Genomic DNA, 133805 nt, shown 5'->3' on the forward strand with positions numbered 1-133805 from the left:
ACAGTTACTGATCACTTTTAATGTGGTAAGTCGGCCAGAAAACAAGTGGCAGCCAAAACAGTGGAGGAGGGGGGATTGGCCAAAAACGCTGACCCCGGGGTCAAGGAAATGGCCGTTTTGGGAGCGGACGAAAAACTGCCTCTTTTTTGCCTCATCTACCTCCAGACCTGTTGGGAAACAGTTACTGATCACTTTTAATGTGGTAAGTCGGCCAGAAAACAAGTGGCAGCCAAAACAGTGGAGGAGGGGGGATTGGCCAAAAACGCTGACCCCGGGGTCAAGGAAATGGCCGTTTTGGGAGCGGATGAAAAACTGCCTCTTTTTTGCCTCATCCACCTCCAGACCTGTTGGGAAACAGTTACTGATCACTTTTAATGTGGTAAGTCGGCCAGAAAACAAGTGGCAGCCAAAACAGTGGAGGAGGGGGGATTGGCCAAAAACGCTGACCCCGGGGTCAAGGAAATGGCCGTTTTGGGAGCGGACGCAAAACTGCCTCTTTTTTGCCTCATCCACCCCAGACCTGCTGGGAAACAGTTACTGATCACTTTTAATGTGGTAAGTCGGCCTGAAAACAAGTGGCAGCCAAAACAGTGGAGGAGGGGGGATTGGCCAAAAACGCTGACCCCGGGGTCAAGGAAATGGCCGTTTTGGGAGCGGACGAAAAACTGAATTTTTTTTGCCTCATCCACCTCCAGACCTGTTGGGAAACAGTTACTGATCACTTTTAATGTGGTAAGTCGGCCAGAAAACAAGTGGCAGCCAAAACAGTGGAGGAGGGGGGATTGGCCAAAAACGCTGACCCCGGGGTCAAGGAAATGGCCGTTTTGGGAGCGGACGAAAAACTGCCTCTTTTTTGCCTCATCTACCTCCAGACCTGTTGGGAAACAGTTACTGATCACTTTTAATGTGGTAAGTCGGCCAGAAAACAAGTGGCAGCCAAAACAGTGGAGGAGGGGGGATTGGCCAAAAACGCTGACCCCGGGGTCAAGGAAATGGCCGTTTTGGGAGCGGATGAAAAACTGCCTCTTTTTTGCCTCATCCACCTCCAGACCTGTTGGGAAACAGTTACTGATCACTTTTAATGTGGTAAGTCGGCCAGAAAACAAGTGGCAGCCAAAACAGTGGAGGAGGGGGGATTGGCCAAAAACGCTGACCCCGGGGTCAAGGAAATGGCCGTTTTGGGAGCGGACGCAAAACTGCCTCTTTTTTGCCTCATCCACCCCAGACCTGCTGGGAAACAGTTACTGATCACTTTTAATGTGGTAAGTCGGCCTGAAAACAAGTGGCAGCCAAAACAGTGGAGGAGGGGGGATTGGCCAAAAACGCTGACCCTTGGTCAAGGAAATGGCCGTTTTGGGAGCGGACGCAAAATTGCCTCTTTTTTGCCTCATCCACCTCCAGACCTGTTGGGAAACAGTTACTGATCACTTTTAATGTGGTAAGTCGGCCAGAAAACAAGTGGCAGCCAAAACAGTGGAGGAGGGGGTATTGGCCAAAAACGCTGACCCCGGGGTCAAGGAAATGGCCGTTTTGGGAGCGGACGAAAAACTGCCTCTTTTTTGCCTCATCTACCTCCAGACCTGTTGGGAAACAGTTACTGATCACTTTAAATGTGGTAAGTCGGCCAGAAAACAAGTGGCAGCCAAAACAGTGGAGGAGGGGGGATTGGCCAAAAACGCTGACCCCGGGGTCAAGGAAATGGCCGTTTTGGGAGCGGATGAAAAACTGCCTCTTTTTTGCCTCATCCACCTCCAGACCTGTTGGGAAACAGTTACTGATCACTTTTAATGTGGTAAGTCGGCCAGAAAACAAGTGGCAGCCAAAACAGTGGAGGAGGGGGGATTGGCCAAAAACGCTGACCCCGGGGTCAAGGAAATGGCCGTTTTGGGAGCGGACGCAAAACTGCCTCTTTTTTGCCTCATCCACCCCAGACCTGCTGGGAAACAGTTACTGATCACTTTTAATGTGGTAAGTCGGCCAGAAAACAAGTGGCAGCCAAAACAGTGGAGGAGGGGGGATTGGCCAAAAACGCTGACCCCGGGGTCAAGGAAATGGCCGTTTTGGGAGCGGACGAAAAACTGAATTTTTTTTGCCTCATCCACCTCCAGACCTGTTGGGAAACAGTTACTGATCACTTTTAATGTGGTAAGTCGGCCAGAAAACAAGTGGCAGCCAAAACAGTGGAGGAGGGGGGATTGGCCAAAAACGCTGACCCCGGGGTCAAGGAAATGGCCGTTTTGGGAGCGGACGAAAAACTGAATTTTTTTTGCCTCATCCACCTCCAGACCTGTTGGGAAACAGTTACTGATCACTTTTAATGTGGTAAGTCGGCCAGAAAACAAGTGGCAGCCAAAACAGTGGAGGAGGGGGGATTGACCAAAAACGCTGACCCCGGGGTCAAGGAAATGGCCGTTTTGGGAGCGGACGCAAAATTGCCTCTTTTTTGCCTCATCCACCTCCAGACCTGTTGGGAAACAGTTACTGATCACTTTTAATGTGGTAAGTCGGCCAGAAAACAAGTGGCAGCCAAAACAGTGGAGGAGGGGGGATTGGCCAAAAACGCTGACCCCGGGGTCAAGGAAATGGCCGTTTTGGGAGCGGACGAAAAACTGCCTCTTTTTTGCCTCATCTACCTCCAGACCTGTTGGGAAACAGTTACTGATCACTTTTAATGTGGTAAGTCGGCCAGAAAACAAGTGGCAGCCAAAACAGTGGAGGAGGGGGGATTGGCCAAAAACGCTGACCCCGGGGTCAAGGAAATGGCCGTTTTGGGAGCGGATGAAAAACTGCCTCTTTTTTGCCTCATCCACCTCCAGAGCTGTTGGGAAACAGTTACTGATCACTTTTAATGTGGTAAGTCGGCCAGAAAACAAGTGGCAGCCAAAACAGTGGAGGAGGGGGGATTGGCCAAAAACGCTGACCCCGGGGTCAAGGAAATGGCCGTTTTGGGAGCGGACGCAAAACTGCCTCTTTTTTGCCTCATCCACCCCAGACCTGCTGGGAAACAGTTACTGATCACTTTTAATGTGGTAAGTCGGCCAGAAAACAAGTGGCAGCCAAAACAGTGGAGGAGGGGGGATTGGCCAAAAACGCTGACCCCGGGGTCAAGGAAATGGCCGTTTTGGGAGCGGACGAAAAACTGAATTTTTTTTGCCTCATCCACCTCCAGACCTGTTGGGAAACAGTTACTGATCACTTTTAATGTGGTAAGTCGGCCAGAAAACAAGTGGCAGCCAAAACAGTGGAGGAGGGGGGATTGGCCAAAAACGCTGACCCCGGGGTCAAGGAAATGGCCGTTTTGGGAGCGGACGCAAAACTGCCTCTTTTTTGCCTCATCCACCCCAGACCTGCTGGGAAACAGTTACTGATCACTTTTAATGTGGTAAGTCGGCCAGAAAACAAGTGGCAGCCAAAACAGTGGAGGAGGGGGGATTGGCCAAAAACGCTGACCCCGGGGTCAAGGAAATGGCCGTTTTGGGAGCGGACGCAAAACTGCATTTTTTTTGCCTCATCCACCTCCAGACCTGTTGGGAAACAGTTACTGATCACTTTTAATGTGGTAAGTCGTCCTGAAAACAAGTGGCAGCCAAAACAGTGGAGGAGGGGGGATTGGCCAAAAACGCTGACCCCGGGGTCAAGGAAATGGCCGTTTTGGGAGCGGACGCAAAACTGCCTCTTTTTTGCCTCATCCACCCCAGACCTGCTGGGAAACAGTTACTGATCACTTTTAATGTGGTAAGTCGGCCAGAAAACAAGTGGCAGCCAAAACAGTGGAGGAGGGGGGATTGGCCAAAAACGCTGACCCCGGGGTCAAGGAAATGGCCGTTTTGGGAGCGGATGAAAAACTGCCTCTTTTTTGCCTCATCCACCTCCAGACCTGTTGGGAAACAGTTACTGATCACTTTTAATGTGGTAAGTCGGCCAGAAAACAAGTGGCAGCCAAAACAGTGGAGGAGGGGGGATTGGCCAAAAACGCTGACCCCGGGGTCAAGGAAATGGCCGTTTTGGGAGCGGACGCAAAACTGCCTCTTTTTTGCCTCATCCACCTCCAGACCTGCTGGGAAACAGTTACTGATCACTTTTAATGTGGTAAGTCGGCCTGAAAACAAGTGGCAGCCAAAACAGTGGAGGAGGGGGGATTGACCAAAAACGCTGACCCCGGGGTCAAGGAAATGGCCGTTTTGGGAGCGGACGCAAAATTGCCTCTTTTTTGCCTCATCCACCTCCAGACCTGTTGGGAAACAGTTACTGATCACTTTTAATGTGGTAAGTCGGCCTGAAAACAAGTGGCAGCCAAAACAGTGGAGGAGGGGGGATTGGCCAAAAACGCTGACCCCGGGGTCAAGGAAATGGCCGTTTTGGGAGCGGACGCAAAATTGCCTCTTTTTTGCCTCATCCATCTCCAGACCTGTTGGGAAACAGTTACTGATCACTTTTAATGTGGTAAGTCGGCCAGAAAACAAGTGGCAGCCAAAACAGTGGAGGAGGGGGGATTGGCCAAAAACGCTGACCCCGGGGTCAAGGAAATGGCCGTTTTGGGAGCGGACGCAAAATTGCCTCTTTTTTGCCTCATCCACCTCCAGACCTGTTGGGAAACAGTTACTGATCACTTTTAATGTGGTAAGTCGGCCTGAAAACAAGTGGCAGCCAAAACAGTGGAGGAGGGGGGATTGGCCAAAAACGCTGACCCCGGGGTCAAGGAAATGGCCGTTTTGGGAGCGGACGAAAAACTGAATTTTTTTTGCCTCATCCACCTCCAGACCTGTTGGGAAACAGTTACTGATCACTTTTAATGTGGTAAGTCGGCCAGAAAACAAGTGGCAGCCAAAACAGTGGAGGAGGGGGGATTGGCCAAAAACGCTGACCCCGGGGTCAAGGAAATGGCCGTTTTGGGAGCGGACGAAAAACTGCCTCTTTTTTGCCTCATCTACCTCCAGACCTGTTGGGAAACAGTTACTGATCACTTTTAATGTGGTAAGTCGGCCTGAAAACAAGTGGCAGCCAAAACAGTGGAGGAGGGGGGATAGGCCAAAAACGCTGACCCCGGGGTCAAGGAAATGGCCGTTTTGGGAGCGGACGCAAAATTGCCTCTTTTTTGCCTCATCCATCTCCAGACCTGTTGGGAAACGGTTACTGATCACTTTTAATGTGGTAAGTCGGCCTGAAAACAAGTGGCAGCCAAAACAGTGGAGGAGGGGGGATTGGCCAAAAACGCTGACCCCGGGGTCAAGGAAATGGCCGTTTTGGGAGCGGACGCAAAATTGCCTCTTTTTTGCCTCATCCATCTCCAGACCTGTTGGGAAACGGTTACTGATCACTTTTAATGTGGTAAGTCGGCCTGAAAACAAGTGGCAGCCAAAACAGTGGAGGAGGGGGGATTGGCCAAAAACGCTGACCCCGGGGTCAAGGAAATGGCCGTTTTGGGAGCGGATGAAAAACTGCCTCTTTTTTGCCTCATCCACCTCCAGACCTGTTGGGAAACAGTTACTGATCACTTTTAATGTGGTAAGTCGGCCAGAAAACAAGTGGCAGCCAAAACAGTGGAGGAGGGGGGATTGGCCAAAAACGCTGACCCCGGGGTCAAGGAAATGGCCGTTTTGGGAGCGGACGCAAAACTGCCTCTTTTTTGCCTCATCCACCCCAGACCTGCTGGGAAACAGTTACTGATCACTTTTAATGTGGTAAGTCGGCCTGAAAACAAGTGGCAGCCAAAACAGTGGAGGAGGGGGGATTGGCCAAAAACGCTGACCCCGGGGTCAAGGAAATGGCCGTTTTGGGAGCGGACGAAAAACTGAATTTTTTTTGCCTCATCCACCCCAGACCTGTTGGGAAACAGTTACTGATCACTTTTAATGTGGTAAGTCGGCCAGAAAACAAGTGGCAGCCAAAACAGTGGAGGAGGGGGGATTGGCCAAAAACGCTGACCCCGGGGTCAAGGAAATGGCCGTTTTGGGAGCGGACGCAAAACTGCCTCTTTTTTGCCTCATCCACCCCAGACCTGCTGGGAAACAGTTACTGATCACTTTTAATGTGGTAAGTCGGCCAGAAAACAAGTGGCAGCCAAAACAGTGGAGGAGGGGGGATTGGCCAAAAACGCTGACCCCGGGGTCAAGGAAATGGCCGTTTTGGGAGCGGACGAAAAACTGAATTTTTTTTGCCTCATCCACCTCCAGACCTGTTGGGAAACAGTTACTGATCACTTTTAATGTGGTAAGTCGGCCAGAAAACAAGTGGCAGCCAAAACAGTGGAGGAGGGGGGATTGGCCAAAAACGCTGACCCCGGGGTCAAGGAAATGGCCGTTTTGGGAGCGGACGCAAAACTGCCTCTTTTTTGCCTCATCCACCCCAGACCTGCTGGGAAACAGTTACTGATCACTTTTAATGTGGTAAGTCGGCCAGAAAACAAGTGGCAGCCAAAACAGTGGAGGAGGGGGGATTGGCCAAAAACGCTGACCCCGGGGTCAAGGAAATGGCCGTTTTGGGAGCGGACGCAAAACTGCATTTTTTTTGCCTCATCCACCTCCAGACCTGTTGGGAAACAGTTACTGATCACTTTTAATGTGGTAAGTCGTCCTGAAAACAAGTGGCAGCCAAAACAGTGGAGGAGGGGGGATTGGCCAAAAACGCTGACCCCGGGGTCAAGGAAATGGCCGTTTTGGGAGCGGACGAAAAACTGAATTTTTTTTGCCTCATCCACCTCCAGACCTGTTGGGAAACAGTTACTGATCACTTTTAATGTGGTAAGTCGGCCAGAAAACAAGTGGCAGCCAAAACAGTGGAGGAGGGGGGATTGGCCAAAAACGCTGACCCCGGGGTCAAGGAAATGGCCGTTTTGGGAGCGGACGAAAAACTGCCTCTTTTTTGCCTCATCTACCTCCAGACCTGTTGGGAAACAGTTACTGATCACTTTTAATGTGGTAAGTCGGCCAGAAAACAAGTGGCAGCCAAAACAGTGGAGGAGGGGGGATTGGCCAAAAACGCTGACCCCGGGGTCAAGGAAATGGCCGTTTTGGGAGCGGATGAAAAACTGCCTCTTTTTTGCCTCATCCACCTCCAGACCTGTTGGGAAACAGTTACTGATCACTTTTAATGTGGTAAGTCGGCCAGAAAACAAGTGGCAGCCAAAACAGTGGAGGAGGGGGGATTGGCCAAAAACGCTGACCCCGGGGTCAAGGAAATGGCCGTTTTGGGAGCGGACGCAAAACTGCCTCTTTTTTGCCTCATCCACCCCAGACCTGCTGGGAAACAGTTACTGATCACTTTTAATGTGGTAAGTCGGCCAGAAAACAAGTGGCAGCCAAAACAGTGGAGGAGGGGGGATTGGCCAAAAACGCTGACCCCGGGGTCAAGGAAATGGCCGTTTTGGGAGCGGACGAAAAACTGAATTTTTTTTGCCTCATCCACCTCCAGACCTGTTGGGAAACAGTTACTGATCACTTTTAATGTGGTAAGTCGGCCAGAAAACAAGTGGCAGCCAAAACAGTGGAGGAGGGGGGATTGGCCAAAAACGCTGACCCCGGGGTCAAGGAAATGGCCGTTTTGGGAGCGGACGCAAAACTGCCTCTTTTTTGCCTCATCCACCCCAGACCTGCTGGGAAACAGTTACTGATCACTTTTAATGTGGTAAGTCGGCCAGAAAACAAGTGGCAGCCAAAACAGTGGAGGAGGGGGGATTGGCCAAAAACGCTGACCCCGGGGTCAAGGAAATGGCCGTTTTGGGAGCGGACGCAAAACTGCATTTTTTTTGCCTCATCCACCTCCAGACCTGTTGGGAAACAGTTACTGATCACTTTTAATGTGGTAAGTCGGCCAGAAAACAAGTGGCAGCCAAAACAGTGGAGGAGGGGGGATTGGCCAAAAACGCTGACCCCGGGGTCAAGGAAATGGCCGTTTTGGGAGCGGACGCAAAACTGCCTCTTTTTTGCCTCATCCACCCCAGACCTGCTGGGAAACAGTTACTGATCACTTTTAATGTGGTAAGTCGGCCTGAAAACAAGTGGCAGCCAAAACAGTGGAGGAGGGGGGATTGGCCAAAAACGCTGACCCCGGGGTCAAGGAAATGGCCGTTTTGGGAGCGGACGAAAAACTGAATTTTTTTTGCCTCATCCACCTCCAGACCTGTTGGGAAACAGTTACTGATCACTTTTAATGTGGTAAGTCGGCCAGAAAACAAGTGGCAGCCAAAACAGTGGAGGAGGGGGGATTGGCCAAAAACGCTGACCCCGGGGTCAAGGAAATGGCCGTTTTGGGAGCGGACGAAAAACTGCCTCTTTTTTGCCTCATCTACCTCCAGACCTGTTGGGAAACAGTTACTGATCACTTTTAATGTGGTAAGTCGGCCTGAAAACAAGTGGCAGCCAAAACAGTGGAGGAGGGGGGATTGGCCAAAAACGCTGACCCCGGGGTCAAGGAAATGGCCGTTTTGGGAGCGGACGCAAAACTGCATTTTTTTTGCCTCATCCACCTCCAGACCTGTTGGGAAACAGTTACTGATCACTTTTAATGTGGTAAGTCGGCCAGAAAACAAGTGGCAGCCAAAACAGTGGAGGAGGGGGGATTGGCCAAAAACGCTGACCCCGGGGTCAAGGAAATGGCCGTTTTGGGAGCGGACGCAAAACTGCCTCTTTTTTGCCTCATCCACCTCCAGACCTGCTGGGAAACAGTTACTGATCACTTTTAATGTGGTAAGTCGGCCTGAAAACAAGTGGCAGCCAAAACAGTGGAGGAGGGGGGATTGACCAAAAACGCTGACCCCGGGGTCAAGGAAATGGCCGTTTTGGGAGCGGACGCAAAATTGCCTCTTTTTTGCCTCATCCACCTCCAGACCTGTTGGGAAACAGTTACTGATCACTTTTAATGTGGTAAGTCGGCCTGAAAACAAGTGGCAGCCAAAACAGTGGAGGAGGGGGGATTGGCCAAAAACGCTGACCCCTGGGTCAAGGAAATGGCCGTTTTGGGAGCGGACGCAAAATTGCCTCTTTTTTGCCTCATCCATCTCCAGACCTGTTGGGAAACAGTTACTGATCACTTTTAATGTGGTAAGTCGGCCAGAAAACAAGTGGCAGCCAAAACAGTGGAGGAGGGGGGATTGGCCAAAAACGCTGACCCCGGGGTCAAGGAAATGGCCGTTTTGGGAGCGGACGCAAAACTGCATTTTTTTTGCCTCATCCACCTCCAGACCTGTTGGGAAACAGTTACTGATCACTTTTAATGTGGTAAGTCGGCCAGAAAACAAGTGGCAGCCAAAACAGTGGAGGAGGGGGGATTGGCCAAAAACGCTGACCCCGGGGTCAAGGAAATGGCCGTTTTGGGAGCGGACGCAAAACTGCCTCTTTTTTGCCTCATCCACCTCCAGACCTGCTGGGAAACAGTTACTGATCACTTTTAATGTGGTAAGTCGGCCTGAAAACAAGTGGTAGCCAAAACAGTGGAGGAGGGGGGATTGACCAAAAACGCTGACCCCGGGGTCAAGGAAATGGCCGTTTTGGGAGCGGACGCAAAATTGCCTCTTTTTTGCCTCATCCACCTCCAGACCTGTTGGGAAACAGTTACTGATCACTTTTAATGTGGTAAGTCGGCCTGAAAACAAGTGGCAGCCAAAACAGTGGAGGAGGGGGGATAGGCCAAAAACGCTGACCCCGGGGTCAAGGAAATGGCCGTTTTGGGAGCGGACGCAAAATTGCCTCTTTTTTGCCTCATCCATCTCCAGACCTGTTGGGAAACGGTTACTGATCACTTTTAATGTGGTAAGTCGGCCTGAAAACAAGTGGCAGCCAAAACAGTGGAGGAGGGGGGATTGGCCAAAAACGCTGACCCCGGGGTCAAGGAAATGGCCGTTTTGGGAGCGGACGCAAAATTGCCTCTTTTTTGCCTCATCCACCTCCAGACCTGTTGGGAAACAGTTACTGATCACTTTTAATGTGGTAAGTCGGCCAGAAAACAAGTGGCAGCCAAAACAGTGGAGGAGGGGGGATTGGCCAAAAACGCTGACCCCGGGGTCAAGGAAATGGCCGTTTTGGGAGCGGACGAAAAACTGCATTTGTTTTGCCTCATCCACCTCCAGACCTGTTGGGAAACAGTTACTGATCACTTTTAATGTGGTAAGTCGGCCAGAAAACAAGTGGCAGCCAAAACAGTGGAGGAGGGGGGATTGGCCAAAAACGCTGACCCCGGGGTCAAGGAAATGGCCGTTTTGGGAGCGGACGCAAAATTGCCTCTTTTTTGCCTCATCCACCTCCAGACCTGTTGGGAAACAGTTACTGATCACTTTTAATGTGGTAAGTCGGCCTGAAAACAAGTGGCAGCCAAAACAGTGGAGGAGGGGGGATTGGCCAAAAACGCTGACCCCGGGGTCAAGGAAATGGCCGTTTTGGGAGCGGACGCAAAATTGCCTCTTTTTTGCCTCATCCACCTCCAGACCTGTTGGGAAACAGTTACTGATCACTTTTAATGTGGTAAGTCGGCCAGAAAACAAGTGGCAGCCAAAACAGTGGAGGAGGGGGGATTGGCCAAAAACGCTGACCCCGGGGTCAAGGAAATGGCCGTTTTGGGAGCGGACGAAAAACTGCATTTGTTTTGCCTCATCCACCTCCAGACCTGTTGGGAAACAGTTACTGATCACTTTTAATGTGGTAAGTCGGCCAGAAAACAAGTGGCAGCCAAAACAGTGGAGGAGGGGGGATTGGCCAAAAACGCTGACCCCGGGGTCAAGGAAATGGCCGTTTTGGGAGCGGACGCAAAATTGCCTCTTTTTTGCCTCATCCACCTCCAGACCTGTTGGGAAACAGTTACTGATCACTTTTAATGTGGTAAGTCGGCCAGAAAACAAGTGGCAGCCAAAACAGTGGAGGAGGGGGGATTGGCCAAAAACGCTGACCCCGGGGTCAAGGAAATGGCCGTTTTGGGAGCGGACGCAAAACTGCCTCTTTTTTGCCTCATCCACCTCCAGACCTGTTGGGAAACAGTTACTGATCACTTTTAATGTGGTAAGTCGGCCAGAAAACAAGTGGCAGCCAAAACAGTGGAGGAGGGGGGATTGGCCAAAAACGCTGACCCCGGGGTCAAGGAAATGGCCGTTTTGGGAGCGGACGCAAAACTGCCTCTTTTTTGCCTCATCCACCCCAGACCTGCTGGGAAACAGTTACTGATCACTTTTAATGTGGTAAGTCGGCCTGAAAACAAGTGGCAGCCAAAACAGTGGAGGAGGGGGGATTGGCCAAAAACGCTGACCCCGGGGTCAAGGAAATGGCCGTTTTGGGAGCGGACGAAAAACTGAATTTTTTTTGCCTCATCCACCTCCAGACCTGTTGGGAAACAGTTACTGATCACTTTTAATGTGGTAAGTCGGCCAGAAAACAAGTGGCAGCCAAAACAGTGGAGGAGGGGGGATTGGCCAAAAACGCTGACCCCGGGGTCAAGGAAATGGCCGTTTTGGGAGCGGATGAAAAACTGCCTCTTTTTTGCCTCATCCACCTCCAGACCTGTTGGGAAACAGTTACTGATCACTTTTAATGTGGTAAGTCGGCCAGAAAACAAGTGGCAGCCAAAACAGTGGAGGAGGGGGGATTGGCCAAAAACGCTGACCCCGGGGTCAAGGAAATGGCCGTTTTGGGAGCGGACGCAAAACTGCCTCTTTTTTGCCTCATCCACCCCAGACCTGCTGGGAAACAGTTACTGATCACTTTTAATGTGGTAAGTCGGCCTGAAAACAAGTGGCAGCCAAAACAGTGGAGGAGGGGGGATTGGCCAAAAACGCTGACCCCGGGGTCAAGGAAATGGCCGTTTTGGGAGCGGACGAAAAACTGAATTTTTTTTGCCTCATCCACCTCCAGACCTGTTGGGAAACAGTTACTGATCACTTTTAATGTGGTAAGTCGGCCAGAAAACAAGTGGCAGCCAAAACAGTGGAGGAGGGGGGATTGGCCAAAAACGCTGACCCCGGGGTCAAGGAAATGGCCGTTTTGGGAGCGGACGCAAAACTGCCTCTTTTTTGCCTCATCCACCCCAGACCTGCTGGGAAACAGTTACTGATCACTTTTAATGTGGTAAGTCGGCCAGAAAACAAGTGGCAGCCAAAACAGTGGAGGAGGGGGGATTGGCCAAAAACGCTGACCCCGGGGTCAAGGAAATGGCCGTTTTGGGAGCGGACGAAAAACTGAATTTTTTTTGCCTCATCCACCTCCAGACCTGTTGGGAAACAGTTACTGATCACTTTTAATGTGGTAAGTCGGCCAGAAAACAAGTGGCAGCCAAAACAGTGGAGGAGGGGGGATTGGCCAAAAACGCTGACCCCGGGGTCAAGGAAATGGCCGTTTTGGGAGCGGACGCAAAACTGCCTCTGTTTTGCCTCATCCACCCCAGACCTGCTGGGAAACAGTTACTGATCACTTTTAATGTGGTAAGTCGGCCAGAAAACAAGTGGCAGCCAAAACAGTGGAGGAGGGGGGATTGGCCAAAAACGCTGACCCCGGGGTCAAGGAAATGGCCGTTTTGGGAGCGGACGCAAAACTGCATTTTTTTTGCCTCATCCACCTCCAGACCTGTTGGGAAACAGTTACTGATCACTTTTAATGTGGTAAGTCGTCCTGAAAACAAGTGGCAGCCAAAACAGTGGAGGAGGGGGGATTGGCCAAAAACGCTGACCCCGGGGTCAAGGAAATGGCCGTTTTGGGAGCGGACGAAAAACTGAATTTTTTTTGCCTCATCCACCTCCAGACCTGTTGGGAAACAGTTACTGATCACTTTTAATGTGGTAAGTCGGCCAGAAAACAAGTGGCAGCCAAAACAGTGGAGGAGGGGGGATTGGCCAAAAACGCTGACCCCGGGGTCAAGGAAATGGCCGTTTTGGGAGCGGACGAAAAACTGCCTCTTTTTTGCCTCATCTACCTCCAGACCTGTTGGGAAACAGTTACTGATCACTTTTAATGTGGTAAGTCGGCCAGAAAACAAGTGGCAGCCAAAACAGTGGAGGAGGGGGGATTGGCCAAAAACGCTGACCCCGGGGTCAAGGAAATGGCCGTTTTGGGAGCGGATGAAAAACTGCCTCTTTTTTGCCTCATCCACCTCCAGACCTGTTGGGAAACAGTTACTGATCACTTTTAATGTGGTAAGTCGGCCAGAAAACAAGTGGCAGCCAAAACAGTGGAGGAGGGGGGATTGGCCAAAAACGCTGACCCCGGGGTCAAGGAAATGGCCGTTTTGGGAGCGGACGCAAAACTGCCTCTTTTTTGCCTCATCCACCCCAGACCTGCTGGGAAACAGTTACTGATCACTTTTAATGTGGTAAGTCGGCCAGAAAACAAGTGGCAGCCAAAACAGTGGAGGAGGGGGGATTGGCCAAAAACGCTGACCCCGGGGTCAAGGAAATGGCCGTTTTGGGAGCGGACGAAAAACTGAATTTTTTTTGCCTCATCCACCTCCAGACCTGTTGGGAAACAGTTACTGATCACTTTTAATGTGGTAAGTCGGCCAGAAAACAAGTGGCAGCCAAAACAGTGGAGGAGGGGGGATTGGCCAAAAACGCTGACCCCGGGGTCAAGGAAATGGCCGTTTTGGGAGCGGACGCAAAACTGCCTCTTTTTTGCCTCATCCACCCCAGACCTGCTGGGAAACAGTTACTGATCACTTTTAATGTGGTAAGTCGGCCAGAAAACAAGTGGCAGCCAAAACAGTGGAGGAGGGGGGATTGGCCAAAAACGCTGACCCCGGGGTCAAGGAAATGGCCGTTTTGGGAGCGGACGCAAAACTGCATTTTTTTTGCCTCATCCACCTCCAGACCTGTTGGGAAACAGTTACTGATCACTTTTAATGTGGTAAGTCGTCCTGAAAACAAGTGGCAGCCAAAACAGTGGAGGAGGGGGGATTGGCCAAAAACGCTGACCCCGGGGTCAAGGAAATGGCCGTTTTGGGAGCGGACGCAAAACTGCCTCTTTTTTGCCTCATCCACCCCAGACCTGCTGGGAAACAGTTACTGATCACTTTTAATGTGGTAAGTCGGCCAGAAAACAAGTGGCAGCCAAAACAGTGGAGGAGGGGGGATTGGCCAAAAACGCTGACCCCGGGGTCAAGGAAATGGCCGTTTTGGGAGCGGACGCAAAACTGCCTCTTTTTTGCCTCATCCACCTCCAGACCTGCTGGGAAACAGTTACTGATCACTTTTAATGTGGTAAGTCGGCCTGAAAACAAGTGGCAGCCAAAACAGTGGAGGAGGGGGGATTGACCAAAAACGCTGACCCCGGGGTCAAGGAAATGGCCGTTTTGGGAGCGGACGCAAAATTGCCTCTTTTTTGCCTCATCCACCTCCAGACCTGTTGGGAAACAGTTACTGATCACTTTTAATGTGGTAAGTCGGCCTGAAAACAAGTGGCAGCCAAAACAGTGGAGGAGGGGGGATTGGCCAAAAACGCTGACCCCGGGGTCAAGGAAATGGCCGTTTTGGGAGCGGACGCAAAATTGCCTCTTTTTTGCCTCATCCATCTCCAGACCTGTTGGGAAACAGTTACTGATCACTTTTAATGTGGTAAGTCGGCCAGAAAACAAGTGGCAGCCAAAACAGTGGAGGAGGGGGGATTGGCCAAAAACGCTGACCCCGGGGTCAAGGAAATGGCCGTTTTGGGAGCGGACGCAAAACTGCATTTTTTTTGCCTCATCCACCTCCACACCTGTTGGGAAACAGTTACTGATCACTTTTAATGTGGTAAGTCGGCCAGAAAACAAGTGGCAGCCAAAACAGTGGAGGAGGGGGGATTGGCCAAAAACGCTGACCCCGGGGTCAAGGAAATGGCCGTTTTGGGAGCGGACGCAAAATTGCATTTTTTTTGCCTCATCCACCTCCAGACCTGTTGGGAAACAGTTACTGATCACTTTTAATGTGGTAAGTCGGCCAGAAAACAAGTGGCAGCCAAAACAGTGGAGGAGGGGGGATTGGCCAAAAACGCTGACCCCGGGGTCAAGGAAATGGCCGTTTTGGGAGCGGACGCAAAATTGCCTCTTTTTTGCCTCATCCACCTCCAGACCTGTTGGGAAACAGTTACTGATCACTTTTAATGTGGTAAGTCGGCCAGAAAACAAGTGGCAGCCAAAACAGTGGAGGAGGGGGGATTGGCCAAAAACGCTGACCCCGGGGTCAAGGAAATGGCCGTTTTGGGAGCGGACGCAAAACTGCATTTTTTTTGCCTCATCCACCTCCAGACCTGTTGGGAAACAGTTACTGATCACTTTTAATGTGGTAAGTCGGCCAGAAAACAAGTGGCAGCCAAAACAGTGGAGGAGGGGGGATTGGCCAAAAACGCTGACCCCGGGGTCAAGGAAATGGCCGTTTTGGGAGCGGACGCAAAACTGCCTCTTTTTTGCCTCATCCACCTCCAGACCTACTGGGAAACAGTTACTGATCACTTTTAATGTGGTAAGTCGGCCAGAAAACAAGTGGCAGCCAAAACAGTGGAGGAGGGGGGATTGACCAAAAACGCTGACCCCGGGGTCAAGGAAATGGCCGTTTTGGGAGCGGACGCAAAATTGCCTCTTTTTTGCCTCATCCACCTCCAGACCTGTTGGGAAACAGTTACTGATCACTTTTAATGTGGTAAGTCGGCCTGAAAACAAGTGGCAGCCAAAACAGTGGAGGAGGGGGGATTGGCCAAAAACGCTGACCCCGGGGTCAAGGAAATGGCCGTTTTGGGAGCGGACGCAAAATTGCCTCTTTTTTGCCTCATCCATCTCCAGACCTGTTGGGAAACAGTTACTGATCACTTTTAATGTGGTAAGTCGGCCAGAAAACAAGTGGCAGCCAAAACAGTGGAGGAGGGGGGATTGGCCAAAAACGCTGACCCCGGGGTCAAGGAAATGGCCGTTTTGGGAGCGGACGAAAAACTGAATTTTTTTTGCCTCATCCACCTCCAGACCTGTTGGGAAACAGTTACTGATCACTTTTAATGTGGTAAGTCGGCCAGAAAACAAGTGGCAGCCAAAACAGTGGAGGAGGGGGGATTGGCCAAAAACGCTGACCCCGGGGTCAAGGAAATGGCCGTTTTGGGAGCGGACGCAAAACTGCCTCTTTTTTGCCTCATCCACCTCCAGACCTGCTGGGAAACAGTTACTGATCACTTTTAATGTGGTAAGTCGGCCAGAAAACAAGTGGCAACCAAAACAGTGGAGGAGGGGGGATTGACCAAAAACGCTGACCCCGGGGTCAAGGAAATGGCCGTTTTGGGAGCGGACGCAAAATTGCCTCTTTTTTGCCTCATCCACCTCCAGACCTGTTGGGAAACAGTTACTGATCACTTTTAATGTGGTAAGTCGGCCAGAAAACAAGTGGCAGCCAAAACAGTGGAGGAGGGGGGATTGGCCAAAAACGCTGACCCCGGGGTCAAGGAAATGGCCGTTTTGGGAGCGGACGCAAAACTGTCTCTTTTTTGCCTCATCCACCTCCAGACCTGCTGTGAAACAGTTACTGATCACTTTTAATGTGGTAAGTCGGCCAGAAAACAAGTGGCAGCCAAAACAGTGGAGGAGGGGGGATTGGCCAAAAACGCTGACCCCGGGGTCAAGGAAATGGCCGTTTTGGGAGCGGACGAAAAACTGAATTTTTTTTGCCTCATCCACCTCCAGACCTGTTGGGAAACAGTTACTGATCACTTTTAATGTGGTAAGTCGGCCAGAAAACAAGTGGCAGCCAAAACAGTGGAGGAGGGGGGATTGGCCAAAAACGCTGACCCCGGGGTCAAGGAAATGGCCGTTTTGGGAGCGGACGAAAAACTGAATTTTTTTTGCCTCATCCACCTCCAGACCTGTTGGGAAACAGTTACTGATCACTTTTAATGTGGTAAGTCGGCCAGAAAACAAGTGGCAGCCAAAACAGTGGAGGAGGGGGGATTGGCCAAAAACGCTGACCCCGGGGTCAAGGAAATGGCCGTTTTGGGAGCGGACGAAAAATTGAATTTTTTTTGCCTCATCCACCTCCAGACCTGTTGGGAAACAGTTACTGATCACTTTTAATGTGGTAAGTCGGCCAGAAAACAAGTGGCAGCCAAAACAGTGGAGGAGGGGGGATTGGCCAAAAACGCTGACCCCGGGGTCAAGGAAATGGCCGTTTTGGGAGCGGATGCAAAATTGCCTCTTTTTTGCCTCATTCACCTCCAGACCTGTTGGGAAACAGTTACTGATCACTTTTAATGTAGTAAGTCGGCCAGAAAACAAGTGGCAGCCAAAACAGTGGAGGAGGGGGGATTGGCCAAAAACGCTGACCCCGGGGTCAAGGAAATGGCCGTTTTGGGAGCGGACGCAAAACTGCATTTTTTTTGCCTCATCCACCTCCAGACCTGTTGGGAAACAGTTACTGATCACTTTTAATGTGGTAAGTCGGCCAGAAAACAAGTGGCAGCCAAAACAGTGGAGGAGGGGGGATTGGCCAAAAACGCTGACCCCGGGGTCAAGGAAATGGCCGTTTTGGGAGCGGACGCAAAACTGCCTCTTTTTTGCCTCATCCACCTCCAGACCTGCTGGGAAACAGTTACTGATCACTTTTAATGTGGTAAGTCGGCCTGAAAACAAGTGGCAGCCAAAACAGTGGAGGAGGGGGGATTGACCAAAAACGCTGACCCCGGGGTCAAGGAAATGGCCGTTTTGGGAGCGGACGCAAAACTGCCTCTTTTTTGCCTCATCCACCCCAGACCTGCTGGGAAACAGTTACTGATCACTTTTAATGTGGTAAGTCGGCCTGAAAACAAGTGGCAGCCAAAACAGTGGAGGAGGGGGGATTGGCCAAAAACGCTGACCCCGGGGTCAAGGAAATGGCCGTTTTGGGAGCGGACGAAAAACTGAATTTTTTTTGCCTCATCCACCTCCAGACCTGTTGGGAAACAGTTACTGATCACTTTTAATGTGGTAAGTCGGCCAGAAAACAAGTGGCAGCCAAAACAGTGGAGGAGGGGGGATTGGCCAAAAACGCTGACCCCGGGGTCAAGGAAATGGCCGTTTTGGGAGCGGATGCAAAATTGCCTCTTTTTTGCCTCATTCACCTCCAGACCTGTTGGGAAACAGTTACTGATCACTTTTAATGTAGTAAGTCGGCCAGAAAACAAGTGGCAGCCAAAACAGTGGAGGAGGGGGGATTGGCCAAAAACGCTGACCCCGGGGTCAAGGAAATGGCCGTTTTGGGAGCGGACGCAAAACTGCATTTTTTTTGCCTCATCCACCTCCAGACCTGTTGGGAAACAGTTACTGATCACTTTTAATGTGGTAAGTCGGCCAGAAAACAAGTGGCAGCCAAAACAGTGGAGGAGGGGGGATTGGCCAAAAACGCTGACCCCGGGGTCAAGGAAATGGCCGTTTTGGGAGCGGACGCAAAATTGCCTCTTTTTTGCCTCATCCACCTCCAGACCTGCTGGGAAACAGTTACTGATCACTTTTAATGTGGTAAGTCGGCCTGAAAACAAGTGGCAGCCAAAACAGTGGAGGAGGGGGGATTGGCCAAAAACGCTGACCCCGGGGTCAAGGAAATGGCCGTTTTGGGAGCGGATGCAAAATTGCCTCTTTTTTGCCTCATTCACCTCCAGACCTGTTGGGAAACAGTTACTGATCACTTTTAATGTAGTAAGTCGGCCAGAAAACAAGTGGCAGCCAAAACAGTGGAGGAGGGGGGATTGGCCAAAAACGCTGACCCCGGGGTCAAGGAAATGGCCGTTTTGGGAGCGGACGCAAAACTGCATTTTTTTTGCCTCATCCACCTCCAGACCTGTTGGGAAACAGTTACTGATCACTTTTAATGTGGTAAGTCGGCCAGAAAACAAGTGGCAGCCAAAACAGTGGAGGAGGGGGGATTGGCCAAAAACGCTGACCCCGGGGTCAAGGAAATGGCCGTTTTGGGAGCGGACGCAAAACTGCCTCTTTTTTGCCTCATCCACCTCCAGACCTGCTGGGAAACAGTTACTGATCACTTTTAATGTGGTAAGTCGGCCTGAAAACAAGTGGCAGCCAAAACAGTGGAGGAGGGGGGATTGACCAAAAACGCTGACCCCAGGGTCAAGGAAATGGCCGTTTTGGGAGCGGACGCAAAACTGCCTCTTTTTTGCCTCATCCACCCCAGACCTGTTGGGAAACAGTTACTGATCACTTTTAATGTGGTAAGTCGGCCAGAAAACAAGTGGCAGCCAAAACAGTGGAGGAGGGGGGATTGGCCAAAAACGCTGACCCCGGGGTCAAGGAAATGGCCGTTTTGGGAGCGGACGCAAAACTGCCTCTTTTTTGCCTCATCTACCTCCAGACCTGTTGGGAAACAGTTACTGATCACTTTTAATGTGGTAAGTCGGCCAGAAAACAAGTGGCAGCCAAAACAGTGGAGGAGGGGGGATTGGCCAAAAACGCTGACCCCGGGGTCAAGGAAATGGCCGTTTTGGGAGCGGATGAAAAACTGCCTCTTTTTTGCCTCATCCACCTCCAGACCTGTTGGGAAACAGTTACTGATCACTTTTAATGTGGTAAGTCGGCCAGAAAACAAGTGGCAGCCAAAACAGTGGAGGAGGGGGGATTGACCAAAAACGCTGACCCCGGGGTCAAGGAAATGGCCGTTTTGGGAGCGGGCGTAAAATTGCCTCTTTTTTGCCTCATCCACCTCCAGACCTGTTGGGAAACAGTTACTGATCACTTTTAATGTGGTAAGTCGGCCAGAAAACAAGTGGCAGCCAAAACAGTGGAGGAGGGGGGATTGGCCAAAAACGCTGACCCCGGGGTCAAGGAAATGGCCGTTTTGGGAGCGGTCGAAAAACTGCCTCTTTTTTGCCTCATCTACCTCCAGACCTGTTGGGAAACAGTTACTGATCACTTTTAATGTGGTAAGTCGGCCAGAAAACAAGTGGCAGCCAAAACAGTGGAGGAGGGGGGATTGACCAAAAACGCTGACCCCGGGGTCAAGGAAATGGCCGTTTTGGGAGCGGATGAAAAACTGCCTCTTTTTTGCCTCATCCACCTCCAGACCTGTTGGGAAACAGTTACTGATCACTTTTAATGTGGTAAGTCGGCCAGAAAACAAGTGGCAGCCAAAACAGTGGAGGAGGGGGGATTGGCCAAAAACGCTGACCCCGGGGTCAAGGAAATGGCCGTTTTGGGAGCGGACGAAAAACTGAATTTTTTTTGCCTCATCCACCTCCAGACCTGCTGGGAAACAGTTACTGATCACTTTTAATGTGGTAAGTCGGCCAGGAAACAAGTGGCAGCCAAAACAGTGGAGGAGGGGGGATTGGCCAAAAACGCTGACCCCGGGGTCAAGGAAATGGCCGTTTTGGGAGCGGACGCAAAACTGCCTCTTTTTTGCCTCATCCACCTCCAGACCTGCTGGGAAACAGTTACTGATCACTTTTAATGTGGTAAGTCGGCCAGAAAACAAGTGGCAGCCAAAACAGTGGAGGAGGGGGGATTGACCAAAAACGCTGACCCCGGGGTCAAGGAAATGGCCGTTTTGGGAGCGGACGCAAAATTGCCTCTTTTTTGCCTCATCCACCTCCAGACCTGTTGGGAAACAGTTACTGATCACTTTTAATGTGGTAAGTCGGCCAGAAAACAAGTGGCAGCCAAAACAGTGGAGGAGGGGGGATTGGCCAAAAACGCTGACCCCGGGGTCAAGGAAATGGCCGTTTTGGGAGCGGACGCAAAACTGTCTCTTTTTTGCCTCATCCACCTCCAGACCTGCTGTGAAACAGTTACTGATCACTTTTAATGTGGTAAGTCGGCCAGAAAACAAGTGGCAGCCAAAACAGTGGAGGAGGGGGGATTGGCCAAAAACGCTGACCCCGGGGTCAAGGAAATGGCCGTTTTGGGAGCGGACGAAAAACTGAATTTTTTTTGCCTCATCCACCTCCAGACCTGTTGGGAAACAGTTACTGATCACTTTTAATGTGGTAAGTCGGCCAGAAAACAAGTGGCAGCCAAAACAGTGGAGGAGGGGGGATTGGCCAAAAACGCTGACCCCGGGGTCAAGGAAATGGCCGTTTTGGGAGCGGACGAAAAACTGAATTTTTTTTGCCTCATCCACCTCCAGACCTGTTGGGAAACAGTTACTGATCACTTTTAATGTGGTAAGTCGGCCAGAAAACAAGTGGCAGCCAAAACAGTGGAGGAGGGGGGATTGGCCAAAAACGCTGACCCCGGGGTCAAGGAAATGGCCGTTTTGGGAGCGGACGAAAAATTGAATTTTTTTTGCCTCATCCACCTCCAGACCTGTTGGGAAACAGTTACTGATCACTTTTAATGTGGTAAGTCGGCCAGAAAACAAGTGGCAGCCAAAACAGTGGAGGAGGGGGGATTGGCCAAAAACGCTGACCCCGGGGTCAAGGAAATGGCCGTTTTGGGAGCGGATGCAAAATTGCCTCTTTTTTGCCTCATTCACCTCCAGACCTGTTGGGAAACAGTTACTGATCACTTTTAATGTAGTAAGTCGGCCAGAAAACAAGTGGCAGCCAAAACAGTGGAGGAGGGGGGATTGGCCAAAAACGCTGACCCCGGGGTCAAGGAAATGGCCGTTTTGGGAGCGGACGCAAAACTGCATTTTTTTTGCCTCATCCACCTCCAGACCTGTTGGGAAACAGTTACTGATCACTTTTAATGTGGTAAGTCGGCCAGAAAACAAGTGGCAGCCAAAACAGTGGAGGAGGGGGGATTGGCCAAAAACGCTGACCCCGGGGTCAAGGAAATGGCCGTTTTGGGAGCGGACGCAAAACTGCCTCTTTTTTGCCTCATCCACCTCCAGACCTGCTGGGAAACAGTTACTGATCACTTTTAATGTGGTAAGTCGGCCTGAAAACAAGTGGCAGCCAAAACAGTGGAGGAGGGGGGATTGACCAAAAACGCTGACCCCGGGGTCAAGGAAATGGCCGTTTTGGGAGCGGACGCAAAACTGCCTCTTTTTTGCCTCATCCACCCCAGACCTGCTGGGAAACAGTTACTGATCACTTTTAATGTGGTAAGTCGGCCTGAAAACAAGTGGCAGCCAAAACAGTGGAGGAGGGGGGATTGGCCAAAAACGCTGACCCCGGGGTCAAGGAAATGGCCGTTTTGGGAGCGGGCGTAAAATTGCCTCTTTTTTGCCTCATCCACCTCCAGACCTGTTGGGAAACAGTTACTGATCACTTTTAATGTGGTAAGTCGGCCAGAAAACAAGTGGCAGCCAAAACAGTGGAGGAGGGGGGATTGGCCAAAAACGCTGACCCCGGGGTCAAGGAAATGGCCGTTTTGGGAGCGGTCGAAAAACTGCCTCTTTTTTGCCTCATCTACCTCCAGACCTGTTGGGAAACAGTTACTGATCACTTTTAATGTGGTAAGTCGGCCAGAAAACAAGTGGCAGCCAAAACAGTGGAGGAGGGGGGATTGACCAAAAACGCTGACCCCAGGGTCAAGGAAATGGCCGTTTTGGGAGCGGATGAAAAACTGCCTCTTTTTTGCCTCATCCACCTCCAGACCTGTTGGGAAACAGTTACTGATCACTTTTAATGTGGTAAGTCGGCCAGAAAACAAGTGGCAGCCAAAACAGTGGAGGAGGGGGGATTGGCCAAAAACGCTGACCCCGGGGTCAAGGAAATGGCCGTTTTGGGAGCGGACGCAAAACTGCCTCTTTTTTGCCTCATCCACCTCCAGACCTGCTGGGAAACAGTTACTGATCACTTTTAATGTGGTAAGTCGGCCAGAAAACAAGTGGCAGCCAAAACAGTGGAGGAGGGGGGATTGACCAAAAACGCTGACCCCGGGGTCAAGGAAATGGCCGTTTTGGGAGCGGACGCAAAATTGCCTCTTTTTTGCCTCATCCACCTCCAGACCTGTTGGGAAACAGTTACTGATCACTTTTAATGTGGTAAGTCGGCCAGAAAACAAGTGGCAGCCAAAACAGTGGAGGAGGGGGGATTGGCCAAAAACGCTGACCCCGGGGTCAAGGAAATGGCCGTTTTGGGAGCGGACGCAAAACTGTCTCTTTTTTGCCTCATCCACCTCCAGACCTGCTGTGAAACAGTTACTGATCACTTTTAATGTGGTAAGTCGGCCAGAAAACAAGTGGCAGCCAAAACAGTGGAGGAGGGGGGATTGGCCAAAAACGCTGACCCCGGGGTCAAGGAAATGGCCGTTTTGGGAGCGGACGAAAAACTGAATTTTTTTTGCCTCATCCACCTCCAGACCTGTTGGGAAACAGTTACTGATCACTTTTAATGTGGTAAGTCGGCCAGAAAACAAGTGGCAGCCAAAACAGTGGAGGAGGGGGGATTGGCCAAAAACGCTGACCCCGGGGTCAAGGAAATGGCCGTTTTGGGAGCGGACGAAAAACTGAATTTTTTTTGCCTCATCCACCTCCAGACCTGTTGGGAAACAGTTACTGATCACTTTTAATGTGGTAAGTCGGCCAGAAAACAAGTGGCAGCCAAAACAGTGGAGGAGGGGGGATTGGCCAAAAACGCTGACCCCGGGGTCAAGGAAATGGCCGTTTTGGGAGCGGACGAAAAATTGAATTTTTTTTGCCTCATCCACCTCCAGACCTGTTGGGAAACAGTTACTGATCACTTTTAATGTGGTAAGTCGGCCAGAAAACAAGTGGCAGCCAAAACAGTGGAGGAGGGGGGATTGGCCAAAAACGCTGACCCCGGGGTCAAGGAAATGGCCGTTTTGGGAGCGGATGCAAAATTGCCTCTTTTTTGCCTCATTCACCTCCAGACCTGTTGGGAAACAGTTACTGATCACTTTTAATGTAGTAAGTCGGCCAGAAAACAAGTGGCAGCCAAAACAGTGGAGGAGGGGGGATTGGCCAAAAACGCTGACCCCGGGGTCAAGGAAATGGCCGTTTTGGGAGCGGACGCAAAACTGCATTTTTTTTGCCTCATCCACCTCCAGACCTGTTGGGAAACAGTTACTGATCACTTTTAATGTGGTAAGTCGGCCAGAAAACAAGTGGCAGCCAAAACAGTGGAGGAGGGGGGATTGGCCAAAAACGCTGACCCCGGGGTCAAGGAAATGGCCGTTTTGGGAGCGGACGCAAAACTGCCTCTTTTTTGCCTCATCCACCTCCAGACCTGCTGGGAAACAGTTACTGATCACTTTTAATGTGGTAAGTCGGCCTGAAAACAAGTGGCAGCCAAAACAGTGGAGGAGGGGGGATTGACCAAAAACGCTGACCCCGGGGTCAAGGAAATGGCCGTTTTGGGAGCGGACGCAAAACTGCCTCTTTTTTGCCTCATCCACCCCAGACCTGCTGGGAAACAGTTACTGATCACTTTTAATGTGGTAAGTCGGCCTGAAAACAAGTGGCAGCCAAAACAGTGGAGGAGGGGGGATTGGCCAAAAACGCTGACCCCGGGGTCAAGGAAATGGCCGTTTTGGGAGCGGACGAAAAACTGAATTTTTTTTGCCTCATCCACCTCCAGACCTGTTGGGAAACAGTTACTGATCACTTTTAATGTGGTAAGTCGGCCAGAAAACAAGTGGCAGCCAAAACAGTGGAGGAGGGGGGATTGGCCAAAAACGCTGACCCCGGGGTCAAGGAAATGGCCGTTTTGGGAGCGGACGCAAAATTGCCTCTTTTTTGCCTCATCCACCTCCAGACCTGCTGGGAAACAGTTACTGATCACTTTTAATGTGGTAAGTCGGCCTGAAAACAAGTGGCAGCCAAAACAGTGGAGGAGGGGGGATTGGCCAAAAACGCTGACCCCGGGGTCAAGGAAATGGCCGTTTTGGGAGCGGATGCAAAATTGCCTCTTTTTTGCCTCATTCACCTCCAGACCTGTTGGGAAACAGTTACTGATCACTTTTAATGTAGTAAGTCGGCCAGAAAACAAGTGGCAGCCAAAACAGTGGAGGAGGGGGGATTGGCCAAAAACGCTGACCCCGGGGTCAAGGAAATGGCCGTTTTGGGAGCGGACGCAAAACTGCCTCTTTTTTGCCTCATCCACCTCCAGACCTGCTGGGAAACAGTTACTGATCACTTTTAATGTGGTAAGTCGGCCTGAAAACAAGTGGCAGCCAAAACAGTGGAGGAGGGGGGATTGACCAAAAACGCTGACCCCGGGGTCAAGGAAATGGCCGTTTTGGGAGCGGACGCAAAACTGCCTCTTTTTTGCCTCATCCACCCCAGACCTGTTGGGAAACAGTTACTGATCACTTTTAATGTGGTAAGTCGGCCAGAAAACAAGTGGCAGCCAAAACAGTGGAGGAGGGGGGATTGGCCAAAAACGCTGACCCCGGGGTCAAGGAAATGGCCGTTTTGGGAGCGGACGCAAAACTGCATTTTTTTTGCCTCATCCACCTCCAGACCTGTTGGGAAACAGTTACTGATCACTTTTAATGTGGTAAGTCGGCCAGAAAACAAGTGGCAGCCAAAACAGTGGAGGAGGGGGGATTGGCCAAAAACGCTGACCCCGGGGTCAAGGAAATGGCCGTTTTGGGAGCGGGCGTAAAATTGCCTCTTTTTTGCCTCATCCACCTCCAGACCTGTTGGGAAACAGTTACTGATCACTTTTAATGTGGTAAGTCGGCCAGAAAACAAGTGGCAGCCAAAACAGTGGAGGAGGGGGGATTGGCCAAAAACGCTGACCCCGGGGTCAAGGAAATGGCCGTTTTGGGAGCGGGCGTAAAATTGCCTCTTTTTTGCCTCATCCACCTCCAGACCTGTTGGGAAACAGTTACTGATCACTTTTAATGTGGTAAGTCGGCCAGAAAACAAGTGGCAGCCAAAACAGTGGAGGAGGGGGGATTGGCCAAAAACGCTGACCCCGGGGTCAAGGAAATGGCCGTTTTGGGAGCGGTCGAAAAACTGCCTCTTTTTTGCCTCATCTACCTCCAGACCTGTTGGGAAACAGTTACTGATCACTTTTAATGTGGTAAGTCGGCCAGAAAACAAGTGGCAGCCAAAACAGTGGAGGAGGGGGGATTGACCAAAAACGCTGACCCCGGGGTCAAGGAAATGGCCGTTTTGGGAGCGGATGAAAAACTGCCTCTTTTTTGCCTCATCCACCTCCAGACCTGTTGGGAAACAGTTACTGATCACTTTTAATGTGGTAAGTCGGCCAGAAAACAAGTGGCAGCCAAAACAGTGGAGGAGGGGGGATTGGCCAAAAACGCTGACCCCGGGGTCAAGGAAATGGCCGTTTTGGGAGCGGACGAAAAACTGAATTTTTTTTGCCTCATCCACCTCCAGACCTGCTGGGAAACAGTTACTGATCACTTTTAATGTGGTAAGTCGGCCAGAAAACAAGTGGCAGCCAAAACAGTGGAGGAGGGGGGATTGACCAAAAACGCTGACCCCGGGGTCAAGGAAATGGCCGTTTTGGGAGCGGACGCAAAATTGCCTCTTTTTTGCCTCATCCACCTCCAGACCTGTTGGGAAACAGTTACTGATCACTTTTAATGTGGTAAGTCGGCCAGAAAACAAGTGGCAGCCAAAACAGTGGAGGAGGGGGGATTGGCCAAAAACGCTGACCCCGGGGTCAAGGAAATGGCCGTTTTGGGAGCGGGCGTAAAATTGCCTCTTTTTTGCCTCATCCACCTCCAGACCTGTTGGGAAACAGTTACTGATCACTTTTAATGTGGTAAGTCGGCCAGAAAACAAGTGGCAGCCAAAACAGTGGAGGAGGGGGGATTGGCCAAAAACGCTGACCCCGGGGTCAAGGAAATGGCCGTTTTGGGAGCGGTCGAAAAACTGCCTCTTTTTTGCCTCATCTACCTCCAGACCTGTTGGGAAACAGTTACTGATCACTTTTAATGTGGTAAGTCGGCCAGAAAACAAGTGGCAGCCAAAACAGTGGAGGAGGGGGGATTGGCCAAAAACGCTGACCCCGGGGTCAAGGAAATGGCCGTTTTGGGAGCGGATGAAAAACTGCCTCTTTTTTGCCTCACCCACCTCCAGACCTGTTGGGAAACAGTTACTGATCACTTTTAATGTGGTAAGTCGGCCAGAAAACAAGTGGCAGCCAAAACAGTGGAGGAGGGGGGATTGGCCAAAAACGCTGACCCCGGGGTCAAGGAAATGGCCGTTTTGGGAGCGGACGCAAAATTGCCTCTTTTTTGCCTCATCCACCTCCAGACCTGTTGGGAAACAGTTACTGATCACTTTTAATGTGGTAAGTCGGCCAGAAAACAAGTGGCAGCCAAAACAGAAGAGGAGGGGGGATTGGCCAAAAACGCTGACCCCGGGGTCAAGGAAATGGCCGTTTTGGGAGCGGACGAAAAACCGAATTTTTTTTGCCTCATCCACCTCCAGACATGCTGGGAAACAGTTACTGATCACTTTTAATGTGGTAAGTCGGCCTGAAAACAAGTGGCAGCCAAAACAGTGGAGGAGGGGGGATTGGCCAAAAACGCTGACCCCGGGGTCAAGGAAATGGCCGTTTTGGGAGCGGACGCAAAACTGCATTTTTTTTGCCTCATCCACCTCCAGACCTGTTGGGAAACAGTTACTGATCACTTTTAATGTGGTAAGTCGGTCAGAAAACAAGTGGCAGCCAAAACAGTGGAGGAGGGGGGATTGGCCAAAAACGCTGACCCCGGGGTCAAGGAAATGGCCGTTTTGGGAGCGGACGCAAAACTGCCTCTTTTTTGCCTCATCCACCTCCAGACCTGCTGGGAAACAGTTACTGATCACTTTTAATGTGGTAAGTCGGCCTGAAAACAAGTGGCAGCCAAAACAGTGGAGGAGGGGGGATTGACCAAAAACGCTGACCCCGGGGTCAAGGAAATGGCCGTTTTGGGAGCGGACGCAAAATTGCCTCTTTTTTGCCTCATCCACCCCAGACCTGTTGGGAAACAGTTACTGATCACTTTTAATGTGGTAAGTCGGCCTGAAAACAAGTGGCAGCCAAAACAGTGGAGGAGGGGGGATTGGCCAAAAACGCTGACCCCGGGGTCAAGGAAATGGCCGTTTTGGGAGCGGACGCAAAATTGCCTCTTTTTTGCCTCATCCATCTCCAGACCTGTTGGGAAACAGTTACTGATCACTTTTAATGTGGTAAGTCGGCCAGAAAACAAGTGGCAGCCAAAACAGTGGAGGAGGGGGGATTGGCCAAAAACGCTGACCCCGGGGTCAAGGAAATGGCCGTTTTGGGAGCGGATGAAAAACTGCCTCTTTTTTGCCTCATCCACCTCCAGACCTGTTGGGAAACAGTTACTGATCACTTTTAATGTGGTAAGTCGGCCAGAAAACAAGTGGCAGCCAAAACAGTGGAGGAGGGGGGATTGGCCAAAAACGCTGACCCCGGGGTCAAGGAAATGGCCGTTTTGGGAGCGGACGAAAAACTGAATTTTTTTTGCCTCATCCACCTCCAGACCTGTTGGGAAACAGTTACTGATCACTTTTAATGTGGTAAGTCGGCCAGAAAACAAGTGGCAGCCAAAACAGTGGAGGAGGGGGGATTGACCAAAAACGCTGACCCCGGGGTCAAGGAAATGGCCGTTTTGGGAGCGGACGCAAAATTGCCTCTTTTTTGCCTCATCCACCTCCAGACCTGTTGGGAAACAGTTACTGATCACTTTTAATGTGGTAAGTCGGCCAGAAAACAAGTGGCAGCCAAAACAGTGGAGGAGGGGGGATTGGCCAAAAACCTTGACCCCGGGGTCAAGGAAATGGCCGTTTTGGGAGCGGATGAAAAACTGAATTTTTTTTGCCTCATCCACCTCCAGACCTGTTGGGAAACAGTTACTGATCACTTTTAATGTGGTAAGTCGGCCAGAAAACAAGTGGCAGCCAAAACAGTGGAGGAGGGGGGATTGACCAAAAACGCTGACCCCGGGGTCAAGGAAATGGCCGTTTTGGGAGCGGATGAAAAACTGCCTCTTTTTTGCCTCATCCACCTCCAGACCTGTTGGGAAACAGTTACTGATCACTTTTAATGTGGTAAGTCGGCCAGAAAACAAGTGGCAGCCAAAACAGTGGAGGAGGGGGGATTGGCCAAAAACGCTGACCCCGGGGTCAAGGAAATGGCCGTTTTGGGAGCGGACGAAAAACTGAATTTTTTTTGCCTCATCCACCTCCAGACCTGCTGGGAAACAGTTACTGATCACTTTTAATGTGGTAAGTCGGCCAGAAAACAAGTGGCAGCCAAAACAGTGGAGGAGGGGGGATTGACCAAAAACGCTGACCCCGGGGTCAAGGAAATGGCCGTTTTGGGAGCGGACGCAAAATTGCCTCTTTTTTGCCTCATCCACCTCCAGACCTGTTGGGAAACAGTTACTGATCACTTTTAATGTGGTAAGTCGGCCAGAAAACAAGTGGCAGCCAAAACAGTGGAGGAGGGGGGATTGGCCAAAAACGCTGACCCCGGGGTCAAGGAAATGGCCGTTTTGGGAGCGGTCGAAAAACTGCCTCTTTTTTGCCTCATCTACCTCCAGACCTGTTGGGAAACAGTTACTGATCACTTTTAATGTGGTAAGTCGGCCAGAAAACAAGTGGCAGCCAAAACAGTGGAGGAGGGGGGATTGGCCAAAAACGCTGACCCCGGGGTCAAGGAAATGGCCGTTTTGGGAGCGGATGAAAAACTGCCTCTTTTTTGCCTCACCCACCTCCAGACCTGTTGGGAAACAGTTACTGATCACTTTTAATGTGGTAAGTCGGCCAGAAAACAAGTGGCAGCCAAAACAGTGGAGGAGGGGGGATTGGCCAAAAACGCTGACCCCGGGGTCAAGGAAATGGCCGTTTTGGGAGCGGACGCAAAATTGCCTCTTTTTTGCCTCATCCACCTCCAGACCTGTTGGGAAACAGTTACTGATCACTTTTAATGTGGTAAGTCGGCCAGAAAACAAGTGGCAGCCAAAACAGAAGAGGAGGGGGGATTGGCCAAAAACGCTGACCCCGGGGTCAAGGAAATGGCCGTTTTGGGAGCGGACGAAAAACCGAATTTTTTTTGCCTCATCCACCTCCAGACCTGTTGGGAAACAGTTACTGATCACTTTTAATGTGGTAAGTCGGCCAGAAAACAAGTGGCAGCCAAAACAGTGGAGGAGGGGGGATTGGCCAAAAACGCTGACCAAGGAAAAACGCTGGTCAAGGAAATGGCTGTTTTGGGAGCGGACGCAAAATTGCCTCTTTTTTGCCTCATCCACCTCCAGACCTGTTGGGAAACAGTTACTGATCACTTTTAATGTGGTAAGTCGGCCTGAAAACAAGTGGCAGCCAAAACAGTGGAGGAGGGGGGATTGGCCAAAAACGCTGACCCTGTCAAGGAAATGGCCGTTTTGGGAGCGGACGAAAAACTGCCTCTTTTTTGCCTCATCCACCTCCAGACCTGTTGGGAAACAGTTACTGATCACTTTTAATGTGGTAAGTCGGCCAGAAAACAAGTGGCAGCCAAAACAGTGGAGGAGGGGGGATTGACCAAACACGCTGACCCCGGGGTCAAGGAAATGGCCGTTTTGGGAGCGGACAAAAAACTGCCTCTTTTTTGCCTCATCCACCTCCAGACCTGTTGGGAAACAGTTACTGATTTCCAAAACGGCCATTTCCTTGACCCCGGGGTCAGCGTTTTTGGCCAATCCCCCCTCCTCCACTGTTTTGGCTGCCACTTGTTTTCTGGCCGACTTACCACATTAAAAGTGATCAGTAACTGTTTCCCAACAGGTCTGGAGGTGGATAAAATGTAAGAAGATCAGCAATACTCAGACCCAGTGGCTTGCCCTTTGTCTGGATGGAGTAGAGGTTGGACATTTCAATGGTCATCTCTCTTAGACATTTGCAGAAAAACATCCATTGGGTTGGGACGATTTTATTTTAAAAATTCTGCAGCATTTGGGCTGTATACTGTGTTAGTGGATGTTAGCGGTCTTTGATCGTTTGAACACGCAATCTAGAAGCCCTTGGAGGCCCTTCTTGCTGGCCACTCTGGAGGCTAGAGGCCCTAGGAGGCCCTTCTTGCTGGCCCCTGAGGCAGCTGGAAGTCCTTGGATGCCCTTTTTGCTGTCTCCTCTGGCGGACAGTGGCCCTTGGCCCCTCACTACCAACAGTGGCTTCATTATCAACAATGGAGGGTTGTGTGGGAGGGATGTTGGGGAGGGGAAAATAATCATCACTGATACTGTTGTTCCTATCATTATTTGTTTCCAAAAGTTCAGCATATGCATTCACCATCCTGGCTGGCAAATGGCTTGTGTCCCCCTGATAGTCCATATCTGACCCATCACTGTCGCAATCACTAACGACAGCATCTTTCTCATTTTGAGGGATAACTGCAATGCTGCATGCTTTGTCTGGGCCATCACCTACATCCAACATATCCAGAACATCACTCAAAGTTAATCTAAAAGGGAAAAAAAAAGGAAAAAGTTAGGTAGAATGGGAACTTTTCAGATTTATATGTACATGAAAGTTGAGTGCACCTAGGTACAATTTGTTATCCCATCGGTCACTATTGTGACCGTCAACATGTTTACACATTCTATGACCACACTGAACAATATTGAGTAATTGCAAATGCATATATCATTACTAGACACCTTAGAGATAATGTGTATCAAAAATATTTTTGCTATCTTTATTTTAACATACTTTACTAACCTTTTATTTTGGAGCTTTGATACCGCCATCCTCTTCTCATGGTGCACCCAGGAAATAAACAGCTCTGGTCATGTGACAATTTACTCTAAACATGTGACACTTCACATATTGCATTGAGACCTCTTATTATTTCAGTATTTGATGGAATTGCATTGAAACGTCTCTTAGTAACATTTTAAGAGCCCTATAAATCAAGATATTTTTTCCGGTCACTATTGTGACCGATGGGATTAAATGGGTTAAGCAGATCCATTCTCTTATAGATCACAGAGAATCAGAGACAACAAATCAACAAAAGAACAGTAAAATGTTAATTAGCCAAATGATTGAGATGATGGCTATAAACTTCTGCACTTTGTCAACTTCTAGAAGAGATGAAGTTTAACCCTTTATAGGGCACTCGTTGAAATACTTAGAAATTCAAAATTTGAACCCTAGACCACTACTGGTGGTCATTACAAGACTTTGTATGTTATGGTGAAAATCAAGGTCAATGAAGTTACCATATATGGTTTCTTGTCGGTCTGTCATGTAGCCTGATTGTTGCTGATTGGCTTGGAGAAATCTAGTAGTTCTACTGCAGTTCTACATTTTGAACTCCCACTTAAGTTACCAAATATGGTCCTTTGCCCGATAAAGGGTTAAGACAGCTGTATCTTATGGCTCCCATATAATGATGCTCCCTGGTTCTTAACCTAGCAGGTTTTTCCCTTTAAGCCTCCTCTACTATAAGACCATTTCCCTGTTTTTTTCTTAAGTACACACAAGGAATTCCATGTTAAATCTGATCTCGGTCACAGTGCCATGAAAGCCAGCATAAAATGAGGTGGGTGGGTGACCAGGGAGACTTTTTATGGCGTGAAAGCTTGCACATTATAGTTACTATGGGAACTGGGACTCTGTGGTTGTTCCAGTAATTAGCTGTTAAGAAAGAGGAACTGGAGGGAAAAGAAAGAGTGGTGAGCGCACACAAGCAACGAGCAGTACGGTGCATATGTGTTCATGTGTTGGAGCAATTATGGCGCAAGGTCAGGTTGAAAGGTGAACCTGCCTTTCCCACCGTGGGGCTAATTATGAGTCGTGACAGATTGTTGCAGTTTACACTCCACTGTTCATTTACCGCGTTCTCATGACTCACCTGATCATCTCGGCTCTGTCCTCTTTCTTAAATGTCTGCGAACAGGCTAATCTATCCTCGGGGAGAAGCGAGAATGACAGGAGAGTTTATGTGCATCTGAATTCAAGGCCACATCTGTCTATATTGAGGGAAATTGCATTTTTCCAAACAGAATGCTTTAAAAAAAAATGCTTTCAAATGCAGCAGGGCCTGCAAATTAAATAAAATGCCAAAACAACATTTTCAAGATTGGCCAGACACTAAAACTGAGATCATCATAATTATAATAGCATATTCAAAATAAGCCTGAGGCAGAATTTTAACTCTCTGGGTAATTATTCAACAACATCATCAGTGAACGGCCATCTCCGTCTGGTGCAAATTGAGGGACAATGAAAATACTATAAATGTCTATGGCACATTAACAAGGGTCCCTTGTGGCTGACATCATCAAATTGCTGCCTGGGTGTGTGTGTCTGTCTGTCTGTCTGCCACTATGACGAGTGTCTGAGTGTGCACGATAAGGCGCATCTGAAACCCCGCCATCTGGAACACGGGGGTGTACCTTGGCAGCCATGCTCCACTAATCACCCTTTGTAAACATACAGTAGTGTATACGTAAGGCGTAACGAGTCTGTTGCTGCAGCCCAAGGATGCCGGCGTCAGTTCCCCTTGTCTTTGATACAGATGGCATGGCTAGATAATAAGTTGTCAGAGCTCGCTTGAGGGCCTCGCCTGTTTAGATTAAGGTCTCACATAGCCAAGCACATGGAAGGCCACAGCCATAAAGCTCCTCAGTGGAGAAAGAGAGTGATGTCCGGAGACTTTTAGGGAGGAACTACGTAATAGATGACTTGTCCAGATCAGTAGTTAGAAACTTGATGATAAAAGGCCCAGGTTTGCAGGCTACAACAAATCATCTGCTCTGAACTTCTGTCACAGGACACAGTTAGCAGTCCCTTTCTTTTTCTACACTGTAGAACCCCCACTGAATCAAGACTTTTCACTTTATCATGTTAGAGCACAGACAGACTCCTAATAGCATTATAATGGCAGAGATACATTATACAGTGCCTGGCAATAGGCTGCAACAGGACCTAAAGAGATATTGATTGATTTTAGTATAACTCAATAGGAACATGGGCTGCTCAACTGAAAATCTTATTAAGTTTAAACAGTGCAGAACTGAGGAGTAAATAAAGAAATTCTTTAGCTTTAAGTCATTAGATCAAGATCCAGTGCTGCAGATAACGAAGCTGATTTCAGTCACAGAGAGGCTGAAGAGTCATCACATTTGCATGACAAGCCTTCCCTCGGTGGCATGGATGAACAGGTTACATATTCTCTAGAACAGGACACCTTGTCATTAATCATTCCTGGCATGTTCGCTCTGATGCCAAAGACACCACTGAAGCCTCTCAGATGCCTTCTATAAAGCCCTTTGTCGTCTCTATGAGAGTAAACTGAAGTAAAATAAGGGCTGCTCCATTTTTAAGTTAAATCTCCTTAAAAATCTTATTTACAGTGTGAAAACAACTTGTAATTGAGGCTAATGGGAAACTACAACTCCCAGTGAGGCTCACACAAAATAGGGCTGCTGTTTCTCTCACTAACTAACATGAGCCAGAGGGGCGGAGGTGTTGTATTTAGTCGGTTGGACAATGTGGTTTTGACACGACGACATGTTTTTGCATTACAGTCTCGCTCTCCCTTCATGATGTCTGGCAAAAAGAGCAGAATGAAAACACAAATATTCCATAATGACACACAAAATAAGCAGCAGACACAAGCTTGGTAATTTGTAGTAGTAACAGAGGTAGTGTATCTGTTCACTGTCTTTGGTGGAAACATCCAACAGTGAAGCTTAAATTCTAGTTGGTGGTACAAAACAGCTATTAAGTCCATTTAGGACTCTCTGACTCTCTCTCAAAGGTCAGCAGGGTCAAGACGGCTTGTAATTCCTTAATGCTGCAAATTTGTAGGTTAAGTTCATTCAAGCTGAACTCAACAACAAAAAACATCTCTGTTTCCATTGGGAGTAACTGAATTTGCTGTGATATGTGCTGCTTTAAATACTTCAGGCTTTAAGACTTAAAGACTTTATTTTGGACATATAACAGTTTCTTTGTAACTTGACCAAAGTATGAGCTATTTAATGATCCTGAGCCCGATGAAAACATCAAAAATGACCATGGCATACAGTATGAGTGCTATATCCAATACTGTGTACCATCACTGTCGAGTTGACCACCTCAGCTCTTTAAAAGCACATTTGAATGGTGTCAAAACAACAAAACACAAGCGTATTTTGTCACAACCAACAACAATGTCAGAATTCCTTCACTCCTCAGGAAATCATCAACACGACACATGTTTTTGTAACACTAGGCAGCAGCACAACTTGAAAGTGTATTGCTTCTGCTGAATGTCAGAGCAGCCAGGAAATGGATCTGTAGCGGGATGATTTCACCGTAAGAAAGAGCAATACACCATCAGCTGCTGGAGCTGAGGTTGGCTTTAATAGAGGCCAGCCCAGTCAGCTCCTCTCACCCCTACTTAAAACAGTCCACCTCCACACCATAACAAACTGACAGTATTGTAATGGGCTGGCAGCTGAATCCAGAGGCTGGGCTCTCCTATAAAAAAAAAAAAAAAAAAAGTGGAGTCCCAAGGCACAAATACACAGAACCCCAAATGCAAATATGCCGCAGTGAGAAAGTACTTTGGCAAGCGTGGATGATGTCTCTTTTGAAGTTGAATTACTGTTTCAGGCGACAGTGAAATCCCCGTCACTATGTTTTCCATGCAAATGAAAAAGGACAATCTTTTTGTGCAGTTGCACTACAACCACAGAAACTTGTAGCACAATAAAATGCGTCCCCATTATTTTTGTCTGTTTGAGCTGCTTACATAACTGTATTCACTGACAGCTCCTCATAATGCAGTAATCCTATTTACATGACAGATAACATTTTGATTATCCAAACTCTTTTTGCTTTCGGCGTGGAATTCTGCCCCGTCCTGAAAATGCTTATTGTATCTCTAATAATTGCACTGCTCGAACATCTGGTGAACTGGGAATTAGAAAAATAAGACATTTAAATAAAGTGATTCGTAATTGATTACAGCCCAAGCTGACGGAGAGTCAGTAAGTATGGTTTTTAAGTTGTTACAGCTAAATTGGAACCCCTTTTTTCTGTTTTATCCCTGAGCCTGAGACTTTCTGTCGTTTGTGTTACTGGGCAACATCCTGCCAAACAGCAGGAAAGATTTGAAACCGGGAGATGAAAAGAAATGTACTGACTGAACACCGATATATATATGATTTACCAACTCCATCAGTCCCAGCGGAACGCTCAGTCTTTAACTGAGGCTGGAACATGATCTGATGTCGCTCTATCTCGCTGTCAGTCACCAAGTCAATAGCTCTGATTCTTAGAAGCTAGATGAGCTATCATGCTGGCACTAACCCCTCCTGTACGCTACTATAGCAATTCAGTTGACACGTGAGCATCGAAGTTTAAGTGTTTTCCATTCTCCCTGATGAAAAATGAGGCTGTGCTGAATTCAATTAATAGTTGTCAGTGATATTCATTGATTATGACGCTTTTGTCAACTATGAGCCTCGGCCTCTAAGACGTCGGACAGATTTGATTTGAATAAAAGTTGCTTTGACTTTATCTTTGTTGTTTTACTCCCATTGTTATTTATTAGTCGTGGCTGTTGTGAGCTCATGGCACCTGTCAGTTTCACCTAACACCTGAAGGGACGAGCGAACATGTTTGACACCTTCACAATTCTAGTAAAATGCACGTTAGAACAGTTTTACATGAACTGTATATATATACAGCAGCTAGTCATATCAGATAAATCTTTATTTTCAAACAGTCCTGTTTATTCTAAAAAAAAAAGAAAATACACAATACATCCATTTTTGAAGCTGTTAGAAACTTTGAGATAACGGCAAGCAGGAAAAGAACCGAAAGGGTGAAAGCAAACTTGAAACAGTTAGCAGATGAATTGATCAAACAGTTTGGATATTTCCAGTTTGTTTCTCCTGTAAAAACATTCTCTATTTTCAGAGTTACTGAGTCTGGGGGTTTTCTGTTTTTCTGTGTCTCATCTCAGACTGAATCTGTGTGTTTTTAGGCTGCAGGTCTGATTGAAGTTATGGTTTATAGAGTCAGTCTGAACCAATGATGGACAATGACGGAGTCATTTCAGACATCTTATTGATGTAGACTGAATGATTTCTATTCTACGGAACGCAGCAGCCATTAAAAACATGGCGGCCCAATTTAAACATCCAGCTGTTATGAAGAGCCACAACAACACCATACATATCATCCATATGTTACTGGAAGACAGAGCCAAGATACCAGTTTTTTTATAACATCACAGCCATTTAAAACGTTCTTTCCAGCAGAGATAATGTTACACAGCGCTCTCTCTTCCCCCCCTCCCTATGTCACACACACACACACACACACACACACAGACATTGTGGCCTTGCTGTCTCTCTCCCTCACCCTCACCTTAACTGGGACTTCTCCACATCTCTTTATTTTCTGTGCGGGCTTGGTCTCATTTCCCCTCCGGTCTCCTCTCATTTCCCCTGAAGCTGCCCCTCAGACTCGAGCCACCAGCTTCACAGCAGCTCCATTTAGGTCGTCTATTTAAATCCTCTTTCTTTCGATGTCGAGATTATTGGACACATTTAAAACTAAATGACCCTCAGACACAAAATTAAATGTGCGTGGTTCTCGCTCAGAGGCTACTTATACATTTTGCTGTCACATTAATAACACTATAGCACCGAGATCTTTAATTAAGCCTCACTGTCGCTGTCTTTGCCCACAGCTTAATACTGGCGCATTCATTCAGAACTTCATCATACTATAGGCGCCCAGTGAATAAAAGTCGATCCACACCTCATCTAGAATTGAGTCGGTGGCCATAACCCAGTCTGTTGTGTGTGTATAACAGTGCAGAGATGATGAACGTGTTGTATAGACAAAATGTAAATATAAGGTACCTGGCAAACCTTCCAAAAGCATAAAGAAAGTGGAAAATTGGAGTTCTGAATTTCAAAATAGTCCGCTTATGTTGTGTTTCACGTGCATTTTCACAAGCATAACAATACTCAATTTTCATCGCACTCTGTATTAAAATAACAATGACAATGTTTTAAATGTTATCAGCATGTGTCTTCTATGTAAACTCAGGCAGCCTAGATTGTAAATACTAACACACGGCTTGACACAGACCTCGCTGGCACAGTAACTGCTTGTGATTACCTGCACGATCGCATGCACTAATCATCTCCCAGCCTCCTTTGCTCGCCGTCATCAGTAATGTCAACACTGAGTGATTGGCTGATTACACACATCATTAACAATTACTCATGTTCGCCAAACTCTTGTCAGCACATTTTCTGCTCCTGCTAGGGTAAACTGTGTATTGTATTGTGTTGTAAGACACCATAATCACATATAAGTCAAATCTGTCAGCATTGCAGACACGATACATGTGAGTTTCCAATTAATACTAAGGAGAAAGACCAGTTTACAGGGCTGTGATCAATTGATGGGGAAGTTGTGCACGTGACGTGTAAAATGCAACCATCCTGGAAATGTGGCTCCATTCTGGTATCTGTTAACCTTTCTCCACTGCTAATTAGTGCAGAAAAGCAAAGTGAGCAATAACATTTGTATAAGCAGGACACTGCAGTTAATTTACACAGAACGACTGCATGAGCGCAATTTTTCACCTCAGGACACAGCAGATGTCCACAGGATTCAAACCAATGAGGACCTGAGAGCGGGCCTGGATTCATGCTGGCTGGATTCTGATGCATGCAGAGTGTTTACTTTATAAAAGATGCATCACGTCACAGTATGCCTCCGAAATAGCTGGCGTACGGAGATATAGGAATCTGACGCACTGTTTGCTATCAAGAGCAGTAGACTGTCACAATCAAGCCCATTTTCAAATACAGTTATATAAAAGACAGAAATAAACAAAATACAGATTATTTAAGTAAACGGTATTAGTGTCTATTCCAGGTCTAAAAACATCTTAATTCTTCTTGTTGATCACAATCAATTGATTTAATATACATGAGAAGCATTTTGAATGGCACTTAATGTACTTTTTTTTTTTTTCAGTGGAAGACGAGAGTATGACACGTGAAACAATCTCCTTGTGTGTAAACAGGAGTGATTAGCGCCGTGGATCCACATGAAAGGCATGTGAGTTGCTATTCATCACTGTCTACCTAAGGTCTGTTTATATGTCCTCTCAAGTGACAACACCATCAATCACTGGTATGAGCAAATGGATCTCATTCATCAAAGTGATAAATGTAAGAAAAAATATCAGAAATACATTAAAAAAATAAATAAATAAAAAGGTCCAGGTAATATTAGTATGTCAATATTTACCAGATAGTCATCGGCCCCACACACAGTGGAAAGAGATATTTATGCCAATGAGTCACACGCTATTCAGTCACATACTTCATAGCCTCTGTTCATTTTACACTTGTGTCCTTTGCTCTTGCTGTTGTTCAAGCTGTGTTCCAGTTAATGGTGTTATACACGGAGAAGCTGTGATATTTTCAGAAAGCACAACGAGGACCCTCCAGGTCTCCTGCCAATACAGAGGAGGCAATAGCTAGCTGACACACGGAGCCCCACAGCACATTTTCTCTTGCATTAACATCTGTCTGCGAGAAGAAAGTTTAATGAGCTTTAGGTGTTTTCTGGCTGACTATTAACTTTTCTCTTAATTTGATTCTTTCTGTCTCTTCCCTGCTGCACACAAGAATCACACCAGGCGTGATCTTCCATTCTTTCACTCTCATTACTGTGGAAGATTACAATGCCCTGGTTGACGGACTAAAAAGAGCGCGGCCAAATTCGGGGGTTTCTATCAATGCAGTGACTACACCCATGACAACAAGCACTTGAATACATCTAATTAAACCCTGTTTAATCTCATGAATCACCTTTTGGGAACTGGTTACCATTGTAGTGGAACATTGCAGTTTTAAAAGCAATGAAATACGACACAAAAAAACAACAGCAATCCTCTCATGCTCCACCGGTAAACGTGGAAGTGATCAATGAGCTACATTTTCAGTCTCGCATGACAAGTTCACCGTGATTCTAAGACAGAGTGCATGAACTGATTCAGTGGGGACAACGTGGGAGACGAAAAGTGGCATTTTACTTATTAAAGCCTTTAAACTCCAATTAAGGTGTCTAATTATCTGATCCTGCTGGAGTAGGATTAATGAAGCTGCTCAGCTCCCATCTGCTGCTGACAGTGATGCTGCATGCCTGTGTGTGTGTGTGTGTGTGTGTGTGTGTGTGTGTGTGTGTGTGTGTGTGTGTGTGTGTTTGTGCGATAAAGGTGCTGTTGGAGAGACAACAGCCGAGCAGAGCAGCGGCACAAGTAGCAGGCTTCCCTTCCCCCACAGCTGTGGTCATCCCACATGCTCTCTTACATGTGGAAACCATCAACAGAAAAATACAAACACGCTGACTGAACTGACTGAGAGACTTTTTAACATCAGCAAAAAAAAAACTATAAGCAAAGGTGCAAAACCTTGAATCCTTGAAATGACGCAGCATGAGCATCGATAAATCTACCCCACTTCCTTGCAATCGTCTTATTGCCCCCCCTACTGCTGGGGAATATGACCTGACTGACAGGCAGTTTCATATCCAGAGTCACTTGTTAAAAAGTTTAAATGGAGCATTAAGCTTGGCTGAGCAACAGAGTGGCCTTTAAATGGATCCATGTGAGCTGAAGAGTTTTGATAACAAATAACGGGGACGGCAGCCAGAGCGCACACTATCTACATCAACCTGATTAATCAGTGTGGATGGAGCCATATGGGAATGATTCACCTCCAACAAAAGTCTTTTATTCATGCATCATCAGCCAAGATCAGGCTACGCTGCTCATCTTGGACCCAGTGACGTCACTACAGGTGCAAAACCACACACACATCACAGCTGCTGGGTGTGGCTGGTAGTTTGTCCTTGGGCATTAGTGAGTGAGGACTTATCTACAAGGGCAGTCCCTCCAATATAACTTTACTGACTTGTAGTCGCAGTGATTGATTAAAGATTTAAGGAGTAACCAAGTAAAGATATTATCATGCAACAGTTGCACTGTTTTTTAGTTTGAAAAAGCTTTATCTGCTCTTTTTTGGAGCGCTGACACAGGCTTTCAAAGTGAAATAACCAGTTTTCTTTTAATCTTGACATCTTCTTTCTGTCTTTGACTGATTGGACCCTCCTGGGAGGGAAATGTTCCTGTTCAGCCACAGAGATAAAACTGTTGTCTTGCTTGCTTCATGTGACAATTAAAACCAAGAATGCTGTCAGCTGCTCTGCTGGCGGCAGCGAGACTGTAGTCCATTTTTCTGCACTTTATTAGCGCCGTCTCTGATGTTTGAGTTGATATGAATGATGATGTAACACGGATAAACTACTGCAATCCATCTTCGGAAGCATCGCAAACTTTCATTTCTTTTAGAGGGCAAACAGACATCGGGCAGCGGAATTGTATCCTCAATCGAAGTCGACATAGTACGCCGTGGTTATGAGAGTCTGTGTAAACATGTGGAGCGTAATTTGATAGATTTAACTGGGCAGAGCCTGTGGGTGTTTTGACCTGGCCTTTGAATTGCCTCCAGTATGCTTGAATGGGGTCAATGGGCCAAACCATTGAAACAGCAATCAAAGACAAAAGTAACCCCTATTAACGCTTTTTCTTCTATTGCAGACCACTTGGCTATTTGGCCAAAAGCTGTACTCCAATGAAACAGGAAAACAGACCCTCGTGGTAGTGTTAGAGGTTTTGTTGTGTTCAAAAAAATGAAGCAAGAAATATTTCAATTAAATACATCTAAATCAGGACGTTTTCATTTTGGGTATTATCAGTGACACTGTTGTCATGTTACCTTCACAATATGAAATGGTCGGTGGAACTTACCAACGGCAAACATGCAATAATTAAAGCAATAAGCAATAACAATGATATTTTAACAACATTAAATAAGATGAATTACACTTAATCGTTCAGTAAATGGTGTCTGCTCAGTGGAAAAGTAATTAAAGGCTATGTCTGGATGCAAATTTTCCCTAATAAAAGCTTTTTTATGGTTGTAATTTTTCTTCCCTGTCTGCTGAATAATACATTTAATCATGTAACTACAGTAGTGGCATTGTAAAACCCTGCGAGAAGGAGCATCTGACCACAGAGGGGTTTTACAACTCTGAGTGAGAGAGCATCTGCATGATTGGACTGAGCAGTAAATCCTTTTAGCAGCCAGAATGAGACTAGTTTGTTCCTACAACACTGCAGACTGCCATTACTTTCCTTCTGAGCGCCTTAAACACTGAATGACATTGAAAGTGAGATTGCTTCCATGCAGAAGGCTTTGGTCGAGAGGCGCTCCGGTGATGTGATGGCTGGAGAGAGGCAGGGTGCATATGGGTATCAGTGTCTGTGTTGCTTTTGCTAAGCGGCCTGCGGTGTCCAGCAGTGTGGTGCGATGGACTGTACCTGCCGTGTCATGGCTCTACAGTCAAACCAGGCTGCCCCACAGCTGAGGGCTAAAGTCCAGATGGCTGAAGGTTTTGCTTTGTTGGAGTGTCCTTGACAGAGGGAAGCACAGGGGTAAGCGAGAAGAAAGTCCATTATCGCTGTTTTCCCAGAAATAATTACATATACACAGTGGGTAGATACAATAAGATGAGCTATTGAACCATATTTCGTTTTGTATTGGATGGTTTTATATCCTAGCGTTTCCCCATTTATTGTGTCCATCCCATTATTGTTCATGGTGCACTCATGTCCAAACACTTGACATGACCAAAAGACCACCCACTGAGATGAATAAAAGAAAAGAGAAGAGTGACACCACTTTCATGTCTGTATATTACGGATTAAACAAACTAGACAAAGTGTGTTAACTGGCAAGCTACTGGTAGGCAGATTTTGGTGCTTTTAGACAAAACCAGGCCGGTCGTTTCCTCCTTTTACCAGCATGGACGGATTATGGAAACTCCATTATGTGTTCCATGAATGTTTCCCATTCATTCCTATGAGGTTTGCTCAGTTGGCGATTGTGCCAAAAAAAAAGTCTCTGCAGGCTTTTTCTGCCAAGCTGGTTGAGAACACTTCCTTCCTTTTGGCTCCCGGCACAGGTGACTGGCAAAATAAATCAATTATACGGCTCTTCCAGACTTTTCAATTTTTAATGAACTGAATGGATCAAATTCTGATTATATGAAGAATAATTTTGAGGTGCTGGAGTCTGTGATGCTTTTAACATTTGGGTATGTAAAGATACTATATTTCATGATGATATGTCCAAAAATGTTACAGATGAGGCCTTTAAATTTCTCACCGTGGCCTTATCTTTCACCACGTTGTTCTGAGCCAGAATAGAAAAAGAGCAGGTGAACTCAATTTTACCTCGCTGATGGCTTCTGTGATCAAAGAAATAGCCACTTCACTTTAAATATTTAACACATGGCATATAAAGGGTAGGAATGCTCCTTTATGAGGAAAGCCTATTCTCCCTGCCTGACCCTATAGGTTTCGGCTGTGCATGTGTGTAAGTGTCAGTAAAAGCCGGCTGTGTTGATGACTACCACCCCTGTGTGGGCTGGGACTGCTGGTGGACCGGCACGTTCGACAGCCTGTGCTGACAGAGCTACAGCTCTATCATGACAAAGACTTCTGGACCCAAAGCTGTCTCACTCTGTCCATGTTTGCTTTGTCTCACTCACTCTCATCTTCCCAGCCCTTCACTCCCTGCACTAGTGATCAAACACCCCCTTTCTGCAGTTCCTCCAGCATACAGCCTTCAGCCTTCCTGTCTCTCTCTATTTCTGTTTTTTCTGTTTTTGTTGCTTGCAACATTTATGGTTCCCTTACACAGAATAAACTGCAGAGAGAAATCTGCTCTCTCTCAATCATAATGCTGTGAGACAGTCCCAGTTTTCTAATTTCCTGATGTGAATGCTGATGACTGCTGTGTGCAGAAGCCTGCCAGGCTGCAGGGAAACAACCTTGAAACTGTGCATGTTTCCAGAATTCGCATCACTTCCTATTGTCGTTTGGACATGAAATCAAAAAGTGTTACTGGCAGGCGATGTGACTTTGCCTTTGGGAGAGAGGGCGAGGTTAAATCTCCTCGATTTCAACCGGTCTTAATCATATCACCTGGGTAATAACGCAGGCTATGAGGCAAAATTGCCGCTTGGAGACTCAAGTGTTGTTGAAATCTCAAGCAGAGGCCTTTTGCCCTGATGCAGGCAGATGCCTTTTCACAAAAACAGTCCTGTTAACATCAGCCAAGAGGGTCAAAGCTTAAAGCTGCTCATCTTGTTTTCTCGAACATTTCTATATAGTATTTAATTCAGTGACTGACTACTAGAAAGTAATTTAACATACAGAAAATCCTTTCAGACAATTAATGAAATTAGAAAACAGCTACTGCAGAAAGAATCCAGATGCTGCAGTCAAACATCTGTCTTTTTCCACCACTATTTACTTTGGACCACTGCTTCGCATCAGTTTAATGGAACAGTGCAGGCTACAATGACATCAAGGCAGCTCTGAGAGCAAAAATAGAGAGCTTGAAATGCAAAAGTAATGGTACCTAGTTTCAGTGACATATCACCTGACAAAAGGTCCTTAAGGGCCTAATAAGAACTGAACCAAAGTTCAGGTTCGTTAGTGAATGAAATAGTGCTATAACCTCAAGCAAAGCCTCTTGTCTTAAAAAATAAACCCAGCATGTCAGGAGTCTCCTGAGGAGATGTGTCTCGCTGTAGCTCAGCTGCAGTTTTGTCGTGTAGGCTGATGTGTTTATGTATCTACAGTACTGTGCAAAAGGTTTAGGCAGTCAAGTAAGAATGTTTTCAAAAATATAAAATGTTTATTTTTGTCAAGTTACAAAATGCAAAGTGAGCAAATAGAAGAAACATTTTAAATGAAACAGTTTTTGAAGGAACTTGGCAGGTAGATTGTTCCAAACATCTTGGAGAACTAACCAAAGATCTTCTGTGGATGTGCCAAGATTGGACAGACTTCTGTGGACAGTAGATGGGTGAACCTGGGTCCTACTGGTTTCTGCTAGTTCTGAGCTGATGGAAGAAAGCATAACGTGTTTCGATCACTGCTTCTACGGTCCTCGGTGTTACCCGTTTCTTTATGCTTCTTCAAAAGAGCTTGAACAGCACATGTTATTATCAAATTTTGTGACATGCAGTGTATGGATTAAATGGTGGAAATCAACAAGGGATATTCACTTTTACCTCAGGATTCACCTCATTAGTGTCCATCAAGAAAATGGAAGTGACCCTAATGATGTACGCTGTGTACGGAGCACCTCAGCAGTTGTACACTGTACACAGTCGCCCTCCATTAGGCTTTGTGTACTTGATAGTTCAGATGTACACACTGCACACACAATGGAAAGACGTACGCTCATAAATCTGCAGTCATACTCCATATGCATACACACACATACAGGGTTTGTTTACACATGGGGTCTCCCAGATTTACTCTCTTTTTCTCTGAGGCAGATGAGGCGTAATGTAAATATATTAAAAAGCCATTAACTTCATTAACATCATTGGATCTCCAATATTTGATCTCACTGCAGTTAACAATAGTGTAAACATCAGATTATTCCAATACACTTCCCTCCAAAAGTATTGGAACAGTGAGGCCAGTTCCTTTATTTTTGCTGTAGACTGAAAACATTTGGGTTTGACATCAAAAGATCAATATGAGACAGGAGATCAACATTTCAGCTTTTATTTCAAGGTATTTACATCTGGATAGGATACACAACTTAGTTGCAAATCCTTTGCTTGCAATAACTGCATCAAGCCTGTGACCCATTGACGTCACCAAACTTTTGCATTCTGCTTTTGTGATGCTTTTCCAGGCTTTCACCGCAGCCTCTTTCAGTTGTGGTTTGTTTTGGGGGGTTTCTCCCTTCAGTCTGCTCTTTAGCAGGTAAAATGCATGCTCTATAGGGTTGAAGTCTGGAGATTGACTTGGCCAGTCTAAAACCTCCCACTTCTTGCCCCTGATGAACTCATTTGTTGTTTTGGCAGTGTGTTTTGAATCATTATCTTGCTGCACCATGAAGGATCTCCCAATCAGTTTGGTTGCATCTTTCTTTAAATTGGCAGACAAAATGTTTCTGTAGACTTCTGAGTTCATTTTGCTGCTGCCATCATGTGTTACATCATCAATGAAGATGAATGAGCCCATCCCAGAAGAAGCCATGCAAGCCCAAGCCATGACATGACCTCCACTGTGTTTCCAGATGAGCTTGTATGTTTGGGATCATGAGCAGATCCTCTCTTTCTCCAAACTTTAGCCTTTCCATCACTTTGGTAAAGGTTCATCTTTGTCTCATCAGTCCATAAAACCTTGTCCCAGAATTTTTAGGCTTGTCTCTGGACTTTTTGGCAAATTCCAGCCTGGCCTTCCTATTCTTCTTGCTAATGAGTGGTTTGCATCTTCTGGTGTGGCCTCTGTACTTTTGTTCATGAAGTCTTCTGCGAACAGTAGAGTGTGACACCTTCTCTCCTGCCCTCTGGAGGTTGATGCTGATGTCAACAGTTGTTTTAGGGTCTTTCTTTACAGCTCTCACAATGTTTCTGTCATCAACTGCTGCTGTTTTTCTTGGTCTACCCGTTCAATGTCTGTTACTTAGTACACCAGTGGTTTCTTTCTTCTTCAGGACATTCCAAATGGTTGTACTGGCTATGGCCAATGTTTGTGCAATGACTCTGATTGATTTTCCATCTTCTCTCTTCTCACCCATGGACAGCTCTCTGGTTTTCTTGCTGGTTACACCTCTAACTATAAATGCAGTCTGCACAGGCAAAACCTAAATCTGAAACTGAACGTAGACATTCAGCGCTATTTATTGTTTGAATAATCAATGTAACAGGACACACCAGGGCAACAAAACACACCTGTCAGTCACATGTTCCAATACCTTTGCTCACATGGAAAATGGGTGGGTTCAAACAAAAGGTGCTATCTTCTAAGTTGTGTATCAGATCCACATGTAAATACCTGGAAATAAAAGCTGAAATGTTGATCTCTTGTCTCATATTCATCTTTTGATGTCAAACCCAAATGTTTTCAGTCTACAGCAAAAATAAAGGAATTGGCCTCATTGTTCCAATACTTTTGGAGGGGAGTATATATTGTATTTCCCAGTTACAAGAGGTTTCATGGCCAATATGTGACTGGTCACAAAGTTAAGTGGAGAGAACAAAATCTAAGCGGTGAGGCAGAGACTCAGACGCTCATTCGAGAAAAGTGAGAGCTTCACTTAAAGATATATGTGAAACATGTGGAAGCAGGTTCCTTCACGGTCAGTGCTCTTTCGCTTTATCCTTCTGCTCCATAATAAAGACACTTCATTCCCTTTAGAAAAATTGCTCTCCCTGCAGGCTAAATGTGAAAATCTGTGGAATATATTTAAGGATCATAGCGCTTTGGATAAAGACACAGCTTTGAGCTACAGGGGTATCTACAACAAATCACTGGGCTGATGAATATTTCATTCAAGTCATTTATTGAATTCTTGCTTTTGAGGCGCATTAATTTCTTCAGAGTTTCTTCATAAAATTAATTTCGCATTGTGTACCTGTATATAAAAAAAAATATTTGGCTTGGTTGCTCCCTGGCCTGTATACACTATTCTCTTATCTAGAAATAGCCCAGAAATGGGAGTTTTAAACCCTTTATTGCAATTAATATTCATTGTGATATAAATGAGTATAAATACCACAAATCTAACAATTTAACCTGCAGCAGATTCACTGTAGAAACAGTAAGAAGAACCGGCATCCTGTTTTTGGTGCCCAGAAAGTGCCAAAGGGATGTGAGAGGAGCAGTGGAAACAAGGAGAGGCAGGGGGAGATATCAATGGACCAGAGGAAACAGACAGACGAGGGGAGGGGGCGGGGTTGGGGGGCAGGTGGAGACAGTAATGAACCAGCGAGCAAAGGGAGAGGCAGGGGGAGACAGCGCTAGACCAGGGGAGACGGGGACAGACAGGGAGAGGCTAAGGGAGATGCTTTGCATTGCAGCTTTTTGCCTGCAGTTGCCTTTGCAGTGACCCATTGGAGGCTCTGACTGCTATATTTATCAACCAGCCGTATGATGTCGGAGTGCCGTGAAAACCAAGCAGGGACAAGAGAGACACATCCAGCAAAAAGCATAAACACAACTGAAGTGAGTGATTTTGGATACTTTTCTATTGAACTGGCTGCCCAGCACTCCAGAGAGAAAGATGGATACTTCAGTTTTCACTCCTAAGATTCACTGTACTAAAGCTGAGAGCAATACTCAACCCAGAATCAATCTTTTGAGCAAGAAGCACTCCCTCAATGAAGACTTGATGCTATAAAATGTTTGTAGAATGCCTTTTCAGTGAGAACAGAGGCTGTGGTTTGCTTGTATTCAAAACATTGCAATGTGTTTCTTTAATGACAAGTTTTAATGGCGGAAAAAAGCAGTAAAACCTTTTAGCCACACTGGCAGCGTACATGTAGCTCTTGGGATGGCATCATCAGTCAGTTGGTCTATCACTTTGCACCAGATTGCAGGGCAGGAATTATACCACGGCCAAATGGCCAGTGCCATGGATGACCCAAAGTGTGGCCTTCATGGCCCATATAAAGTTAACTACACACATGGCCAGTATGGCGTGCCCTGTTCTGAACTGAACATTGTGCCCTCATGAGAAAATTGTGGATTTCCCTTTTTTAAACTAAAAACAAACAATCAAACAAATAAATAAACTAGACTGCACTTTTCAGACCTGGGTGCTACGTCCGCTTCGGTTATCCAGTTAATGGTTTGGAGGAGCAAGAACGCTAGTGATGCCTATAACAGAAACACAGCCTGAAATGAGACAGCACACCTATTGCACCTTCATCTGGCCAGACTGCTACATTTTGACATACATACATTACATACATATACACTGACACAGATACAGACAGCTCTCCTCCTGCTCCTATTGTTTACTTAGTCTGTAATTCAATATTGTAGATTTAATTTGAAATTAATTTATATCCAGGTTGTCATGTTTTTAGAGACATTATGGTGGCACATTTGCCATTCTCAGAATCATGCACTTATTCATACAGGCCTTTATAATACAGAAAACATTTCATCTATGGCTGACAAATGGCTATAAATAATGCAGCTATTTCAACACATCATAAAATAATAAAATCAAATCTGGCTGTTCCGCATAGCTCTGGATTACAGCTCTTATCAATGCTGTGCATTCTTCCATAATGGATATCAGGCTGCACATTAATGTAAGGCGCTGTGGATGTATTTAACATATTGTAAATGAAGCACATTCTAAAAATGACAAGGCGACTGACCCTGCTTTCTATTAGATCACAATCTTTTTTTGTGATTCAGGATAATACTTGTCAGCTGCTGCATGGATGGGGATGGAGCATTTCAGTAGCCGACGTGACTCCGCAATCAAGTGAATTCGGGTTTTGAATGCAAGTTTCAAGAGCCATCTGGAAATGCAAAGCAGATGGTCTCATTTTCCACTGTTTGTTGTTTATAAAATTTCCAACACCACTTTTGTTTCCATTGTACCAATTAGACAATGCTTCAGATAACCTCTGAGCGTACCACAGGGAGGCAGCCAGCCAGCGCACAGGAAATGAAAACTGCCAGTAAACGAGCGGCCCGACATCATTTGTACTCCTGCTCATTACAAACGTGTGAAACGCCACGTAGAGTGCAAGCTCAACATGGGACACAATTCATCATATGTATGTTGTCAATTAGGTACGGCTGTAAGTGTGTCTGTAAACACAGGTGCATTTGTATGAATGCATCAGATGGAAATGCTGATCTGCCAAAATGAAAACAGACAATTACTATATAAAAAATGACTATATAAAAAAGTACTCAGTGACAAATAGTGATAGTGTTTGTAATACATGCCTTGTTTGTCCTTCATGTTCTGTTCAGTCACCCTAAGTGACACATAGCACTGTCGTTAGCAAAGCGGATGGGACCAGAGATCCAGACCGCTGGATTAGTATTTCACCCTACGAGCCAGACGGAGAAAAGACAGTCTGAGCAAATGCAGAGAGCACCAAGGAGAGAGAAACAGAGGCGGGAGTGTCAATGAAAGTGGAAACAGAAAGGATAAAGGACAGATTTAATCACAATGTGTTTCCACTTGGCTGCCAGGTGGTGCCAGAGGGAACGGGGATGGGCAGAGGATGGTTACTGTAGTGGCTGTGAGGGAAACTGAGAAAAGAATTATATTTTCCTCTGCAAGACACAAGCCTGTTTGTGATTAAAAAAAAAAAACTTTCCTGGATTGGAGCTCAATGCTGTATAAGGGCTGTTTTTTATTAATAATAATGTGCTGTGTCCATCAAACCAAATCAAGTATTTAATGCTCAGGGCAGGGTTTGGCTCTGATCTCAGAGCACACTGATGCTGAGCCGTTGCTTTACTCCACGTCTACAAAAATAGCTTAATGGGAAAATCCGTTGAAAGGTCATTGTTCAAAGGCCATTCATTGTAAATATACGTATTCATTGGGCTGATTCAGACCGATTCAGACTCCTCAGTTGGCAGCCTGTAAATTGGCCTTACACCCTGCCAACCTGAGAGTCCACTGCTCTTCCAGACCTCCATTCAACCCTGTCCTTCTAGTGCTCTGTTTGTTTGACTGCCAGTCGTTCTCTCAGTCCAATTTAAACCCATTTTGACCATGATGATCTGTGCCGCCCAGGAAAGCTTACTGCTTGTCAGAGTCCAACGGTCCACAGCTTTACCTCCACCAGTGAGGACTACATGATAAGAAAAAAGAAACCCACAGTTCGCAGTCAACTTTTGGCATTTAGTAAAAGCAAAAGAAACGAAAGGACAAGCACAGGGAGCAAAGGATGAAAAGACAGAAAAGGAGACTTTGAACTTTATTTCCAACCTTTAAGCCGAGCAGCAGAACAGCTGGAGAGATGTGCAAACAGCTTTTACTTAGAAAGCTACTGCAGGAGCATCGACTCACTTGAGATCCTGAATTACTTTTAATCCTTTTTTTTTTTTGCTCCAGCACAGCTTCATAAAGTTCCACCAAATAACTTACAGGAGTTTTCCATCTTTTCTGCATTAAACTACTCTTTACACCTCCTTCTTTATATGCCCACGTTTCAGATGTGGGTTGATTATAGGCAAAATAAAGGAGAGTCCATGGTTACAGAAAAGAGGGATAAACAAGATGTCATTGTAATCTGACTAACACACATGCTGTCATAATATCCACAAATGAACCAAGTGAGTGTTTCTTGGCAGGAAAAAGGCGAAACATGAAAAAAGGCGTTAACATTTATCTTCCAAACCGTCTTAAACCAGAGATGTTTGTAATAATGGTTGATTAGTTGAGAGCAGAGACTCTCATATAGGCAGTTTTAAAATATTAAGATTACAACACTTCACTTGATAATGATCTGATTCCACTACTGCGTTGGTGGTTCTGCTTCGATTCCTGGCTTCTTCAGTCCACATGAGTGTGTGTCTGTGAGTCTGTGTGTGTGTGTGTGTGTGTGTGTGAGAAAATGGAGGAACAAGAGGCAAACTTTAAAGTGTTTGTTAAGGTACAAAAGTGCTGTATAAGCACAGTACACAACATACTGTGTTAATGGTGTAATAAATATACTGTTGAAAATAAATTATATATGTGGGGGTTTTCACCAAGCACCAAAGGCGGCAGTAATATTGTAATGTACAATAACTTTGAACAAGTAATAATTAGTATTAGGGTCGACTTTACGAAATTCTAATGTGGGTCCAAAAACATGAAGTTGACAAATCTACTGAACTCTTGTTTACACGCCCAGCAGACAACATTAGCACTGATTTTGAGTTTCCTGATGAATTTACGTCTATTATTCACCAACTCCTGAGGGAAACATCTCACGCTTAAACGACTGGATTGTCTGCCATGTGGTGCTGAGCACATAGCGTAAAGTTGAATTAAGCTAATTAATTAAATTAGCTACCTGATGAAACCAATACAGTAAAGTCGCACACCATATCTTCACAATGCATCATCCAAGCCAAAGCTAGACAGTTTGAAGATGTCCAAAGAGCATGAGGCATAGTTTTGCTTTGATATTTAGTTCAGATTTACAGGTGTTAAACTGCAATGAAATGCAAAAATTGCAAACAGAAATCAAAATAAAGTCAACATTCACTAAACTGACTAAGACTTTCAGACACAGCAATGCTAAATCACGGGGCAAACAATGCTAACTACCAGCTGGCAGCTATGCTAGCTATAAATGAGTTAAACCATACACAAACTGTAAAATAAAACAAAAATGCGAGAGCTGTATATTCTACCGACAGTATGTAACAAAATACTCACAAATCGGTAACAAGGGCAAAAAAAGTAAGACAATTAAATGCAGCACACCACCAGGTCACACAGCTAAAGTGCTCTGTAGCATTAAGACGACCTGTAGAGTCAGACGATAAATCTCAGTAGGCCTGTCGCATCGAGCGGCTCCATGTCATGGTCATGTGACCCATTGTTAATATAAAAACAGATTTCCACAGCTTTAAATGTAGTGTGTGCAATATGAGTTTGCATGGTCCCGTCTCTTAATACACAAACACGTTCAAATTTTCCTTGTGCTGTAAAATGAACACTGATGCATCCTGCAGAGATGACAGAGATGCTTTGAGAAATGTGTTTGTGTTCATTCAGGTTCATTAGAGCATGAGGCCGCTTGTTGTTTGTGTTGATCCAACTCATGACACTTTGACAGGATTGTGTTTGTGGGCAGCAGACCACATCTTTGTGTACTCTGATTGTAACTGAGAACATTTAATGGAAGCTGCTTTTTCCCCCCTCATTGCCCTCTCTTCCCCAAACCCGCAGCTAAACAAGCTGCTGTGGTCAAACAATACGAATGGCAGCAAGTTACTCAAACACACACGTGGTGAAAGTCAAGCTACAGATTTGTGGCCAGCATGGTAAAAGTGGCACTAAATATGTTGGCACAAAGTCCTGTCTCTGACCAAATCAAGTAATTATGAGACGAATTATGGCGATGAAGCGTGGCTGTGGAGGGCAGAAGGCAGATTGGAGCTCTCTCTTTTCACCATGGATAAGAAACTAGACTTTGTCTGAGCTGTATTGTAAACGCCGCAATGATAGATGTTGAGGAAGCATTAAAGTTCACCCGATACCAGCCTAAGTTCCTCCTGACCTCTCCCTATCTCAATAAGAAGCCCTTTTAAAGGATCGTTTCACCCATGTCACCGAGTCCTAGATGAAGGAGACTCCAATTTTAAGACCCACTGGATGAGGAGCATGTCGTTTATTGACTGCTAATGTGTCTGCAGCGCTGGGTTGCCAGGAAATCTAAGCACGTAGGCCACACAGAGCCAAAATGGATGACTGGGGCCTCATCTCTAATTATGGTTCAACAGCACCCACGGTAAAGCACCAGGTAGATTTTGATGGCCGTGAACAACAAGCCTGCATGAGCCAAAGTATACAGGAAATACTTTTTTCCAAACACTGCCTGTGCCGTCGTACCCACATGCACACGTCTGTCCTGTCCTAGCTAAAGCTGAATTGTGTCTGAAAGGTCCCCGGCCATCTGCCATTCAAAGATGTTCTTTTATTTTCCGGCAAAGTGAATCCATTCTTTTTTCGTCACCTTGCAAAGATTTAGTGGGGAAGAGAAAGACACACCAACCTCCTAATCTTCCTGCTGGTTGACAAGATCGGTTTTCTGTTGATGAAAAATGCTTTTGCAGGCAAACTGCACACAATACAGGATTGACAAGTGGCGGGAAAATACACAAAAACACATTACGAGACATTGCTGAGGATGTCTTTTGTAATTACCTGTCATGGAAGATAACAGACCGTACAACGTTTTTTGCCAGATCTATTTACCTCGCTTCAGACGTGCATCATCAGCAGCACAATGCCAGACGAAATTAGAATCCAGCTTTAACAAGAAAGAAAAATAACACTGTGGATGTTCAGGTGGAGTCATTGTGGAGCAGCCGAGAGGCAATTAGCTCAAGCAACGATTGTGAGCAAACACAGTGTATCCTCTCGTCACGCACCAGGTTATCTGCCCCTGCGTTTTTAATGATACGCCTTGCCTTCATCTCTGTTTTCTTTCTTCCCTCATTATTCCTTTTATCTCTAACCTCATTCTTCTCTTCTTTCATGCTGTCCCTAACCTTTCCCGTCCCTTTATCTTTGACTCAATCCCTCTCCCCCACCTGTCTCCCTCCTTAACACCCCTCAGCCCTCTTCTCCCTCTTGTACCCTCTCAAACTAATGGAGCACATTACAGGCTTACTAAAAATAGCCCTGCTGCAAAGTCAATTCATTTTTTTCGTTCCATCTTTCTCCCTTTCTCCCTTCCTAATGCTACCATTTTTTTCGTACCCCCCTCAGGAGGGAAATGAGTAACGGGGAGAAGGCTTGTCAGCTCATTTATCAGCTGGCAGCCAGCAGCTCTCTTTGCTATCAGGGCTGAGCGGCTGAGGCCGTGGGACCGAGAGCCTAAGACCGGGCAACTGGCTGTATGTCTGTCAGGGCTCTGGCTATATGGCCGGCTTGGGTGACAGGGTGAAAACGAATGAGTGGTCAGTGTTTATGGGGAGCTGTAGGCACCAAGGACATCACCTTCTGGCCTGGCCGGGGGTCTTAAATCTCCGGGCAAAGCTGGCGGCAGACATTGTGCTGAGAGAATATATCACGAGGTGAGAATGGATGGGATGCAGTAGAGGAGAAAAGCCTCAAGCAAATGCATGAGTAAGGAAAGATAACATAGTATCCATCCCATCCTGTGGGGAAAAAGTAAAATGAGATCCTGGAAAGCAGGTAAAGTGTGAAATGACAATTTGAATTTAACTATCATCCCTATCATGAATATTAACAATGGATGCACCAGAGTCATATAAGAGCATAATGGGCTAATAAAAACTTTACATAAAACTCCAGGTTAGACAGACCAATATTGAAAGAGAACAAGTCTAAAGAAAAAAAGCCAGCACACTTCACTTCCTGGTTCAACTTTGACCTACTGTGTGCACACACTGAGCAATACCGAACTGCTGCTCATACTTTGAGTGCACTTACTCTCATTTTTATTTCCAAATAAACATCACCATGTAGCCATCTCAGTATTTAGTTATTTTCTTTTCTTCTTCTAACCTTAAACGATGTGTTTCTGTAACTTAAACCTAACCACGTACCTCACAGTGGGGAGAAAGTCTCCAGTGTCAATGTCCTGCAACACTTCCTGACTACTTCTGTATGACTTCTGCGTGGGACAAGAATGTAAAAATCAATATAAAAAAAAACATGTTGCCTGTAAACATGCTCAAAACACCCATTAGCTTTCTTCCAAATAATAGCTCAAACTAAAAACAATATGAGCCAAGCTTGATAAAACTGCACGAATCTTTCATCCTTTTCCTGGTTGATGATTGATGTGTCAAAATATGTAAAATACTGCCAAACACTTTGAACGACAGCATCCATTACTGGGTGTGAGAAATATAATTATCGGAGGAAAAAATGGGCAGGAAAGACTTGTGTGAAAAACCTACTACTGTCCAATGCAAAAATCCATGGCTGAAATACCACAGAAGCCTGGAGAAGCGACAGCAGCAGCAGCAGAGAAGGTTAATGATGCTAATTGCTGAATGATGGCTGACTCATTACAACTGTCATCCCAGTGTCTCTAATGATGCTGCGAGGATCTTACACCCTTCATATTATCACACAGTGTCAACAGAAATGGATGCCCACTCACACACAACCCACCAGAGCGCGCGCACACACATACACACACCACAAATGCCAAAGAAAGGCTTTTGGGTGTAGCAATACTGCAGCTGCAGTCCAGCACATTAACTTCTGTCTTGGGTCAGTGGGATAAAGAGTTTCTGTTTTATTGCATAAACCACTGGTGGCTGTGGCCGCAGTGCCAGCAAATACCTCGTGACAGCAGAGTAGAAACAAATAAATCCAATATGTTACAATGAGAGCGCGTAGCTGCTCATGGCAATAAGATGTGGTTAACGAAATTTGTTCATGTTAGAAGTACAATGACACGCACACACAGTTTCTATTTTTACACTGCAATAAATTCAAATATATTAGACGAATAAAGGATTGAGAACTCCCAGAAATAGCTTTATGCAGAAGGTGGAAATTGGATTCCTTCCTCCTCTCCTCCTCCTCCTCCTCCTCTTGATGGCGAGCATTAAAAAGCACTCCCTCGTAACATAAGAGCTCATCATTATTGTCAGCAATGTGACAAATGACTGAGCATTTGTCATTGTGAAACCGCATTAAACTCCGCTTGTTAAAGCATTTCTGTCAGCTGTTGCAATCTCCTTAAATACTACACTTGATTTGTTCTTTCCTGTTGGAAATTATTTTAAATTTTAAGTGTTTTTTATTTGAGGATCTAGCTGTAAAAGATCTTAATTTGTTCATCTTGTATTCAGACACTGTCGTTTAGGCTGCGTTCTCTCAAATGAACTGACTGCATTATACAAATGTCTCCTGTTGACTTTACTGGAAAAATCAACCTGTGATGGTGCCACTCTGGCAAACAGACAGACTGTCACCACAAATGAGACACTGTCATTCCTTCACTTACTTCTGATGGATTTGCTCAACTTAGCAAGAGTAATTGCAACAGAAGCCATGAAAGCAGTGGGGAATCTGTGAGTGTGTGCGAGTGTGTGTGTGAGAGAGGCAGTCCTCACCATTAGAGGAGATGAGGGAGCATCTGCAGTGCCCTAACTGTTCCTCTCAGCAGACGGCGGCTGCGTCCTGTGAAACGATGCATCAACATGGAGATGACACAACGAACATTACGTTCACCACCAGCGGGCCTTCTGAGCCACCTGCCTCCTTCTTACCCAGCGGCACCTCGCAGATGCTGCAGCGGCCGCAATGCTGCAGAGAAAGTGCTCACAACGAGCAGCTGTAATGAAAAGAAATGAAAGATATTCACCGACTGAACCTTTTGGAGGCTTTTCGAGTCCAGGGTATTTAAAGGAGTAGTTTGACATTTTCAGTGTTTGGCAGGCTGCTTGGAAAGTGTAGTGAGCTAAGCTACCACTTACTCTACATTAATGAAGCTTCACTGCACTGAGGAGAAAGACAGAGAAATGTAGCAAGCGAAGCTGCAGCAGCATGGCAAATGTAGTTCTTTTTTTTTTTACATACTAATAGTAGTTTTGTTTATGGTTGATCCATCCATCTATGTAATTGATTGGCAGCTTAAAAAGTGGTATTTTTAGTAGGCCCACTCTGTACTAGTAGTTATGTCTTTCTGACAAACCACCAAACTTTGTTTTTGTACTGACTTACATTTTTGTTGTAACCTCCGCTGGTCAATGTTGAAAACTTCAACTTTTCCTCTGTTCACTCATTTTTCCCCAACCTTATTTAAGTTCGTTTTTTAGCCAAAGGACCGATCCATAAAGTCACTGTCATACAGAAGTGCTTCGCTACCACCGCCACAACATGACGTCACAGGTACTGTCAGTTTCTCCAATAAATACAAATAAAATCGAACTGGACTCCCTGGTAAAAAAAAAAAAAAAAAGCTCCATGACACTTACATGTACATGCATAGACAAGAATGTGTCCAGGAATGTTTGGGAAAATGTTGCTTGTGTGGATGCTACCACATTAGGCCTACCTGATCCATAAAGGAGCTAAGCTAGTGAAAAGCTATTTGATTTAGGAAGCAGAGTACTACTACTACTACTTATAGCCCCACACTGGACAGTTTGCAAAGTACACAATCTTGCTCAGAGTTAGATGAGGAGATTAATGGCACTCTCATGTCTACATGCTAAATATGAAGCTACAGCCAACAGGCAGTTAGCTTAACTTAGCATAGAGACTGGAAATGTGGAAATATTTGGCTCTGTCCAAATATGACAAGTTGTAGGTCTTAAAAGTACTGAATTTAACTTGGCGAAGCCTGATGAAACCTAGCTCATATCTGGGCTAATAGACAGATATGAGTGTACTGTCAAACTTCTAATCTTGGCAAGAAAGCAAATGCGCCTTTTTTTTTTACTAAATCTTAAACGACCTCTTTAAATATGACAGATGTGCTGTGTTTCATTCCAAAATCACACCTAGCCATTTGTGACATTTAAAGTGTCTCTTACACCATATGAGTTTCCAGTTTTAAAGCATTAATCTCCTCCTGAATCTCTCTAATTCATGAACTGTACGACCTGAAGAGTAGTGATTTCAAGCAATGTTGCCAACTTGTGTTAATATTCAACACCCAATATTTTCTACTCCACACCTGGTGTGAGTTAGGATGTATTTCCTCAAACCGCGGAATGGATTCGGATGCAGCTTCAAAGCTTTTCCCTGAGCTTTAATCACGTTACAAACAAAGTGCATTATCCCCAGCAGGAAGCCGGGGAAGTGGAGGCACTCAGTCTGAGCACTTTGACTGAGAAATCACAAGCTCACCGTGCAGCATCCCTTTCCCCCACCTCGCAGTCAGATAGAGTTAAACCTGATTAGAAGATTGGTATAAGATTGGTTAGGAACCACTGATGGAGAAAGAGCCCTTGGAGCACCGCTTTGTAATTAACTCACAAGTACCTGTGTGTATGTGCGTGTGTAAGACCAACAGGGTGGGTTTTGAGGCTGATTATTCAATCTAGACTTAATTGAACCATCTTTAGTAACAGGGTAAACTCACAAAGTGGGTTTGGTCTGTTTGTGTTTGAATGCATGTTTCAAGTCCAATCCAAGCAAGAACAAAGGTTGTGTGTGTCCACATGCATCTAATTTGGTTTTATCTTGTGCGTCTAAGACAAATTAAACGCATTTGGAAAAGGACTGTAGGTGTGTTATGCATATAGAAAATTACACATCAGCGTGTTCCTTGGTGCGTTGGGAGGGTGATTGTGAGGAACAGGCTGATCAGTCCCTTTCATGGTTTAACTCTCTCATCACCATGTCAAATACACAAGGCTAGACAGTGATCGAACACTGCCGTACAGCTATCAGATAAAAGTTGAATCTATCAGGAATAGGAGCACTTTACCTGGGTGTTTTCATAAAGAAAAGACCGAAGTATAATTGCTCTTCAAACAAGGTAGGTACAGTGACACACAAGAGAAATGAATCATGCAATCATCGGGACAGGCCGTCTCACAGTTTTGCTATGGATGCCCCTTTCACAATATAAATAAGAGTGTGTACTTTGTGTTTCAGGTTGCATTTGGAGGACACGCAATGTCGAGGTTGAAAAAGGGTGTTAGGACATCAAATGCGGATGAGAGACATGCAGAGAGGATGTTACCTTTAACACTTAATGATGGATGAGTGTAATAATAGTAATACAATTGATATGACTGTTCCTGATGCCCTGCCCCCCCTTAATCACTGATCACTCTAGACCCATCAAGGTTTCCATTCTTGCATGTTGTGCATATTCAGTTGTGGCAGATTTACAACTTGAAAATTGTAGTAAATTTCTGAGGCAGACAAGAGCAGCTTTTCATGTCCATTAGGCGAAATACAAAATAATGTAGCAAGCAATGTGTTCTTTGCCCTATTGTTGCTACGTTATATACTAAGCTAGTTAGCCAGACATGCTAATGTTTGCAGTGTACATTAGAACAGATAAACGCACTGTTTAATCCATTACTTACACTTTTGCTTTGCATTTTTGGTTTTGGAAAGGTGATAAGAAAGAAACAGTCCTTTAAATTCCAACTCAACTTGTTGTGAAAACCAAATCTTCACGGCCCTGCCATGCCTCGATACGGTAAATTGGGCAGCTGCTGTTTGTGCGAAGTGTTTTATCAAGACGATCACAGCTCAGCAGAACATCAACAGAGCTGATGGACGCTAGAGCTATAATCTGTGTGCTTCCTTTTCTTGATTTGGTGGCACCCTGAGTAGCAGCAGAGCGGTCTTGGTTGGTTTTCCTGCACTCTGTGCAAAAAAAGCAGGAATATTTCAGCCTCTCAGAATCCAGCTTCAACGTTTAATGAAGTGTTTGGAAGCTCAACACTCTGTCCAGTCAGAAGAAAATACCCTCCTTTGGCTGTGGACTTACAACATACAATAACGGATATAAAGTTACTAATATGTGCATGTGCAAGTATTCACATTCTTCTATTGTTAGTGTATTAGATGACTCTCTCCTGTTTAATAGTACTATGGGTGTGTGTCAGATCTAATGGCACTATTGCGTATCGAATTACACATTATGACAGTTCCTATAATCTTTGTGCACTAGTATAATAGTAGGGGTTTATCTTGTGTCTTGATTTTGAGACATTTACCAAAACAGGAACTGTTCACAATGAACTATGAAACCACAAGCATACTTTAAATGCAGTAAACCCAAAGGTAAGTATTCATTGGTTCACCAAACAATATTACTTTAAGAGTGAAATAATTCCCAATATTGAATAACATAACACAAGTTTTAGTTCCTCCAAAGTCTCTTGAAGTCTTCACCTGTTACCTCTAGTTAGGCTCTGATATCACAAATGTTTAACATATGAACATCAACAACACTGTGTGGGCCCACACTCACACACTCTCACACACTCTCACACACACTTACTCTGCAACATAAAACAAATAATAATCAGAGCCCAGCTGCAGGCCTGAATCGTGGCTGAGCAGCACAGAGGCCTGAAAACTGTGACGGCCGCTTCGCTGGTTCACACAAGCAAATAAAAGAAAAGGCACAGTCAAGGTTATCAGCACTCACCAAAACCCGGGAACAGTCCAGAGGGGTAGATTAGGGAAATCCGAGTAATGGGTGGCCAGCAGCAACACAGTGGTCTCCACAGTGGTCCACAGGAGCTCCCTGGTCCTCTCTCAGCCACTAATGTCCGCCTCCAAAGCTACTAACCGTTAAGCTAATGCTAACCATGCTAATGCTAACGGCTAGTCACAATTAGCTTTTTACACAATAACACTCAGTCACAGAGTATAAAACCATACACCGACTCGTGTTTACCTCTTGTAGTCCAAACTGTAGGAGAACTGGTCGTCAGCCACTAACTTGTGGACATTATTGTTTTTGTATAAGACTCACTCGACAGCGTACACAGTTCCGACTACTCCCGACCCCCTCTACCTGTATAGCTCTACCTGGGAATGAAGCTCTACCTGTAGTGTAGCTCTACCTGGGAATGAAGCTCTACCTGGGAATGAAGCTCTACCTGGGAATGAAGCTCTACCTGTGAATGAAGCTCTACCTGTGAATGAAATCGGGCATGTTGTTAGTTTTAGGACATCCCTCTCAAAGTAAAGAGAAATCAAAGATTGACAAATTAGTCTGCTAAACAAGTTAGGTTGTTAAGCAGACGCACTCCTACACATCAACCAAACTATGCCAAAGTGCATGACCTCCAACCTTTGACCTTTTAAAACGTGAAAATTTTAATTTTAAGTTTAATACTTGTATCCATTCATGTACAAATGTTTTTTTTTTTAACTATTAAACTATTTACATCCTGTTGTCTAAATTAATTTTATCAAGGGCTACATTAGTATTATTTTGTGTTGTAGTATATTTTGGAAGTGATTCAATTTCAGTATAGAATTGAAATGGATAAAACCTGATACGAATTTGTGTCTTTTCTGCAAACTCAGAACAGAGACAGCAAAGTTAGAAACAGCTTGGTTTTTTCTGTCCTCCAAGTCAGGGAGACCGAATATCCTCAACGTCCTTGTCATTTTAACGTCCCAATTACTCGAATGACAGTGTGAGCGACCGACGAGCTGTAAAACTGCCACAAAGGGAGGAAATATCAACATATTCTTAGCCGGCTGAGGTCAGGTATCCTTGGAGCTACCGCCATTGATTCTCAGAAGTGTTGCGAATCAATTCACATTGATTCTCAACACTTATCTGGGAGGATTGGGGCGTTTATCATTGAAACTCTCAATGCCAAGATCACATTTAGGAGCCATGGAGTGGCATCTTAATAAGTCAAGATGAATGATCTCCCTTCACGTAAACCCTTTATATGTCTGTGGGCCTGTGCCAGACAGAATAACAAGAAATGCATTGATGTTATTCTGAACAATGCTATAAAAAATCTACTGTTCCATCAAACGTGCAGAGAAACAAAGAAAGAAATAATTATCACAATAGATAAACTTTTTAAACATTTTTTGGAATGAGCATTTTGTTTGGATTGATGAGCGAGCTTTTGTATGTTTGAAAGCGATTCCTCATTTTCAGTCGCCTTTCTCTGTCTGGGCTTTTATCACTGAAATCTGAATCAATGAAGTCTCAACTGCATGACAGAAGCAAAGCCCCGAGCCTTGTTATACAAATGCAGGGGTTCAGCCGACAGTCAGGACTGCACACGGCCTGCGTCAATGCCCTCCGAGGCCGCGCATCTGTACTTCGGATCCCCCTGATCCGAATGCTAAGTCCATAATAAGGTTTGCTGTCCATCACCCTCTGTCATCTGAAGTCGTCAAAGTCAGGAAGATAGTAGCCAGGTAGCTCTTATCTTGCCGAGCAGCAGCTGGGCCGAGATAGACAGCCACCATCTTCGGTTCCTGCACAGGCAAACAGAGACCCATCAATACACTCATCAGTGATGCTGTCGCTAACTGGGATTTATAATCTCTACTGTCAAAGCATGGATTCCAAGTTTGGAAAGTGTCAGTCCACTCATGAGTTGTGCATTAACTAAATTCTGATAATTCAGTTCATAAAATCCAAAGAAAAAAAAAATTCAGAGTAATATTTGTAATAGCTTATCTTCAGGAAATGAAGCAGAATAGTTAAACGTTCCGATGCGCAGTCTCATGATAAATACATTTCTTTGCTTTTCCTTCAGACAGTTAGACTTATTACACCGACTGGAATATTACAGTTTTGATGTACTTAAAGCTGCACTACTCAATATTTCAATCTTATCAATGAGTAAAATGATTAACCCACTGTGTACCTACCCTAAACTGTGCCCTGCCCTGCTTATGTTGTTGGTGGAGACCAAAACAGAGTGTCACAGTCACAGGTTGTCTTTTTTGACTGGTTGCTAATCTCAAAAGGGGCGGGCCTTACGTACTATGAGCCCATGTTAGGACAGTTTCCAGAGGGGAGTAGAGTAGAGATATAGAGACTGGAGGATGTACATTTGTCAGGTTGTCAGACATGTAAGTTCAAATGAATTCTGATGCCTGTTGGATGTGTAGATGTGCAACTGTTTGGTAACACGCCTGTCAGAACAAGCAATAATATGTGATGTTATTTTTTCAGCCCCTCAGTGTATAAGGATTCAGCATGCAGCTGTATAAGACACTTTAAACTTACATTTTAGAGGGAAATGTTTTACTTTCTGCTCCACCAGTAAAAGTGATAGTTAGCGATTATTTTCCAAACTAATTAAAAAATACACTATGCTATTATAGAGTAGGTTACTGCACAAGTGCAACAATAGTCCAGTGATCTAATATCACCACCTTTGGAAATTTACAGTTGAATGAACTATTTGTACAGCATCCTTTCTTTCTCCTCCATGGATTGCCTTTTCCATTCTCGCACCCATTACTGTTACCCCCCTTTGAGAGTGACCTACTCTGACGTTCAACCTCTTCCGTCTCACCCTGTCTTCACCCAGGCCCTCTCCAGTTGGCACCGCACACCCGAGACAATTAATCAAGTCACATAGGAATGTGGCCATTGCTGAAAGAAAGCTGGCTAATGGAGAGGAGTCTGGGTCTGCATTTTCAGGCGGTCTCAATCAATCTGTCATGTTCCTCAGATGTGAGAAAGTAATGAATATGAATTGGTGCTCCAGAATGAATGAGTTTTCAGCCTTTATATTGGCAGAATGCCCTCAGGAGGATGTCACCTGCAATGAGCCGTTTTATAGCCCTCCACGTTCCTGCATACCAAGCAGGGCCAATTGGCTGTTAGAGCCTGATGGATGTCTGTATACATTGTTGGAGGTTTTACACCATATTGACATGGTGATAATCACAGTCTGAATTAAGGATGATTAATCTAGCTCTTTTACACCAGCTAAAGCATCTAATGTTAAAACTCAACGGCTGACCTACAATGTATGCTGGGCCATTGTGGCATATGTACTGACAGAGATGCATTCAGCGGATGGGGCTACGTGTAAATAAGTGTTTTAAATCTTACCCATACGAAATGACAAGAGTAAATGGGGCCGCTGACAGCAACATGGTTGTAATGGCTTCTGCCTTTCTAAATGTTTAGTTTGTTGCATTTAATCTTCAAGGGAAGATGTTAAGCTTGGGGACACAACACTGCGGTTTCAATCACTGCAGCCTGATGCTAAATGACTTCACCAGAAGTCATACCAAAAGGCGGTGAGTGCCTGCAGCTCCGTCAAGCTCTGATGAACACATGAAATGGGTTTCATAGCCTGGCTTTGGCGTTCAGAGGGATTTCTGAACAGTTGCACATAGATATACATACACTTGCATGCACTAAAAGGTAGCACATCCAACCTAAAGGCTAATAGAATGGTCCGAAACGGTTTGTTAGAGGCACTGGTGGTATTAGTTAAAGAAAAAAGCATGAATGAAGCATGAGCATGAATATATGACACATGCAAACACTGATCAAGTTGCCCCATCATTCATTAAGCTTGCTGCCTAAATACTCATTAAATGCTCATTAGTATACCCTGTACGTGTTGTATGCTTCTGACAAATGTTGCGAAACGGCCAAGAACAGTGTCAGACAATATTTCCACATAATGATTTACTATTTCAAAGCCTGATACAAATTCAAACTAAAAGTGTTTTATCTGGCACAAGGTAAAATATTTAGTTCTGATCAAAGCATCAGACAGTCCGAGGATCAGACAGCTGACAATGTTTTTTAGGATGTAAACTTTGTTGCTCGCCATCATATTAAACATCTATTCAGTGTCTAAATGTTTGCAGGGTGGTAGTTTGATGATTCATTTTCCGCAAAACTTTCTCCACCACACTTTAGGTTTACTAGACGAGCTTGAAAGGCACATTGTACATCAGTCTGGGCTTCAGTCTCTTTATAGCGAGATGGAGATTGGTGATGATAGAGGTAACAAAACAAACAGCTGCGACCACGCCACACACACACACACACACACACACACACACACGCACACACGGACAGCTCTTATTGAAAACAAGTGAGCAATAAAAGCTTCATTATGAAGACTTACTATAAAAAAAAACAAGTCAGTATAAAGAGGCCGTTGTACCTGAATAGATAAAAAGGTAATGAAGAGGCTTTCTGCAGTATTTCAAATATGAAGACTGATGAACAGCCATTTACATCACTCATCTCATGCACTCAACAAGATGAAAATAATAACATTCTTACCTGCATGGGAAAAAGCATATATACTGAGCACTAGTCGAGTGACAATATGTCTCTTTTTCCATTGAATGGATAACTCTCTGCTGGACACATTATCACCTCAGCATTTGAAAGATCCCAGCTGGAGTCCATGCAACACACAGCATGCTACCGTTTGGTCATAAGATTTGTAGCTATATAAGATTCACAATGTCAAAATGAGTTTCCCTCACATGATATCTTGGGATGTCTATGGACAGGGGAGTTTTAATATCCAGGAGGAAAAAAAAAAAAAAAAAAAAAAAATATATATATATATATATAAAAAATTTCCAAAGAGGCAGTGATTACCTTGGATAACCTCATTTTGGCACATCAGGGTTGTCTGATCAGAAGGAGACTGCAGGACAGAGCCACGGCAATGGATCAAATAGTAGCAGCTTGAAAATGCTTCGTCCAATCAGGAGAGCCTGGAGAAAACACCTCACCTGGCCTACAAAAAGTGAATACAGTGCATGAAGGTAAATTGCCAATTTATGTTCTGCAAGAAAGTCCAGAGTAGTCCATGTAAATGCATTATGTAGCAGGAATTTGCAATTATTTTTCAAAATTGGTGATTTATTTCCAGAAAAAAGACGATTTCCCTTTTGCTCTGGGGAAGAAAATCCCACCTTAACCTGAATCCATTGCATACAGTATTTTCAAAACTGCACTTTTATGGGTACTTTGCACTAGGGCCTCATATGGTGGTTGTGTGTTTGCGGAGGGCAGGTAGAGAGTTTGTTTCTCAGGCAAGTGACTGTTTTAGCAGAGAAAAGCATTGACCAGCATTATATTTCTTTGTTTCTCATCATGGAAGCCAGTTGCATCATCCCAGCGTGTAGAGATCAGCAAAATCACTTATGAAAAAAAATTATGACTGATCTTTGTGAAACAAAAAGAAACAGTACAGCAGAGTAGCTCTAGTTTCTGCATTCTGTGAATTTTGCAACTGGAGAGAGAGAGAGAAGTCACTCGTATTTATGTACCCTCCCATACTATAACCATTGGAATCAACCTGAAAATCAACAAATACAATATCAAATAATCTAAATATAATAAGATGTCAAAAGGATGATGTGAAAAACCTCCCATCTTCTCTCATCTGTGCCCCTGACTGTTCAGCATTCTCATTCAATGACCCATTGAAAGGTTTAGCTAGCACCCTGCCATGAATGTCCCATCGGGGAATGGATGCATTTTTCATAAATTCAAGTTTGCTGTCATCCTAAAATATCTGCGCAGCATTAAAATGAGCCAGTGGGCCTGTTGCTGGGTTCTACAGTGGCCCATTTCCATGCAGCTACTGCTGGGTCATTAAATATGGATCCTCTCCCCAGAGAACACCACAACTGCAGGAACTTGTGTGAAAAAGGGAAACAGGAGGGAGGAAGAAAGAGAGCAAGGGCTGAGTGCAAGAAAACTGCAACAAGGCACAAACATTTAACCCTCTGCTCCCCGGCCACACTTTGATGCCAACAACACACTGCAGTCCCCCCCTATCATCTGTATTCACCATGAACTTTGCTTTGTGGACTTTATTTATCTCTCTCACAAGCACAGAATTTTACGAAATGAATAATAAAACTTAGCTTGCCTTTGTGTGCACTTCCTAGACCAATAGACTCACAGTCAGATGTTACACAGCATTTTATTTTTAGGTCTTCAGGCTCTGTTCTCAGTTTCCTTTCCTTTGATTAGATATCTTGATATTGACCTGAATTCATTGAAAAGAATGCCACACGAAGATCCTCTCTCTCCCACAGAATCTTTCATAACTCGAGATCCTGACATTGTTGGATTCTAGGCCATGCGATGCAGGTCATGAACCCATTGCTCTCCTGGATGGCTGTAACATCACTCACCTGATAGCTCAGCATGACCTCAATATCTCACAGAGAGTGGCTGGGAGAAAGACCGAAACTATGACTGTTACAGTTTTGCTCACAGAGACTTGGGCTTGAGCATGCATTTCTGGAAAAATGTGCCTCTTTTCTTTTTGTTGTTTTTCATCTTCTTTTTATGTTGGGAGTGCACAGACTGACTCTTAGATTATTACATTATTACTCTTCCATATTATAATTTCGGATGTACCTAAATCAAAAGTCTCTCCCATGTAGCACAAAAACAATTGCAATTATTGTGACTGTAGCACAAGTCTGCTGAAGGAGACAAATTTTAATTTAATAGTAGATATCATCAGACTGGGAAGGAAAGCATAATACACTACAATACAATATACAATACAATTTGAATGTCCTGTATTTACCTTATAATATCTAATCCCACTAAAGTTTGGGTTGTTCCCTTGCTGGTCTTCCTAGTCCTGGTCTTAGTCTTCGGAGCTTGATGAAGGCTTGATAGAAGTTCAGTCCCTCTGCATTCAGTTGACAGACTGTTAGCTTGGCGCAGGAGATGTGAGGAAGCAGTTAGCTTGTGTCTTTACAATTAATAGTATTCAAAGGGCAATCTGCAACATTTTTCAAGTAACTTGCCCCGTGCATTGCTAGCCACGGCTTTGCACTTGGCAGCAGCAATGAAAATGCTGCAGCAAGAAAACTGATACCAGCTTCATATCTGTGCTTTCAATGCATACATCTGTGATGGGGCCTAGCTAGGCCCAAAGACAGGGAGCAGGTCCGGGCTTAAAGCTTGGTGTGATGCTTAGTAGTCATTGTAGGGTCTCAGTCTCCACAATCATGGCATGAATCCAAACGTCTGTCCGTATTTACTGTATACACTGTATGAATGTGTGTTTGTTTCCATCTGCCCGCTGCAGCTCTCGCCTTCATCTTTAATTACAAAGCACCAATAGAGAAGCAATACTGTTAGTATTAGAGAAAACCAGTACTGTTATGAAATGTTGTTGTTCTAAAATGAACATCTGCTTCATTGTCTATGATTAACCATTATACTTTCACATATTGTCAGTCAGGAGGATTTGACAGCAGCAGGTTTGTGTGTTTAATCTTCCACCTTTCAATTTGCTGTGTATTTTCCCGTCCTATCAAAAAGGCAGCAACAAAGGATATCAAAGAGATAGTGGAATGACAAAAGCCATTCATGTGAGCCCGTCTATTAGTGTGCAAAAACATGGGCCGTGCGTGCCTGACTCTCCTGTAGCTCCCGTGTGAATTTACTCAAACTACCACCTTGCCTCATCAAAGTCAAAACATGCGCGACAGTCAGTTAATTCAGCCGCCACCATTTGATGCATTTCCGATGCAGCGACTTATCCCACAGAGTGCTCCGTGGAGCAGCGGATAATGAGTTGGGAACACAAAGCTTTGTCTCTGAAACAACTATTCTAAAGTGAGCAGAAGTCTGTCAAAGTGTGATACATGTAATTTGCCAAGTTTTCTGTCTCTGAAATATAAAAATACACCAGCGTGCAGCTCGTACTCACTCCACCACTGATGAGTGAATTCTGTATAGAATGATTGATGCTGTTATCACCTTCTTATGGCTCCTCGCATTGATTTGATTCTTGTTTTCCTGGGTTGGTGTGTGTGGTGGAGATCTAATGCTATCTCATTTCCATTATGGTACCCAATATGATAACTATACACTGCTTCATTAATAACTGTTCCTAAAGCTTTCTGACTCTATGGCAACATAGACCATTCTTTCAGGACAAATCATGCAGTGTTCAGGGCGTTGCCGTTTGGAAGGGGCTGATTGCTTGGCTCCTGGAAGTACAGCTCACAGTGAGAACCACTCATCCAGTCGACACTGCGCTCCCTTGGGTCCTCAGCCATACACCTGCCAAGTGTGTTGTCGATCAGATGAACGGTTCTCGAGATGTGCACGCACATCTGACGTAGGGAGGACGCCGCATTGGAGAGGTCAAGAGCCGCTAAATACTTTCTCTTAATGAACTTATTAACATTTCATACAGAGACTCCTTTATAGTAAGATACAATGTTACGGCCCTCAAGGGCAAAGCCTACATCTCTAAACCTTCAAACCTCACCATGACTCATTTAAATGCCAGTGTAAACACAGTTCATCATCAGGAGCCAATCACTGTCACCAATCCGTGACTGCAGGGTTTCTAACAAACCAGCAAAAAAACAACCTCATACAATCAGGCAACATTTAACCACAACACACAGAAAGAGCTTAATGAGGTTCAACCTTTGATCTGTCAATCATCTCTTTCACACACTGTGCTGCAGTAGGCGTGAATGGCAGCTACATCCGTTTTCATCCTCAGCCTCATTTCACAACACTGAGGTCTAATCAACACAGAACAAAAAAAGAGCCAAACAACACAGTCACTAAGATAAAAACAGCAACGGCGTTTAACTATAGTGTGCGCACGCATTTTCTGTCTTGTAGGCTCACCATTGACTCATGTCTTATCAGTGTGTTGAGGGAATGCGAGGGGGGAATAAATAAGGCTTGTCTTGCAAACTGTAAGGCAGAGACTGATGAGTTGTGGAGAGAAAGCTGTCAGAGACACAGAGCCAGCTTTTGGACCTCATGGTGGAAAAACCACACACTGATGACTAACACTAATGAGGTCCCAACTTTTTCTGCCTCACTAAGGCCAATCATCCACCTGGGTATTTGTCATACTGTGAGCCCACTGACCAAGGTCTGACTTTGACAGGTAAACACAGACACGTAGGTGTGACTGGTGAGTGTGTACATTTTAGTTTTGTCACACTTTAAAACCACATCAGTCAGTAATTTGTTTAATCCGTACAAAAACTGAAGTGTAAAAGCGACAAGCGGTGGTTCTGCTGGAGGGTTATGGGCTGGACTATTTCTTGGAAGGGAACAGTAGCTTCCTGATGTCTCTGCTGGTTGCCTGGCAACCTCACAAAATAAGATACACGAGATATAATGTGTTTATTCTTGTGATTAAAAGTCGATGGTGTCCAGGCTAGTTGCTTCCTCCTGTTTTAGCTAAGCTTCAGCTCTTAGCTCCCCGTCTCCTGCCTGCAGCTTCATATCTCCACATCTAGCTCTCGGCAGGAAGGTGAATGAATGTATTTCCAAAAATGTTAAACTATTCCTTTAACAGTGCGAAATGTAAAAATTGGCCAAAATAGGAGGCAGCATTTTCCCTCCTCCTCCCATCCTTCTCCTTCTCTAATAAGCCTCTAATAAACCTCCAAACTGTATTTCTTAAATTTGCGTCTTTGTGAATGTAAACAGCAGCGACAGGATAGCTCGTGTTGATGATACGATCTTCATCTTCACATTGAAATGTGACATCATTCCATCAACTTTGACAGCGTTTGAGCAACAAACATCAGTCCGCCTCCACAGTCTTGCGCTCCATCCCACACTCCATCTGCTCGGAACACAGTCCACCCGACATGTGCAGTAGCTTGATCTGGAGCACTGAGATGAAGCCAGGTCTCCAAGATAGACGTGAGCGCAAACTGTCTCTGATTTCCCATTACTTGGCCGGCCTCAGCCCCACTTCATCCCCTCCACCTTTCCGTGATGAGCAGCCTTGGGGTCCAAGCTGGGTTAGCTTAGCTCTTACACAGGCTCACTTCTCACTGACGGAGATTTCTTAGACACGCCGTTGATACGCTATTGCTTCACCCTCTGTTATTGTGAGTTCATTTCTAAATGTTTTTTTTCTGGCTAGATCTTACATACTGTACCTTTAAGATTCTGACCCCCATCTCACCACCACCCTCCAGCCTCACCCTAAATATTAACCTTTTTTTTTTCCAAAGGTCTTAAAATGGGACAAGAGTGAAGAAGTGTATTTTCCCAAATGTTGAAATATTGCTCTATATAACAAGTCTGCTTCAAAATAGCACTTCCTTAATGTGCTCCACAGATTTATGATCAAGGGAGCAATTTTACAATCTGTACAGCTTCACATTCACCCATGTGGCAGACCAAGTAAACCCCTCAGTTTCAGCGCACTGTTGAAAAATAATATACACAGTTTATTTCATCAGTTTGGATAACAGCTTTTTAAATGCCTTATATGAAAAACAGATACCCTCCCCTGCTGGAAATTATAAGACACACAAATTGGGAAAGAAAGCCGAGAGATGGTAAATTGAACTTGATGACATATGACATATAGTTTGGCAGTTGGTAAAGGTTGGAAAATGTTCAAAATATGGAGAACGTCTTACATATTTGACTAAAGCAGATGACAGGGGGATACAATTAAACCAAATCCCTCGACAACTTTGCAATTTTACTTGTTTTTCAGGGCTGATTAGGTGTGTGTGTAAGTTACAGTAGCTAAACTGTCTTGTTATACTTAAACTAGACCTGGGAAATCTCTGCCAAGGAGTGTATTGGAACAACACCTTATTAAAAGTTGTATCTATTGTAAATGTCCAGACTTGTTTGCGCTTGCAGACTCATGGACACATTGACAGCGGGGGCAGGCCTCAGACCCACCACCACCTCCCTCGTCGACCCTGATTTACATGTAGCCTGGGAAAGCTAAGATGGACTGAAATAAGATTAGTGATCTGGCCAACGGAGAAGGCTAAGTGTAAATGAAAGTGTCCTAATGATCGGCCTTAGAGGCTTGAAGAGGTTGCATGCATGCTGCAGAAGGATGACGATCACATAGTCACAGTGACTCTTAAGACCAACGCTGCATTGCATTTTTCCACAGAGGATATTTGTGGACAAATGCTGTTTATCCAGCGCACTCTTGCAGAATCGATGCCAGGCGGTGCCGAGGCTGTTCTGGAGGGTTTGGTTTATTTTACAGACGTTCAGTGATATGGAACGCTCTGCCATGTCATATTTTAAACTTAGCACCTGCACAATTTAAGAAAGCTGTTACAGGTTTGCTTTTCTCTCCACAATCTTATCCCTATCCTTATTATCTTTGTAAACTGCCCACACCTGTGGGAAAGGTTCCAGCCATTTTATTTTCAGATTGGCCTCAAATGTAGAGACATTAAATCAGTGCTTGGCCATAGGCACAATCTTTACATAAGTGAGAGCCATCTGAAGAGAACGCCTCACGTCAGGGGACACTCTGCTCACAAAATGTACTCTGCCCTGGTTGAATTCACTAGCAACCAAGTGTAGTACTCTCTACAGCTTCGCGGGTACCAGAGTGATGTGCGCTAAATGCAGAGAACGTGGGCTACGTGTGAGGGAAGAGGATGTGCACTTGGTGTGAAAGGAGCTGGATCCCAGAGGAGTGTTATTAAGACGTATCAGACCATGGCACTACCTCTCAAAAGGGCTGAAACTCATTTGGCACCTCTGCCACAGGTGTGTGCACTCCATTGTTGTGGCTGCTGCCAAACTGATTTGGAAGCACATTGGAGAGCGCAAAAATAGTTATCTTTTCTTCACCCATATGTTTTTTTTTTCATTCCAGGGACTCCACACCTTCCCATCCTTTATCAAATTTTTTTCTCCTGTTTTATTTGTTTAAGGTATGCACTGCAGAGTGCCCTGATTAAGCTGCTCTGGAGTTTTTTGCTCCTTGCAATCACATTGCCTGTTTTTATGCAAATATTTGTATATCATGCATATGTGCAAACAAATAAAATCTAATCAAAAATCAAGCATCTCTACTAATTTTTCATCATGGAATCAACTAGTTTCTTAAAACCTCAGATTCGTCATAAAGTCATATTTTCAGGAAATGGTTACAGTATAATTCAAAGCAGCAGTGAATTAGTCATGTTCCCCTGAAATAAACCATAAAAGAGGCAGTGGATTCAACAGTCTGATGACCGTGATTGTCCTCATCACAGTGAACGAGAAGGCCGAACCATGTTAAATGAATAGGGGGCAAAGTATATCAGGCTCTCTATGCAGCAGAGTGAAAATGACTGTGCTGAACAATACCGTACAGTAGGATGGGTGATAGAGGTGGAAAAGAGTCTCATGTTTACAGCTTGGGAGTGATCAAATGATCCGGCAACTCAAGACATTTTGTAGAATGACAGTCGAGTTAAAATTAATTAAAATCACAATACACAATTCAATAATTCTGATACGACATGAATCCAGCGTTATGTTGCCACAGGGACAGTTTTCATTATCTATTACTATTGTATTCTGTTCCATTTTCCTTTCAATTACATTAGTAGACACAATGCACCACACGTTAGCTTTTCATTTAGATCATCAGTAACATTTTAGTGTCATCACAAAGGGTCAATCTGTTACAGTAAAGAAATTCAAGCTTGTCAACAAGATAGGTGACTTCCTACAAAAAGCCAAATTTTGCTTGCTACTAATTTCTGTTGTGCTCGTGCAATAAAAGGAAATCAACAGATGGATAAACTTTTTTTTTTACATTTGAATCAAAGAAACTGGACTCCAGCTGGGAAAGAGATGTGAGGGTTGAAAGCCCAAATCCGCCAAACTAAACAAACTAAACAAATTCACCCAACTACGCAGACTATTCAGGATTTTTTCTGCAAAGGTAAGCAAACGTTAGCTCTCTTGTTCTCTATCAAAGCTCCTTTGTCACACTAAAAATGCAATCTGCTCCATGTTTTATCAGTGACACAATTCATGTGTTAAAAGTCAGATTTGCTCTCAGCCAACTAGCGAGAGACTTATACGAAACAGTTGAAACAGAGGATGACCTCGCAGTGAACTCGGAGTAAACAGACGTGGAAAGAACAAAATGCTAAGCCAAATTCAAATGAAATGCAGTTTGAACATTTATTAAATTTGACTTCCTGTGAGCTGAATGAATAAGTAACACGGCAAATACAAAGCGTGCAAATCTTTTTACAGCTGGCCAAGCTGAATAATAAAGGGTGAGCGCTAATTAAACAACATCTCACAGCCGTTCCTGTAACTCTCACTGTACATTGAAGTTAATGAAGTCCAAGCCATATGCTGCTTCTGTTACTTTGGCCCGTTTGTCAGTGTGTAACTACAATTGGGAAAGTTCATGTTAGAATGAAAGAGGCAGTGTTGCCTAATTAAACTTCACAAGGATGGAGTGTCCTCTCATTATAACCACACACACACACACACACACACACACACACACACGGAGTCAAACACATCCCCTCACGACTTCAGAGAGGAAGAAGCAATTATTGCAACTGTGGACAATGGACTATTACCATTGATCTAAGCATTGCTCTTTTATCAGAAAAAATAGTGACAAGGTGTTTTCAGAGGCAATGAGCCATGCGATGATAAAAGAGCAGGAGATACACATCAGAGGGAGGCAAAATGAGATAACTGAAGTTATTTCAGAGCATTTCAGATTCTGATCCTCTCTCTCTGTGAGACTGCAGAGGAGCGAGGACCCAGCGAGGAAGCCAAAGTCATCCACTCGCATTGTCAGAAATGATACGGCACGTTATAGGAAAGTAATTAGACCGAGATCAAGGAACTTCTTAACGGTAATCTGCACGCCTGCATGGTCAGTGGTCTGTGTGGTGAAATATTGATCGTCATGCTAAACCCTGAATTTGTGGGCTTGGCAGGTGTTTTTAGCCATGATGGCAGCGTGGCTCCAGGGGTGGCAGTGTTGGTCAGCATAGCACTTTGGTCCAGATGAAAACATCTCAACAGCTACTGGACAGCCTGCCATGACATCATGTGCAGACATTCATGGTCCCCTTAGGATGACTCCCGAGGCAGATGAATTCCAATAATGTTGGTGAAGAGAGGACAAAGTTTTAAGTTAGTCGCTGAACTATTTGAAAATCCACTTGATATAAAATCTTGGCAAAAAATTTTGTGCAGACATTTGTGTTAAATTAGCTTGTGGCTCAACTACAGCTCTGTTTAAATACAGCCTCACCCAGCATGGGTGCAGACTCTCAGTCATGTTTAAATTACATGCAATGTACCTGAGTAGCTGCCATGTTTATTTGCCTGAATCAATACCTATACGCAATGTAAGAATCCATTTTTTGTAACAGGGATATATGATGGGTGTTTTGCAACAAAACCAGCTTTTGGGCAGGTTTCTATCCTGGCGCCTGCTCACTGCCTGGTGAGTGTCTGCCTATCCTCTCTGTTGAATAATGTAACAAGTGTGAGTGTGAGTGGTGTGGGTGGTAGAGAGGGATGGCCTCTCCTCAAAATAGACTCCAGTGCAACAGCAGAAAGCTTCAGAGACAAGATACAGTAGCACACGCTTAGTTATGAAATAGTTCTGACAGCACTGGCGCTCTGCAGTAATCTAGAAAACTAACCAAAGCCACGGAAAGTGGGCTGAATCAAACGTGTCATAATTAGTATAACAACATATCTGGAGACACCATCCTGGTGCAAAAATAAGAGAATAATGGCAGAAAAATTACATTTTTATTGTGGATGTTTGACAGAAGAAAGGTGCACCAAGGAAAATAGTGTACATATGCTTGGGTGTGTGTGTGTGTGTGTGTGTGTGTGTGTGTATTGTCCTGGTTGATCTCTAGAGTGAGCGGAGCAGGTGAAGCATAACAGCAGCCAGCCTCTGATATTGCCCCCCCTCCCCTCCGGCCACTGAGGCGGGAGTGGTCACTTCCTCGCACTCACATGCTTGTGTGTGTGTGTGTGTGTTTCTGTGTGTGTGTGTGTGCGTGCGTGCGTGCGTCCTGATCACACAGCGTCCTCGCTTTTTCAACAGAGAGTAAACCAAGTGCCCAACTTTCTCTGGGCAGGCGTCGTTCAGCACTTTGCGCAGCTGGAGAGCGAATAAATGGAGCAAAGGGGAGCCATCACAGGTGCCATGTGTTAATCCCAAAATTCCTGGGCACGTTTTTAACAGCCCATCAGATTTCTGTGCATGCACTCAGCGGCAAGTCTTTCCACCCTGTGTGGCAGCAGCGGACGCGGTACTATTTTTAGAAACAATGTTGCGGTGGAGGAATCAATCAAACTGGGACTAAAACTGTGCATTCATGGCAATCTGCTGCTTTTAGCGCGGCGATCCTCTGAGATTCTCGTACGCGCCGGCCGGGTCATGGGATAGGACGCTGCATTTATATTCTATCTTATTTCATCTGATGCCAAACGATGCCTTTTCCTCTCATGCCCTCCAGAAAAGCTCACCGGCGGACTGCAAACTTTTGCGCCATGGAATCCACCACACTTTGTGGCTGCAACGCGTTTGGGACCTCGCGCAGTTTTGTGTCTTTCCACAGTCTTATAATTTCTAAAGAACACCGCAGGTTGGGATGTGAAGGAGAATTAGAGCATTTTTGAAAGAACTAAGGAGCCTGAAACCCGGGAGGGAGGCGCATCCTGTTTTCTCGTCCTGTTATACTTCTATCAAGTGGGAGCACATTTTTGCTGGCTCTTATGGGAATTAAGCACTCGTCCCGCTGCATGCTCCTCAGGAGAAAGATGGCGGAGTCTGAGAGCATTGAGGTAAGTGTGAGACACCTTTGATTTTTTTTTTTTTTTCCCCCCGAACTATGCTGAGAGTGCTCATCTCTGTCCTAAATGCGTCCTGCAGCATGTGTCCTACCTTTAGTGGAAGTTGCACCTCGGACAAATTGCGGGGTGCTGGCTGTCCGGATAACAGAGACAGCAGCCTGAGTGATGGGCTGCATCTCTGCACGGACATTCAGCCTGCTCCCAGACTAAACTGGCATTGTGTGCAGAGCAGGCGCCAGGCAAGTGAGTATGTCCAACATCGGCTGGGGGAAGAAAAAAAAAAAAACAGAAATCATGCATCGTCTTACTGATGTCATTTTGTTTAACCGTGCGGCTCCCAAGGTTAGGCTGCTCTGCAGGGATTTCACTTTCACCCAACTAGAAGACAGTGCTCTCTCCCCCTCTCTCTCTCTCTCTCTCCCTCTCGGGTCCCTCAGACAGTGTCTGACCAAATCTAAACGCATGTGAATCTCTCCACAGAAGGAGCACCAGTGTCGGTGCGGATTGTAGGCTGCTGTGAGCACGGTGAGGCTGAACGGGACAGCGTGTGCTGCTCCTTCAGGCTGCTTTCTGATCGGAACCACTTGCGCTGTCCAAGGTGCTGCAGCACCTTGCAGACAGGACGGAGGGCGCTGGGACTTGGTGTGTGTGGAGCACTTTAGAGGAAAGTAAAGGTTGAGGCCCACGGCTCTCTCTGAATGGGGCACCCCCAAGATGCAGGGAATAGGCAACCCTCTGTACCCCCCTCCCCCCCACCACCCTACCCCACCCATCCAAAATACAATCTAATCATGCACATGCATGTTTCCCAGATGCACATTATGTGATCTTCACTCCTGACACATTTCACTGAAGGATCTGTCTGCCGTGGCTTGTTTTTCAAGCTGTAGCTTCAGAGTAATGCACAGCACCGAGGTGACGGGTGTGTTACTGAGTCCTGTGTGCCACATCTGTATTCACAGTGTGACTGGAAAGTGAGGGAGCAGTGCTGGTTCATCTGCAAGCAATGCTTAAAAGATTCAAACACCCCGTGGAGTTTGAGACAGCCTCACGTGGCTTCGTTAAACATGATTCATCAAATAAAGTTCCCTCTAAGCCAAGTTTATTCATGGAGGACGCCCCCCTCCTCGAAACTGTCGAAGACTTTATCAAGGCGCTCACGTCTGCGGCCAGCAGGCACCTGATACATTACAATGAGAGGACACGGCCTGGATGGTCTGATCTCCGTCTTCTGCTCGTTTGGAACAAGTGCTGTGATGGCAGAAGACCAAAGCGATGCTCTTTCTTGGCTGTTAGACTGTTCCGTGAAATGATGAATTAAGATGATGATTTCCTTTGATGTCACCACAGCAAAAAGCCCCCCCCTCATACAGTGGGTAGCCTTTAAGTCACCCTTTTCCCCTTGAACAGACAAATCCTCCTCCTGGAGTAACAGTAAACAAACAGTCATTTTCCACAGTCTAACGGATACAAAGTGACTGGGTGCCCCCCCCCACATACAGACAGTGTAACACAAGTGCTAATTGAATGTCCCTCTCATATAACAAGCCTCACCTCCCTGTAGAGGTGAGGATCTGGTCTGAAATAGAACTCCAAATGTCTCGAGGGTCAGAGGCAAGGACGTGTGCCACCCTGTCTTCCCTGTGTCAGTGTGTCTCAGTTACACTCACTGCAGCTGCTCTCTCCTCTGGCCGCGCTGCACCCCAAATCTCTCCCTTAATGACTGCCCGCAGCGTTTTTTTTGTTTTTCTACATTGCAACTTTTAGAAAGTCCCCATCGATTCTGTATTAATCTTGGCAGCCTTAATCACCACTTCTGTGGCCCTGTCTTGTAGTTATTGACTCTTGGAGTGTTGGCTCGGGGCCATCTGTTTATCAAACCCTGCTTGTTTTGCTTTCACTGCTGTAATTTTGTTTTTTTTTTATATAAGATGCCAAGATTTTGTCTGCAGTATTTCCGCCTAGGAGTTGCTCACGTCTCATCACTGAGCTTAACTTTAAGTTGTTTATCATTTCCGAGCTTGATGGCATAAATGCACATTATGAAAATGAGATAATACATCAATAAAAACACATTTTCACAAAGTTCCATTAAAATCCGCTCGATGATCTGGATGATTAACATGTTGTGAGGATTTCCATCGGTTTCGGTTAATACGCTGCTTGGTGTTTAAGTGCTCTCTTGCTGCTGAAATGTTTATTGGAATACTGGTACATTAACTATAAGTTATCATCAAAGACAGTTTACACATGATCTCTAATATGACAGATTCTGATCAACTAAAAAATCCACTAAAGCCAAGAAGAGGGCAGCACTCCAGTGCAATTCTGGCTAATTGTCATGCAAATTAAGTAGCTTTGAATTTAGCATGGTTTTATGATTGCATTATTCGTTCACTCATTCATTTATTCAGTTATTCATGTTTGGATGTAGTTAGAAGACCGGCTCTTGGCATGCATAGTGGCAGTGGGGCAGCTGAAGTGAGCAGCCATACTAGCAGCTCTGTAAACAGTGTGTTAGCATGCTAACATTTGTTTTTCAGTACTTACCACAAGGCGTTTGTTAAACCATAGCAATAAAATCTTCAAAACCTCACGATGCTGCTAGATGTAGTCCAGACGAGTCAGTGGGATTGATCCTATGGGGACCATGCGTGTCTGTACAGCATTTCATGACCATCCATCCGATAACCGTGAAGATATTTCAGTCTGGAACAAAGTGGTGGACTGACTCATTGGCAGATATTGGCTCAAACACATCTTACTCGCATCTTTGGTGAACACCTGATATGTAACTGACCCTGGTCAGTTTCAATGTGAATGCACCACCTTGAGTCCAGTCTGTGGCATTTGAGCCCAGCAGGAAAAGACAGGATGAAGAAGAATATGATGGTCATTGTAAAGGGATAGGCACAGGTAAGAGGAGAAGACATAGGGGGGAGAGAGGACAATCATACTTTCCACTAGATTGACTGTGGCACTGTAGGTCACAACAGTATGACTTCATCTATTTGTAAGGTTGAGTTTGTTATATGCTTGCACTTACTAGAATAAATCAAATAATAAGGACAAAGGTCTGATGTATTTCTAAAAGATATTCAAATTAGGACAATTGGTGGTGCAATATGTATATACATAAGACATTAATACATTCATACATCCACATTCCTCTGATCAGTGCGTGGCACTTGTGACTTATGCCTTACTTCGGTTTTGGTGCAAAAGTGAACAAAGTGTGGAATTAAATCAGATATATAATACTTGTAACACACAAATTCAACCGTCAGCTGAGTTATTAATTTTTCAGAATGCCGAAAAAATATGATATCCTGCGTGATAGCAGATAATGTTTTCCTTTGTGGTTTAAAAGACATCATCTGAAGACAACAATAAAACAAAGCAATTCATGAGGTATGGAAGTACCTTTATGAGGCCCTATAAGACTTAAGTATTACTTGAAGCATGGCACGGAGGCATGGCACACAATTATCGCCGTAATCTCAACACCTTCTGAGCATGTCTCTACTGTCCATTGCCTCTGCAATGAAGATGGAAAATTGCTTTACTGAGTGGTCTCTGTTGGAGGTGAAGATGCGCTCTGGATACAGCAGCCAAATTAAAACAGGCAAGAAATGTTCTGAATTCCAGCGACAGCATGTGTCAGGATGTGCTGCAACATCAGACTGTATAAATCCAAATTAAAGAGGCAATTATAGTGGTGGAAAATACTCTGGTCCTATAATTACAGAGAAAGCGCATGAGAAAATATCTGTTTAAGATGGAGTTGATGCTTCTCCTTCAGTAGGTATACAAGCCTTTTGGGTTTTTCCACTTTCTTTGTTTCTTCTGCCAGATTAAGTATTAAATAAACTGTTGTAATACTGAATACACCCCCTATTTTGGTCCACTTTGCCAAGTATTTATCATTTATTTTTAGAAGCCTCAAAGTTGGAATGAGAATAAACACCAGAATGGCTTTCTGGCTCATAAATGAGCTGCTGGGAGTTAGTTTCTCCATCTCCACCTCCCTTTCACTCACAACACACACACACACACACACACTCAAACTCAGACTGTCCTGTAGACCCAACGGTCTCTCTGCGCTCTGTGAACTCACCAGACCACTTTACGGAGCAGTACACTGACCAAGCTGAGGAGCAAGCAGAGTCGTCAGCCTTAATGAAGTGCTTTTCTCTCTTATCTTTCTCTCTCTAGCAGCCACAGCCACAGCCCCAGCCCATCCGGATAATTCAGTCCCAGTCGGCACAGCCCACCTCATTGCCCAAGCCTGTGCCTTCCATCCAGCATGCCCCACGGCCTTCTCTCCCGCCACACACGCCGCATGCTGCCAGCCTCCCTAGCTGTCCTGGGCGCGGCAAAATGGCCAAGTTCCTTAGCCCAGAGGAGATGACCTCACGAGACTACTACTTTGACTCTTACGCCCACTTTGGTATACATGAGGTACGACTGTCACAATGAGAATCACTGAAAGATACTGTTGTCTCTTTTTTTTATTCCTGTGTTATTGTCAAGGATAATGATGTTATATAATGAATACAATGACAAACTCCTATATAACAAATACACAAAGATGTATAGACTGCAGACGTGTAACTGATATTCCAATTTGCACAACATGTTTGTGTCAACCATAGATTGTGATTCACTGCATAGATCTAAGTGTGCGTAATTGTTTTTTATAAATCTCTTTGCATTTTTTAATGCTTTCTGTACTTTATTAAAGATCTAGCCGGGCGAAGCAGTGGTCATCCTGCACAATGACATACTGTATAAAAGAAATGGACGTCGCTTCCTGGTCTGCAAAATGAAGCTAATACAGATGTGCCTTGAATCTGAATGAAGTCAGATTGTGTGGACGTCTATGAGAAAATGACCCTACTGCCCACTAAATGTATTACCTCAGTAAATACCTACTGATACTATGGTGACAATCGCTACTCTCAAGCTGTTACATTCATTTTGAAAACTGTGGTCCCATAAAGAGAAAAACAGACGTTAAGCAGGGCATGCTTTAGGGCGGGACTACCTTGTGACTAACCAACCAGAGGCAGGCCACGCATACGCCTACTCACTCAGACATGGGGGTCCTCGAGGAATGAACGTCCCTTTTGGTTCCAAAGCCAAGATGGCGATGGCCAAAATGCCAAACTCAAGGCTTCAACATGACAGTCCACGAAGTACGTCCGCTTCTTTTGTACAGTCCGTGTCTCAATGGCTAATCTGTGATCCCGAGTAACTGAACCAGTGAATCATTCATCATAAAACTGGGCGTAAACACAACTATGCTTGAAGATGCAACGGATGAAAATTGACCCAGGAAGTGTCAATACGAGGTCTAGTTCACGCTAACATGGAGAGCTACGTTTGCATCTCCACTTCCCCACTTAGATAATACAATATAACAGCTGACTTCCTGTTTGATCTGCGGTGTGGTTTCTCCAATCGCCTCTAAGATGGTTGCTTTGTCCTCAGATATCAGCAGTGAAGTCTAAAATGTAATCATAACCAATAGGAGCAATGGCTGAATTACCATTTATGAACCAAATAAACCAGTTCCCACGTATATTTTCCCAGAGTTTTCTGGAAAACAGGTGTGAGACTAAAACAAGATCAGGAAAAACAACTGACAGTAGCAGACTTGCACATATTTTGCAGACTTTGGGACAATTGGGAGTATGCACATGTTCCACACATGGCTAGGAAACATGATGGGGGGGGGGCGCTTTAAACTTACTATTCTTTGCCATTAATCGTCATATCATCTTTCCTTTACATCTTTTTTCTCTTTTCAGACTTTATTGTTTCAGAGCATTGCGTGCCGGATAGGAACTTTAACAATGATCGTGTGTGACATTTTTCATAAAGTGAGCTTCCCAGGAAACCCACCCTCCTGCTATACCAACCTAATGCTATACGTCATAGGTGGTTAGAGCAGTGGTTGGGGATACAGTCAGCCAATCCCATCGAAGGACGTGAGATCTGAACCCAGCCTGAATTTCAGTGGACTGGTGCAAAACCTGAGAAACTTTTGAAACAGTCCCGATCAACATCAGGCCATACCTAAACATATGAAATGTTTTTCTTTCTGTATGTGTCTCATATTCCCACCATTCAATGTGATATTTCAATCTTCCTACATTGTTAGCTTTTCTATCAGATTTCGCCGGCTTTCTAAAGAGAGGAAAAAGAGCATGTTCCCAGGGTGACCTGTGAGATGAATTCTTTATATTTTTGGAATATAGGTCAGGTGTATTTTTGTCATTCACATTCACACATGCGTGCACACAGTAGGCACGAGAGTCAGAAAAAACAGGCAGACAAGCTGAGCCTGCAAGCTCATGGGGTTTATTCAGAAATACCAACCAGGGATTTGAATGTAGAGCCATATGGCTGAGCCGTGATAGAATAAGATCAGGTGAAAGCTCCACTGCAGATTTCACAGCAAATCCAGACCCCCACTGTCCAGCCAGTGTTTTAAAATCAACAAAACAAATTGCCACTCTCCACATGAATTACCTCTGTCAACATCTTCCTGGTATTATTTGTCATATGCTAAACAGGAGATGCTGAAGGATGAGGTCCGGACGCTCACCTACAGGAACTCCATGTACCACAACAAGCACGTCTTCAAGGACAAAATAGTGCTGGATGTTGGAAGCGGGACTGGGATCCTATCCATGTTCGCGGCCAAAGCAGGGGCAAAGCACGTGTATGGGGTAAGACGTGTTTCCTTTCAGCGTGCCTGTTATCATGCGGAACCATCAGGGTTTAATCACTGTGGCGCCCAGCCTGACAAGCTGCTCACACTGTGCGCATGTGCTGTATGTGTTCGACTGGTTCTCTCCAGATCTGTGCATACATTCGAACCATTTTTTTGTTTGGCTCCCCATAATCTTGGAGGAATATCTTGTCTGACAGGCAGGTGATAAAAGTGTGTGGCCTCTCAGGCAGGTTGACAGGCTGAGCCGCAGTGATTTGAGAGCTCTCTCTGTTATCGTGTAGTGGTGCAGAAGTAATTGTTAGTCAGCGCATGTCTGGGAATGCATTTTGGATACACACCGCTAGTTTGGGACAACCACGTGGAACTTATATGTGTGCGGTGGGCCCAGACAGCTCATATTTGCTTCAGGGGAGGAATGATTAAGTTGGAAATGCCAAGAGACTTGTTCTGAGCTACTGTGTTTAGGATGTGTGTGACTTTGGCCCGTATCTCGTGTTTGTTTTCCTTCCCTCGTCTGCTGTCTCACTCAGACCCTCTATCCCACTCTTTAGACCTTAAATTGAAATATCACTTCAGTTTGTGTCTATCCTCACACTTGTGTTACTGCTGTCCATCTGGCAGGACTTTATACACATAAATGGAGCTAAGATTTCAGGGATTTATTTCACCTTCGATTTAGTTGCTCTTAGTGTGAGCTCTGCACTAAGGCCCAATACCTTTATCATACCTAAGGCTTATAAAGCTCACGTGAAAGATGGGCTCTCAAGGTGGAAGGACTGGGCTCTGGGCCAACAAGAACACTATTATATCATGTGGACCTCGTTACATAAAAAGGAAAAGTGATAATTCTGGATCCACAGAGTGCCTATAAGATATTCTTTGACGCTGAACTCCATATTTACCAGAAACTTATAATCGTGAGCCCACTTTAAATATCCCACTTTTCTACCCCATCAATAAGTAATTAAAACGAGACTCTAAAATCATTTACAACATTTATTATTCTTGAATAGTTTTGACGATATACGACGGCTTAATCACACTTAAAAAACCTTTAGCACATGCGAAAGACTGCCAGGGCTAATGTTATTTGCAGAGGGATTGTGCGTTAAACATCACAGACTTGTAGCAATAAGGCAACAATTGCCAACGGGGGAGCAGTATGTGGATGCTGACACCAACAAGTTGAGTAAATAATTTGCGTGTTTTGTGGGTTTAGTACTTATATCAGCTCTCAACAACCCCTGATAACAAATCATGGGCAGCAGCTTCGGTCCACAAGCTCACACATACAGACTGTTCCCCTACCTGCCCAGCGTGAAATCCCAGAGAGCCAATGTAAACCAGGCCCAAGTAGCCAAAGCAGTGAAGGCGCACCGACTTTGGTGAAGCAGGAGGCTGAGATCATCTCGAAACAGAGCTTCAACGGGGGTTTAATATGTGTTTTGCAGGCTCAGATTGCTGTTTGAACACCGACAGGATGTGACCTAGACATGGACTGCAGGGGCTCAATAAGTCATTTTGTCTTATTCTAAAATAAAACTCCTGCTATTCACGTGCTCTGCTTCTCCTGGATGTAACATCAGGAAACCATGTGCTAAATGGTAGCCAGTTGATAAGTTAATGGTAAACAAAAGCTCCTTCATGTAAGTGTGTTGTATAATTAACTTTCTGGCCGCTAGCAGTCATTAAGGCTTAAGGAGGCTTTGAATTCTTATAAACTGCAGAAATTACACAAAAACTGGAACCAAACTTGAATCGCAAATTAAGACAGTGAAACTAAAATAACTTTGCCTGGTACATTTACATGTGTGGCTCTTGTCTTGCTGTACTAGATGACTCACTGGTTAACAGGGGGAGATGTGCCATGACACCTGGGTGGGGTTAGAAACTCTCTGTGTCCCCAGAGAGAAGGACTTGTGGCAGCCCAAAGGGATGACTACAGTGACAGTGACTCTTCCTGACAGTAGTGAGAGGTGCAGGAGGCACCGTATGAGGGTGTGTTGACTCAAAACACACCCCGAGGCTTCAGCGCTCCCACTGAAGCGTGACTCCGACGGACACACGGCTAATGGCTGTCTCCTCTCACGGAGATTCAGAAAGAGATGAGGAATCATTGCCAATTAGAAGGCTGTCATTGGCGCACTAACAGAACAGCAACACACACATGCACGTGTACGCCCGCAAGTGCACAAGCATACATGCACCTGGTGGAGCACAGGGTGTGTTTGCACATCCTTGTTTTTAAGTTGAAGGTGCATCAGCGGTGTGTGTTTGCTGTGGGCGTCACCGGCAGCCTCCTGAATGGCCCTCTACTAATAGGCAGCAGAGAAGAGGGCTGCTCCAGGCAGGCAGCGCGAATGTCAAGTCCCTACTTACTGTATGCATGCTCAGTGGGGGCACTGAGCACCTCAGCTACAAAGCAGAAGCCAGAATATAACTTCAGTATGTATGTTAACAACAAAAACTAGAAATATCCAAGACCACATCTCCTGATTTGTCCATCTCACAGCTGCTATGTTGCTTTGTAGCTCACGTCTAATTGGTTTCTGCCTCTAAAATCAAAACTCCCACAGGCCTAATTCTTCCGTGAGAGTCCGAGCCACACATGAGCGCTGCTATTTTTCAGCTAGCTCTCTCCAAAAGCGTCCCCGCCTGGCTTTACCTTTTTACGATCCAGATCACCTAGAGTTCAGGCAAGAGTCTGCTTGATAGCGACCAGATGGAATTATTGCAGCACGAAGAAGTCCGCATACTTCTGACAGAGTCCCTGGGTGGGTGGAACAGAGTGTACGCACTCAGGTGAAAATCCATACTGTCAGAGTGCTTGATGCTGTAAGAGGATGGTATTGACAAATCAGCCTCCTGTTGAATTATGTTCTCAAGGACCTTTATTATGTTATAAATCTGTTATTGCTGACACTTCAACAAATAACAGCAAGTACAAAATATGTCAAGCGAGGAGCTCTGCACAGAGAAGGAAGAGGACAGAAAAGAAAGCGTATAAAAAGAGATGGTATGGGAGTGCAGAGATGGAGGAGGGAAATGGGACAAAGGCAAAAGTAACAGGGTAAGGATCATTTAAACAAATTAAAATGTCAAAAGAGTAATGAAACTTGAAGTTGAGAAGTTGAAGGTCCCATCGGAGCTAAAAGGACAGTTGCAGTTAAGCAGCAACTAATCTTCACCTTAATTACATGAAATAAGATGCTCTGGCAGCATTACAGGGACTGTCACAGCTGCTGCTCACCTTGTAGTTTTCATCCCATCACGCTCTTTTATTGTCCGATGTTTTCAGCTTGACTCCAGGACACATCTTGCAGTGCTAAATTAATCTCAGTACCTAATGTCAGATGATAATTCTTTCCTTGCTTGTTACTCGCTGCCGTCTGGCTCACATGCCACAAACACACAGTGAGTGATTAAAACCTAATTATCGCTAACATAACTGGGGGAGATCCATCACGCTCCATCAACTAAAATACTCTTTTGTTAACCAGGTGTTTTTTTTAGGGCTGGAGTGGAAGCCGTCCGCAGAGAGACACACTAAACAGAGATGACCTTGTTCCTGCAGGGCGCCTTGTGGAAGGTGGCTGCAGACATTGATGCTAGCAACAATAACTGAAAAATAAGGAAGAGCACTGTGATAAATCTTTGGAGAATGCGAGGAGCCGTATGAACATGAAGGAAGGGACAATTTACAATTGTTCGGTACTTTAGATGAGGATTTCCAGTTTATGCTACATTACTCTTCTCCTCCACTACAATACATGAGGGAATATTTTACATGTTACTCCACTGCATTTATGTGACAGTGGAATAATCTAAAAATATATGCTTATAAAATACAATATGTTATCAATGATTGAGCCAGTGTTTTCCAACCCATGACCTCTCACAGCTTGGCGGTGTGAGGCAGGAGTTGTTCAGTGATATTATCCCCTGGCCAGAAACACAAATAGAGACACTGAATCGCAAGGCAACTGTGGCATAGATAGCTCTTTTCAGGTGGAGTACTTTTCCCCTTAGTGTGGTGGAGGACTGTGGCTGTATCCGTTTTCTCTCTCTCTCTCTCTCTAGTGTAACTTTAACATTATTCAGAAGGCTAATGTTAGCGAACCTTCTAACTAGTATCTCTAAATAGCACAAACTCTTGTGAGCGATGAGTCTGGTTTCATTCTCTACATAAAGTTTCTGAAATAGACAGGTCCTAGCAAAACTCGAGCTGATTTAAAACAGCAGATGGCACATTGTTCATTTTCATATATTTAGTAAGAAATGTCAATATTACCAATAATCAGTTGATGTGTTTTGTCACAGTACGGTAACGTCATTTAGTTCACAGCTCAAAAAAACAAGCCTAAGTGTGAAGAACCATATAAGTACATTTGGTTGCTAATACTTTCTTGATACTTTTGGGGATTTCTCATGCAGGACTTTAACTTGTAATAGAGTATTATGCAGTAACATTTAAAGTCCTCTGAATCTGCATAATTGGCAAACCAAGGACATTATTGAAGTGAAGCAGACATTCCATTAAAAAAATTCTTCCCAAAGAATCACCGTCCTTCATCTGTGGTCAGTTAATTAGTTTTTTTTTTCTTCTTCTGCCAGATTGAATGTTCCAGTATATCAGAGTACTCAGAGAGGATCATCAAGTCCAACCACCTCGACAGTGGTAAGAGCTGCAGCTGTTCCTCTTCTCTGCTTCCTGCTGACACCGCACTTCTTCTGCTGTGAGGGGAACAAACTCGTTTATAGTCATGATAGACATGGTGAATGAAGGGGAGGGAGGGAGGGAGGGAGGGAGGGAAGGCTGGCTGATGTGCGTGCGGAGAGGAAGGAGAGGGGTGGTCGTGGGTATCCTACTGTTCAGGATTCAGGATTTGTGAGGACGGCCTAATTTTGAATCCGTATTCATCATTCCATACTGCAGCGGGTTGGCTCATTTGTATTCTTTTGCACAAACATTTGTCCAACTTATGTAACTTCAAAGCATTTTTTTTTTTTTTATTATCATAATACCCCTGCAACAAACAAATCCACTGACTGTGCATCTACCAAAGGAAAGCTCCATAAACCACCGTGTCAGCAAAGGTCCTATCTATAAACCTATGAATATCAAGTATGTGCAAGTAATTGAAAGGAGAGGTAAAACTATATTCATTCTGAGTGTACAAAAGTAAATAAGCAGGATGCAATCACCAGCTGGAGTTACAGGGTTCACATGTCATCCTGACAGACACTCGTATCACCAGGGGAACTCTTCAGTAACTTCTTGCCAAGGCAGAACAAACAAAGCTGCAGTCAGCTAATCTCAGGCAGGGCAGAGATCCACTCCTCCATTGTAAACCTCAGCTGGGATGATTTCCATTAGAGCAGCATGGCTACTATGGTAGCACATACTGCACCAACTGATGTGTTACTACTGAGTTTCTTTCTTTCTTTCTTTCTTTCACACTGTGATATAATACAGTTATCATGTGTAATTGCTGTATTCATTTGACACTTAAATGGTTGTTTTCCAGCATGCCCTAAATAGTCATTTACAAATATTTAAGCATTATCATTCCTAAATTGTTTGCAAACACATTTTCCTATGATAAAATACAAAGATTGTTCATGACTTAAAGCACATTTTGTGTGTTGCAGTGATCACAATCTTCAAAGGCAAGGTGGAGGAGGTGGAGCTTCCTGTTGAGAAGGTCGACATCATAATATCTGAGTGGATGGGCTACTGCCTCTTCTACGAATCCATGCTCAACACCGTCATCTTTGCCAGGGACAAGTGGCTGGTATGATGTGGTCTGTGTGTGTGTGTGTGTGTGTGTGTGTGTGTGTACTGACATGATAGTGTAGTATGTCAGTAACCATCACAGGAGGCAGCGCTGCGGTGCTGTAGTTAGCACTGTTGCCTCACAGCAAGTAGTTTTGAACCTTGAACCTTTCTGTGTGGAGTTTGCATGTTCTTGCGTTGGAAGAATGGTTGTCTGTCTTTATGTGTGGGCCCTGTGAGTGACCCCAGAGTGTACCCCTCCTCTGGCCAATGTCAGCTGGGATTGGCTCCAGCCTCCCGCAAGGATAGTTGGTATATAGATGATGGATGGATGGATGGATATGAGATAAACTATGACTGTAATAACCATGAAATAAATCGTAAATGTAACATTGCTAGCAAATATAATAATTCTACCAACATGACACTTGAGTACAGCATCTGGATAAAGATTAAATCTATAATTTCTAGTTTGAATTGATGATCTAATGACTAATTAAAGTAATAGCTATTTTCCTTTATAATAATTGCTCCCCTTAAAATCAAATACTGTCTACTGGACTCTCAACACTGGCAGTTTTCCCAGCTGTGCTCTCCTGATTTGATATGACTGATTTTTGAAGCTCAGAAATGTAAAATCATCAAGTTATTTACGAGCAAAGTCTGGAAAATGTTTTAATTTTTCTGCTTTGATTAATATGGAGGCCTGTTACTGCCAGTTTAAAAAAAAACTTTTTTTGTGTTTTTATCGTTACTGAGATCATTACAAGATATTTACAATACAGTTTTATCATTATGAAGAAATAATCCAAAAGAGAACATTTTGTATGACCCATAGAGTCATATAGTTATCATGCCAGGTTGAAGTATAATGGCATATTACTTTAACGATGGCCTCTTTAACAATGGGCTCAGTCATAGTGCCAGAGCAGAGAGGCTAAAGAGGAGCTACTTCCCTCCGGCCATCCACAAACCTGAAAGACGGTGATTACCTCCACCCCTCTCCCGCATCTTTTAATAACTCGGGAAGATTGTTACATTATTAACTATTACCTCATGATATTGGTTATTGTTTATTATCTTTTGTTATTAGAAAATAATAGTTACAGTCTTGTAGTCATTGTGAGCAGATCTGCTTCTCCAGTCAGTGCAGAGCGAACAATAACGCCTCAATGATTTAAGCTCGTACTTGACTGAGGACTGAAATGTCACCCATGCTGTGATGTTGACCACTTGTAATATGTTCAGGATTAATTGCTGGATATTTTCTTGCCTCATCTGTCAAACAGAAACCCGGTGGATTGATGTTTCCTGACCGTGCCTCTCTGTACGTGGTGGCCATAGAGGACAGGCAGTACAAAGACTTCAAAATACATTGTAAGTTCAGTGTGAGAGTGTCTATGTGGGACTGGATGTGTGTATAACCTGGATCTGGATTGCGGAACGACACTCATTCGTGCCGTATGCGATGTGCTCTGTGCGCCTCTCAGGTGGCTACAACCACGATTATGTCTAAATGACCCCTGGATGTAGAACTCATCCACACCTCCGCCTTGTACTCACACAAGTGTGGGCGTGCTCCTCTGCAACCTTTTCCGCTCAGCAAATGACTTTGAACTTTTCCTCAGGCATAACACTGGGGGTGATAATTGATCTTATAAGTCAACAAGCCTCTCCATCTCTGTATCATCCCACTCTAAACCTGTCAGGAGGACTGTGGGCGATGTTTTACTGCTGGACACAAAGCACCAAAGTCATTGTTGAGCCAGTGCACAACCCAGATGACAAAAGGCACGCAAACAGAACAATAGCCAATAGGCCTCCCACTCACACTCCTCCATGCAGCTGGGAAATTATACAAGCACAGCGCATCAGATATATAATATCCCCAGAAAGGCATATCACTGCACTGCTATGCTTTTCTGTGGAGCCCAGAAGTGCACATATTGACCACAAACTTCTATCTCTCCAAGCAGACGGCTCAGGATGACCTTTAGACTGAGTTAGAAGTGGCCTTCTGAAGCACTCCAGTATTCTAAGAGCATCCTGTGGTCATTAGTGCTACGCTGGGCTGCACGCTGCCTTTGTTAAGTGGGCAGCAAGAAATGCAAAGACATTACATTACAAAGTCCCCTGGGGTTTGTGACCTGTTCATTATCACCAGCTCTTCGACTCACTCAAGTAGTTCTCTTCTTTTGAGGTCACGATGGAGATGTTTGCTCGCACACTATCTTAAGGACCTTAATGAATAATGTATGAAATGATTCAGCCAAAGCAGCAAGGGTAACCGAGGCAAGAGGAGAAGCGTTCAAGGAGGCTATGTTTATGAATCATCCCCGATTACAAAGTGACTTTCATCTGTCAAAATGAAAATTGTTCTAAAACGACAGAATGTCTAACTCTGGGGTGTTACTGTATATCTGACTGTTCTTCAACTAGAGTTGTTTCACAGCTGCAGCCCAAACTGTTTACACCTCACCCTTCCCACCCTGTGAATGAATAAACTGAATCAAGAATTTGGAAAGAAGAAAACTATGCCATGTGTTTGCAGCTTACAAATAGCCTACTAACTGAAAACATCAATGATGCTCTGTTCCCAGGGTGGGAGAACGTGTATGGCTTTGACATGACCTGTATCCGTAATGTGGCCATGAAGGAACCGCTGGTGGACGTAGTGGATCCCAAACAGGTGGTGACCAACTCCTGCCTCATCAAGGTTAGTAAAACATTGATAGTATTTTGGCTGATTGGCAGAGGATCACAAAGTCGCACTAAATGTTAATAGACCAGCTGCAGTGCACGGGCTGAAAGATGTCTGCAAGTTTTGGATGGACTACTGTGAAATTTAGTACAGACATTCATAGTGCCAAGAGGATGAACCCTAACGACTTTGCCGATCCCCTGACTTTTCCTGTAGCACCTCCTACAGGTTCATATTTGAGGTTTTAGGTTAAATGTTGCATCAACTATTGGATGAATTGCTATAACATTTGGTGCACACATTCATGTCAGGATGAAAACTGCATAGCACTTTGGTGATCCGCAACCTTTCATCTAGCACCATCTTTACTGATTTACTCTACAGGGCTAATTATGTTAGCATGCTAAAATACCAAACTAAGACGCTCATCATGGTATGCCTGGCATCCCCATGCGAGTACGTTAGCATGCTGACATTAGCATTCATCTCGAAGCACCGCCATGCCTGAGCGCAGCCTCACATCATGGCTGCAGACTGTGTTTACAATAAATGTCACACGATTACGGCCTGCTAGCTAAATCAATCCTCCTGTGGTGTTGTATGTGGCATGGAAATATCGCAGAGGTGACAGGCACCATGGGAATAGATCCAGCCTGCATGTTGTGTTCTACCCATGCCAATCTATTTGAAAGGTTTCCTGGAGCTGTTGGTTAAACGCCCACAGTTAAGTTTAAGCCTGCGTGGACGTCAAAGTCCTAAAAAGTGCTTAGAAACAAACGGAAATCTGAACATGAGCATTACCATGAAAACAGGCTGGGCACCTACTGATGATGATGATGATGACATGGTTTCCAGAACGGCTACTAAATGGACAATGTGGTGAGATTTTCTTTACTCATTATAGCCGGGACATTCACGGTACAACACGCCATTACCACCATTTTCAAGTGCCAGTTTAATTGCCAGCACAGAAAGAGTAAATGCTTTGACCATACAGTATATAATAAGGTGTGATTATACTGCACAGTGTCAATATATTAGCAGCTGTCCCATAGAGAATGCCGAATAACAGTAAGTAGCTGTTATGGACCATAATGCAGAGCTGCCAGCATTATTACAGAGGTAAAAGACATACTTACATCACTTATAACTACACAGTGACACTGAGTGATTGGTAAGCATATTGTGCGGCATGCTGTGGCTGATATGAGCATGACCTTGACGTGTGGCTGTTGCCCCGTCTGTGCCTCTCACCGTGCGGATCAGACTGATCAGGCTGCTGTGCCATGCATGTCAATAGCAGCCTGTCTAGTCCTCCTGATTGTGCTCCTCGTCATAGCGACATTACGGCTGGCACTGATTAGACGGCTCTGCCCGATCTCACCTCTGTCCTGGTGGAATATTGCTTTTTGATTGTCCCCTGACTTCAGTGTTGCTTTCTTCATGTTGCTGATTGTCTCGCTCTCCAGGTTTTGTTTTCTCTGATATCAGTCTTTTCTTTTTAAATGCAAGCGAGATCTCACACGAAACCGGCACAGACGTCAGATAAAAAAAATCTCTATGAAGCTGGTGGGAACGCTGCTTGTCTTTGGATCTTGTAATGATAACATTACAACAGTGATACCCCGCTGACAAGCTTTATTGTCTTTAAATGGATTACTGGATGACCTCATTAAAGCTGTATAGCCGAGGAGTGGTGCACGTAGGACCTCGTGTTATTAAACTGCTGCTTGGAACTTTTGCAGCAATGCTCAGCGAGGATCATTACCGAGTACAATCCTGCAGAAAATAATTAATTTAACGTTGGTGCTTTTAAAATGTTTAGTTTGCCTTTAGAGTAATTGCAAGAGAGTAAACACTGCAGTGCAATATATGGCTGTCTTGAAATTTGAAATGTGACTATGGGAAGTTCATACTGCATGAGTAAATGTGTGGTAAATGTGTTTATGGGAGTGATTATTTATGTAAAGACAGCAGGGGGAATCTACCGTTAATATCGCATTGTTTTTATCGCCAACAAACATAAGGCTCATTCCTCCTCAGCAAATGTGGCATTTGGCACCAAAGCCAGCCAGCTAGCGGTGAATATTCATTAGCGCGGATGGTACATGAAACAAGATTATCACACCTCTGCCTACATGTTTACCCTGCAGCGCACTTTAGGCTTCAGGTGAGCTGCGCTCGCCTCTGCTACTCTGTAATCAAAGCTAATGCGACGGTGTTGGCGCGGTGCCTTTCACACGACAGTAAACCTGGATCTGGAACGACATGTTCCTCTCTGAGTGCGGCCTCATCGGAGGGTGTGATATCAGATAGCCTGTTAAACTGACTGGAACTGGGGGGAACATTTGGTTGCTAGGACCGTGCATTTATAACATCTGGAGCTTGACAACAGTTAGAGCTCCCAGATGACCCCAAGGTCCCTGTCCTCATCTTACCTACACAAGGGTTTGTGGCCTCATTCCTGATGGTGATTAGGAGCTTGGCACAATCCCAGTGGGGTCTAATGGGGACCATGTCTTTTTGCAGTTAGAGGCTGTACTCTACTTTATGGTTATGGTTTATTTAGTTTCCTCAGTGTGTTTTATGTGAAATTACTATTATTATACCATTTGCTGGATTTGTTTCTACAGCATTTCATCATTAGTCGGTGGTCTGAATAAATGAGGGTCTGGCTGAGGTCAGAAGTAAAATTAACTGCATCCTAAAGGAATAGTCTCTTTATTCCTACAGGAGGTGGATATCTACACGGTGAAGGCTGAGGACCTCTCTTTTACCTCAGCGTTCTGCCTGCAGATCCAGAGGAACGACTACATCCATGCGCTGGTCACCTACTTCCACATTGAGTTCACCAAGTGTCACAAGAAGACCGGTTTCTCCACCGGTAAGGCGCCTCGCACGCCCTCACACAGGTCTACCAGGGGAGTGTGTGGGAGTGTGTGTGCAGCTGTAAAGCATTAGAGCTGCAGTACATGTAGCATAGTGACGGTGATGATAATCTATAATATAAGATCACCAATCATCAAATGATCTTTTTGATTACCAGCCTTCACAGACAGATATGAGAAATAAAACACCGCCCCCTACAGGTCAGGTTCAGTAGCTCCCTCAAGGCCACTCGCAGTACAGCGGAGTGGATACTTGACTGAAGCAGAGGGTGCTTTCTCTTCCTCATTAACATGCTGTCTCCACTTGATGGCTTCAGTGAGCCCTGCAGAGGAGAAATTTGCAATGTAAAAGAAGCAGACCCCCCTGGCTCTCAGCAAGGGAACAAGGGAAAGGGATGGCCCTTACAGCTAATAACAAATTCACTTCATTTCGAGGGGATGAAAGCACGGACCTCTGAGCAAGAAAACAAAAAAGTGCTCAACAGAATAGTCAGATTCTTCCCTGTCTTGCCTACAGATAGTTGTAGTGAATTTGGACGGATACTTCATGCTGCAGGCAGGTATTTCATATTCTACAGCAAGGCAGGAAAAGTTAGAGGACAAGGGAGGATACTGCTGGATTGTTTGCCATATAAACTGGAACCAAATTTCGCTTTATTGGGCAGACAGAAACCACCCACCAAACATTTTATGTGGAACCCAATGCTCCCCAGCAGCCTGAAATCAAGACCATCGAACAGAGGCAGGCACTCGCAATAGAAATGTGGCTCAAGTAAAGTGATAATAACGTTCCAGCTTATGCAGCGACCCGTTTCCCGAGCTCAGTGTGTTTCATCCCTCTCCTGCAAGTATGGTAGATGGTTACGTTGCATATTAGGAAAGGTAAAAACAAACAAACTAGTAAACAAAAAAGGCTGACTGACATGATTCAAACAGTTTTGGATTGGAGTGAATTACCAGCGAGGATGTTGTGTCAAAATCTGTGTGTGACTGACCTCTAGTGGTAAAATACAGTATGTCGTCATGAAGTTTGGTCTGTATAGAAAATCATTTCCCAACCTCAGCTTTTCTGCCGCACTTTCTTCCCCTCGATTTTCTGCAAGTTTTCCAATGTGGGACCTGAAGACTCCTTCTGCGGCCAAAACCTTAAGATACAGATCTAAACGTAGACTCAGGCTTGCCATTGATTCCCCACACAGTCCTGAAAGACAGGCGTATCAGGTGCACGCAGGCTCTCGAGTGGGGGTCAAAGATTACAATTCATGCTGGTCAGTGGAAATGCCATTTCATCTGCATAAGAAACACAGCTAATTTGTCAAGTGTCTTTATTGAACTATGCCCAAAAAAAAGAAAAAAGAAAACGAAAAAGAGAGCCAGGCCTGTGCAGCGGCCATGCTGATTGGCAGGCCCTTTTATCTATGGACTCACAAAGAGCTCGTCTATAAAGGCAAAGCTACCAAGCTGCCCCAGGACAGCTGGCAGAAATTCGATTCAAGCGCTACTGACCTTTTGAATCTCAGCCAAGCGATCAGTGATGGTCGGGGCGCCGGTTAACGCTCACCTTTATTTTGGGGCTGGGGTGTCGGATTTAGTGTGGTGCCATGCACACAAACACATACACATGGGCGAGTGCGCATAAGGAGGCACAATAGATACAAAGCGGCACGGTGATGAAAGAGGACGGACTCAGGACAACAGTGGAGAGGTGAAGAAGGCAGGCGTGCATCTCCTGCCTTTGACTTAAGCGCTGTCTTTTAGACCTCAAGTGGAGCTATCTGCTCTTTTAGCACGAGCACCTCACAACAAGAGGGACGCAGACTCGGTTTTCTGCACAGTTGCGTGTTTCCTCTCCACCAGACGTTCACATCAGGTGATAGCGGTGTGTGTCAGTGTCTCTGGTGGCCCCATGCTTGGCTGACAACCTGCCCCGGGGTGTCTCTGCGTTTGCTGCCATAGCCATCAAATCTGTCAAGAGGGTTAAATTGGTCATGAAATGAACAAATGCATCACTGACGAGGGGATGACATATTTACTGTTGCCTTGCATCTGAGACGTTTAGTTGTTTTTACACATTCTAATTAATGGTTATAAATATTAAGTCATTAATGGCTTGTAGGAGACCGACAACGCACCAATTAACGATTTATCAATCCTCACTAAAGTCATTAGCTACAACTTATTAGAAGGTGGAGCTGCCTCGTTATGAGATGAAAAGCCTGATGTGCTTTTATAAATGTGTGTGTTTCTGTGTGTCCCAGCACCAGATGCTCCATACACCCACTGGAAGCAGACAGTGTTTTACCTGGAGGACTACTTAACGGTGCGGAGAGGAGAGGAGATCACCGGCAGCATTGCTATGAAGCCCAATGAGAAAAACACTGTGAGTCTAATGTTGGTACTGTGTAAGTGGCATGTTGAATTACAACGCCAGCGGTGATGTCGTCTGCCTTTAAGTGACTTATTACATGAAGTCGTGCTTGGTGGCAGTATGTCAAATATATACACAGGAAAATATGGAATGCAATTACAAACGGCCCTTATCTTCACATCTCAGCTAAGAAATGACTCGTTTCCTGCGCTGCCTTGGCCGCAGCAGATTGCTTACTCCTCAGTGCTGGATGGCGGTCAAGCAGGCAGCCGCACTGCAGTGACTTCCAGACAAACAACAACAGATTCTATTGTTGACCTTGTCAGCGTCCTCTCCTCCCCCTCTGGGATGGAGAAGCGTGGCTTCTCTTCCTCCTGTTGTCTAACACAAACAGTCTGCGCTGATGTAACACCATGTTCTGCTGTCGGGTCAGAGTGAGACATCTGATAGCACTCTGTTGCCTCCCCTTTTTTTTCTCAGTGTAAGTGTTTGTTTAATCACCACCCCCTCCCCCCTCCCCTCCTCTGAAAAACATGCTTCTTTTCTCTCTCTTGATCCGCAGCGGGACTTGGACTTTACCTTCGAGCTGGATTTCAAAGGACAGCTGTGCGAAGCGGCCATAGCCCACGACTACAAGATGCGTTAGGTGTGACTGGGGGTCTTTGGTGCCCCACTGTGTACAATCCCTGAGCACCAGAGGGAGACTGAGACACTCCCATGACGGCACACGATGAAAGAGGTCCACAGAAAGAGAGAAAAGACCAGGCCGAAGACCAAGCAGAGGTGGCCTCATCGACAACGTCACTATTGTCTCTACAGTGTATGACGAAAGCAGGAAGTTACTGATGCCGACTGTTAAACAACTCTGAATGTAACACTGACAAAAGGCCAGGAACATTTTCTAGTCTTGTTGAATGTTATTGATTATTGATGTGCGTAATATTTGAGATGGAGTGATGTACCTGTGTGTTTTGTTCAATATTTGTTTCCCACAATAACCTGGACCTAATGGAGGGATAGTTGGCATTTTACATCAGAGCTCATTGAATTAATTACTGTATTGTCCTTATTCTGCTATTAGGTAGGCGATAAATTTAAGGTGTAATTCTTATGTCATATTATGTACTGTAGGGAATGATTATCTGAGAAACACTTTTATTTCTAGCTGTATCAGTTTAGCAATGTTGGAAAACGTACAGCCAAGGACAAACCTGCGTAGGTACGTGTATGTGTAATGTGAAAGGTAACACGTGTGTGTGCATAGTCAGTGTACTAGTAGCTTCCTGTGAGTGTGTAATAGAAGGTGTCGAAGCTCACACTGTTGACCAGCCTGAACCCCAGATGTGTTGTCAGTCGGAGCTGTGATGTTGACATGCCCATAACATACCTTCCCATCCTAAATGCCTTGACCAAGTGCCGAAGTGTACCTAGTTCTTTTCCGCACTGCTGCTTTTAGCTTTTTTTTCTGTAGTTTCATATCTAGATGCTAGCCACTCTCCTCCTGTTGGTTTGAGATATTTATTGAGCCATGAGGCTTCTTCAGTCTGCATCCAGACATGATCCACATTAAGAGATCCAAGCCCACATATCATGTTAAGTCCAAGTAACCAGCTCTGATCTCAGACAGCAAAAGAAGTATTTCTAAGAGGAGTCGGTGAAACAATGATCATGCTTGATGATCTGCTGTATCTTAGTTTGTTCCTAATGAGATTAAGAATCATGTTTCTTGTAACATGCATGAGTTTACAGACTGTTTCTCAGCCTAGAGCTTACTGCATTGCTCAGTTGGACACACTGTAGTGTATTTATGCTGACGAAAATGATCTTTCCACTTCACTTGTGCTCTTACTAGGGTCGTTGCCAAGGTACCCACTGTGGGGTTTTCTTCAGTCAAGACATCTTGGCAAAGATTTCTTTTGAAAATAAAAAAAGACCCTTAATGTTCTTAGTATTAGCCTCAAACGTCAACCAAGGAAAACAATCACAAATACCTTTTGGTTTTACAATATCTTTCCCAGATTGTAATAGTCTGTCCTGCGGTAGTGTTGTGTCCAGAGAGAGCCAAGACTCAGCCTCTTTTCCCATGTCTTGTAGGTCTTGCAGCGGCCCTAATGAACCCTTTTCTGAGTTGGAACCAAAACAGTACAGTACGAGCACTTGGGAGCAACGGACGGAACAAGATCATTTATAAAGCATGCAGCTAATGCTAGTAACAATCAATACAAGTGCAGTATCACAGTGAGTGCTGCCTCAGAGCACACATGCTCTGTGATCCTGTGTATTTAAAGGCCACTGGCTGGTGCAAATGAGCAATACAATGTTATGAGTCATTAAAGCTTACATATTAGTTATACATGATAAGTCGGCTTATTTATTTAGATTTAAAGTTGTATTGAAAGAGCATCGTTGGAGTCGGTCCACAGTTACATGTTTCTGATGAAAATTTGGCTGCTCAAATTAAACACAAACCTAGTTTGCCATATAATTTATACTGTAGGTCAAAAATCTAATAAATTGGCATGTTAGTTCCTCATGTATTACTATCTTATTAAAAAAAAAAGATGAATATGTTGTTTCACATGTCGTCATGTCAACTTCAAAACTGAATAAACTGCAATGTCCAAACTCATCCACTGGGTGACGCTGTACAACTTGTTTTAAATTCAATGCACCAGAAATGAAATGACTTCCTCACCAGGTCCTTTGCAAACGATATTAACATTGACAATTCTTTATTTATTTATTTGTTTGTTTTATGCTATTTACATGTTTATACATACATTAAAAAGATGTGCAAGACACAGTAGTGGAGCACTATTAGTGAGTATAGTGCAATATGAAACCTCTAAACCTCTAAAATCTTACCCCACCTGTAACATACAGATTACGTAACTTACTTAACATCTTATACTGAGACAATGTTCATAAAATACTTGGCACAGAAGCAGTTTTAAGGTCATAGGAAATAAATATTTTCGTAACTAAACTTCATTTGGTCTATTGGCAGAATAGAATGATCTGTATTAGTTTCACGCTCTTAAAATAGAAAACACGATTTGAACCAACACCCTAACTAAATGCTCTGGTAGCCTAACAACCATCAACACAGAGATACAAATAAATAATGTAATGAGGACAAAACAATGCAAACATCTGCTAAAAACACTATTACACAACCCTGCAACAAAACCTTCATATGACACTAAGAATATTCACTTTGTCTTGGATTTAACTACATGATCATTTCTAGTCAGTGGAGAAAACACAAGCACATAACTTCTATGCTGTGCTGCGTGGTCGTAGTTTTGTTTTTACTTTGTCCACCATGTGAAGAAACTAAGACACTCACTGTAATTCCACATAAGACCACGACTAATCTGGGCTTTAACAATTAAACCAACACCTCTGTGACACACAAAACACCAAAAGCTTCGCCGAGGTAGTGTTCACCACGAGGTTGTTTGATAACGCATTCAGTTTTACAGTTGTTCATGCTATTGTGTCCATGTGTGCGAAAGGTGAAGAAGCGAAACGGCTAAAAATAACACATAACACTGAACACATACAGTAAAAAGCCCACACGTGGCAGTTGAAGAGCTACAGCCAGACTTTGGAGGAACATCCACATTTTAAAAAGTGAAAAACTCTTAGTTTGACTCAAAAAGGACTCAGTTTGACTCGACTTTGTTCAGTTGCAATTCGAGGTTATTTTCAAACTAGTAGACTGTTAATAATAGTGCAAATGCGTCTGGGACACGTGACAACAAACATACTGAACTGATTCTGGTGTTGGTTTCAGCCACAGTGCTACGAAGTGGAAGGAAGACTGTGTGACAACCAGTTGTGCAGACCGACAGAAAAAGTGGCGCGCTGTCACATTGTGTCACGACGTGTGTTGGTAAAGGGTAGTGCTCCTGTGTTGTACCGTCCAACTGTTAGCAGCAGGATCTCTTCTTCTCTGAGGGGCTGCTGATCAGCTGGACCGTCTTCTCCTTCTCTCTGTCCTCTTGCTCCTTCAGAGTTCTGAGGGACATGATGAGGCATAAACAAATGAACCAGTGTTGGCAGGACACACCGCTGTGTCTACTTCTCTGCAAACCGGTGCTGTGCTGCTACTGTACCAAGCCTGCGCATGCTTCAGTTCTGTTCTGTCTGTGGTCAGGTCTGTATCTACTCCCTGCCTGTTTGTCCTATTGCTGTGTATTAAATGTTGTGTGTTTTTGCTGTGTTGCTGCCACACCATGGAGCATCACCAAGAGCAGAACCATAATATTGTTATCTATATTTGCAACGGTACCGTTTGGGTATTCCACACAGAAATATCAGTGACAGCAGATTACAGTTCTAGCAGTAATACAGATGAAACAAGGCACCTGTTCAGCATTCTAATGCAAGAATGAAACACATGGCAGCACACTGTTACTGGGTTAAAGAAAACCACCGACAGTCTCACGCTGGAGACAAAATGTGTTTTACATAATGAAATGAACATTTGATTGTGCACTTCTCACCGCTGGAATTGTAAACAGTGTGCAAACAGCGTTCTCTGGAACGAGCTGATAAGTCCTTTGTTCCTCCAACACAGGACAAATTAAACATTGGCTCCCTAATATGCCTTGTTTCAGTACAAACATAATCCCATTTTGAAAGCTGTTCAAGCAGACACTTGCTCCTTAGTTAGTCTAACACAATTATTTCTTTGTTTTCTTGTTGCATAAACTCACCCACAAAGGCCATTACTTTTGCTCACCTGGCTAAATGAACCATGGCCTCCACCACATTGTGTCCGGAGCATGCGCTGCACTCATAGAAAGTCATTTGGCAGTTCTGAAAAAGAGGCGAATGATGCGGATGGCTGTTACTGACAGAAAAGAGAGAGGCTCATGTGAGTGACACTGGCTGTGTGCCTGAACTGATGAGGGCAGGTTTATCAAGAAAAGAAAATTCTGTACTAATAGTTACAAAAGAAACATGTCTCATGTAACAATATTAGCTCACTTGGTCACCATAGAAACTACAGTACACACCAGAGACAGAAAACAGATGATAAAAAATAACCTCAGAATCATACTGAAGATGCTCCCACATAAAACTCTCTCTCTCTTCTGTAACCATGTTTCTTTCATTTATTTAACTAAAAAAAAACACAAGCTTGTTACGGGTGTGAAACTGACACTGACTTGTCCACCAAGGACCTTGAGCTTAGCGGACAAAGCAGACCAACAGACCTTGGCTAGTCTTTCGCCCACTCCCGTCTGAACTTGTCTCTCAATCTCCTTGTCCGTTTTATTTCCCAAGAGCATGATGGGGATGTCCTCGCCCGCACTCTCCTGTGAACGAAGAAAATCAAAGAATAAGGACTCAAAGACACTGATCTTAACAGAGTCCTTTGCAGTTAAAGGACTATGGAGAAGCAGGCAGCACTGCATAGACAAATTGAGCAACCGATCAATATTTCTCCTGTATTTTCGACATGGTTATACTGGTTATGCCCACTCTACGTCGTCATACAAAGTAAAACAAAAGCATTTGCTCTGTGTTCTGTATTTCTGTCCCACCTTTACACTTGTCAGCCACTGTCTGACGGCTGTGAAGCTCGGCTCAGCAGTGATGTCATACATCACGACTACTCCGTCAGCCTTGCGAAAGAATTGTTTGGTGATGCTTCGATACCTGCAGGAAGAAAATACCTAAAAAACTCCCTCCTGACTGTACTTTTCTGTGTGACTTGTAGTAATGTAGGACTCGTGGTTTCAAAGAGAACTTGTTTGGGATGTGTTTCATGTGTTGATGCCTCACCTCTCTTGTCCTGCTGTATCCCACATTTGCAGCGCCACCTGGCTGCTGTCCACAGATAAAGTCTTTACACTGTAATCTATACCTGCACAGACAGACAGGAACACGTCAGTCAGGACACTCCAGTAAGTTACTGCACCAATATGTACAATTATGCACCATGCAAACCTACACATTGATGTGAAATCATGTGATCGGATTTTTAAAATAACACATTTTAAAACGTGAAAAAAATAAATAAATAAATAAGTGGAACAAATGAAAGATTCTTGAGAAATACCCAGTTGCATACAACAGCTACTGTGCTACTTCCAAACATCTAAAATATTTACACCAAAGAGAATTTCAAACGCTTAACTAAGGGACATTGACGGTAGTTTTCTTTTATTGCTGTGCTGCACATCAAAATTGCTATAAAGAATGAAGTTTGAAAAGTTATATTCTACACAGACCAATAAAATGTGCTCAAACAAAACATCATCATCTATGATGAAGTCTGTGGTATTAAAATTTGATACTGATAAACTTCTCACATTGGTCTTGAGTGTCTTGCCTCTTTTTACAGGATTCTGGGCAGGCGACAGTGTATCATGTACTATGTAAATAGGAATTATCATTATTATTAAACATACAGTTTTGTGCTTCTAAATGTTAAGAGATCATCATCATAGTGTGCAGTACAGTAAGGGGACCACAGAATTAAATATATATAGATTGATGACAATGTTTTGCACTTATGTACTTATTGCAGTACAAGTCTACAGTGTTCTAGCTTGTCCTTTCACTGCTGTACAGCTGCAGGCTAACTGAGAGAAAAAATATGTTATGTTATCCCCCCCCCTCCCCTCCAAAACCAACAGCTACATTCAAGTGCTTTGTAACCAAACAACACACAGAGCCTGAGGTCAACCACAGGGCTGAGTGTGCTGTCGCCTTCGCTGGCAGGAACTGACAAGGGGCATATGTATGTGTGTTTGCACTGCACAGTACGTACCCACAGTGGCGGAAGTGCCGGGGTGGAAGCAGTCATCACAAAACCGTCGAAGCAGGGATGTCTTCCCTACACTAGAGTTCCCGACCAGGACGACCTTGAAGAGGCGGTCAGGTGGCGAGGGACCACCTTCCTCCTAAGGGAACACCAATTACAGTGGCAGAGAGTGAAGGAAGTGTTCTGGGATCTCAATTCAAACAATGAGATACATGACTGACCGTTCTTTGTGTGGGGGAGGCTACAACAGGGTCATACATAATAATCCCATGTCAGAGAAAAATTTAAATACTTCATATATGTGGTATATCGCTCAAAGTCCACATGCTTACGTTTATGCTGGTCTCCTTGCCAACAGGCTGCCCCCTTGGAGATGTGGGCGCTTCCTTTTTTTCCACATTTCCCTTCGACTGTTGCTGCTGGGCAGAGGACGCACTCGGGTAAATATCGCTCATCACCAAGTCGATGTTCTCCTCGCTGTCTGAGGCTTCCTCTCCTTCACTACACTCCTGAAGTGGGGTTTGGGCCTGACAGTCGTTCTGGAGCAAGTGTGGCAGGTGGTCCTCCTCGATGGAGATGATCCTCTGGAGGTGCCCTCTTGTGCCCACTGTGGGAGAGGACTGGCATGACCCATTGGCTAGGTTCTGCCTTACAGAGGTGGCAGTCAGCTCCTCCTCACTCTCACTGTGGATAAAAAGTAACGTTATAGCCCGCAGAACAGAGCTACTGGAGACAACGCAGATCCAACAGAACTGTTCAAACTGTGGCTCGTGTTCCACTTGACACAATCATGATGAAGATAGCTGAAGTAAGTATTTAATGTATGACTTGGTGATGATTTACCTTTTAAAGACATTTGTGTTTGTGTGTTTCATAACACCGATTAATGACCTCTGCTTCAAACCTGGTGTTTTCCTAGAGTGCTTTGGTTTCTGCGGAAAAAAATATGAAGTATTTAATCATATTGCAGCATGAGAATGAGGGTGCCATCTGAATTTTGGAGAGGCTACTATAGGCTCTGCTGATCAGTTACATCTTTTCTCTATTCCTCAAATCTTTAAAAAGAAGACATATGAACTGCAGGCAGGGGAAGTTTAAATAATACAGTGAATTAAGTTTGCTATAATAAATGGCACATACCTGATAACATATGTCCTTTTCATCCCGTAAATGTTTGTTCATTTCCCTGGATACAACAAAGAAATGAAGATATCAAAGGCAGAGTGAGAGCCTGAAGACTTTTCATAATAATGAACTTTCACACACTTTTCAACATTGTGTAACTGGTCAAAGTCATTATTCATTGGAATGCCTTGTTTGCTGTTTTCTGTTGAACTATATGCGCGCCCTGATGGTTCATGATGGCATAAACAAAAAGCCTTTCCTTGGTTCATCATGATATGCCAGGTGAGTAAAGATTAGTGAAAAGGGCTCTAATTGGAATCCCAGCACCAAGAATTTCTATTGTGGGTGAACAGTAGGAGGCTGTAGAACGAACAGCTCCCAGGTAGAAATCATTATAGCAAAATGCACGTTAAGCTGGAAAATTCTAAAAGGAGCTTAAATGCTGATCACGAATTTCATCTCAATGTGTTCTGAAGTTCAAAAACTAATTAGTGTCACTTTGCTCTGTGATCACTCCACTAGCAAAAAGCAAATTACTGACTGACATGTTACCGTAAAGCAATACAGTTTTGTTATTTGTGACAAAGGAGCACTAAAGTAATGAGCAATGGCGGTAAACTTTTCTTTCACCTATTTGAAACAACAAGTGGCTTGAAAATAGACTAATTAATAAACAGAAAGACTTTTTCCACTGAGTACTAAGTACTAGACCAGGCTACAACAGTGAGTGAACTTTGCTCCGCGGTTTCTAATAATTTCAAATCACAAGACAAAGATCCGTGTCATGGTGTGTATCATATATTGTTGTCATTTGTTTCTTCTCTTCTCTCGATCCATACCTCAAAAGGTCCAGTTGTTTGAGGAGGCTCGCTCGCTCTCGATGCAGTCCCTCAGTCAGTCTGTATATTTCTCTGTGTTGAACAACAACGCATCTTTCATTACAAATACTCTGACCAATCAGACACAGTATGTGCTGTGGCTACACTTTATTAAAAAACTAGTGAGGAAATAAATAATAATAAAATGAGTTGTGACACGATCTTTTCTTGTCTGCTCTCTTTAAGTCAAAGTATCACATTTGACTTTTCTTTATAATAGAATGTAGATGCACATCAGATAAGAGAAATGTCAACCTAATAAGACACAAGACAAAAATAACTGTGGGTGACAGCAACTCCACTACAATTATTACTGCGTCTGTCACCATTACCATGTGTATGAGCTTAATAGTTTCACAGCTTGAGACATCCAAATTTGTGAAAGTCAGTTGGTGCAGCATTACAGGCCAACAGAACTTTCTGCTCTCGCTCAGTAACAGTATAAACTATCAAAGTATGTATCACCGCCTCTCTATTTGTTGCAAATGAATGTGATTGCATCCTGAGCAAGAAATAAGAAGAGGCCAAATTATCAGTAGTGGAGTTAGAAAGATATCAGAGAGTACGAATCGCTACAACCCACATCTCCTTCTCCTCGTAAAGCCGTGTGGCTTGCTCCTGCAGCAGACCCAGCTGGTCCTGTGCCAAGATCAGCTCTTGGCTGGTGTGCTCCAGCTCCCGTGCTAACTCGTCATTCGTCTGCTTCAGCTTCACGTTCTCCACCTTGGTCACATGTTGTTCACTGTGAAGCTCGTGGCACTGATGCTCAAACTGGAAAAAAAGCCGGTGGACGAAGAAGAAACAAGAAGAGTAAAGACTGGGCAGGATTTCTTTGGTTTAAAGGAAATGTGTGCCATGATGATCCTTTCAAAAATGTAAAATTTAATTGTTTATTTGTATCAACTTTTATCAGTGTACCTAGAAGAATTTATGCTGGCAAAGGGTGGTCACACCGAATGTTGATTTGATTTAGATTTTTCCTGTTTGCTCACTTTTGCGTTTTGTTAATTGATAAAAACAAACAAGTAGCACACATTCACACAATCTATTCTAACCAAAGAGTTGGCTTAGTGGCTGTTAAACGTACAGGGGAATGTGAGAAGACAGCATGATGTGACACACTATGCTCAAACAGCTGACTGCCTGTAATTATCTTCCAAGAAACTGCTTTTGTAACATGAATGCCATTAATATTTTTATATCATGTACAGTATGTATTAGTGAGCCCAACCGTGCTTTTAGAGCTGCGGACGACAGGTTTCCACGAGTAGGAAACTTGGTGAACAGCTGACATATTAATTAGTGGTGCTAAGGAGCTGTGTAGAGAAGAAAAGTCCTTGCTGGTGTGACCAGAATTAATTTCACATCACTAATTAGCCTTAAAAGCTTGAGTGCGAGTCTATAAATGGAGGTGTGACAGAACCTATTAACATCTCTCAGTAACTAACAACACAAGCGGCTGTTGCTGCTTCAGAAGATGCTAATTGATAAGAATTGATAAGATTGTATTAAAAAAATAAACAAATAACAACTCCATATAAGTGAGACAGGTTAGTGCTGTATATCTGCCCTTGCAGATGGACTGTGATGTGAGAATATTTTGATATCCATACCTTTCTGTTTCTACATAGAGAGATACCTAACAAACAGGGTCATAGTCAACCAACCAAAACTCACTATCATAAAACACAACCAATTCTCACGAATGTTATGTATTCACCAACATTGTATCATTATATTTTTTGTTGTTATTTGTAGGGTAGTGTTATATGATGGTATTTCAAGGCGTGTTGATGGCACACGTGCTGCTGCTCTGACAGCTGATTCTTCCTACCACGGATGTGCGTAAAGTCTCATAGACTGTGAAAACTGCAGTGCATCTCTCACCCACCCTTCTCTGTTTCTGAAAGAGCTGTTCAAGCTCTTTCTCCTTACTGGATAGCTGCAGCTCCAGGTCTTGACTGCGAGACAGATACCTCTCATAGTCCTTTAAGCACAGGAGAAAAAAAAGAGGTAGACACAAGGATAAAGAGCGACAGTGATAAGGAAGAAGAGGATTTCAGACAAAGAATTTGACTTGTTTGACATGACCCAGAGGTTTGTACCTGCAGCACAATCCGGTCTTTTTCATTTTTTATTTGCTGCTCCATTTCCTCATAAAGGCGCTGGATCTCATCATCGTGTGTTGCTGTTTTCCTGCAGGGATAAAATTCAGACGTGATATTGTGTTATGCACTTCATGTACCTCACAGCAGATCAACACGCTTACAACGTATGTAGTATAGCATAGCTTTGAATGACCCTGTTAATATGCACACAGACACAGAGCTTAACGAGGTGGACATGGAAACAACTTTTTCAAAAGATAAGCACACACTAATTAGGGAGTCACAGCTTGGCCAAATGCTCCTTAATGGAGGCCTCAAAGTGAAAGAAATCTCTAATAACCTCAGCTTTGACTGATAACAAAGCACACAAAGATGCATGCCCCCCCTTCCCCCCCGACCTTTTGAGGGCACTTTCCATCTCTCTCTTCTCCTGGTTGGCCTCTATGATCTGGGATGTCACTCTGGCCAGGAAGTCCTCAAAATTGGACAAAAGGTGTGGCTCATCCCGGCGCAGCTGGGCCCACAAACTGCGCACCTCAGCAGGACTGATGAGATAGAATGAGGAAGCAAGTGTAACCAAGTGAAGCATCAAAGTCAGTTTTTAGAATATTTGCAGTCGTTTTCACAAGGTTTCCCAAGAACTTCACTCTTCTTTTTTAGAAGATAAACAGAAAAAATGTTGCAAGGACATAGAAGGAAATTCATTCGAGCACAGCAACAACCCAACACAATAACATGCATACAGTAGAGGCAGCAGCTAAGGTACCACATCATACTGGCTTTTAAAAGAACATGACCTCATTTGCCTTGAAAAATCCATTTATTATGACAGAAAAAAACTACTTGTTTAAATGCTTTTGTGTGTTCTAGGTCTGCAGTCATTAACAAGACAGCAAAATCAAAATACTGAATATGAACAATGATGTAAGTAATAATTATTTAATTATGTTTCTGCAAGACACAGTCTAACGTGCCTGTAAGCTACGATGAGGTAGGGGAAGTCAAACAAATCCCCGGAAGCCTTTCCATCAGTTACTAACACTTATCCTTAAAATCTGGCAAACATCAATAACAGTTAGTGCTGTACAAACTGATGTGATCTAAAATGTCAACTCGAGCTAACCGGGTAGGCGGAAGCCAAGAGGATGTGCAAATCTGGCATCCGCCTCCACTACTGTTTACTTTTATCGAGTTGGAGCTGTTTGTCAAAGGTGAGTCTGGTCATGCATTTCATAAGATCCTGTCATTATATATATATATCTCCTCAACTTGAATTGCTGATGACCAGTTAATATCATATGAAATACCAATGCAGAGAAAGCTGACAATAATGATTCAGGTGAGTTTGTGAAGGCTTTTTAAGTATGACTCTTCTCTGGAAGTGAAAGTTAGTTTAATACTAAATGTTTCAAACACAGCTGTACTAAACAGACAGACAAAGAGGCAGAGCACATGCAGGGAGCACAGGAAAAGCTTTGCTTGAGAGTGGAAACTTCCAACTTTGTTTGCACAGCTGATTATAGTCTCAGGCTAAGTCGCTTCAAATGTAGTGCAGACTAAAAGGAGGCGCTGTCCAAGTATGCAAATACATCAAATAGCCTTAACAACACATGCTGGAAACACGCACACACGCAGCACTCACTCTTCAAAGACGTTTTTGGCTCCGAGGCTTTCCATGAGCATGCTAAAGTGTTTCTCCTCTTCTTCCTCATCTCCCCTTGCCAGGTTCTCCTCCCACTGGGTCTGGTACAGGACCTCTACCGGGCTTTTACAGGGGTCTTTCTCTCCCATGCCCTCCTCTACAGAAATCTTCTGGCCGAATAAAAACTCACCTGCAGAGATCGAGAGCATCATCAGACTTGAGCTCCGGGTGATACCAGTGGCATTGTTTTAAGTACAAACAAAGTGAAAACGTACTAAAGCCGGAAGAGAACTCGTCGAGGGTAAGGTATCCATTGCCATCGGAATCAAGGGTATCAAATACGTTCTCCAGTTCTTCCGCGCTGAGGGGGAGCCCGCCGTTCAGCCTCTATTCAACAAGACACAAAACACAGCTGCAACTGGAAAGAACAAAGCCTCAAGGACAGTACCTGCACTGTGGCTATAACAACTGTTGCTTGAGACTTGTAAAGACAGTAATTTATGCTATTGGGGGCAACATAACAGATTCATAGATATTTTTCAGTCACAATTAGACCAATTTAGCCCTAATAACACAGGATACAAGTTACCCTCCAAATAACCTATTTCTCGTTGTTATTTTATTGGGCAGTCAAACATATTAACACCTGAGATCATCTCAGTGCAGCTGCAGTATTCAGTGATTAACTACTGGGTAGCTCCACTGGAACAGATGTTGGCTCAAGTGAGATTTTCAAGAGCCCATTTTTTCCCATTTTTCCCTCCAAAAAATCCCTCTGACAATGACCGTAAGAGTTGGACCATTTAAAAGAAAAGCCAACACAGCCACACCTCTGTAAGCAGCTTGGTTTTTAGCTTGGTGTTTACACTGCTGCAAATGTTGACTGAGGCCAACCATACAATCTAGGGGGGGACAGGGAAAGTGTGGCATCTGTGTAGGCTGTTCTTGTAAAGTGTGTTATCTGGGCAGAACATATCCCTGATGTAAACAAACAGTAGAGTTGTAAAGCTAATGTGCTGATGGTCATGGTGTGAAACGGCCTTTTATAGCTGTGAAAATCTGGTGAGAATATTGTGACAGAAAATACTGTGTCAAGAGTAAAAAAAAAGAAGTGCTATTTATTTCGCTTCTTAGATCATCTGCAACCTCTGACAGATGCATGGAAAGTGTAAAATAAGCATATGTACTATTATCACATGCTGCTTTTCAGTGCAGATTGCACTCTTCAGTACAGATGGTCATAAAAGCAGAGGTGAAAGGGACTGGACCTCTGTCCTGATCATCATCTAATTTCCAATCCATTATCATAAACATTAGATCAAAGCTTCTCCTCTGTGTATTTATGCTCCTGTGGGCGTGCGCCTACAAGTGTTTCATCAAAGGATTTGCCACGGCCGGGGTGAACATCCGAGGGGCAAGTGAATCTGCACAATAATGTGAGTGGAGGAGCTGCATGACAAAGCTTCCGCATGGCTCTCTGTGTCTCGTTCTCTTTTATGCCGCTGTTGAATAAAGTACACGTTTTCTCTCTGTGTATCTATCAGCATCATTAATAAGCGTCCCTGCATTCATGCTCATTCTGGATGAATGAGGAGTTGTTATCTCTAAAAATGATGAAAATATGATAGTGATGCCCTGAAGACGCTGAAAACTGGTCCAAACAGCAACAGACACTTTGCTGATTAGGTATCTCGATAAGTGATTAAAGTTAATAACAATGTGTTTCTATTACTTTCTGGAGCAGTAAACTCCTGAGTGAAATCTATGCAGACATTAAATCATTGTAGTTCTTTAATTTTAATTACTTTCATACAGCAATGACTGGTCTTTACACTACTCTAGTGTTCCCTGTATCAGCAACCTCACCTGCATGTCACGTCGGGAGATGAAGCCCTTGTTTTCGATGTCGCACATCTGGAAGAACTCGTGGGTTTTCTCCAGGATAGTGTTTTGTCCCACGTCCCCATTCTCACATGTACCCACCTCATCGCTGCTTCCTTGCCTTTGCCATGCAGTTTGGGCCGCCGCGCTGGTCGTGGTATTGGCATAAGGAGCAGTAAAAGCTGCCATTGCACTTGTGAGTCCGTCGATAAGAGAGCCTTTCCCGTGTCCTTCACATGAGCCAGGTACAGACAGGCGCGTGGAGGAAAGAGATCCTGGAGAAGTCGAGCTTCAGGCTGCTCTACATCAGAGGCACTCAACAGTGTCACCGATTGTCATCTCTTAGCAACCACCTCTTTAATAAGTCGATGAAACCTGGGAGAGAGACAGGAGGAGAGTCTTCATTTTTATGTACTGCCCCTTGCCAAATGCAAAAAGTTACAAATAGTATTCTGTATGTTGCATGTTGTATAATGCACTACATCAAAAATATGTTATGTACAAAATGTAACGTCTGTTAAAGGGAGCGCTGCACAGTTTTTTTTTTATTAATTGTATTGGTAAGTATACAGACATGGCCAGTGAGAGCATCTTCATGGTTATGTAAATATGTATGTTGATGAATGTTGTTTTTCTCTCTTTCTACTATTCCCTCACACACATAGTCTGGCACTAGTCAGTCTGATTTAAATATAGTTGCACAATGTTAAGCATGGCCTACTGTGTGCTGCACACCTAAACCTGCTGCCCCTCTCCTTGGCGCTTGCTGAGGCTAATGTCATCTGACAAGTAAACCCAGAACTGAAAAGAAAGTTGTGGTATGATGAGGAGGGTCTTGTGTGCCGGGAAATATTGACTGTTATAACTCACTTAGTGGTGGGTTTCATGCAGACTACAGTTCTATGTGCACTGGTTTGGAAGACTGCCTTCCAGAGGCCGTTGTGTACCATGACTCAGCTCAGTCGATTCATGAACAAGAGCATCACACAGCGAGTGTGTGAGGTGACCCACGCAAATGTAGATACGTGGGCCTGGAAGACAAACAGACAGGAAACAAATAGACATGCATGTAGGCAGGTAGAAGGACAGAGGAGCTCACAGGGTCAGAGACATCTCACGCACGCACATGCACACACACACACAAAACAAATATTTAAAATCAATAATTTCTGTGGATTTAAACATTTGATTTTCAGAGAGGTGTTTTAGAGAGATTTTATTCCTCTCAACATTTCTAGTGGCATGTTCTTTATGAAATATATGTCATGCTTGGAAGTTTGAGCATAAACGTTGTGCAACACACTGTAAGCCTCACGAGGAAAGTCACCACGCACACAGTGAGCATGACAGAGGAAATAAGAAAGGGAACTAAGGTGGACTGCTGTTTGGAAAGAGTGATGTAGTGTTTTTGTCTTCAGGCACACGATAAAATATAATATTGTCTAATCTTTACAGGCCATCCTACTGGCCAGAAGCCATGGAAAGGTTCATGGCTCCTTTGTTTAAACTTGGAAAGTGTGTTGAGACAGGTGGCCAGTGACCTGGGACTACGGTGGAAGGATATCTAACGAGAAAAACACTTCCACACAGACCTGTTTTGGTCCAACTTAACACTGAAGTGCAATCACTTATAAGTTGAGGGAATATAATAACATTTGTACTGAAACACAACAATATGTCATTTTCCTAAAGTCCAGCTTTTAAATGATTATTGCTTTGCATACAGTTACCTTATCAGTTTTAGGGCTTGACATAGCACAGCTGTTAGAGCCACAGCACTTACTATCTGCTTGGGAAAACTGAAACTAAAACTGTGTTTAAGGCAACGCAAATGAACTAAAAATCATAAAAACGAATGGAACATTAAATTAATGATGAGTCTGACAGATGATTGTCCACCTGTATTTCTAAAAAATGACTCCATTTGACTGTATACCTCCACGAGGTGAGACGTATCCAGCATACAGAGCACTGTTTTCCATCCATGTCATTCCATTCCTTCATTCCTGTCCATACCTGTACTTTTCTGAACCAAAGTGTAAATATCCCATAGTGTAAATATTTATTTCATCACAGCCATATATTTATATTTATATTTATTTTGCTGTTGCTATTCTTTCTTTTACTATTTGCTTCTTTTCACTCTCCCTGTTCTATTGTTGCTGCTGTAACATGAGAATTTCCCCCTATGGGGGATCAAATAAAGAAAAGTCAAAGTCTAAGTCTAAGTTAGAGGCAGACCCTCATGCTGTGGTCAGGACTGTGGTCTATAGTCATTTTTTCTTTTGCACTAACTTAGAAATAAGTCAGTTCTCCATGCGGCACAATTGTATGATTTTAAAATGTCACAATCAACAATGTCAACTTCACAAATTAGGCTGTACCTTCTGCAATCAGATATTAAGTTGGTTTATGGTGTCCCTGACAAAAAATACAGAGCTACTGAGTGAAATTTAGTTGTAATATCAAAAAAAGACTATATGAAGATGTGCCCTGGTAAAACTGAAGTTGGTTTTAATCATCTATAATGACAAATGATAGGGCTACCGAGTTTTTTACAGTATGCTTTTTGTCTCTGCCATTGTTTCTTCCTTGTGAAAGTAACGTTTAAGAAACAAGATTACAAGACGGAGCTACTGTGGCAACTGTTTCTTGAACTCTTTCGTAAAAGACTTATATTCTTTTGTTTATACTGTTCATGCAGCTTTTAATGACATTGCGTTGCACGTATTTTTTAACGATCCCTTACTTCCGTGGGTCATCTCCCGTCCCGTACACTGTCAAACCACACAAGGTTTTCACGGCGTTTAAGGCAGCAACATCACAACATTGTGAAGAAATAGCTACACAGTTCAACAAATCTGGCGAGAGATGGTGTTAAAAGGGTACGATTACCCAAATACGTGTCTGGCCACGTCCCTCCGACACGCTGAAGGTATTTTAGGTAACGTTATGACGAGTGTCAACAAAATAAAATGTTACTTCCTGGAGAGAGGTCACGGTCATTTATAACAAGAATCACTCAGCAGTCATGTGCAGCTGCTGGGGTTAGTCTGTTACGCTTGTCATTGTTACCTCAGAAATGACCCAAGCTAACAAACGCGTGAAATATGTAAACCACCATAAGATGGGGGCTCGTATTCATCAAGCTAACAACAGGCTCCAGTTTCACAACACACGTGGAACAAGATAAAACCTCCACTTCCTTCCCCGTAGGGACACTTGTGTTATTGTGAAACTTTCTGTGACACATAAAGCCTCCTCAACACTGCGGTGCTGTGTTAATAAACTTTAAAATTAACTTAAAGTTAACGTTAGTAAGACATTTCCTACAACATCCAGCAGTTAGTAGTGATGTTAGGCTAACCGTTCAGCAACAGGGTAATTAAGCTAAAGAGCTTAACTCACCGGTGTTGGCTAGTTAGTTAGTTAAAATTAGTTACGTACCGGCGAGTGAACAGTGAAATTCAGGTAGGAGGAATTCATTGACTCGGTCTGTATCGGCCTTTTCCGCTTTTGGTGAACCTCACTCATTAAACAGTGCAGGAATGTGGCTGAGCCCTCAGAGGGACGGACCTCCACCCAGCCATCCTCCGTAACCATAGCGACGCCAACACGGAAGTGATCGGCGACAGGTCTGTGTTCACTTTCTACTCCTCAGTCTGCCTCTCTTTTATCAGTCACAGGCCAGGGAGGAAAAACAAGGTAAATAGTTCTTTATTTGAGGGCAGCGACAAATTCAACGTGACATTACCTTTGTATTTTCTCCTTTAAAAGTACAGGTTGTGTTTATATATTCATATCTGGGCCATTCGTTGGGTAAAACGTGTTGAACGCCATCTTTGTTGGTAAAGAAAAAAAACCTTCATCAGAGCCCAGAGGATAGAGAGTGAAGAGAGTGAAGTCGCTCTAGTATAAGACAGCATAAAGCTGTCATGTCAGTAGAGCTCTTGTTGTTCCTCGTGGTCAGTGAGAAACAGGTTTTGCCTAAAATGAACTCCTATGAATCATACTGTGTTTGTTCAGGCACTGTGATTCCAGCACTGGTGGAAGAACTGTTTGGATCCTCAATAGTACCTACATTGTTAGAGAGCTGCAACAGTTTTCCACTCCAAAGTCACTGGTAGCTTTTATGGTCTGTCCACCATTTTCATTTTGAACTCCAGGCAGTAGAAAACTGGTTTTCCTGAGCGATAAGTTCTTAATGATTCTGAATCAGTCAGAAACTGAAAAGAATGTGAGTTTTTCTCTAAATACCCGATTATTCAGGATGTCAGTACTTTGGATAAAGTGCCACCAAGTGGTGCAGTCATAATGGGATAAAATGGGATTTTGTTCATACAAAACAGCAACAAAAAATGTGGAATTGTATGAAAATGATGAGTGGGGAGGAGAGCTGACTGTCAATAACTTAAATCATTTTAAGATGGTGTACCCCAACTTAAACCTTAATATGTGAATGGGTAATAATTTGCACTATAGCCAACAATGCGCACTTTAGAGGTGGAATTATAAAGTTTTTTGACAAAAAGAAAGCTAAATGGTAATGTCAATCAATTTTTTTTTATTAAGAGCTTCTCAATAAACAATTAACACTGTCAGTGACTGAATGTGGTGTGGCTGCAATTTTTTTTTTGCCCCAACCTCCAAATTCCAAATGATAAAATGATAAAAAGAAAATAAACCCGGTCTTACCATCCCAAAACAGTCAGAGTGGCTGCCCTTCAGCAACAAGAAGGTCCCTTATCATTAATGTTTAATACAAAAGGCATGTCTTACTGGTTAAATAATAGAGTGAGAGGTCCATGTTGCACATGTTCTACCAGTTGGTGGTAGCAAGTGTACTGTTTAATGCTGCTGTCTGCAGGGGAGGCAGCATGACAGCTGAGAACACCATTTGACTTTTACTGTACACAAGTCTATCTATCTATCTATCTATCTATCTATCTATCTATCTATCTATCTATCTATCTATCTATCTATCTATCTATCTATCTATCTATCATCTATCTAAACGTAGTTGTGCTGTTGTAATACCAATAATGATCAGATGAGGGCAGTATAGGACCTGTTATGGATTCATTAAAATTAAATCAATACCATTTCAACACCAGTTTTCCACTGTAAACCAAGACAATGGAGTTAAATCAGCCGCTTTTTAAGTTAACATCATACTTATTGACCTTCCAACATACTGTAGCAGGTTTTATGCTGTCCATCTGGACGGATATAGTCCAATAAATGGGACAGATGAGCTTGGATCCAGCCCTATAATAAGTGGGTCTGATCTACAGGGGGAACAGTCTTATAATGTACCATAAAAATGTGTCTGCCCCATTGCACAGCAGCCAAGCAGGTGTAAAAACTCTCCCAGGCCACTTCACGGACTGATACTGCATGGATGTTCCACATGTGTGGCAGTGACGAGAACCCTTGAGCTTTGACTGTCTGCTCTTCGAGTTGTTTTTGAAAGGCTGATTTGCAGCAAGCAGATGCATGCGAGGCAGCGCTCCAGCTGAGACTTCGGAGCCAGATGTGTTTACACTTGGAGACACTGGGTAGCGATCTTTGGAATAGCACTCATTTCTTGCATGAGTAAAAGCAGACAACAGCAAGAAAATAGTTGTGCTAATTTTCTATTTGCTGTCACTGATTTTAAAGTCTATATTCAGTGATTGTGATGTTTCTAACAGAATGTATTGCTGTTATCTGTGCAAGATATGGAAAACTGCAACAGACCACTGGGTATTATATGCTTTTAAGAACTTTATCGATTGCCTCCTCAAGTTTTCTAATGAGGGCCATAGCTCTTCCGACCGCATCATCATCACATGAGGATGAATCTACAGCCTCACACTAAAGTGAAGCAGAGATCCACCGCTACAGGGCCTCTGGGGGCCATTTCAGCCAGCAGAGAGGAGAACCAGAGCAGAATGGCAAGAAAAGGAGGAGAGGATAGAGACATAGTGGGGGTATGTCGCCTTACTGTGTCACCACACTGCTCTGGTTTAAGGCCTCGGAAGGACTGACATCACACTTGGAGAGTATGGGAGGGCGGGTGGTTGGGGGCTTGGAGTCATCTGTGGCACTGCTTCAGTGGTCTTTCAGTGCCTCTAGGATCACGCGTTGTGGCTTCGATTAGAGATACGCCAGTGGCTGGGATGTGGACAGTTCTTCCATTCAAAGCCACGGCCTTCGCTGTAACATTGTGTATCTTTGTGGCGACGGGTTTGGGTTTTGGTTGTCTATTCATGCTCTTTTGTGCTCTCAGTCTCAGTTTTGTGCCAGGGAAAAGTGAAGAACTCGTTCACATTTGTGTGCTGCAGCTGAGAAGCTGTAAAAACGTAAGAGTGCTTGATCTTTTGTCATTGCGCCTCTGCAGCCCTGGGTAAACAATTGAAAACTTTCATGTAGGTCAGACCTACTTTGAGGGGTTGTTGTCACCCACAAGGTCTCCAAATTTAGACCATATCTGACAGCTATGATACAGTGTGTCTGCTCTTATTTTCACCTACAGGTTCCCAGCTGGCACTCAGGCTTCATTTACTTCAGTGCCCCTTTTCTTAAGGTTCATTTGCACTTGTTCTGACGCAGCCGCAAGATGACATTAACCTAATTGCCTTCAGGAAATATAAGGCAGACAACCTCATATTTGCATAAACCAAATGAATGAACCTTTCTCTGTAATCTGAGCTTTTCCACCTCTGATTTCTGATTTTTTTTAAATGAGAGCCTCCACTGGGGCGTCATAGCGTCACTGCAGCCTCTAGGTGGCACTCTGAAGTAGGTTAATGCTGTGAAAGAGTCCAGACGAACACCTGTGGAGTTAATTTGCAACCAGAACGCTCACACTAATGAGCCCTGGGTATGGAGATAGAGTATGTCATGGTTAATTTATGGCTGTTAAGTAGCTGAAATGATTTTATGACCGGATGATCTAAGTTCTTCCATTCTGTTATCTGAACAGAGAAGGAAGAGAAAGGACTCCAATGTGCTGTTCATTCATGGTATCTTGTGTAAAAAGGAATTATTTTTAGAAAGAAATGCAAAGGCTTCCTACATTGGTTTACTGGGAGAGGAAATATGAAGTGGAAAATGCTGATTTGTTTCTAAGCCGATGTTGTCTGGGAGCTATGGTTAATTTGCTGTTACAGTGCAGCAAAATACCACAAGTGGCATTCTTCTGTCACAAACAACTCCATCCCTCATGCTCTCCCCCTTGTATTTCCACAAAACAGCGATGAAAGATATGACCAATCTGACTTATTTTTCCAAGGATGTGGTGGTGGTTGGTGCGCACTCATGTGGTGACCTGGCCCCCCGACTGCTGCCAAGTTGGAAGCGTGGTGGCATGTGTGCAAAGCAAGCACGCTGCTGCTATCACTTCTTATCACACAAAGTCTTATTGTGCGAGACAAGCTATTGCATGCTCCATTTAAGGGATTGCTGCTGATACGCTGAGGGTTATTATATTTAGATTGATGTGTGACACCGTTGCATCACACCTCCATCCCCGTCAGCCACTGCGGATTCCAGTCTGATGAACAAATCACAGGTACCTCAGATTGATTAGTGACACTGTTATCGTCACCGGTGTTGAATATCTGTGCTCTGCCTTAATGCAGATTAAAGGGATTTCCAGTCCTACTTGAAAATTAATTCATGCCTTCAGACATGATTACATATAAGCACCACTTGCAGTAGGCCCCTCCCCAAGAGAATATGGGAACATGTGTTTCCCATTGTTTGGGATGGATTTCTTCATGTGTTCACGCTGACCACACTGGCTTTCCAATTATCTCACTGCGGTTGTGTACCTCGACAGTCTCTCTCATCGTCATCGCCCGTTTTTCCTTGAGATTGCATCAGCTGAAGAGGCTACATCCGTGAAGCAAAAAAGTAGATCTGGGAAAGTAGCAGGAGTGGTATAATTTTAGGAAATGCAATTTCTTGCTGTCAGAGTAAGACTGACAGCCATTTCTGCACCGCTTAAAGACCGAAAGCAGGTGGAAACAGCTCACCACTTCTAGTTTCTATATAAACCAAGAATGTATACAGTAACATAATAATTGGTAACATTCAGAGGTGGGCAGATTTCTATGCTAAGCTAGGCTGACCTCCTGCCAGCACTAGCCTCATATTGAGTGTGCAAATATGAGAGTAGCATCGATGGTTTCATTTAACTCTTGGCCAAAAAAGAAAATAAGCATATTTTGAACAATATTCAATTTGATATTCAAACTATTCCTTAACTCTCATAAGCTTTTCACTTTCTCCTTCATCCTTTAGCTCAACAAAGCTGATTCCAGCCTAATGAAGTGTAAGGTGAGGGAGCAAACTGACTTTTCGACAGACATAGAATACTTTTGATTTCACATGAGCGCTCAAGAACACTTGAGCCGGGCAGAATCATTTCCCCACTTGCTACTTACCAAATGTGGTGTTTGAAACGTGTGTCCCTGCTGCTTTATTTTCAGCCACTTCCATAACCTTTGCAAGTGAAAACATTATCTTTTTATCTTTTATTTGGCTCAAGCTTTCACAAGTCAACCCCCACCCCCCCTTTTTTCTTTTTCTTTTTTTTTTTTTTTACAACCCACAGGAGTCAAATTCTGTACTCAAAGGAAGAAAAGAGCAATTTTCTAGCCTACACAGCTTCAAGATAAATGCTGCTTGCAGAAATGAATTCCGGGTGTTATTTCAATCATGCCATAGCCCTGTTTTAGGATAAATTGTCTAAATGTGTTGTAAGACCAAGATTTATTTTCCCTCCGTCTAACCAAAGAAGAGACTAGAATAAAACTGCATCTCCGTTTGTCATGTAAGTAAAACCTCTGCCTGGCAATACACCCTTCTTGTGCAGTGTAATATTGGAATTTCACACATTTCAGAAAAATAGTTGGATTTGCTGATTCTGTTGTTACTAGTTAAAGTTTTGCTGATCATGCACTGCTTTTTTAGATATACAGCCACACATACAGAGCGTCTCATTGGTTGCAAGTTGTCCAAATAGCATGCATTTCCCCCCATATTTAAGTAGTAAAGAAAAGCAAAAGGTTGTGTGAGCTACTTTGTAGTGCTCTCATCAACCACTTCATGACATCAATTACCCAGTCTTCACTGACTCATCTGTACAACCACTGATGTCAGTAGTTTCCAGCCATGTTTCCCTCATCTCTGCTCTACTGTATGGAAAGGCGATGGTTTTGAGCCAGATAGCAAGATGACATCAGAGGTTGTCCTTTGTAAAAATGGAAATCTGACAGGTCCCCCTACTGTTGTCTATTAGTTCTGGTGAGTGATAAAGTAGAACAGGCAGTACTGTAGGTGGATAAGTGAAATGAAACATGCTCTGGCAGAAGTGGCTGGCAAAGCACCACATTTTATAACATAATCTAAATACAATGTTGTAATAAAGCAATTAAACACCTTTTTACAAGTATACTGACACTTCACTTTGTGTGTATCCGGCAATAAAACCAAATTCTATGTCTTGCACCATTTTAACAACCACTTACTTTTTATCCACCTAACCTCAACCTCCGACCTTTTAGAATAGTGGCCTCCCCAGTGTCTCCTAAACTGTTCAAACCAGCATATATCAGAGTCATACATAGCAAATGCAAGGTGGTACACCAGTAAAATTACATTTCCAATTCCATCGTATTCTTTACAGGCTTGACCATAAATACATGATTGATTTATGAAGCTGATAAGCAGCCAGATAAAATAATCCATTTCTGCCAGAGTAGCATTCCTCTGTTGTCTGTTTCAAAGTGCACTTAAATACACTTACTTCTATTTGGCTGGCGATACTTTTTACTTCAATATAATATGAATGATCTTAGGGCCTATCAATGAAAGAAATCATCAAAAAAAATCAAGGTCTTGAAGATGACAAGATCAAAATCACATTGGTCAATATAAGGAATGTTTCGAAAGTAAACACTTTAAGAGGTGAACGAGATGAAATAAAGTAGATGTCAATACAGCGTGCTGAGTACACCTCAGACTGCACTACACATCTTGAAATGGTTGTGAAGTTCCCCCATAGTCAGCAGTGTGCCAGAGGTGTCTGTGTGCAGCAGCATACGTCATTGGGTCAACAAACCTATGGACATGACAGTCTCTCTTTAAAATAGGGTGTTTGTGAGTCCAGTTCAAAATCTGTTATTTTTCTTTGTCCAAGAACGAAAAATGAAAGTGACAGACCGCTCAGAAGTTCTGTGTGTGTCCCACTGTTTTCTTGGATAACTTGCTTAGCGACTTCTAGCCAAAATAAATAGTTTATAAGCTGATCCAGCACTGGGGTGGGAGAACCACGCCAGCAGGCCTCACCTCGCTGTTGCTGCTGGAGCATAAGAGCATTTGCGGAAATAAGTGATGACAAACATGCTTAATTTGCTTACAAGACATGTCATGATTATGACTCTAATAATCGGTTTTCTGGCAAAAGTTGCTATATTGAATAGTTTCATATGAACAATTGATAACATGACTACTTGTACATGAAAGAGGTTGTCCATAATGATAAATTCACAGAGCTTCAAAACAACTTTTGGCTCACTGTGTTGGTTTTTTCCAGCCTTCAGCTCTTGGTCTAGCCTCTAGGCTGTCATCAGCACGAAACAGACAAAGTTAGCAATTATAGCTGGTAAAGAAAGTTGAGCATTTCGCCCATTCCCACAGCAAAGTTAAACCTGCCTGCTCCTGCAAGGTTTGCAGCGTAGTCCTCTAATGCATACATGTTGGAAATAACAAATTATATTCTCCTCCTCCACATTCACACACAACACTTTGATTTGATTTTTGTAGCTTGATTAAATGACATCCTGTTTGGTCATTATGAATTACTGCACCAACACTAGAGAGCGTGCTCGGGTTCAGTCTCATGTGACATCATGTAAGAGGACTTGCATAATGTCTGATCTGTTCACATGGTGTTTATTCTTAATAAAACTGGTGGTTATTTCAAGATAGTGTTGATCATCAATCAGAAAAGAACCTCTTCCTGCTCCCGCCCACTGCAAAGTTTCAACCGCTTGCTTCCGTGAGAGTAATGTTGAATCCCACCCCCACTGCAGCCCTCTGTTTTAAACCAAAACCAGAGCTAAAAAGAGACTTAATATGAGACTTAAATTCGATAGGTGGCCAGACATGTCACATGAGTCGTCTTTAACAGTTTTCAACAGAATGCCAACACAAAAAAGTAGAAAGTACAAATAATAATTCGCATTTATATTTTGTGTTTAAATTCAGCTGCTCTTTGGTTTGTGCTTGCTGTAGGCATATAACATTATTATGTATAAATGGTACCTTTATCATTCTTGCTTCTTTCTGGAGCAGTAAATACTTCCTCTTGTTGCTGAGGATGACTGTGGTTACAAAACACTAAAACCTCTTCCAGTCTGTTATATTACTTACCAGACATTATTGAGTCGTCAAATAAAGATGAAATGACATTTGTAAAACTGGACAAACAGTTATGATACTGCTACCAAGATGCAGGCTTCGGCATCTATTGATTTCAAGTCATGTGTCGTGCTCTTTGCTAGTGTGAGATGTTTATCACTCAATAAATAGATGCCCACATTTCGCATAATGTAATAGCCCTTAACATCTTTGAATCTGGGTTCGACTTTTGTTGACATGAAAGTGCTTGCTTTCCTACTTTGGAGAAGCCACGTGTACAGAATGCTAAAGAAACCTCTATTTCTCTTGGTTTACCTTGAGCGGAGAATGTGCTCACTCGTAAATATAATGTCATATCATAACAGAAGTTTCTGGAAGTGAACTTCATTCCATCTAGTTAGAGTTTTTTGTAATAGCTGCGGAAAAACATCACATTTACTATCTCCTGTGAGAAATGCTATAATGTAACTGCTTTCAAAGCTCTCTTAATAAGTTTAATGTCACCCTAAAGCTCCGCAGAATAAGAGTGTGGTGAGAACTGTATCCTCCTCAAGGGATCAGGAGGCTTCACATTAGAGCTACAGCTTCTTTTCCAGAGCCAGCCTCCTACTGATACTTTCCACTGTGGCCCTCCGTCGGCGCTCCTGCCAGAACGCAATCTTTCCTCATATAGCGAGAGTCTGTAAAGTGGAGAGAACAGCACACATAGTTCAGCAGCCTCAGAGGCTTCGAGTTGTCCCCAGGGGGGTAAAGCAGCTTCTAAAGGCGGGGCGGGGGAATTGGTTTTAGGGTGAGTTATTGAGAGCATACGTCAGGCATTATGGTTACACCTGATCTGAAAACCGCTAAACTCAATGCCATCGTTATATCTTGTACATTTTTAACATGGAGTCATAAGGAATATCTCCTCACTGTCAGATAAGGCATGAAATGAGAGACAGACAGTGAGCTAGACACAGGACCTCCCACTGATAATCACTGTGATGAATGGGCACTGCCTTCTCACTGGGTGGTACGTCTTGTAAATGTCTGCTCCGACCAGAAGGCAAATACCGCAGAGGTACCAGTCACGTGTTTGGCCAGGCCCTCCGAAGGCCGTGGCATCAGTCAGAGGAAAGCTTTCACAACCTCACCCAAGACCGAGCACAGCGGCTGATGTGCAGCAGGTTGTTATTTTAAGCACCCTGTGGACAGGTTGAATACTTGGATGTCTGGGTGCAGGGGTGGCTTTCATTGGCCTGTCGGATGTAAATTAACACAAGAATCACTTTAGAATGAATCGAATGTGAATTTAAAGCCGATAAAATGGTTTCTTCCACATTTTAATGCATAGATAGAGTCTAACTAGAGGTGAATTTTGTTGCCACTATCAATTATGTACTATTCTTGCTCTAGATTTGATAGATTTTATAACCCATACATAACATCATACATCGCAGCAAGGCATTCGGTGAAGTCTATGAAGTTTTCCAGTGAGCTCTTTTACACCAGAAACTTTCTGTTATTCGTGCAAGTCATGATTTAGTCTAGCGGTCTTTGGTCTGACTGAGAACCTAAAATGTAATTTAAAACAATTGGATATATTAACTTTTGGCTTAGGATGATAACTGTTAATGTCAACCAGTGAGCCATAAGTCAAAGATTTTTTCTGGATGAGTGCAGAGGCAGTGGTATGTACAGTTTTCATAGATGAGAGAGCACTGCTATTAATCCTGGTTAATGTTCCTGCTTTTTTCTTTTTCTGGTGCTATCGGACGCCTTGAAGAGGTCTCCTGCCAACTCTACAAAATGTTTCCAAGTAGCTCTTAGGCTTGACAGATGGTGGCACACTTTAACTCATCAGATTTGAGTGGGTCACTGGTTTTGCTCTGATTGTGATCAGAGGATGGATAAAGTTATCGGAATCAGATTTTTATCCTCTCATTTCTCACTGTAATCTGTGGCACGGGGTCAAAGAACCACCTGACAAACCTGGTCAGGTTACATTTTCTTACTTTCACTACATTAGATTACTTATTTGTCAAGTATGCATTCAAGCAACTCCACAACAACACATCAAATTCTCCGCATTTAACGTGAGTAAAAGGAGAAAACAAGACATTGTTCGAGACATTGGAGTGATAGACATGCCTGCCAGCAGTATGGATATTTACAGACTATCAAGAGCTAGCTTAATGTGAGCTCTGGTGACTGGTGACGCAGCTCCTTAGAAGTCCTGTTCTCACAGTGAAGCTGTTGGTTCACACACCTTCCAACAAAACCCAGGCGGAGAGAGGCCACACTGATATCAAATATCAGCAAGATGAAGCGCCATCCCTCGCATAACTCGTCACTGAATAAAACAAGTGGTTTGATTCTGAATTATTGGCAATCTCCATCAACCTCTTTAGAAGCGGTGTAAATTTCTTTTACGTCCTCTTTCTTTATAGCCGGCTATCACTTGCCAGATTGACATAATGTCAGGGATCCTTTGTGGAGGTTGCTGTTGGCTTCGGAGGCCGGTGGTTGGCAGGACAAACTATTCTGAGAATAAACACGTCTACATTCATGCTATGAAAGAAACGTATCCAAGTACTGCTGCAGTGAGGGATTTGGTGCCCCGTGAGTGGCTTGTTTACTTCATTTAAAGCAATTTTCAAACATAACACTTATATGGTTTGACCTTTCAGCCTCAGGGGCTCTGGACTGTCTCAGGGTATTACAGTCAAAGCACAAAGGGACGAATTGTGAACGTTGCAATTCTTGGTCAACATTGTACATTAGATTCAGTCCAACTAAAGCTGGGTGTTTGATGTGTTTTACGCCTGTCAACGTGTGAAGTGAAATGGGCGCTGTCACAACTCTGTATCTCAGACCCAAGCCACTTAGCTGCAATTCCAGTCTGCCCTGAAATAAATCTAACTATAGTGCCTTTTTCTAGCCCACATCCTGGAGCTGTTGCAGATGTTCCTATGTATAGGCCGCGTGTGAAGCATTCTGGTACTTGTTATGGATTATTTGAATAGATGACCATGTAGACCGCAGGTTTTACACGAGTTTCTGCTCGCCTCTTACAGTCCGCTCGTGGGAATGTCAATTTGAAATGGTGTTGTGTGAGCCACGGATGTGAAGTCATTTGTTCTACAGGGAAATACTAGACAAAGAGGTGTTCTGTCCACAATTACTGAGCTATTCTCAAAATAATAACAAAGCGCCCATGACCATGATGTAATGTCAAGAGAAATGCACCCACTTTCCAAATAATGAGCCTCTGAGAGATTCTCAATTCAAGAATTATAGAGGCTGTTTTTCCGTCACTACAGAGCGTAATGTGAAGAGAGCCTAATGCAGTCAAGCCTTCAGCCCATAGAAGAAAAAATTAACCACTATAAAGTTGTAGTGGATAACTCTGCGTAAAAAATAGGTTTTTGATTGAGTGTAATATCTGGTAATTTGTAAAACAATCAACAAATTTTTCTGGACTGGAAAATAATGGATGTCCAGTCATAGTTATTACTACTATAATGACCCCTTTTAACTTTCGCATATCCATGTGCCATGATGATGTGGCTTCAGCTCGCAGTTAGACTGGGTTTCTTGTCTGTGTGCCAGTTCTTGTTACTCTGGCAAGTGTGTCCACAAATTACAAAACTGCGTTAAATGAATTAGGTTGATGTATAACTGTGTAACAGAACTCACCTGTTGCTAATTTGACATTCATGGTGTTCCATGCTACGGTTTCACCCCCCTGAAACTTGCAACATTCCTCCACTCATACTTTCACACTGCCCTGAAATATCAAATGACATATTCTAAACATACTGTACGTCTGACCTTGAAATAAAACGATTGCAGTGAATGTACTAAACGTCTGCGGGGGAGAAATATGTCCAGCTCTGCAGAGCACATACACATGACACCCTTCCAAGTAATCACCTAAAGTGAAGTCATTTTTAATCTATGATGGATGACATGTTCTTGACTTCAGTTTCTGCTCCTTAAGTTTTGTTAATGGCAGAGTTGTGCTGGCCCCTCTTAGCGTATTAATCATTTTTGAGTGTTGCTAGTACAGGGAGCCCTTTGGAACTGGCTTTAAACAAGCTCTAGTTCTGGCAGAGGAAGTGCAAAAGCTGTGAGGAAATAAACTGCGAGGAATGATAATCCGATGGTAGTGCAGCAGTGTTTGGCTCCAGTCAGCAGAGATCTTCCATTTCGCTGGAATCTGGCAGTGCCAAAGAAAAAAATCGATGAACAAAACAAAAAACTGAGATGATTCCTCTATATTTGCAGACGTCTTTTGCTCAATGGTAAATTTGTTGTATGCTTCTCTGGACCATTTCATTCTATTGCATTGTGTGATTATTGTGATTAGTTTCTTTTATTTTGCTTCATCAACCAGCATTAGGTGCTATAAACACAGTGTCCTAAAACCTTGTTTCATGCTAAGACACACAGTTTCCACAAAGCTGAACAGATTATAATTAATCATCCTTCCTTTGAGGCAAATCATAACAAAACAGCCAAGAAATACCAATAGTTTATTATTGAAATAATATTTTTGAATAGTAGAAGTGTTTTATAAGATGAGGTCCTTCCACTTTCTTCAAGTGTTTCTTCATTTAAGAGCCCATTTAATCATCATGTGCCAAATTATTTGCCACGGTTCTAACCTCCCAAAACATGACAAATAAGGCAACATGTGGAATTGAATATTGCTTCTGCATGACTACTATTTATTCATTTTTATTGAATATTTCAACAACGACTATGAGGCTAAATGACCTGGAAAATTGATTTTTGTTTCCTGCTTTGAAGCATAAATACAGTATAATCCGTCTCACTGAAAGCTGATGTATATTTGAGTATGTTATAGTGATTGTAGAGAACATGGGAGCATTGGCACAACTTCATTCCTCAATGGGCTACAATAAATCACTAATTGAATCTTTCTTTTCGCCTTTTTAACAAATACTTCCATCAGTCTTAATGAATTCTACTTTAGCGTCAGTAGAGAGTTGTTGGACACGAGGTCTTTGGCTGAGATTAGGTCCCCGCACCTCAATCATACACCGAACACACTGAGTCAATAAATACATTAAGACGGCATTTGAAAACAAAAGCTCCTCAGTGGCTGAGGAATGAGAGCACTGCAGGTCATTTTGGTTTTCTTCCATCTCGCCATATGTTTCCAGTTTTTATTGTTTTGGTTATGTAAAAGCAAAGGCCGCTGTCAGAGAAAAGATAAGAGCCATCAAGCTGAGCAAGAAACTATGAATCAAACCTCCTCTTTTCCAGCGTATGATGATCCATTGTATGAATCTGCACACCACATGGTCGATAAATTCTCCTGGACTGTACCTGGATGAAAAGGCTGCAATGCAATCCCTGTGTCCTTCAGGATGGAGAGGAGTCAGCTAGATAAGGCTGTAGGGGAAGATTTGTTGCACTAATATCATACAGACAACATCAAAAAAGACATTCCGTAATATTCGCATAATTGTCTAACAGGCAGTTGTGTTCTGCACGCCCAAATTAGTGTTTGGTGATTTGTTCCAGACTCCTGTTGTTTTGTGGGTCTGAGACCTCCTCTGGATATCTTTTTTTTCTAAGATGTGATGAGTTGTGCACATGGGTCACTGTTCTCAAAGAACAATAAGATACAGTACAACGTGTGAGTTAATTGTCCCCCTGAGGATGCTGCATTGTTAGGACGGCCAGTGTTCAATTTAGTTCAGCATCACAGTGAATAAAAGTATCTGTTTATCACATGAGTCCTGAAGCTGTGCCAGATCCATCATTAACGTCCATCGTTATGGATATCATGGTAGAGAGAACATATGTATAGTGTTTGCTAGACTCTAACTGGCCTAACATGTTCATTTGTTTTAGTTGTTGTTTTTTTTTATATATACCCTCACTGATTTTTATTTCAAAGTATATTTGAACTCCAGACAAAATCACATTGGAAGAACACTTGTGATCTCTTAGCACGAGTGTCTGAGCTGAACATTACAGTGTTTTTTTTTTTTTTTTCCATGCCAACCATCCTTGCAGACACATGATTAAAGGCCTAACTTTGGTTAGTGGGAGCTCTGAATAAAGGCAAATGTTCAAAAAGCGTTCTTCAAAGCTCTAATCGATGCATTAACTCATATTTTGGGAAAATAATAGTCAAACGTTTTTGTAAACCACTTCTTACCAAAGTGGGATATTGTGTTGCAGCTATTGTGCATGAATTGATTATTTTAAAAAAAGGCTTATAAGACGTCAGTCACTGAACAGAAAAAACCTCTGTCAGTCTGAAGCCAATGACTTTCAGATGGTAACACTAAAACGATGTGGCTTTTTGTGTAGTCCCTGGAGAAGGGGGTATTTTGCTTGGTGTTTTTCATGCGGGCTCACCGTATGTATGACACACAGTTGTTGTCTTACTTGAGGCTGTCAGTACCATCCAAATGGATCACTCTATGTCTGAATGTATTTGTTATGACAGACTGTGAACGCGTCAGTGTATAATGATGCCTGCTCTAGACACAGAGATTAGAAAGAGCTTGCTCATTAGAAATTCAAACGCTGTTACATAAATCCAGTAGCAGAGGAGGAATACATTTTATATATGTATATGTATGTGTGTGTGTTTGTCTGCATAAAACAGAGATCCTTAGGGTGTATTTAACTCATTTCTTTGCTTAGATCAAAGAAAAAAAACCATTTCCGTAATGGAATGTGCATCCATTTAAAACGTAAATTAGAATGAGTTATTTCTTATTTTTTATGTATTGAATTCTTGTTTTTGTAAAGAGCGGGAGTTTTATGGTAGATTTACTGTGCTCCTACTGCAAACTGTGAAGATATAAGTGAGGCGCATCTCTTTAATTTTTTTTTTAAACGTCCTGCTACAGCGACGAGGTCGGAATGCATCAGTATCAAAGCAAAGTGGGGAAATATGGCTTCTTTCAAGTTTCTGTTATCTGTCATCTGTTCAAAACACAAAGCCAAAGTCCAATGTAATAATGGATCACATGTGAGCAGTTTCTTTATGTTTCATGGCCAAAGTTTATGATAAGAGGACTGTTACGTGTAAACACGAGGATAAATGATGAAAGTGGCTGATATGTGCTACATCTGGGCGTGGAGTAAAATAAAATTTGGCTCATAAGAGGCTCATCTGCTGAACTCTCAAACAAACAGACAGAGAGGGTGAGAAGGTAAATCCAGTCTGGGTGTCTGCTTTGCTTTTCAAATAATTTACATGAATACAGTGTTCTAGGTCTCATAATGGAGCTTTACACAAAATGTTTGGAGCACGGTCTCACTAAAAATGGGCTTTGGTTGTATTTTTTTCCTCACATCATTCTTCTTTTCACTAAACATAAGGATGATTTCATGGACGCGCCATAGAAAACAGTCTAACACGTGTGTTTGGGAGCCTTTTTCTGTGCCCTCAGCCAGGCTTTGAACCAAAGGCTAACCATTGTTTACACATGCGCGCCATCAGGGGGGCTGTATAGGAGCATAGAAACAATATAAACCCCCAAGGCCGTTACTTTGTAAAGGTTTAGTGTGAAATTAAACTCTCCTAAACACAGGAAATTGCACCATTTGAGCTAGATTAAATATATACACAGTTCTACTTGTGATGCATTGCACACACAGCTAATGAGTGAGGGGGCTACTGATTATGAGTCATTGCTCTCTTTCTGCACGTGCAATCATCTGAGCTCTGATCTGTTCGTCAGACTCAGAATGCCCTGCTTCTTAACAGATATTTATTATCATACCATATCATATATGTGAAAAAACGACCCTGTTGGGTGAGGGATTGTCATTGTATTACGATCAGTTAAATATGTGTTAAAGTTCAGTTAAACAGATCATGTTTTAGTATAGATCGTTTCAGTATGAGTGCACCAGTGTTTTGTAAATCCATTACTAAGCTTCTGTATATAGTCCTTCGAACAAAGAAATTACTTAATCGGATTGCATCATCAAAAGACTGAAAAGAAATGTCGTCGCTATAGCACAGACTTTAGTAATGAGACAAATGTAGCGCTGTCCAGTCAGAATCAATCTATAATGTAAACAGGAAGTCACGGTAGCATCACAAGCTGTAACGTAACGTCAAACATTTAAGTTTTAGGGGGGTAATAAACCATATATTAAGCCTAACTGTCTGTCCTTTGTAAATGTGACTTTGTATGTATTTATATGTATTCATGAAAATATTAGGTTGTTAGAGTTAGTAGGATTCATGCAATTTAGAATGAGTGGGAAATGTTTAGTTACCTTAGAGAATATTTTTAGCATCGTTTCGTAACATGAGTTTGTGTCATTTTTGTGAAATGTAATTCAACATTTTCCATCATTATCACGTCAGACCCGATATGCCGACCATACTCTACTGGCTCTTTTAAGACAGGCTTTTCAAAATAAGAGCTGTTTTTCTGAGCCTTTTCTGTGTTTACAGACATTACTAATGTAAACAAATGTTTTTCAACACCAGATTTCTGCTCCAAGATGCAGGTTTGAGTTATCTGGATAACTTTGCTATGTGAAACCTATAACACCCTCAGATCTGACTGATGTAAAGACACAAGTTATGGGTTTTACTCTGCAAAGACATCCAGATCATTCAGTAAATCTGCTTCTTGTAACTCACCTCAAAAACAGGATTCATTTACATGTTAGTCTGGTGTCACTTAAAAGACCTGTCAGTCATTGTAGAAGTGAAAGCAGGTTCCAAACCTTTTTGTGGGTTTGCACTTTGTGCACATGTGGATCCCAGATACTGCCCACACAACCAGACTCCTCATTTGATTTTTTTTTTTGTTAATTTTTGTGGTTTTGTCCATTTTTAGCTGTGCAATGATCTATTACTATACAGCAGTGTTTCCCACTCCTGGTCCTGGAGGCCCACTGTCCTGCATGTTTTAGATGTTTTCTTCCTCCAGCACACCTGATTCAAATGAATGGGTTGTTATCAGGCCTCTGCAGAGTTGGATGAAGAGCTGATCATGTGAATCAGGTGTGTTGGAGCAGGAAAGCATCTAAAACATGCAGGGCGGTGCCTCCAGGACCAGGAGTGGGAAACACGGCTGTACATATTTTAGCCAGATACGCGTACATCAAGGAAGTGACAGAGTATAGCAAATGATTTTACATACAGGTTCTGTTGTATTCAACAGCATGAATAAGTGTCAATCTTAGCAAAATTAATCCAACACTAACAAAAAAGCACAATTAAATAGAACAACACCGTTTTCTGATGGGACGTCACTAACAGCAGGAAATAAATCTGTTGTGTGATGTGATGACGCCATGGTTAAGTTTGGTTAGGCTTAGGCACCAACATGACTTGATTAGACTTGGAGAAACTTTAAAATTACTGCTCTTTTAAGGGAGCTTTGTCTTCGTAGTGACAACAATAAATAAGGTTGGGAATAATTGTGGTCAGGCTTAAAAAAAAGTTTTTTTTGACCCATCCATTCTAATCTGGGCCCTACAAGTGTCACTCTAATGCGCATGCCACATTTCCTATAGCAGCTACAGGGCTTTATCACCTGCACATAAACAAATGTTGTTTTCAGACATGCTCAAATGATGGTTCTTGGGAGGACATTCTCCAAAAAAAACCACTTTGATTTCACGAACACTGACTGTTCAGTTTTGTGAGCTAATCATGAGTGATGCTGGTGCTTGGGTTTGTTTCATACTGAGGTTGAAAGGGATTTCTCTATATCCCTTCCAGACCTTCCTGCCTCAGCAGATCTGCGCTGACATCCTCTTTCTATGGATAACAGCACTTTAGACATGTGGTTCCCCTCCAAAATTTCACTGAAAAGAAGGCTCCTCAAAACAACCGCTTTTGAAATCCAGCGCCGCTCAGCTCGTATCGCTCGCAGACGCTCACTGTCGTATTGTATCATAAGCTGAAACTGCCGGCAGCAGCTCATTTATTTTGGTGCTCCATACATCACTCGCTCACAAAGCCGCGTGGTCAGTGTGTGGAGTGCAGTTGTGTGTTTAACACAGTTGTTATCACAGAAAACATCTGGCTTTACAGCACAAATACCAACCATTAAAAAAATGCCTGGACTGGCCCCAATATTGGCCCTTTGAATCTGCCTGAAGGATCCTTACACTTTTGTACACTACTGTGGAGTAGATCATTACATCACTCTTTCTTTTGCTCCTTATGTGCAGTTAGTGAACGCATCGCTATTCTCAGGAAAGAGAGGAAAGAGAGCAGGTTCCTCCAACACCTGCTCTGAGTGGGAAGATGATACAGAGATGGCCTTTGTGGGAGGTTATTACACTGTGGATTGTTAATTAACCTGACATACTGGCCTTTTGCCTAACACAAACAGACACAACAGCAAAAGCAGTGATCTTTCTTCTCGCTGTGAAAGATGAGTTCTAATTAGAGAGCTTCAGGTAAAATTGTCTGCGCATCCAAGCAAATCACATCAGAGACATGCGAGCCCCATACTGTAGATGATTTTGTGTAATTTCGCTTGTTTAGCAGAGGATGGAGTGGGGCTCCAGCAGCACTCTACCAGATGTTGTTTTTTCTTGATTCCGTGAAGTGATTATTAAAACATACTTTTCCACCAGGGTTTGGTGGCTGATGTCAAAAATGTGTCTAATGAAACTGGGGATCTGGGTTGTGTTATTATTTATGTCAAGAGGTTTATGTTCCCCACAGAGAATACACGATTATCTGCACCAACAGTTTTGAGGTATTGTAGCCCAGGGACAGAAACAGCTACTTGATTTTCACTTATGCATCTTGAAGTGATCTATGGATCTTTAATGTACCCAATTAACAACATAATGTGTTTTCGACAGATTAATTGCAGTTCAGCAGATGGGACAGATAGAGAGTCACTTATAAACTTTATTGCTGGTGCAAAATCATGAGTTTATCTTTTCCTTCACCACTGTTTTTTTGATTTTTTTGGCACTGAATTTCGTACAGACGTTCATGGTTCCCAGATGATGAATCTTCATGACCCATGGCGACCCTCACATCAAATTAGATTTTTTTTCGCAATCCTTTATCTTCGAACTCATAGGGCCGTCA

At 43.9% G+C, this 133805-nt stretch overlaps 2 protein-coding genes across 5 annotated transcripts; one reads left to right on the plus strand and one right to left on the minus strand.

The window, feature by feature from the left end:
- Window positions 1-76357: 76357 nt before the first annotated feature.
- Window positions 76358-97559, plus strand: LOC139201767 (protein arginine N-methyltransferase 8-B). Of its 4 annotated transcripts, none has more exons than XM_070831180.1 (10): window positions 76358-76429; window positions 80654-80899; window positions 83020-83175; window positions 87795-87858; window positions 88833-88975; window positions 90246-90333; window positions 91557-91672; window positions 94391-94541; window positions 96804-96925; window positions 97476-97559. In XM_070831180.1, the coding sequence occupies exons 1-10, from the start codon at window positions 76361-76363 to the stop codon at window positions 97557-97559; spliced, it is 1239 nt and encodes a 412-aa protein (XP_070687281.1). In that variant the 5' UTR covers window positions 76358-76360. The 4 variants fall into 4 exon arrangements, with proteins under 4 accessions (XP_070687281.1, XP_070687278.1, XP_070687279.1 ...); XM_070831177.1 differs by having other exon boundaries at window positions 76361-76429; window positions 80657-80899; XM_070831178.1 differs by having other exon boundaries at window positions 76361-76429; window positions 80663-80899.
- Window positions 97560-99620: 2061 nt separating this feature from the next.
- cracr2aa (calcium release activated channel regulator 2Aa) lies at window positions 99621-111701 on the minus strand. The gene is made up of 17 exons (XM_070830629.1): window positions 111317-111701; window positions 109726-109837; window positions 109451-109640; window positions 108207-108353; window positions 107806-107896; window positions 107592-107687; window positions 106284-106471; window positions 105662-105733; window positions 104838-104883; window positions 104541-104629; window positions 104030-104381; window positions 103704-103836; window positions 102713-102794; window positions 102472-102586; window positions 102142-102243; window positions 101664-101740; window positions 99621-100936 (listed from the first exon to the last, which is right to left on the minus strand). Exons 1-17 carry the CDS (start codon window positions 111518-111520, stop codon window positions 100849-100851), a joined length of 2184 nt encoding a protein of 727 aa, XP_070686730.1. The 5' UTR covers window positions 111521-111701; the 3' UTR covers window positions 99621-100848.
- Between the last annotated feature and the right edge of the window lie 22104 nt (window positions 111702-133805).

This window comes from Pempheris klunzingeri, chromosome 5 (assembly GCF_042242105.1).
Source record: "Pempheris klunzingeri isolate RE-2024b chromosome 5, fPemKlu1.hap1, whole genome shotgun sequence".
In the NCBI taxonomy this organism is placed as follows: Eukaryota; Metazoa; Chordata; class Actinopteri; order Acropomatiformes; family Pempheridae; genus Pempheris; species Pempheris klunzingeri.

What these genes read in the sequence shown, in the direction of transcription:
- LOC139201767 (XM_070831180.1), top strand. Translation starts at nt 76,361, where the DNA reads ATGGGAATTAAGCACTCGTCCCGCTGCATGCTCCTCAGGAGAAAGATG. An exon ending in GGGCAAAGCACGTGTATGGG is followed by an intron (nt 83,176 to 87,794) that starts GTAAGACGTGTT and finishes TTCTTCTGCCAG; the next exon opens with ATTGAATGTTCCAGTATATC. An exon ending in GAAGACCGGTTTCTCCACCG is followed by an intron (nt 94,542 to 96,803) that starts GTAAGGCGCCTC and finishes TGTGTGTCCCAG; the next exon opens with CACCAGATGCTCCATACACC.
- cracr2aa (XM_070830629.1), bottom strand. Translation starts at nt 111,520, where the DNA reads ATGGCAGCTTTTACTGCTCCTTATGCCAATACCACGACCAGCGCGGCG. An exon ending in TCTTTCAGAAACAGAGAAGG is followed by an intron (nt 106,472 to 107,591) that starts GTGGGTGAGAGA and finishes CTTTTTTTCCAG; the next exon opens with TTTGAGCATCAGTGCCACGA. An exon ending in AAAAGGACATATGTTATCAG is followed by an intron (nt 104,630 to 104,837) that starts GTATGTGCCATT and finishes TTTTTTCCGCAG; the next exon opens with AAACCAAAGCACTCTAGGAA.